This window comes from Ammodytes marinus (assembly GCF_949987685.1).
Source record: "Ammodytes marinus genome assembly, chromosome: 13".
In the NCBI taxonomy this organism is placed as follows: domain Eukaryota; kingdom Metazoa; phylum Chordata; class Actinopteri; order Uranoscopiformes; family Ammodytidae; genus Ammodytes; species Ammodytes marinus.
This window is the reverse complement of record NC_137217.1, coordinates 8,695,524-8,812,964: the sequence shown is the minus strand read 5'-3', so window position 1 is coordinate 8,812,964 and position 117,441 is coordinate 8,695,524. Positions and strand designations below refer to the sequence as shown.

The 117,441-nt window shown below is 42.7% G+C and overlaps 2 protein-coding genes across 2 annotated transcripts; both read left to right on the top strand.

Moving 5' to 3' along the window:
* Window positions 1-13,461: 13,461 nt before the first annotated feature.
* On the top strand, window positions 13,462-41,813 carry eif3ea (eukaryotic translation initiation factor 3, subunit E, a). Its single transcript, XM_080039221.1, has 13 exons — window positions 13,462-13,559; window positions 14,820-14,937; window positions 15,145-15,262; window positions 17,225-17,267; window positions 18,809-18,913; window positions 26,121-26,246; window positions 26,625-26,749; window positions 28,966-29,092; window positions 29,730-29,831; window positions 33,678-33,787; window positions 39,766-39,868; window positions 40,348-40,482; window positions 41,635-41,813. Exons 1-13 carry the CDS (start codon window positions 13,470-13,472, stop codon window positions 41,668-41,670), a joined length of 1,338 nt encoding a protein of 445 aa, XP_079895347.1. The 5' UTR covers window positions 13,462-13,469; the 3' UTR covers window positions 41,671-41,813.
* Window positions 41,814-47,491: 5,678 nt separating this feature from the next.
* On the top strand, window positions 47,492-107,426 carry rspo2 (R-spondin 2; the record flags this gene model as incomplete). The annotated part of the gene is made up of 5 exons (XM_080038848.1): window positions 47,492-47,632; window positions 71,946-72,134; window positions 82,032-82,175; window positions 82,930-83,118; window positions 107,308-107,426. The coding sequence occupies exons 1-5, from the start codon at window positions 47,530-47,532 to the stop codon at window positions 107,424-107,426; spliced, it is 744 nt and encodes a 247-aa protein (XP_079894974.1). The 5' UTR covers window positions 47,492-47,529.
* Between the last annotated feature and the right edge of the window lie 10,015 nt (window positions 107,427-117,441).

Below are 117,441 nucleotides of genomic sequence, written 5' to 3'. Positions count from 1 at the left end.
AATATTGATCGACTACCCCTCCCCGTGTGCCTCCTGCGATATTGCTGGTGTGCTGTGAGTTAGTACAAGTTGCTCCTTGTTTGTGCAGCGGACATGTGTTGCGCAGATGTCCTGCCATGGTCGGTGCCATAGGGGTGCTCTTCGCTGGAAGTTTTGAACTGTCTTCTTCTGTCCCACAGGCCTGGTCAATAACCTTCATCCCATTGCCATCGAGTGTGACAGCGCTGAAGTCAGCACTTGGCTCTGTATCAGGAGAGTGCGCGGGGCCCGCTGATTTATAACCTGACACACACTGGGGAGTGGGGTGATGCATATCTAAAAAGTTTACAGAGGAATCATTGAAATTCATATGAGATGCTGGAATTCGGTATTCGGAGTGAGTGGGGATGCTTGCTTGGCTTTGCAACATCCAGTGCTGAGTCATTTGTTTTCAGGTCTCATTGATTTATAATTTGACGGATATAAGAACAGGGCCAGTGGTGGGTGTCTCTGGCAGTGTCATCTCCTCTCCCCCTTCTTGGATTCATCCGTTGACCGAGAAAAAAAAAGGCTTCCAGGGAACTGGAGAGCTGAGGTTTTTCGTGGAATATCTGGCCCATCCCTCCTCCAGCGCCCTTCAAGTTTATCCCATTAAGAGGATTCTTTGCAAGACAAATACGTAGAATGATGAATGCCGAAACATGGCGGTGTTCATATTGGATCTCGGTATCATGTGTGGCCAAAGCCGACCCGTCACTTCCTGCAACTACAGTATTTCATTCCACCAATACACACACAGGCATTGATTCGCTGAGACAGCCTTGGTGAATGACTGTTTACTCCACTTGTACGGGCATTGTTTAAAGTTTTGATAAGCCTTTAGCCCAAACCTCTTCATCCACGATAGCCTGAGTTGCTGGGAACAAATCATTAGTTACATGCACCCTTTCGGTTGGGCTAACTTGGCAGGAAGACATTACAAAGTTGCAGAAACATCGCCAACATAGTTATGTTAGAGAGCAGACCACCGTGAACTGTATCCACAAGGAGGCTGAATCTGACAAACAGTTAAGTAGGGCTCACGTTTGCAGTATCTACAGTAAATGCATTGCATAGTCTTGGCCTCGAAGGAATAGCTTGCAGTTTTTGGAAAGTTCAAGCATGCTTTCTTTGCCGAGAGCTAAACGAGGAGATCGAAATCACTCTCCAACACTTAATATGAACAGTCAGCAGCTGGGTGGGTTAGCTTAGCATTAAGACTGGAAACAGGGAGGACACAGTTAATCTGGCTCAGAAACAGAAGTAAGAGAATCCACATATCCGTCAGCACCTCTTAGGACCACTAACACATTATATCTTGTTTGCAGGAGTTGAATAGGGATTTGTGAATAGATTTGTGATAGGGTGGTTTCCACATACCACGCTGTCAACACTTTTCATATTTTTTTCAGGAGAAAGGAGTTCCAATGAAAACTGTAGTTGTGTTCTGTGTAAGTGGACTGTCCAGAGCTCTGTTGTTGAAGAGTTCCGGAATGTCGTGTTGAATATTTCTAAAAATTAATTTTTCAAAAAAATGTATTGAAGCCCATTGTGTTGCTGAACTTTCAGGGACAGAAATCTGTCTAAATGGACAGATACACGGGCAGAAGTGAATATTTGATTCATTTACATTTTCAAATGATTTTCCAATTTAGTGGTGGATGTTGTGGTGGTGGGGTACACCTCAGTGAAGTACTGTGTACTCCCCATACAGACTGGTGACAAATGAAGGGTTAAACCAACATTAAAGCGGCAACGAGTAACATTTAAATATCTTTTAAACAGCCTCATGTTTCCTCTCATAATCATAAATTACCTTTAACAGCAAACGAGACCATCAGTGCAAAGAAAGATGTTTTTATATAGTTTTTATTACTGCATTTGATCTGGTCGTACACCCAGTCCGATTTTCGGTTCACGCGTGCATGCTCTATGGTCACATTTCCGCATTGGTCGCAGATTTCAGTGTGGCGCAGGAACGCGATTTGAGAAGCCTATCCCTCCAGGTGAGGGAAGGGGCGCGGGAGCCTTGTTTGAGACAGTTGTTTGTCGTCATAATGACTGATAACGGGGCTGAACCATCAAAGAAAAAAAAGAGAATTCAATGAAGAAAAGCTAAAAGGGAGAGTGATAGGCGGGCGGGAGGGCGTTGCCAAGCAACGTATACACGGAGCGAACCTAGACTGCAGTGTTTACTCCTAAATGAATGAGCGGTAGCCTACTAAAACAAAGTTTACTTTGCCTCACCAGCATCATCAGATGACCATTATTCATCTGATATAGTCATTATTTACAACAACATAAACACTACCTCATCGTGATCCATACTAACTAACTGCCATCTCTCGTTCATTCGCTTTGTGTGAGGACACGGACTCGTTCATCTCCGTGAGAGGTGACAATGCATCAACTCATTGCAATCAGGTGTGTTTAGCACTTACTGGCATTAGTTGATGCTGTGTCACTAACCACTCTCACCGAGCCGAAAAGAGTCCGGTGCCCTCCACACTTTCAACACACAGACACGCACCATATTGCTTCCTGATTATTTGAATCTTGCACGCGCGGCACGCGCTAGAAAACAGCTTCACGACAGCTGGCGTCATAAAAATACTACCGCTTTTGTTCAAAGGTGTCGCCAACGTGCCGACTTACTCGTTGTAACTTTAAGTGTATCAATAAGATATCATCCCATGTGGTCAGAACAGTTTCAAAGCGAATATGCATTGTTTATTCACATTGATTGTCTCTTGAACTATTCTGGAGGGATGAACATCTTTCGTCAAAAATATATTGCTTCATTTGTTTTTTGATGAATGTGGTGGACAGTGGTGCTGTCCAAAATCTCCCATTAGTTATCCGTTAGGTTGAGATCTTGTGACTGCTAAGGACACAGTATATGACCCACATTATTTGCATGCAAATCAAAACATTCAGTGACCTCTTGTGCCCTTTGGATGGGGACATTGTCCTGAAAGAGACCACTCCCAATGGGATAGAAAGGTTTCAGCATAGGATAAAAGGGATCACTCAGAAGAACTTTGTATTGCTTTGAAGTGGTCCTTCTCTTACGGGACAAGTCAATCCAAAATGGCCAGCAAAATGCCATGAACACAGCAAAACAGAACCACCAGATCCCCTCACTGTATGGGTCAAGAGTTCAGGCCTGTACTGTTCTTTTACTCGGTCTACGTCGCTCATTTATGTAGACCATGACTTTGGTTACTGCACCACCAAACTCTCAAATGTGCGTTCATCTTTGTTATGCAGGGTTTATGCACTGCAGCCTTACTGTATGTCTGTGTTATTGTCAATAGCCGGTTCTTGCTGACTCATTCTATTTCACGTCCTGCTTTGACATTCTCTTTCACCAGAGGAAGAGTAGCGCTCTCTGTTTTTCCTTGCATATTGTGCTAATGTCAGTAGAGCAGTCTTTGTGGCTGTAGCTCCAGCGATCTATGCCCCAACAACCCTCTTTTAAAGTCACTACGATATATTCCTCTCACCATCTGCCGCAGAGCAGGATGTTGATTGCTTAAGGTTACCATGCAGTGCACCTGCTCGAAAACATCTGCACTAATTATGTTTCTACACTTTTTATTCAAGTTTTTTCTCTTTAATTTGTGACCTGTCTGTAGGCCTATACCCAAATACACATGTTGAAATTAAAGCCACTACGAGTAACTTTGTCCGTTGGCGGCCCCTTTGGACAAAAGCGGTAGTATTTTTACGACGCCAGCTGTCGTGAAGCTGTTTTCTAGCTCGTGCCGGGCGTGTGAGATTCAAATGATCAGGAAGCAATATAGTGCATGTCCGTGTGTTGAAAGTGTGAGGGCACAGGACTCTTTTCGGCTCCGTGAGAGTGGTTAGTGACACAGCATCAACTAATGCCAGTCAGTGCCAAACACACCTGATTGCAATGAGTTGATGGCAGTGTCACCTAACTACTCTCTCTCACGGAGCTGAAAGATTCCGTGTCCTCACAGAAAGCGAAGGAACGAGAGATGGCAGTTAGTATGGATCACGAAAATCGGACTGGGTGTGCGACCATACCAAACGCAGTAATAAAAACAATGTAAAAACGTCTTTCTTTGCACTGGTGGTCTCGTTTGCTGTTAATTAGGTAATTTATCAGAGGGAACATGAGGCTGTTTAAAATATATTTAAATGTTACTCGTAGCTGCTTTAAGTTTAACGAAACATTGCCTTCTTCACAAATCTTTGCACGCTAACAACTACAGTAACGTAAAGGCTTAGCACAACACACGTGGGTGTTGGGCATTATTAGGCCTCATATTTTGTGTTATTTTTGGTAATTAAACTGATAACATCAGTGCATGTGTGCAGTAAAGTCACAAGTGCAAATTGATAATAATCCACTTGACACGCCAGCAAAAAATATTGTGATTCCTCAATGGAAACACTAATTGGACTTTTACTGAAAGTATAAATGCACAGACAGTTTGTTTAATCCATACAGAAGCTTAAGTCAAGTAGTAAATGTCAAGTTGCATTTTTGCAAGGGGGTTATGGGCCAGACAATTTCTTGGCCAGGAGCAAACTGGCAGACTAACATGGAGGACAAGGTTTGAGGAAGTCACTGCCCATGGCCAATAAACATTCTAGTACATAAAACCTCAACCGTCATTTTTACACTTTAGTTTTTTATACAGTAGTGTAAAAACGGCGCAAGCTGTTTTTCCTTGTTTCCAGTCAACAAGATTAACTGCACTTTGGTTTTTGTACAAATTGAACAAACAAGATATATCCTGTTAATTTGTGAGCTTTAGAGGTGCTGATAGGGAGCTGAGGAAGCTAGCTGATTCCCCGTGCAGCGTCATAATAACCACACAGATGTGAAAATGGTATCGATATTCTCATCTAACTGTGTGAAGCCCGGAAGTGAGACGGGTAGCACAAACAGCTAACAACAGTACTGCATCGCTAGCCATTTTTTTAATGTGTTTGTTTGTTTCGTTCAGCGAGTACTCACATGCATCAACCTTTGTTGACTGCTCGACACCATGCTCGACACTCTCTGCTAAAAATGGTGCTCTTTATGGTCCATAAATAGAAATACGTATTTCTAGATGTGTTTATGGTCTTGAGAGCTGTCCCATCATTTCCGGCTTCCGTATTTTTTTGGGCCACAATACAGATTAGCGCCGCCTGCTGTTATGGAGACATTACGTCCCGCGCAAGCGCAGAGCGTACGGAAAGTCAGTAGTCGGCTCGGTGTGTTCTTGGCACTTCTTTGGCCGCGACGGGCAGACTGGAGCTGCCTGAATCAGCAGACTCCATTTTCGGGCGAGGGTCGGTAGTCGGACCGGTGTGTCCTGGCCTTACCCTGCTAGATAGGTGGTTTGAGACAGGTCGGGGAGACTGGAGCTGACTGAATCGCCCGACGGTCAGTAGTCGGCCTGGTGTGTCTTCGCCTTTAAGGCCAGGACACATGATGGGACAGCTCTGTAGAGTCTATAGTCTCTAGACCATAAACATAGATATAAATACGTATTATATCTAAGGACCATAAAGAGCACCATTTTTAGCAGAGAGTGTCGAGCATGGTGTCGAGCAGTCAAGAAGGGTTGATGCATGTGAGTACTCGCTGAACGAAACAAACAAACACATTAAAACAATGGCTAGCGATGCGATACTGTTGTCAGCTGTTTGTGCTACAAGCCTCACTTCCGGGCTTCACTGATTCGCTAGCCCTCCACCAATCAAATTGCTCCGACTGAAAGACTGCCCGACGCCAAAAGAAGCCCGACGACATCTACGACGGCCGATGTCACCGAACACTCCAAACAGATTTGTGTCTCCGCCCCCTCCAGACTCTCCGATGGCCGATTATCGGGCCGGTGTGTCCTGGCCTTAGAGAACTCTATTAGCCAGAGGTCAAAGCAGGGGGCTATCTCTTTATTCCAAACCTTAAGAATCTTTTGTTTTGCGATCACCATACCATGCTGGATCGACAAAGCTTTCGTATGACTTAAAGTCTCTAATTGTTGTGACGAGCCAAGAATGGCTGTTTCTGGGTTGAGATGGAGGATGTGGCCGTAGACTGAATAACAACGAAACAGCTTGACCAGAAATTGTGGAGTCTGGGACAGAACCAAAACATATGAGCCAGGGTTCCCTCAGAGTGTTTGCACGTAATGCAAAGGGGTGACAAGGAGGGATGGAATTAATGTCATTTGACCCGTGAATAGTGGACAACAATTTAGAATTTTTACTTTTTTATGTTGTTTGGTTAACTATTATCAGTTCTCTAGACTATGTCTCCCTAATTTTAATACAAGCTCACATTCCGTCCCATATACTGTACTCCCGAAGTTCATTGATCAAAGTATTAATATAGCTGACTCGATATATTACTAGTATCCAACCCCTTACGCTTTATTGTTCTTCTCAATCGGTGATCAAGAGTTTTGTTTTTTGAACTATGTAGTTAACCAAACAACATAAAAAAGTACTCAACAAAAACACAAAATATTCTGTATAGTCTTTATTCTAGACTTATGCATGGTTTTGAAAGTTGAGCATGCAATCAGCAAAATATTGTAAGAAAAAAAACTTTGCACATGTTTTTCCGAAAAGCTACCACACACCTTTTTTTTTATAAAGCAAAATGCTAGTTGAAACAAGAGAAACCAAAGCAATCCGACCTTCACATCCGTGTTTAAAATACAGGATTTCCTATAATTTCGGATTTAGCTTGTGGTGTTTAACCTATCTGAGAATGCTTTTTTTGCTTTGCCAGGGCCAGTAAAGATTTCCACCTCTTCTTCTTAATTCAATATTACACGTTTTACTGCCGCACATAAAATGCAAGAAAACATCATCCTACTGAAAGCTGACGGTATAATGCATGTGTTTATGTTATATGGAGAAACAATTACAGGGTTATATGATCATATTGCAGTAAAGTAAGGTTGGAAGGACACAGAGGTTTTCCTGCTTAGTGAGGGACTGTATGAAAATGATTGGGGTGGTGAGAGGGGTCGATTCTTAGATTTCACTTTGTAAAAAAATCATTTACAACACTCCAGGGCTATTAATTTCTTTGAACCCTCCACTAAACCAGTCACAACTTTTATTTTATATCAATATATTATATATTTAAGTGTTACATTGGCACAACTTCTTTAAGTATGTCCCCAAATTGAACCTTCAATATTATTATATTACATGACTATATTCTTGTATATAACATGCAATATTTACTTTGGCCAGCAGGTGGCACTCTCACTGTTGCTGAATATTATTATGGGGGATTATTCATCAGGCCTTGAGTCTCAGTTATACCAACTTCCTGTTTTTTGGCGAAGATTGCGCTGCCGTTTGGACGCCGTTGGTCGTACGGCGTGACCAACTTGGGGTTTGCGCATAAAAGATTAACATAGCATGAGTTTAATTTTTTTAAACATCACCTGTAAAAATTATGAGAATTTCAAAATAAAGGACTTCCTGTTGATTTTGGGGCGGGCGTCGAGAGGCTTTTTGGGTGTCCTGGGATGATACATTTAATTTTTTTTGCAACTACGTAAGTTATGATCAATTCAAGGTTTCATGAGGTCTGTTTTTCATGTGCCCTTTCTCAACTTTGATCCCTTGTGGAATCCTAAATCTCTGACAAAAACTCTATATATTCGCAATTGGCTGATCACTAAGCCCCGCCCTCCTTAGTTACAGTTGGTTACTCAGACAAGCTTTTAGAGCCAGCCTGGCACTCCCAGGCCCCCAGGAGCAGTGCCTTCTTCCATGATCCAGCAGTGCTCAGTGGCCAAGCTTGGTGCTGCAGTTGTTTTGGCCGGCTGTGGACGGGTGCTCGTTTTCTGCGTCCGGACGGATATATACCCATTCACTCCAATACAAGTGGGAAACAGGAATCTGTCTCCGCAAAAAATTTCTGGATATCAATCATAGGCTCATACTTATCTTTAGACCATGTACTGATCAAATGAAAGTTTTCTCTTTTCAAAATTCCACCTCTAGCATTTAATAGCCGTTTTATTTTCAGTTGTATTTGCCCGAGGAAGGGTGGGGCCTACGACTTCTAGCTTACAATACTAGAGAAAACGTACACTGCGCGTCATGCGCTGGGGTGGGGCTGGCTCCCATGATGCGGAACAAATTCTATCCTTGATGTTGCTCCAATGAACAGCTGCACGCATGAAAGAATATTATTACACATTCAGAAAAAAAAGAACATGAGCGTGAATAAAAGCATATAGTATGGATACTAGCTGCTCACATTAGAGAAAACTGAAAACAGAAACACAGAACCTATTTCATTGTGACCTTATAAAGCCTATAGCGGCAGCCAAACTGGCTGGAGCTTTTAATTACTGAAATTAAATCTATAAATGTTCCAATACGGTAAATAATTCCCAGGTGACACTTGCCAAACTGACCAAATGATCGTATGGGTGACTCTTTTTACTGCAAATGTTTTTTTCTGAAGCAAAGCAGACAACACAAAGGAGTGTTCAGCAGAGTAAAAGCTTTTCTCATTTTTCATTTTAAGCGAGCTGCCACTGAGCCAGAGCTGCCTGTGTGTCAGAAGCACCCAGTAAAACAGCAACTGGCCACGCTGAGTGCTGTCTGTTTATGACTCATTCCTACCTGCCGTCAGGCGGCAGGGAGAGGTGGGAGGGGAAGAGAGGGAGCCCAGTGGTAACAAGGGAAGAATTGTGTGAGGACACAAGACATGGACGTGCGGTCGTCAAGAAAACAAGGTACTAGTGAAATTTATTAGAGATGGGCCATTTAGTAGCTGATATTGGCTGTTGTCGGCCGGGTATGGTCAACACATGGGGAAACTTTATGCAGCAGCTGCTGAAGTGAGAGAGGAGAAAGAGGGGATGGTTCAGAAGATGCAGTGAAGACATAGTAACCGTATGGAAAAAGTCAAAGGATTGGAAATGGTCGTGTTTTTTTGTACACATTTTTTCAGGCTTGTGAGTGGGGTTAATCATGGCTATATTTTCTCTTGGCTATTGCCCTTAAACGGTTTAGTCCTGTGAAGAATCATACACAGTCACACACACACACACACACACACACACACACACACACACACACACACACACACACACACACACACACACACACACACACACACACACACACATCCCTTTAAGAGAAATATTGGTGGTGTCTGGAGGAAAGCCTATGTTTTCAAATTCAACAAAACGTTCACTTGGAACCCTCTTTATAAATGAAATGTTTCACTGTGTCAACACCGCAAGGAAGTTATTGGAATTTCTAAAAGGTTAACAAGTCACACTCATGCATCCTTCAACCAATGAAGCAGGCCCCTTATCCCCAGAACACACTACACACATTTCCAATGTGTGAGCAAGAATGAAAAGGTAAAAATTCAAGATCCTTTCAGAGTGCTTCAATAGCTCAGTCATGTAGTCCAGCAGATAGTGACATACATTGTGCACTTTTCGATAAAAGCATGAAACTTTGCATGTAGCTAGAATATGACAACACTTGTAATTTTAGCTATAGTGCCAAGCTGGATTCCAGCTATATATGGGGGCCATTTTCCAAAATGGAAAACATAGTTCAATGCTCTGTGCAGGGAGCCAGTCATGTCTTTCCACACCAAACTCGTCCGACCATGCCTTTATCAAGCTAGCTTTGTGCACTGTCATGAAATTGCTAGGGCACAGTCATGCCGGAACAGAAAAGGGTCAAACACAAATTTTTCCCAAAAAGTTGAAAGCATTGAATTGTCCAAAATGTGAAGCATTAAGATTTCCCTTCACTGGAACTAAGGGGCCTACACCATCGAAAAACAACCCATAGCATTATCCCTCCATCACCAAACTGAACAGTTGGCACAATGCATTCAGGCAGGTAACGTTCTCCTGGCATTCACCAAACCCAGACTGTCAGACATAACCTAATATGGGAGGGTCGCCAGTTTAAGTCCAACCTCACCAGTTTTAGACTGTGGACCAGCCTGATCTTGTGAGCTTCACATTTCCTTCTCTCCCGCAGATCAGTCTGGACTTTCTCCAATCACCTTGGGGAGGAGCCCAGATTGATGATTACATGAACCAATCAGGGGCCACCTTCAACTAATGGATGGAAAGTGGGGAGGTCCCAGCTCGGTCTGATGGGCTATTGATGACAACGTGGACCAACCAGGGGATGCCCTCGCCTCCACTAAAGGAAAAACCTTAGGTCTGAACTTGGGCTGTAATTGTTCCGGTATTTCTTTGACAAAAAATAAAAATCAGTTTCCCCCCCAACAAATTCAGGATTTTCTTCTGGCAGACTTTAATCTTCAAAATTCTGAATGTTTTCCCAGAATATAACCCCCTCTTCCCTCGCTCCGTAATTGTATTATTATTATTTTGTTTTACTGTAATGGCCTTAATCCGTTACTAGTAGGAAAGCCAATGCATTTACAGAGTTTTGAAATGTTCATTTTTGGAGAGTTTTCGGAATGTCTTCTGGGGTGATTGAATGTTGAGAAAAATGATGTCTCCATTTTTTCTCTCAAAGTTTATATTAAATACCTTATTTGTACCTTGAAAATTTGTTGCAATGCCAGGGTCACTAGATTTGTTAAATACAGTTATCAGAAAATTCCTCTTTTCAGGTTGATTATGTTTATTATTATTTGAAAGATGTCTTATACCTTTTTATGTTTTTTTTTCTTACAAACTTGAAAATGGACCTTATAGTTACGTAACAAATGAACCCAATTTCAAGTTATATTATTTATTTCCTTGAAAAAACTAATATGCCAAGTAATATCTGATTTAAGACCTTTTAATATGATTTAATGAAGGCAGTATTCTGTTGTTGCAGATCACCATCACAAGTCCTCCAGGTTGGGAAGCTCCTCAAGTATGGTCATGAGCTCGCTCTTGTCTGTGCATGGTCATGGCCAATCTCTTCCAATGCTGTAATCTCTTTTTATTGTCCAAAACACACAAAATAATCCCTAAATACACTGCAATGATTGATGTGCTTCAATTGACACTTCTCATTTAGATAGATATGAATTCTTCATGGACATCAGCGTTTTTGCATACATGGTAGTTCTCAACACAAGCTATTTGTTGATTATATATATTCAGATTGTATTAGAATGTCGAAGTAATAGCCAGACGTCAAGGCATTCAACGGTGCCTCAAAACACAATTGGCGCATATTCAGTCATTTAGGCCAACTTCAAAATGCCAGCTTCAAATGCCTCAAATGCATTTGAGATTTCATACTACACTCAACAAAAATATAAATGCAACACTTTTGTTTTTGCTCCCATTTTTCATGAGATGGACTTAAAGATCTAAAATTAATTCCAGATACACAATATTACCATTTCTCTCAAACATTGTTCACAAATCTGTCTAAATGTGTGATAGTGAGCACTTCTGCTTTGCTGAGATAATCCATCCCACCTCACAGGTGTGCCACATCCACAATAAAAGGCCACTCTGAAATGTGCATTTTTTTGCTTTATTGGGGGTCTGGGGACTCAGAACCAGTATCTGGTGTGACCACCATTTGCCTCATGCAGTGCAACACATCTTCTTCGCATAGAGTTAATCAGATTGTCAATTGTGGCCTGTGGAATGTTGGTCCACTCCTCTTCAATGGCTGTGCGAAGTTGCTGGATATTAGTGGGAAGTGGTGCACGCTGTCGTATACGCCGGTCAAGCACATCCAAAACATGCTCAATGGGTGACATGTCCGGTGAGTATGCTGGCCATGCAAGAACTGGGACATTTTCAGCTTCCAAGAATTGTGTACAGATCCTTGCAACATGGGGCCGTGCATTATCTTGCTGAAACGTGAGGTGATGTTCATGGATGTATGGCACAACAATGGGCCTCAGGATCTCATCACGGTATCTCTGTGCATTCAGAATGCCATCAATAAAATGCACCTGTGTTCTTCGTCCATAACAGATGCCTGCCCATACCATAACCCCACCACCACCATGGGCCACTCGATCCACAACATTGACATCAGCAAAGCGCTCACCCACACGACGCCACACACGCTGTCTGCCATCTGCCCTGAACAATGTAAACCGAGATTCATCCATGAAGAGAACACCTCTCCAACGTGCCAGACGCCATCGAATGTGAGCATTTGCCCACTCAAGTCTGTTACGGCGACGAGCTGGAGTCAGGTCAAGACCCCGATGAGGACGACGAGCATGCAGTTGAGCTTCCCTGAGACGGTTTCTGACAGTTTGTGCAGAAATTGTTTGGTTATGCAAACCAATTGTTTCAGCAGCTGTCTCAGTGGCTGGTCTCAGACGATCTTGGAGGTGAACCTGCTGGATGTGGAGGTCCTGGGCTGGTGTGGTTACACGTGGTCTGCGGTTGTGAGGCCGGTTGGATGTACTGCCATATTCTCTGAAACGCCTTTGGAGACGGCTTATGGTGGAGAAATGAACATTCAATGCACGAGCAACAGATCTGGTTGACATTCCTGCTGTCAGCATGCCAATTGCACGCTCCCTCAATGCTTGTGGCATCTGTGGCATTTTGCTGTGAGACAAAACTGCACATTTCAGGGTGGCCTTTTATTGTGGACAGTCTAAGGCACACCTGTGCACTAATCATGATGTCAGATCAGCATCTTGATGTGGCACACCTGTGAGGTGGGATGGATTATCTCAGCAAAGCAGAAGTGCTCACTATCACACATTTAGACAGATTTGTGAACAATGTTTGAGAGAAATGGTAATATTGTGTATCTGGAATGAATTTTAGATCTTTAAGTCCATCTCATGAAAAATGGAAGCAAAAACAAAAGTGTTGCGTTTATATTTGTGTTGAGTGTAATACTTCTACATCTACATCTATCTATCTATCTATCTATCTATCTATCTATCTATCTATCTATCTATCTATCTATCTATCTATCTATCTATCTATCTATCTATCTATCTATCTATCTGTCTGTCTGTCTGTCTGTCTGTCTGTCTGTCTGTCTGTCTGTCTGTCTGTCTGTCTGTCTGTCTGTCTGTCTGTCTGTCTGTCCGTCCGTCCGTCCGTCCGTCCGTCCGTCCGTCCGTCCGTCCGTCCGTCCGTCCGTCCGTCCGATCTATCTATCTATCTATCTATCTATCTATCTATCTATCTATCTATCTATCTATCTATCTATCTATCTATCTATCTATCTATCTATCTATCTATCTATCTATCTATCTATCTATCTATCTATCTATCTATCTATCTATCTATCTATCTATCTAACTATTTAATAATTTTACATCAGTAACACTATAGAATTGGAATACATTTCATATAACAATATAGGCATACTGTAGTGTAAAATCAGTGTAAAATAAGCAAGTCCTTTCTACACACTTCCTGTTGAAGGGTGCCTAGAATGTCGCTGATTGGTCAGTGCCTCTGTACAAAGCTAAAGCGTGCCCCAAACTTCCCTTTTCCGGAGCCAAGATGGCGGAATACGACCTCACCACCAAAATTGCCCACTTCTTAGATCGGCATCTCGTCTTTCCTCTGCTGGAGTTCCTTTCTGTCAAAGAGGTACGGACTACGAACACAAATAAACACATCGGTACATGTCGTCGTTTTCAGGAATCTATTTACGGCTTTTAAACAGTAGTAAAAGACACCGAGGAGTTAGTCACATTTTCTGCTACCCCTCTGTTAAGCTACATAGTTTAATCTGAGTGGAGCCGGAAATATAGCATATGGATTTCAAAATAAAAGCAGAAAAAAACCATCCTTGTTGACTAAACCGGGAATATGTATCTTCAAGTAGATCAATATACTTTACTGAACAATGTTTTAAAGCAAATAGATTGATGTATCTTGTAAGTTACAATCAAATACTGCATAATTTCTTAATTTTACACCTTAAATATTCTAATATTTGTTCACATGTGACAATAGAATATCGGAAGTCTTGCTGTTGATGTTGTAGCTTTACACTGGTCACGGCAGCCACGCGGTATTTCAGATTCAGGCTATTGTGGGAGTGCTCGTTTTCTCAACTCGGCGTAGTAGGTTGTACACAGTTGTTGGGCGGTGCAAAAATGCACATAACAATGTGTAGGTCGGCGATATTGCCGCCCAGTGGGGATGTACCGTGCAATGAAACTGTCAACTGTGCTCTCACAGAGATGCTATCCCCTAGCCTATAACCTGTAAAAATACGTCTATTTGTACTAATAACACAAAAGGTTGGAATTCATATTTTGACAGTTGTTGGGAAAAGCTGGACATGTTTTACAGGGGACGTTCACAACACGTAAAACCACTTTTAGGGGCAGCAGAGTAGACACCCGTCAGGTAGTAACGTTAGCTACCTCAAGCTAACAAGCTAACACCCAACGCCGGGTACTTAAACAGCGGTATGCTATCATGTATCATCACACATATTGTATGTATAGGTGTGTGTGTCTGTCCGTGTGTGTGGATAGATGGCTATAAGGGGCCAGTCATCATGAAGTTAATAAATTGATGACTTACGCCCATGTTATCAACACCGTTATTATATTATTGTCAGTAGTAATAATGTGTGCCATGTTGTAACGACTAAATACATTCAAAACATACATATGATGAGCCAGTCATTACGATATTAAACTGTATGCCATTTTGTTAAAACAAATATTATATTATTGTTTGTATACTACTTTGTGCCATGTTGTAAATGTAAATAAAATTGTATATCAGTCTTTGTTACTTTGTCAGAACCCCGCAGTTAGAGGATTAATACTATTGTATATTATAATAATAACACCCCCACCCCCCACCTCTATTCTCGGCTCTGCTTCTTAGATCTACAATGAGCAGGAGCTTCTCAATGGAAAACTGGACCTCCTCAGTGACACAAACATGGTGGACTTCGCCATGGATGTGCACAGAAGCCTTTTTTCAGACAAGGAAATTCCCCAAAGTAAGTGCTTATGCTTGGTGTAGGCACACACCTCATCCCCGTCTTCCCAGCATTCACACAAGGAACATATTGCTTTAAAGAAGAAAAAAATACTATGCAACACCACTCACTCTATTCAGAATTACTATACCACTAAACTTGTGACTCAGTACATGGTGTTCACTGGGATTCTTAAGCGCATGGCTTTCTTTGTCCTCCCTGTTTCAGCCCTAAGGGAGAAGAGAACAGAAGTTGTGGCCCAGCTAAAGCAGCTGCAGTCGGAGACAGAACCCATTGTGAAAATGTTTGAGGACCCAGAGACAACAAGGCAGATGCAGTCCACCAGGTAAGGCCTTTCATCTTTCCTCTTGTTTGAATTGCTATCCTAAAATAGATGGTTTACCTTAGTTGAGGTGTGGAAATGTATTGTATCTTACTTCCCATAGTTAGGAAAACCTGTTGTATGAAAATTTGACAAAGGGGATTTTGTGGAGTCAAGTGAGTGCACTTTGAAAGAGAAATGTATTTACCATTGTCAGGGCTTTCACTGAGTGAAGTCGGCAAAGGCAGAAATAAAAATAGACAATCGCAATATTTTGTGGTTAACTTTCTTAAGACCATTCTGTCGTCTACGGTCATTAAATTGTGTGGTCACATTCGGTTGTTTTCCTTTTTCTGGTGAGTGTTTACAGTAAATCAAAAGGGCTTTTTTATCTTCATCGTTTCAGTTGGTAGTTTTTATTTATACTGTTATATTTGGGCTGTAGATATCCATTTAAAACAGAGTTGTATGGACTTTAATGGGAGATCTAAAGCCTGATAATGGCAACATCGACTTAGCACAGCCTTCAATATTGAATAAGGAAGAAATCTTCCTTTTTGGATGAAGAATAATTTTCTGTCTTAATTAAGTTTAACATGATAATTCCATCATACCGTTTGACTTGTAAAACAATGGGAAAGTCATCTGGGGTCAATGAAGAAGTCGCTCTCAAGCCAAAGGACATGTAATAGTTTAATTTCACAATTATGGCCTAAATGTTTGATGCAGTTGCTTGTTTACAACATTATTTCTGGATGAGAGGATCACCCAGTCCTGGGAATGAGAAATAGTTTGATATTTTAACAGCAATTCCTCATATTTTGTTAATACACATGGATGAAGTATTTTACAGCTTAATAGACCCATGGTTGCTCATAGTTATGTATTTAAAAGTTCGCTAATAGGCCTTTTTGCCTTACCAGACTGTATTTAGACAACTGCTGAAACCAGAAACCAAGTCCATGTATCAAAGTAAATCATGTTATAACCATATTTCCAAACAGTCTGTCATTATTAGTCACACCCTGTGCATTATGACAAAAATGATCTATGATTTATGTTCTCATTTGTTTGATTTGTTTTAAGCATTGAATACCTCCGTTTGAGTCTGTGTGCTGCAGATGGCTCCTCAACTTGTTCAGTGCAGAAGGTGGCAGTAATGTTGAGCATACTTTTTCATTAACAGATACTACTTGTTGTACATCTTAGCAGCTGACTCAAAATCTCATAACGAGTGCAAAGCAAAATAGAAGATATTTTGTTTCACAGTTAAGACATTGCACAGATATTATACAAGTCATATTTACGTGCAGAGGGATACATCTGCAGTCTAATTTGACAAATGGTTTAAAAAAGGTATAGTGCATTTTTGTACTGACATGGATTGTATGGCTCAAATACTTTATTAGGGTCTTTGTCCCTGTAATACACAGCAGGCTGGCCACATGATAGGGATTCCCTATAGGGAACTTATACCATCAGCAGAGATGACCAATACTACTGAAGCACTTGAGATTTTTGCCACAGCCTGAACGAGCTTCACTTCAAATACATCACACGTGTTCCAGCAAATGTGCAGTCATTCTTTCGCGTTATAGGAGTGAACATAACTTGGAAACACACATTTTCGTTGTGGTTTCCACATAGATTTTTAAGTAACAGGCAAAGTTGTAAAATGCTTGGGACACAATACAACAGTTTACAAGAACTGTTACATTAAATCATTTTGACAATGTAAACAAAATAATGTGTTGGACATCCTTAAGATAGAATTGTATGAGCCAAACCAAACGAAAAAAAGGGATCATCACTGTTGTAATAAAAATAAAATGGTCTTCATTTATACACAGCTCTCGATTTAGACCAGAAGTGGAAATATGTACCTGGATGGCACTCCAAACACAGGGAGTTCAGCCAAATGACAGCTCAAATGTTCTGAGGCCTCTAACTGCAGGAACTGTCTTGCTCTTTTTCCCTTTTCTGCAGAGATGGACGAATGCTCTTTGACTATTTGGCTGAAAAACATAACGTAAGTTGGCCCCGCTTTGCTGACCTATCACTTCTTCACTGCATTTCCCATGGCTCTTGTGTGAACCCAATAGTTGTTTTAGGGGGCGAAGTGGGAAGGGCAGGCCCGAGGAGGGAAATGCAGAATTACTTCTCAAAACCCTTAACTCATTTTCGGGGTTTGTATGGCTTGCACAAATTCTGCGGACATTTACATTCTGTGGTGAATAGTTAAGAATAAACGGAGTGGCTCGGGACTCGTGGATAGAGCCGCAAGAATGCCGGAGGTTCTATATTTACCGTGATGTTTGGCTTCTCACCCTCCCCTCCATTGGTCCCCTCCCACTCCGGTATCCCGCTGACCTGCATGCTGTCCTCAGTGCACCTCCACACAGCTCAGGCTCCGGGCCCCACAGCCCGCTGTGGGAAAGCACCCGCAGCCTGTCGCAGTTCTACTCAATCTAGAAAGTGAATGGCCCTGACGTCAGTGCACTCTGCTGAAAGATGGACTGTTAAATTTAGGGAAACAAGTAGGCATGAAATGATAGCCTTATTTATACATATGTATTTCTAATTCAGTTAGCACGACCACTTCTTGACAGATTTTTCCCAAAATAAAAATCCTGCCATTTATGGCAAAAATACATATGATATAGCAATTGCAAAAAAGGTTACTGCTACACAAATGATATATGCAATGAGTTATGATCTTAAGTGTGTTTGGTATAGTCCCAGATATTTTGAAAGTTTATTTATTTTTTATTTATTTTTATTACAAAATCTAAATGTTGAATATAGAAATTCTGGAAAACGCTTGTCTAAATCACTTTTTATCAAAATCAGTGAATATCTCCTTACTAGGGCTGTGAATCTTTTGGAATCCCACGATTCGATTCCGATTCCTGGGGTCACGATTCGATTAAAAAGATTCCCGACTTAAATCGATTTCTGGATCTACTCCAGTCCACTGTGTGCTAAGAGGCGTTGTGCCAAATGATGGCATGAAAGCAAATTAAAGTAGTCTTATTTATCAATAAAGTCTATTTTAATGTGAAGCTTGTAATGCATGGGATTTTAAGGCAAGTCAACATTACCGGTGGCAGCAATTTTTTTTTACATAAATCTTTTTTTTTTTACTACCCCTACTCCTTAATATCCTAGACCTGTCTGTACTGGGTGTGCGCTGAAAGAAAATCTGGTGTTAATACAGCCTAGGTCCTGTAAACTGGTTTGTAAACAAAGGGGGCCCACTGTACCTAGCAACATGCCCATTTACAGAGCCTAGGCTGTGTATTGACACATAGGTACTGGCAGATAGCGAGTAGTAAGGAGATATTCACTGTTTTTGACAAGCTTTCTCCAGAATTGCTGACTCCACCTTCAACTCTAAAAGACAATAAATATGACAAAACATGGGGATTTCCTTAGGCACCACAGCTACAATAAATTACAGACCACGCACAACATATGATATGAAAATATTCCCAAGTACTGTTTAACTTGCTGTGTCAACACTTCATTTTTCTCTGTTGGTGATATTGATACTCTTAATTTCTCTTGTAGTTTCGTCAGGAGTACTTGGACACTCTCTACAGATATGCCAAATTCCAGTACGAGTGTGGAAACTACTCTGGTGCTGCAGAGTACCTCTACTTCTTCCGTGTCTTGGTAAGTTTTCAGCTTCTGTCATTGACGTTCAACACCAGTTAATCATAACTGGCTGCAGCTAACCTCACTTAACAGAGTGTCTTCAGTATTTTACTATCATTTTTATAAACTGGCTTAATGCATGTCTCGCACACATTCAAATTAAACATCACATTATGTTTGCCACGTTGCTTTAATTCCTCTAAATGCTAATGCTTGCATAGCAGAGGAAAATAACACTTCACAGTAATTGAAAGTGAAACGCTTACGTCATTACCTATTCAATTCCCAGCACGTCTTCTGTATTAGGGGGAGACTGCTGCTGTTAGTCTTGTGTAGGATCTTTTACTGGGCCAAGTGATATGTGGCGGACTGCATAATCTGTCTGTAGTCTTCTCACGGGGCGGGCCTCAGCAGACAGCTTATTGATTCCAATGCTGTGGCCACAGAGTCCCTTGTCACAACTTCTGAGCTTATGACGTGCTTAAGTTATGTAAGGCATCTCTTAGTTGGCATATAGAGGGTTACACACATTTAGCGAGGTGTTATAGGGAAAAAAATATTTTTTTAGGGCTGTCTTTATTGCTGCCCTTTCTCTCCTGAATTTAATATGATAAGCAAAAATAAACAAAAACAGGTGTACAATACAAAGAGTTAGGTTAAATATTTTCTGGGTACATTTTAGAATCAAATAATGCCAACAAATGTTTTGCAGAGAAGGATAATTGCAGTTCACAGAGGGCTGTTGGCACTACTCTTGTTAGTGCAAATGCACACTCCCTATTTCCTCTATAAACAAAGAATCTTGGGTTCTGGCATTTGTGGCCATTCTCTCTTTTCCTTCAGAAATGAGTGAAAGATAAACCAGGCAGTGAATGGTCTAGGTGCAGCTAAACTACAATGACTACTGCCCCTCATTCTACTTAAACCTTTAATTTCCTCTTTTTTTTTTTAGAAATAACCATATGCAAATTACTGGTATTTTCTTAAAATATGAGATAAACGATTACGGGTAGCTGCATCCTTGGCAGTAATTTGTATTCTTAGGTAGCAATGTTGGACATGTCAAGAAATAGCTACTGATTAGGTTTAAGGTATTTTCACACATATTTTAGGCAGGTGTTGATCTTGTGTTGAATAGATCTTGAGGCTAATTTTGCCTTGTTGCTGAAACACTGTGCCCCTGCAAGTGATATGAAATAATGGATATTCAGTTGGCGACTCAGTTCAGAATTACCAGCTCCCCCGGTTTCAAATCCGAGCCTAGGCACGATTGCATCTTATACGTTATCACGTTGTAGGGCGGTGCGATGCATGCATGATTGACATCATCTCAATGTGGTTTTGGGATTGGCTTTTAGTGCGTTGTATCATATTGTTCTTGAATATTTTTATCCGGCTGAATATGCAGCAAACATTCCACCTCCTCATTAGACCAACGCGAACCCTTCGGTGGCATTTTAAATATCCGTCGACCGGAGGAAGTCACATATTAATTGACGCAGGTCTTTGCTTGTGGTCATACGTGAACATCGGTACTGAAGCACACCTCTTCAACCGTACCGGGAAGGAAGTGTAGGGTGCTTGAGTACGGTACGTAGCACTCGTTCTAGTCAAATTAACTGGATTTAAGCCGTCAATCGTGCTCGGGCACAGTACAAATGCCTAGTGTGAGTACCCTTAATAAGGGATATAATAAAATCTATTCCCACATGTAGCCACCCCCTCTCCACTGAGGCTATTCCATTAAAAAAAAAATAAAAATCCAATTTAAATTGGGGACTTTTTAACTCACTTTGTGTCATCTTGCATCAAGAATTAGTAAGTTCAACCCAACTGAATGTCCTATAATGACCAGTGGAAGCGGCCTGCACAGTCTGAGGTTTCCAAGTGTCACTCACTTGTTCTCATGCTTTTGTTTGTCCTTGGTTCAGCATTTAGCTTTGCGGTAAAGCGAGGACTCGTGCCAGAACCAACCCTGAAAGAATGGGCAAGAATAAAGTCAACATTTTGTATATTCATTAAAGTGAAAAACATTAAGACCATCTTTTGTTCCTAGTCTAATTGGCATTTGATACTGCACTGCGTTGCCTCTTGTCTTTCGAATGTCAGAGACTCTGGACAGTCATGCATATTCACTATGCTGGAGTATTCCCCTCCTGAACATTTTGGCAGCCAGTCTGAGCAATGATCTACCCTCTTCGCTACAAACAACCCTCCTAACCCAAAGCAGTTGGGTATTTAATTTGATGGGCTCTTCACTGATCTGCTCAAATCTGTAGAAGGAAGAGCTGTATCCGAGACAAGATGACGGGTAATTCTCACGAGCTTTCCACTTCCACTCCCAACCAAAGAAAACGCATTTAAAGTAGTCTTCAAAAGCTAGCAACGGATATGTCCCACTGTTCCAACAACAGTTGTTTATGGCTTTGCAACTCAGTCTAAATAAACCAAAATTGCTTTAATTGAGGTATGTTGTTCGAAGTCCAGCACAGATTTTTTTTTTTTTTCTTTTTACCCCTGAAATTGTTAAACCCCTTATTTTAAGTTCCAGCCAGATCATGCTCTGTAACTGGATATCTGTTGCTTGCTCTCAACAATGCAAGAGTTTTTGTAGACTGGGGAAAGGTAGAAATGGATTTCATTAGTGGAAGTCTGTATAGCGCTCTCCCCCTCCCCTCTTTTTTTCTATGTTTTGTGGACCTCCCATTCTCACAGGCCCCTCTTCTGTCTCTCCCTCCCCCGTATGGGAGAGGTGAGGCTCCATAAAGTCATTTAACGTGGGAAACCCAGTCAATTAAATGAAGGAAGCCAGCCTTGCAAAATCCATGCCTCGGGTCTTGTTACAGTGTAGCCTAGCCCCGAAAAGAGCAACTTATTCATATCATCACTTAATGCAGGGATTGAATGTTAAGAATAAAGATTGAGTATCCCGACGGATCCCCAGCACAGTCAATTTATTGTTGCTGGTCAGTCAACGAAAATGTGCCCGTTTCACAAACCAATGGAAACTTAAGGTAACTGCTGGAAAAACCCAGGTATTGAAACTTTTCTAGCGTGGCCACTAGTGAAAGCCAGACTGTGTGTGTGTATGTGTGTGTGTGGAGAACGCTGCCATAATGACCTGGAGGTCAGCCAAACGTAGCAGGCAGGGACTTCCAAGAGAGGGGAAAAAAAATAACAAACAAAACAAAACACTTCAACAGATGAAATGCTGACCTTATACTGGCGGTGGAGATTTTCTTTTTCTCCCACTGTTACAAAACTGAACTTTCTTGTGACTTTGGCACAAAAATTATTGAGAATGGACCTTAGTTGTGCTCTGTGATTTATGGAAAAGAAAACTCTTCTCCTCCGACCATATGGATGGACACACCATCTTGTGTTCTCCTGTAGAGGGGAATACTACAATATATTATACAAATGTTTATCTCTAACCTTTCGTTGTCTCATATTACAGCAGTGTGTTTAAATGTTATCAGAGTGCAACTGGTCTTTGCCTAGTGAGAAGACCCTTTTTATATCCGAATAATCTTACCAATTTGTGGGGTTCCAGCGGAAACCTGTTCTTTTTTTAGTGTTTCCTCTACTCGTGCATCTGTCATGCCTCACAGTCGACTTCAGCGGGCTGTCCGACGGTGTACGGGGGTGTGTGGTTAGGATCTAGCTTTCTCTGGCCGCTCAGCAGACACCCACCCTGACTTCCTGCTTGACTCATGTCACTGCGTCTGGTGTTTTGGTCTTATCGTGAACGACTGTGGCGCAGAGTTTCCCATGAGCCCTAGGGTGTAGTCCAATGTCCACTACAGAGTGATTGCCTTGCCGAGGTTCAGAGGCATTCTCAACCTGTGTTTCATTACCTGATTCTTTTTTTGTTTGTTTTAGTCTGTTCTGGAAATCAGAAACGGTAGCCTGCAACATGCTTGACAGTGATTTATCCTTAAAACGATGTTTTGTTAGCATCGGTTCATATTTCAGCCTAATTACCTTTCGATAACGGACAGAATTGTCCAGACTTACTGAGGGTAACTGATTGAGGTCATTGCCATTATCATGACTGAAGGGGAATACAGTTGTTAAAAAAAAATTGCAGAGCAAATCACATGGGAAAATTTGTTTTAATGTGTACATTATTATCACTTTTATTTGGCAGGTTACTTAATGTAATGTTTAACGATCAGCCATGGATATTGTTTGGCCACTGTTATTTCTTGGGTGCCTTTTTAGTGTTGTGGACTTAACCTACTTTTTTTTTAAATTATCATTTGATATAGGGGAGAGTGGCCTAAGTTGTGCAACTTTTCACTCAAAGTAACTTTAAAGTAAGGCCTTGACAGTAAAGTCTCCAACTCAAATATGTACATATATTTCAGGGTGTTGTGCATCCCTGGCAATAAAAACTTTGGATCTGGAATAAACTGTTGAAGAAATATAGCTTTCGGAAAAAAAGTTGTCTTGTTGCACAACTTGCCCCCGGTGTGGAGTAAGTTGTGCGGTTGGAAATAATACCATGGGGTAAATTGTGCCAGTGCTATATCTCATAAACTGTAATGCAAGACAAATCCACAAGACAATTACTTATTTAAGGTAAATAAAGTAAATAGTTGACAAAGATTGAAGGACAATTTTCTTAAACAAGGCCTAGCAGATCTAATGGTTTTACCTGCAAAGCTCACAATGACAAAGTCACCATCATCATCTTTCTGGCCATCTGAACTCTCATCAGTGGTGTCGTTAAGTGGAATTGAGATGTCACTCTCTTCTGAGCTAATGTAGACAATCACTTTCTTTTGGTGACCAGCGTATACAGCCATGCCACTGGCACAACTCTCAGAAATGTACTTTGCACTAGTTGCTCCGTGCTTGTGGAACCAACTGCCACCTGACAAATGTGATTCCCCTACATTTCTGCCTTTAAATCAAGGCTCAAAACCCATATGTACACCCTGGTGTTTCCTCCCCATTAACTATCTTACCTCTGCACTACTATCTGTGTTTATGTGGATGTATGGGCTTTACGTCTTTTATTTTGGTTATTGTTATTTTACCTTCATTGTTTACCTACTGAATGCACTTTGGACAGTGCAAACTGTCATAAATGTGCTTTTATAAATACATTTTACTTACTTATAACTCACCTAGACCCTTTGGCACAAATCACCCCAATCCCAGAAATTTGGATAATAAGCATGATGCAGCAATTTAGGGCTGACATCGTGCTAACTGTATAGACCCAAAATGTAGCATACCAAAGCACTAAAACATGTGTCAAATGTTTTCAAACTTGTCTAGATTTGTTCAGACACAATAATCAAAAAACCTTGATCATGGAAATTTTACTCTGAAAGGCAAAACACAGTTTTTTGAGCTTAAATGTGCTTATATCTTATTCCTTGTGTCTCCCTTCTTTACAGGATGAGTCAAATGGATGGCTCTTCTTAAATATGTGGTCACATTTCCAATTTCTTCCACGGTTTTCTAGAAACAAGGGGTGGCACAACTTCCAAAATGCAAAACTTAGGCCACTCTCCCCTATAGAATATTATTAGATACAATGCCCACAAAAAGAGTGAAAACATTTGATTTTACGGTCCACAGGACACCTAAAGTGATGTGAAACATGCCTCAAATGAAAAACCTCTTAAGATTCCTATGAAACTGGAAAAGGTTACAGAGTAATCTCCATGTCTTTAGATATTCCTCCATCCATCCATCCATCCATCCAGTCAAACATGTTTTCTACAGATGGAGGTGACTGAACTGATACAAATATCACTAGTAGTGGCTGTGTAGCCGATGGGACTACAAGGACACAATGAACAATGCATACATTATAAAAAAGAAGCTTTGAGTCACAGCCAAAGGCCTACATGAGTCATTACAACAGGTTAACTTCTCTTTTCATGCGTCCACTGACGCAAAACGTTGACCAGACATGATGTCCGTGGCAGGACACAACGGAGAAAACCATTGCTCTCCAAAAATAACATTGCTTCACGCCTGAAGTTTGCCAAAGAGCATTTAGATTCTCCACTACACGACTGAGTGAATGTGAAGAAAACACAAAGAAAGGCACGGCATATTGTCATGAAAACATCATCCCAATGCTAAAGTATAGTGGAGGGAGCATTATGATTGAGCTTCTTTGCTGCCTCAGGGCTTGGACAACTTAATTGAGGGTAGGGTGAATTTGCAAGTTTACCAAGACATCTCAAAAGGAAATGTCATGGTGTCAGTCCGCCTGCTGAAGCTGTTGGGTTATGTAATGGGACAATGACCCAAAACGCCAAAGACAATCTACCTCAGAATGGCCCCACAAAGAGAAAAAACACATTATTTTTGGAGTTGCCCAGCAAAAGCCCAGATCCCTCAACCCACTAGAAATGCTGCTGACAGACATCTAGCAAGCCAGTCACTGCAGTTATCTAAAGAACTGGTAGAACAGACATTGTTTTGTAAGGAGGACTCAGCCAAAGGCCAAACGTGCAGGTCTGATTCGCAGGTACTGATGTGTTTGATGGAGGTCATTGCTAGCACAGAAGTTTAACTAGATATTAAACCAGCATTTACACTTCAATAGTATTATACAATTTTCCCTGAAGGAATACATTGTAGAGTCAGTTTAGATTGCTACATGCCTCCCATTAAGGAGATGCTAACCTAGGTTTGTGCCACACCCATCAGTTTGACTGTTTTAGATTGGTGCTTAGCAAATGTTTCACTAAATTGCAGTCAATGACGCAATTGGGGCTTTTTCACGTGTGTAATGTTGGAAGATCCAACAATTGCGTTGAGATTTTTTTCTGTTTGGTATGAATAGTCTTTTTATAACGTTGTTTTGGTAAAATCTTACAAGTACATTAATAGTAGTCAATGCTTAATAAGCATTAAGCATAAACTAACCATTTTGCTTGGTTAATGCTTAACAAAGCATATTTAATGCTTAACCAAGCATTAAATAACCGTTAATAACTAAGCATTAATAGTTAGTAACTACCCATTAACCGCATTAACTAACAGCTAATTAATGTACCCGTATATGTCACCAATTTTGTTTTGACCACTTGGAATTGACCACTGCTGTGGCCTGGTGTGGCAAGCATAGACTGACATTGTGATTATTTTCCCTATGTCCTACTAGTGAAGTAATTTGGACACACAGTTTTTTCGTATGTTGAGTGGGTTGTTTTTTTTCAGGGTTTAACCGTGCACTTTGTCTGTTCCCAAGGTCCCAGCTACAGACAGGAATGCCCTGAACTCTCTGTGGGGCAAGCTGGCTTCAGAGATCCTGATGCAGAACTGGGACGCGGCCATGGAGGACCTCACCCGACTGAGAGAGACTGTCGATAACAACGTAAATGCGCCACTTCTCAGAATTTGATACTGCATTTGGATTCCCTTACATAGACTCTCGTATTGACATTTCACTGTCAGTACAGCTCTGATGTGGCATTTTAGTCCTTACCCACAAGCGCTTATCTGACTACTTAAGAACTTTAGATTTGAGTATGAAGTGGTCGGAGTGGTATTTGATTGATGGCAGTTCAGAAGACAAAATCGCTCAAATTTCTTTTCTCGTGCTTTACCAGAGAATAGAAGAGCTTTCATACAACTGTGATAAAATTGTATTTTTATAATTTTGTTAGTCTCTTCTGGGCTTTTGTTTTTTTGTAACACTTTTCTTTCTTTTTTTCCCCCCTCCTGCCTGTGTTTCGGTCTTTGTCCTGTCCAGACTGTCACGTCCCCTCTCCAGGCTCTCCAGCAGAGGACATGGCTCATTCACTGGTCTCTCTTTGTCTTCTTCAACCACCCCAAGGGAAGAGACAACATCATTGAGCTCTTTCTCTATCAGCCACAGTAAGTAACAGTTATCATGTAATGTTTCCTGTTTTAACCCTTACTTTTTTACCCAGGAAATTTCAAATCATCTGCGAGAGTACCAGGACGTAGCCGTAAAGATAAGATCCATTTCCACCAAACAAGGGCAACAGGAAAGCAAGGTTTTGAAGCTTGGTTGAAAAATAGGACACCCCTGAATTTGTGTATAACTTCAGAGGCTGCTTGACCTTGTGTTTGTATCAAAAACTTTTACGGTCGCTTATACTTGACATTTTGTCTTTGTCACACCGTGATGCTGTATTGAAGTATATTGTATTGTTGCTCCAAGGTAATCCTTTTTTTTTAAAGATGATTTAAAGGAAGTGTCTGTCATTTCATAACATACACTTGATTTATAGAAAACCATTTGCTTTAATAACAAGTTTTTATGGAGGTGGGCTTCTTCATGCACCCCGCTGGCATTTCTAAAGTGGTTTCAGAAGTGTGTGTTTTCGTGTGGTCTAGAGACCCAGGCCATGTGTATCGCAGATAGGAAACGGTATACTCTGTTAAAATTTGCACACCGCCTATTTTGATGTGTTTTCTCCCTCCCCCTGTTCTGATTGCAGGCCTGTGTAATTGTACTGATGATTGGGGCTCCACAGACAGTATGGCATGCCACCACAACACAGCACACTCAAATGTCGGGTTCCCTGACTTTTACTCAGTTTTTAATTTTATTGTGGATGATTAAGGGGGCCTGCCCAATAATTACTCATGAAAAGCTCACCCAACCATCTGTGTGGACAAACTGAGGTAGTTTTGTGTGCTTTGCAGTTTCACAGTCTTGAAACCTCATGTTTTCCCCACTGAGGCTTGGCTCTCGTTTCCCATCTTTTAACCAGCACTTCCTTTGGCTGAAGCTGTTGACCAGTGGATGTCCTTCAGCTCCATATATGACCTCCCTTACCCCTGCAGTCAGCAGATGTTAGCCCAAATCCTCCTTTGTGTACTGTTGACAGACTGCACTGACTTGCAATGCTCTGGAATAAAAGCATTCAGGTGCAAACTGGCCATGTACTACTGCAATAATATAGAATTCAGTTGTCTATATCCCATGCTCACTTGTTTTACACGATTTTCTTGTCCAGGCGATCCGTGAAACGGGACCCTGTTACTTTGTCCCTCTTCTGTGTTCTACCACAACCCCCTCCTTGAACATGGGAAATGTGAACTTGTACTTGATTTCTTGGCTGCATGCCTCAGTAGCATCTTCAGCAAACCAGTGCAGCGATGCTTGTGGCCTCAAAACTTTGAAAAAAAAAGATGAAGTCCCCTAAGTGGGGTAGGGTGAATACCCCTAGATATGGTGCAGTGGCTCATGCAAGATTGCTTGCTATTGGAGCCCCCCTCCTCCCTTGGAGAGTAGGTGTAAGTTAATCAGGAACACAGCATGGAGCATTGCGGTCTTCCACGGGAGTCAAGCAACTACAAAGAGAGGGAAGGAGGAGGGAACTCTTGTACAACCACTGCTGTTTTTAGACTCTACATCATTACTGCCGCTGGTCCCCTGTCCCTTTTTTTAATTGTTACAGCTAATTAAACTATTGTCGGCCCTCCTTCACTGAACAACATATGTTCCTCTTGCCTTAGCTACAGGAGACCTGAGGGGGCCCACTCCACTTCCTCTTTTCAGATTTACTTAGGTCAATTAGGGGTTGAGTAGAGGGTGACGTTCAGAGATGGATATTAAGAAACGAAAAGGGATTTTTTCCAGTTGATCCAGTTAATGTCGATTTGACTTTTGATGTGTTTAAAAAAAAAAAGAAATTTAACTCTGATCGCTCTTTCCAGAGTTAGTGTGGGATTAGAAACAGCCTGTAACAGTGTCCTGTCTCTCGTGTTCAGTCTTTAGCCAGTTGACCTGTGGTTGAAACATCAGTCCCTGATGGATTGGGTTTCAGCTACTGGGCAGGTCCGTGCTCACTGATCTATATCTTCTTGCCAGGGTTTCCTTTTCCTCCTCCCTCTCATAGGACACTAATGAAAGAGGCGGCTTAAAGCTGGGACCCATGTCCAAAAGTGAGGGCCCTGTGAGGACATTTATCTGTTTGAGCAGCAAAGGCTTTTTCTCTGTCCTAAATGTCAGCAGTCCAATGGGCAGCCAAAATGTTGTATTGTGTGTCCTTGTAAAGATCATGTATTTGCTTACATCGGTCTGATAAGTGATTACCCTTTATCCTTCTTCATTCCAGATACCTCAATGCTATCCAGACTATGTGCCCGCACATCTTGCGTTACCTAACCACAGCGGTCATTACAAACAAGGATGTGCGTAAGCGTCGGCAGGTTCTGAAGGATTTGGTGAAGGTCATACAGCAGGTACCAGCCTTTTTATTTGGTGTTTACAAAGTGCACACTGTTATCAGGTCATGGCTTATAGGCCATACATGCCTTTTCAGGATGACTAACAGACCATGTAACCCAAGAGCATTGCTAACACTCCCTTTTAACACACAGGCAATGTATATGGTATGTTTGGGTCCAAGCTGGAAAAGCCTAAATCCCATTACTTCTGATGAATTTCAGTGAATCGACCGACTGTAGTGTACCAATGACTTGTCCGCCAATGACAGTAGCTACTTCAGAGATCTAAGCAGCACTTTCTTAGTGGGTTGTTGGTAATCACTAAAACATGTGTTCTGTGCTCTCACTCAGCTCTGTGGCCTCAGGTCAGGTTGGGATTCTGTGTATAAGCCTGATTTGGAGCTGTTCGGGGTTCACAATGTGTTTTTACTCAGTCTTTGTAAATTGTGAGGTTTATTTAGCTATTGTGCCCAGAAATCACGTGCATTTCATAACATTTATGTATTCGCACGTCTGCTTTATTATATTCATCTTAACATAGCTTTCCATTGACTTCTTTAAAAAAATGTTTGCTGCAGCAGTTTTGATTTATACACTTTAAGATGTATTTGGTCATAATCATTCATCAATTATATTTCAATTTCCATTTTAGGAATCTTACACCTACAAAGACCCAATTACGGAGTTTGTGGAGTGCCTGTACGTGAACTTTGACTTTGACAGTGCGCAGAAGAAACTCAGGGAGTGTGAGTCGGTGAGTAACCACTTCAGTAACGTCACCAACATTAATCTGAACCTTTTCTTTCTTTGACGAACTATGGGAAGCAGTTCACTTTGGTTTGTTGTGCTTCTCCATGACAAGAGGACCCCTGATTTGCGGGTCAGACTCGTGAACTTTCACACAGCGTATTGTAGTAAACAGATAGTAATCATGTGATCTCTGTCTGACCTTCTATTTGCTGGACTGCGTGGGTCCAGTGCAGACCGAACAGTGACAGCCTGTGCCTTGTATCATATTGTCAGATATAGAGGTCGTTTTGGACACTGTATGACTCAGGCGTCTGTCAGATTATATTATGGCCTGTAATTGACCCATCAGCCTAGTAGTTAACAGTAAAAGCTTTATAAGCCAAAGCATCCTCCACAGAGGCGTACAGACACTTGGTTCAGGAGGAATATCTGTCATAGTGAGCATGTGTTTCACATTTCTTTTGTAATGGCTAAATTTAATTGAAGTCCTTATTACAGTAGAATGAGTAGAATATAGTCAATGTCCTTTTTGAATGTTGACAAATCTGAATACACATTAAACGTTCATGTGATTTTAATAGGCTAAAGACCTTCTCCCCTTGACTTCCAGTGTTTGAGCTAAGCTAACCTGGATGAGTAACCTTTGCTCATTTCTATATAAAAAGTGCACGCACAGTTTCAGGAATGGTTTCTGTCTCCTTGTGTTGAGCCCAAGAATGAGACAAATAGCTAAACATGTTGAACAATTCCTTTAATAAACAAATGACACTTAGAGGTCAAAAATCCATATTAACAATAATTGTAAAGGGATTACACTGTTTGGTGTGGCTGAATGAGTTGTTTACTAGATGTTTCATAATGTATAGGGCCCTCTCCATATCCATATATATATTTTCTTTACCAAATGAATATCATGATGTTGCAGTGTAATAACCGCACCACAAGCCACAGCCTTAGAAATGACCATAGAGTTGAATAAACACCTTCTTTTTTTTAAATAGTTTTGGCAGAAGCTGAAAATTCTAACTTCATAAGGCATAATTTATTGCAAGACTGGTGACTGACTGCATTAGTTCTTACTTAGGCACACCTACTAAACTGGTTTGTAAAGCATGTGTATAGGAGCAAAAATATTAAACACCTTACAGTATAATGCAGTACATTATTACATCAAAGACTGCACCTTCAATTAATATCCCTCTGAGACTGTATTCAAATATAAGTATACATTGTAGGTTTTCTCTCAATAGTGTGTCTGAAACCATAAGACTATTCTTGTACGAAAAAAATATATTGTAAAGCAAGTGTGCCATTGTCATTCTTCAGTTGGATACAGCAGGTAGAGACCATAAACGAAATGCCTGTACAACATATTTGTTGTTGTGGATTGATGGCAGAAACCCAGCAGACCCTGTTATGACAGGCAGGTCAGACTCTAGGGACACATTCAGTGCACAGTAATCAGATTTAGAGAGAGAGCAGGTGTCCTACTTGGTGTTGTGCTATATGTATTTTGCGTAACTTGATCTCTTAGTTATTTCTTTGCATACACACTGTAATTACGTTTTCCCAGTTGACTTGATGATTTGGACCTGCACAGGCATAAAAGGCGAAACATGGAGTTATTTGGCCCCTTTTTCATCTTTTGTCTCTTGACGATAAACCCTCAAAATGAAAAACATCTGGCCTGATCACATGGCGGGAGTAAATGTTTGTAAATCATGTCAGTGGTTTACTGGTGTTTCCGTTTTGTTTTAATCTATTTTTAAGCTAATGCAGAGAATGTTCAGCTTCCCAAATCACTATTTAACAAATGATAAAGTTCTAACCAAACTCAATTAGTCAGATTTGTTTTACCTATTAGAATGTACTCATAAGAATCTGTGCATGCTCAAAGAGAAAATTAGATTTTTTCCTGTACAAATGCCTCCAGGGACCATTTCTGAATGATGACATGTACTATCAACAATATTAGAGCCGTATACTATTTCAGCTAAGACATGACACACACCCTCAATCACCAACCTTGTTAAACCTCTGCACGCACTTTTTAGGAAGTCTCTGAGTTGACCTCTGCTCACGGGGTTCTGTTTACAGAGAGACTACTGGGGTTAAAACAGATGCTCAAGCCAAACTACCACTCAGGTCAGAGCCCAAGTTATTCCAGGTGCTTTTAACACTGGCCTACACGGCAGTCTTATCAGAGCATGTCCAGTAGGCACAAAAGCCCTCTATGGATCTCATTTGGTTCACAGGCAGGCCTAGCGAAGTGGGTGGTTCCAGAAATGTTTAACGGCACATTTAATGCATTACCTGTGATGGTCTGCAAACATTTTCCCAAAATGGTCTTTTTTGAAGTCAGTAATGCAGATTTTTGCCTGCACAGAGTCACACGTAAGTGTTTAAAAAGCCCATTATTTCAGAGGTAAAGGGGTGCGTTGCAGACCATGCAGTGATTGAGGTAAACGGATACCCCATTGGGATGGGCTCTTGTTTTGATGAGCATTTGTAATGCATCAATTTTGAGTGGCACCCGTCTATATTCTGATTGCTGTAATAGCAAGATATGGGTATTGTTTTCAGCTTCCCTGTCTCCAGTTTACTGTACAATAGTTTAAACTAAATGCTTTCAAATGGGGGGGGGGTTTAACTTGGTTTAAATTGTCCTTTTCAAGCGCTACAGTTTTTTTAGTTTCTTTTCCACTCCACCCGAATTTTGAATCACTGTCAGATGTGAGATGCTTGAACGTCAAAGAATGAAAAGTATAGGCCTACCTATAGGCAGTCAGTCATTCCGCATAAAAGGGCTCGTCAAGCTCATTTCAGAATTTGTTTAGGTTTTGTGGTCTGAATCCCAGATGACAGTGATTAGGGCACTTTACTGTTCAAAGTTTATCAGCGTTAGATAAGCGTTGTCATAGCTGAAATGTGCACTGCTTGATAGCGCCATGTAGTTGGGATTTATTCGAGCAGAACTGTGGGCACATAGCAGCTTTCTAAGCTTAAGCCAACAAAGAGTTGGTAATTCTTAAAACTTTTGAAGATGGAGTTCTGTGACGTGACATAACGCTCAATGGAGAGTTGGAATGCAGCAAGCACCGAGAAATGGGAGCTTTTCACACAGTGGTACCTCTGGGGCCATAGCTGGGTCATGAACATTTACAGTAGAGGAATCGACCATATGCAGTAGTGTCAAAGAGTCCAAGCAAGGCTGTATTTCTTATTGTAACAAGCCACAGGTGATAGTGTGTATGGACGGCTGAAAAGACTTGATCTCATCTGTGAGTTTATTTGGACTGGCAATGCAACAGTTATTGGATGACTGTAGCCGTGAAATTTGACAATCCTGCGCAGTGGAGTTGACACTGAACCATCAGACCAGATGACTAGTGATAAGTCACAGACAATGTGGTCATCTCTGTGGTTGGCTCTGTTCATACTGTATTGTCATGTGGAGCTTGTAGAATCTGAAGGTCTGTGGTTGATTTGAAGCACCTTGCAGGGCCTGGGATAATTTACACCACTTTCCTTTTAAAACGTTTGCCAAAGCAAACCTTTTGGTAACGTAAACCTATAGTACGGTTTCTTCCGTCCATATTTACTGTATGTATCAAAAATGGAATTGGTTTTCAGTGAATTTACTTTTTGTATAAAGGCATAAGACATGAATTCCTAGAAGCATACATATTTCAACTAATGTGTCTATGAATAGTACTGACTCCTCAGTCCTGTGCGTATTTCACTGTTTAGCCTTGCTTGAATCTTGTTGAGGTAGATCCATAAATGGAAAAATAAATCACCTTTTGTATAATATTAACACTGTTTGTATTTCAAAATATTTCTTTCTTAGGTTCTTGTGAATGACTTCTTCCTGGTTGCTTGCTTGGAGGACTTCATTGAGAATGCCCGCCTCTTCATCTTTGAGACCTTCTGCAGAATCCACCAATGCATCAGTATCGGGTAGGTCACTCAATGCAATCCAATCTAAGGAAAACTAAAATGTTTAAGGTTAACTTGCCATCAATAAAGCTACGCTGTATGAAGACACACAAGCTTATTTAAAATCTCAACCATTTCACAGCATAGTTGAGCCATCTCTCTTTAAGACTTAACAGGAAGTCCTATATGCCTATCACTAGACTTTAGTAAGCAGTCTGTAAACAGGAAGCAAGAACATGGGCTTAGTGATTAGTGACGGAATTTTCCTCACAGATAAGTGTTTATTGCCCCCTTCCACACACAGCCATGCTGAGCCCACACATCTTGAGGATTAAGCATTGTGAGCTTTAACTGCTTCCAGGTTTCTACAGGTGGCTCTACTCACTCAACTTTTAAGAGCACCTGTCCAAGGCCAATTCATGGACAGTTTTCTCCCAGGAAGAGGTCAGGGTTTAGAAGACTTGAGACGTTCCCAGCTGCTGGAACAGGCCAGCTCCTTTGGGTGACTGAAGGTCAGAAGGGTTCTGAAGTCTCCATGGACTCAAGACTTGAAAACCCAGTTCAGTTGCAATTAAATAAAATTGACCTTGAATGCCTCCCAAAAACCAAGAAATGTACTCAATTCTAGTTATCGTGAGCATTAGAAGAGGAAATAAAAAATGATTATAGTAATTGTCTGCAATTATAAGATATTATAGTATTTGGCTGAGTCTTTTGCATAAATTGTTGAGGGTGACGAAGATAAAGAGATCATTCACCCATCTCGGCAAACATTCCTCATATTTTTAACGGTGGATTTGTACTTGTTGCTGAGTCTGATATCGGATATGAGGTAATGCAAACATTATTCTTTCCTTTCTCCTATTTCTCACTACTTTACAGTACAAATGTCCAACTAATTTCAGAAAGTTAAATTCATAGCATACTGTGCCTCAAGCATTCCTTGAATGTTGAGAATTTGCAGGAAGGTCTGCATTTCAAATATAAGTCCAGGAACGCATGATGCTCAGTGGAAAGAGGGAATGAATTACCTCTGTTGACATGAAAATGATTGCATTGACTGTTATATAGAGCCGTGGAGGTCTGTAGTCAAGGTTGAACCATGGAACATGATCAGGCCCTGTCCAAATCTCCAGTTGCAGATTGTCTGGAATTGATTAGGAGTCCTGGTTCTTTTTGGCAGACTTACTGCAATTGGATCCATTTACTTGTTAAAGACCACAAAGGTTAGTGGTAACACTGAAAAAGGAAGTCAAACGGTGATTTTTCTACTTTTCACCTTTTTTCTGAGCCTTTGGCCCTGTGTGTTGAGGTTTCTAAAGCGGGAACACACATCGGGGGCAGTTTCAGGGATTTCCGTGTTTATTTTTGGTTTGACTATGACAATGGACAGAACTTGTCTATTTTTGAAAGACACCCAAATTTCAAGTCATTAGTCCTCTACCCAGAAGCCCATTGCATCCATGCGTGGACAGAATTTGATGGCTGTTTTTAATGAGGACATTTTTACAGCTGTTGGCCTGATAGTTTCACAGATATTTTTCCTCGCCTTTTGCCCACAGCTTGGGACAAAAAACTAGACCAAATGTTGGCGTGATTGAGTTATTTTATGCAATAAAGACTTATGTAAAATGCACTGTAGGCAGTGAAAAGTTGATTCAGCTTGCACTCTGTCATAATTGCATGCACACATCCTTTTGTCTAGACTTTTCAGTGTCTCAAGTGTGTGTGTGTGTGTTCCCAAGTTAGCTTTGTTATCCCTGTTTGATTTACAGGGTTATTTCCTGAACCTTCCATGAATGTAATGGTGGCAAGGCCCTGCTTTGACCTCAAATGGACACTTGTCTTTCTGACATTTTGAGTAAACGCTTTAGACGTATGATCATTTGGGGGAGTTTTTCTCTTCAGGATTGTATTTGTACACAACAGCTCACTGGTAGTTGGAAGGAGTGTCTTGTGTATTTGGATGCAACACTGACAATCTTTCGGCCTCACAATTGAGTCATTAAAAAGACCACACGATCATTTCGGTTTCCCCGAAAAATCAATTTTACCCCGAGCCGAAAGTGAGGTTGCTCCAAAATGGCTTGGAGTCTCCCAACCGCTATCATATGTTAGTGTTTAACAATGCAGTCATTTTGGACCAGCCATGTCAAAAAGGGGGCTACTTTTGAGAAGGATCCCCCATCCTCTGCTCTCCGCTAAGAGAGTTAGACCCCACTGCCTGACCCCTCTCTTCAAGTGTGAGGTTGCTATTGAGACCCAAAGGATTTCCCTAGCCTGAAGTCGAATGTTCAGGAGCCAGAGTGAATGAGGGGTCGAAATGAAAGTGATCCCTTCTCCCTTAAGGAACAGGATCATGGTTTTGTAAAATAAAACCAGTCATGGAGGCTGTCTGCTTGGCTTCGGGGCCAAAGGATGTCAATACGGGAGGTTGTACAAGTCCGACCTATTCCCTGCTCCATCGCCCTCCTTTTCTTTTTCTTCCTCCCCCTTTTCCTTATATTCAGTCTGAGGTTAAAGAAGGGGTAGCTGATGCTGTACACCTCACAGACAGACAATGAGATAACGTAACCCTCCTGTGATATACAAATATCCTTCCTGGGAGGAAAACATTGCCAGACTTTCTTTTATAAATTAGATTAGAGGACTTTGGCTGGTCCGGGCCAAAGCCCTGGGCCTTTTTGGGGCACTCTGTGTTCCTGTGTTATGCTGCTCCGATCACGTTTAGAGGGGTTAGGGGTTAGTGTAACTCCCCGGTAAGGAAACGGGATCATGTTTGTTTTGATCGTCATATCTGACCTGGACTTGACTGACATGTGCCCCCACTTTACTGGATTCCCAAACCAAACACCCAGCACCCCTCTGCAGCAATCACTTAATCACACGGGTAACATCGGAACCAATAACAAATGTTATTCAAATCTGCCTGCGATTACTTGATTGTTAGGTAAATAAGGAAAGGTTGTATCTGAAAGTGAATGAGTGTGTTGGAATGGTGCCCATGGATAGATGTATAGATTGATGGTTAATTTTGATTCCATTATATTGCATTACATTACGTTCTGATCCAAAAAAGACAGTGGAATCAAAGTCTTAATTGATTTAGGCTTGAGCTATCAATAGCTATCATAGCTACCACTTTGCGTCGATGTGCCATTTGCACCACATTGGCAACATTTAGAGCTGCAGGCCGAAATCATTGATGCTAATGGTGCCAGTCTGTGATCGCTGACATGTGTTATCCATCACAACCTTAACTTGCGTCATTAGACAGCCGTCACTTTGCAAACTTGTCAGGTTCCCAATTATGATCCATAGGAGCAATTTCATTGTCGAGCGCAATTTTCTCCAGGTTTTGATAACTTGAAGTGTAATCAGCAGGCCAGCAGTGCCATTTTGTTGGTCTGAGTGACAGGTTGATCAGTCTTTATTCCCCTTTCCCTACTCTGGGCCGCAGAGATGCACATGAATCACCTCACAACTGCTGCTTTTCTATCCACCTCCTCGATCACTACACTGTGGTGGAAGTGTTGAGAGATATGCACTGTCACTTGGAGACCAAACCCTACGTTGCTCATTATGCTGAGGTAATGCATTTATTCGTTGCCTATGCTTCTAATGCCCAATCCAGACACTGACATCATTCAGCTTCCATTCTTTATGTGGTTTTGCCACCAATTGACCAACATGTGTGGGTTAGAAAGTGGTAGTATTCGTTTTCTCTTTTGAACTTTGAGGTAAGACAGACATTATCACAAATCCCAAATAGGATTACTTTCCACCAAAAGAATGTCTTAAACGAGTCAGACTGAGAGTGACAGAAGTCTGTAATGGTGGTGGTGGGATCTGTGTTTGCAGAGCTATGCTATGATTGGTGTGGTTGTCGCAGGTTCGAGCTTACACGCTGAATGGGTCTCTGAAAATGTGATGAATGGTCCAGGAAGTGATAATTAGTAGAGTAAATTATTTTGATATAGGTCTCATAAGCCCTATTATTTTGTACAAATGCAGGCTATACACACTAACAAATTGTACCTAGAGTATTACAGTATTGTATTATGTGTGTTGGTGAAGTTTTTTCAATGTTTGGAGGGGATTGGTGTTTTGCTTTTGAAATGAGGTAGGGTGATGAAGTAATTGTGTGCAGTGCACAGAGGGGCTGAGGATATTTATTGGGGCCCTTATATGAAATGTGGTAGGCGTGGAGGGTGGTGGGGGTCAGACAGAAGGAAGGGGGCAGGAAATGTGGGGGGAAGGGGGTCTAGATTGGGGTATCAAGGGGGGTCTAGTTATTTTGAAAGCCACAAGGGAAGCCAGCTGCACTGGGGAAAGCTTTGGATCAAAGAATGCCAGCCACCCTCATACCCACTCATAACCCCTCCTCCCTCTACTGTGTGACACATCAATGTCTAGCTGTTTCAAAGAACATGCCGCTCTCCAACCTGGCTTTCATTGTGAGGGACAGTTGGCCACCATTAGGACCAGTATGTCATGACGAGCTTAAGAAGCCAGGTGGGACGAGTGTGTGACATGGACAGAGGTACAGAAAAAACAAGGATAACTCACCCCAGAGGTTCACAACATGGGGTAGCCACAGGACTTCTAATTGAGTTATTCATACAAGTCTGTAAATCATGCTCCCATTAGAAGAGGTTTGGGGCGTGCTTATTGTTGTACACTTTTGCCTGAACACTGTTGGCCATTTATTAAAGTGTTTTTACTAAACCTGTGTTCAGGTTCCAATTTGGGTTCCTACTAGAAACTAGGGGTGTGAACGGTTACAAAAAATTGTAAACGGTTACACGACCCCTTTTTTTTCGTGTACACGGTTAACCGTGACGTCATTGTCCTCGTGCCCCCGCCGTCTTGTAGGCGCGCGCGCACACACACACACACATACGCGTTCGTTCGCCTGTAAACACACAATTGACATGAACTACGCTCGTTTACACACCTCTTATAATAGGTCCATGGTACACACACACACACACACACACACGTTCGCCGTCATAATCGCGCTTCATTCATTTCCTGATTAATATAGCCTATCGCTTTCTACATGTCCACGTTAAATGCATGTTGAACAGGTGTTATAAAGTTCGGGCTACTTACGAGCGTAGTTCACGTCATCCGGGTAACTTTAATCTTTAGGTTATCTTTCATCACTCTTCCGCGGCTGTGAGTCGAGCCCCAGCACGGCGACTCCCCGTGTGTGTGTGTGCGCCGATACACACACTCACTCACACACACTCGCCGAGGGACAGACAGATTCTCGGCAGACTAGCTTTTATCCTCCCCAATTAGTTTATTAGTGATGTAAAATCAATAAACGCGTGTCTCCAGAACATATTTAAAAACTTTGAAATTTGAAAAAAAAAAAAAAACGGTTTTCGTTTATTGATTTTTCCTAAACGGTTATGATTTACTAAACGGTTACACGTGTACACGTGTACACGTGCACACCCCTACTAGAAGCTGTTTTCATATAGTAGTGTCACAGGCACTGCCTGCCTGCTCAATATGGCGCTTGGGCGGTTAGATACAGGGTTATCTGGGGATACTTTTTCTCATACTTTGGGAGTTCTGTAGTCAACATTAATGTTGAAAAAACAATGGAAAAAGTCTAATCACAGCATTCCAGACAGAGGCTGAAAAGAGCAGATTCAGAAATGACACTGAATAATAGTCGCCCGCCATTGCTGGGGAACGACGCATATCTGTACAACATTGTTAAGTTAATAAATCTCCTAGATTTGATAAATATTGGTCAATTAAAGTGACAAAAACAAAATACAACCGACAGACATCCATTGCCGTCCATAGCGCTTTGCCACAGTCAATTGTAAGGTGGTGTTTGATGACCTGAGTCCGTAGTCGGGGTGAGCAGCATCCTTGAGCATCCTCTTCATTGTCAGGACTACTGTATCTGCCCTTTCTCCCCTCTCTGTTGCTTCACACCCAGGTTTGAACCCCATGTCTCTTTGTTTCCTCCACAGTATGCTGGCAGACAAACTGAACATGTCGCCCGAGGACGCTGAGAGATGGATCGTCAACCTTATCCGCAACGCCCGGCTGGATGCAAAGATAGACTCCAAACTGGTGAGACTTTCTTTCCTTCTTCTTACTCAATCACTTTGCTCAGTACTTATCTAATTAATCAAGGCTTTTTAAATGGCCCCTTTGCTAGTTTTGGCTGGTGGTGACAGTATTGCAGCCCTTTACAATGCTCCTGTTGTGAGACAGATAAAGTGGTATTATTAATGTCCTTATTTTGTAATTGAAGGGCACACTGTCAGGGGGACATTGTAACCACCATATCCCACCCTTCTTAGATCGCCTTCGTGAGACTTCATGTTGAACCTGCATGTTTCGGCGCACACATCACAACAGTTCTCTGTAATCAGCAAATCACAGCCCAGTCCGACAGAATTACATAGAATTATCGAGATATGCCTACAATAGATGTGAATGGAACCTAAGCAGTCACCGGTTGCCGTTTGTAGTATGGCGTGTCTGCAAAACTGAATTTGATTGGCTTATTGGTTGATCCTATACATCTTTTTTCTCCATATTTCTAGGGCCATGTGGTCATGGGGAACAACGCCATATCGCCTTATCAGCAGGTGATTGAGAAGACCAAGAGCCTCTCGTTCCGCAGCCAAATGTTGGCCATGAACATTGAGAAGAAGCAGGCACTCAGCAACAAGGCTGAGGTGAGTAATGCACATACTGTACATAGATACCTGCACCACAAACATCCACTCCTAGTTCTTCACCACCTGCCCTCTCTCAACCGATCACATCGCTAGAAGGTCACCATGAAGTCAGTGCAGTTCAAAGCGTCTCAAATGATCAGCTCTGGGCAACTAGGCTAAAGAATGTTGATGAACAGCCATCAACAAACGCTCTCTTTACACGAAATAAGCCAGTAAGAGCAAGTTTAACAGAGGTGACGCTTTCATCCCTCCATTGCTCTTCAAAGGCCTAATGACAAGGTAGATTCCAAACAACCATAAAACGATGCCTGAGCGCTGTGACTCAGCTCTGCAACGTAAATAAGGTGGGACCCTCACACACTGGCTTCTTGGTGGAACATTACTCAAAAGCCTGGAGTTCCCTGCACTTAGGACCTGCTGCAGATGTCTGGCCCAAGGTCCAGTCATCCCATTTAAGTGTGTTTTTGATGTTGACCTTGTGCGTTTTTTAGTGGTATGTAGACTTTAAGCACTACAACTACACAGACTTGTCATAATCACGCACATACTCTGTGAGCTATTGCTTCACAAAACTCCCCACCCCTTGAAGACGCGCACGTGTGTCAGAGCAGATGATTGATGGGTCGGTTCTCTCGCCGGACACCTGACTGCACCAAGGCCAAGGAGTTACAACAGACATGTTAAAAGTTCACTTTTTAACTGTGCAGCTCTTGAGTGGCTATCTTTTGATGTGCTCAATTACCCTCCCCTATTGTTTGAAACTCTGCAGCAGGAGTGCAGCCGTAACCCTGTCCAGTAAAAAAAAAAGCAACTGCCCCCCTCATTAAGGAGTTTTTGTAATTAGACAAAAGAGGCTGCAAACAACTCACAGTGCACCATTACATCCTGCTGTCCTCAAGGCAACAAATCACTTACATATAGAGAGCATTTACTGCCTACCATCTGGGCCCAACTGCTAAGGGTCCCTGTCAACCCTCACAGCCACCCAGCACTTACCCAACAGAACACACACATTACACACTCCCGAGGAACACGTCAGCACTTAACTGCTTGCACATGTATGTTACTTTTTTGCCCCACAATCAGCAACCATTCGGTGATCAAAAATGTTTTCTAATTTCACGTTTTCCCTCCACGCTTCTCTTCCAGACACCGAACTGGGCCGGTACGGAGACTGGATTTTAGTGACACAATGAAGAGGAATCCATCCGACTCATTGTTACATCCTTTTTTACTCCACACTTTGTTTCTCAAAGAGCAACAGTACTGCTTTTGCGACTTGGGTTTCAAGTCATCACCAATTCAATAAAAAGTGACCAACAAAACCATTTTCACCCATGATTGCCTTATTTCTGGACATTACAAACAGCGCTTGAGGTTTGAGTGGTCAGACTTTTTTGTATCGGTAATACTTGATGAAGTTTTAATGTGCGCACTGAGTCACCGAGTGGGACAGTTGAGACTGCTGCGTGTGATGCGGCTCGGGTAATGATGAATGGCTGTTTAGTCTGTTGGTTTTATGGCGTTTTAGTGGTGCGCTTCACCGTGGCAGGCGGTCTCGCGGAGTGGGATGTTAGCTGAAGGGGGCAAACAAAGGTGATGTACGGTTACCAATGGTCACACTCCCTGCCAGTCATCCTGCCCATCCGAGGACACAAGGGAGCCATAAATTACCATTAGCCAGACGGACGCAATCTTTTTAATGTCCCTCCCCCCTGCTTTTCTCTGCTTCAACCTTCTCATAACTCAGTCCTCTGCCTCCCAGTCCCTCCGTCTTTATCACGGTTGCTCTCAAACACGCTTTCATTGCTGCACACGCCTTTTTTAATTTTCTTATTCCATAAAATGTAACTACCAAGCCAAGGATTTTATGTATAGAATGCACCTGATTTAAGGGGCTGAATCAAAAGTCCGTAAAGTGCAAACGGTGTCTCCACCTGCGTGTACACTGAAACAACATCAAGTGAATGCATCCGACTCCACCTAGAGTCATAACGGAAGTTGGTCATCGTTTTGTTCAGAGAAGATAAAACTAATGATAAAATAAAACAATTGGAGTGAATGATATTTTCTCTCAATACATTTTTGAGACTGGGCGTGAAGAAAACGTGTTGTGGTAGAAAACGTACAAAACATTGTCTGTAAACCTCTTTTATATGAAGCTGATCTGCTCTGCACAGCTTTACGTCAGTCAGTTCCAGAGCCGGCCCAAGCCTTCAGGGGGCCCTAAGCGAAATATGATTGGGGGCCCCCCTCCAATGTTAGCGCTGCTGAAACTATAGATCTTTGTTAAATATCATTCACACACCCAGTGTTTTCCGCTAGTGCCTCCACTGTGCGGCTGTGCGAAAATATTATACAGCCGAGATTCAGACCCTCCTAGGGGGGTCCGGGGGTATGCCCCCCCGGGAGATTTTTTTAACCTTTTTACAGTGAAATGCATGAATCTGGTGCACTTTGAGGAAAATTAAGAGACTAAATCTGAGGAATTTTGTGTGAACAAATTATTTGGAGACACTGGGTCAGATGAATTAGAAGCTATTGAAGAAGGACACATAGATTTTCCATAAAAATATTAATATAAAATAAAATATTATGGAGGGTCCTCTGGGTTGGGCTTGGAGCTCTTTTTCTTTTACGGGACATATTTCTCTGTAACATAGTGAATGCATTTAAATGCAGTGTGAGGAACTAAGCAGAAGAACTCTGTTGTCCAGCTATTGTATCTTTTTTTCCACAGACAAGGCTGAAATAGGCTATAGACTATACACAGTGCATGGGCAACTGAGGGCAGCCCCATTTCCAATTGTTTTTAAATAAACTCAATACACACTGTGCATGGTTGTGAACGTGACATGATCAGATAATTTCGGATTTCCTCCCAGATGAACTGATTACATTTTTAGGCTATTAATTATCTAGACCAAAATTTTTTTTTTTTTTTTGTATAACTCACATTTGCATAATATGATGTTAATATCAAACACACAAACTAAAAAAAAAAAAAAAAATCTTTTTTTTTTTTTTTTTTTTTTGGAGGGGGCCCCCCAGGCATTCGGGGGCCCTAAGCGGCCGCTTAGTTCGCTTATGCCTCGGGCCGGCTCTGGTCAGTTCTGTTTCACATGCAGGTGGATTTATGCAGCCAGTCCACGGACAGTGAGCATGAAGCTCCCGTCACTCGGCACGTCTCTGTTTTTGTTTAGTTTTCACCTGCAATAAGTCAGTCCGGGTTCCCGACCGCAGCCCTTCGATGTGGTCACTGCAGTGAAGCTGAATGGTGGGAGCTCACTACATATACTTTAAGCATAAAAACACATGATTTATGAAGTCTTTAAAAACGACACTTTTCGAGAATATCAATGACGTATTGCACTTTTTTATTTTTAAGCTTTCTGAACTTCCAAATCCATTGTAGCCGCTGTGTAATCAAGCTGAATCCTAGCAAAAAAACTAACTTTCTACAGCCACCTTCCAAGCCTGCAGGGGTTCAGAGTTGCATACTCAAAAGATTAACTTTAATATGTTATGACTACATATAAGATTTAGGGTAGAAGTTTAATTCTCAATCTTGGATTAAGGCATTTGACTAAACCTCACCTGAAGGGTCCGTTCATTTACTGTTCAGAAGCTTTTGATCATCATACCACACAATCATTGACAGATGTCGATTACCAGATGTTTAGCTATCCATTGTTTTTCTGCTCTTGCTTTAGACGGAACCTTGAGGTGAGACAGTGTCTGTCAACTGTATGTATGCCGTCTATAAAGTTGTGTTTTTACCTGTGGACTGTAATGTCTCGGCGGCTTTTGTTTGGGAATGTCACCGTTAGATTACCCTCCCTCTGTCCAGCTGCAAACATGGAAAAAAAGTGTCTAAGTATAACATGAACTTTTCTGAGCCCGTGCCTCACTCGTCAACCCTCGCCTTGACATTTGCAAGATCCCTGACTTTAGATGACCACTGCGGCCTGGACCCTGTTTTGCTTTCACCTAGCAAAGCGTGACGACAGCCCACGACCGAACAGCGTCCAGTCTGGATCTTCCCTGACGAACCCGAGTGTATAGCAGCTCCCCTCATTGCTGTTATGGCACTGAGGGCTCGGAGCCAGACCCATCCAAATGCTGACGTCACCTCCACTTATGTGCACTGCAACGGGTAGGAGGGAGGGAGGGAGGGGGGAATAAAGTGATTGGTTTACCGGCCTCCTTCTCCATGACACATCACGAAAATAAAAGTGCCAGAGGCCTAAATTATCACATTCACCTTAAACGTGCACTCTCTCCCGATGTTGTTTTAGAGAGGAATCCAAACCCAAAAGGCACTGCCTGCGGCTAACGGCCCGTCCTCACCACAATGTCTGTCACTGCTCCCTGGATAAATAAACAAACAAAAGTCAGGACAGAGGTCACTATAGGTTTGGGCAAGGAAACGACCATGATTCTTTTTTTTTCTTTTTTCTTTTCCAACATATTGTTAGAGGTTTTCCCCCACATATATTTTTTTTCAATCAGCTCCAGTGATGAAATGGAAACTTGCATGTGTGTGAGTCTGAGTGATTGTGTGTTTTACTGCCCTGAGGGTAGAAATCTCTTACTTCACTGGTCTGTCTGGTGTTCAAAGTGTAAAACCAGTGTGTAAATGAAATTGGGTAATGTTAACATGGGAGGTCTGTGAACTCTGAGGGCAACCAGACTGAGGTAAAACAGGTGTGTCTGTGTGTATTTCTATACATTTATTTATCAAGATGGCAACTGTCTTTTCATCATTGCACATGATCATATTTTAGTCTATGTTGTGCTGCTTATTCGTGTTACATCATTACTGACATCGGCAGTGTGGCTCTCACATCATGAATAGGCTCTAATTTCTCGAAATAAATAACAGATTAAGTGCCACACCTAGTGGCTGAAGGGGGGTAAAGCATTCACAACTTTTATTCCAATCAGGATGTGGAGCAGCTAGAGGGGTGATAAAACGGCACCAGAAGTGCTTTCTTTGATTGTCAAGTTTATTTTAATTTTTAAGTATCATTTACTTATCACCACTCTGATTATTTTCCCGCAATGCTTTGTCACTATAACTTTCATAACGTTCGTGCTGTGATTTGTAATTGACGAGCAGCCAGCGTCTGAATTTGAATGAGGATTGAATGGTTGCCAGCCCCCCACCACTCTATATCTTCCCAACAAGGTAAACTGGCTGTCGTCTGCAGGAGCCTTTCTACTGTTGACCATCTCCCATATATCCACAGACTTTAGGCCGCATGGGTCAGTGTGAAGCGAGACCCGAGTCTGGAGAGCACCTGAATGTATGGATAAGTTTACTCATGTTTCCACATTTACAACCCTACCATTACTTTTCATAGGAGAAGGGAGTGGAAGGGAGCGTGTTCCTGATGGGTAAGCAATAAAAGAGGCGTGACGCGATTGCGGGCCCAGCTCATTATGCACATTAGGCAGATAATTGCTTTTTTTTCGGGGGCGAACCTCTAATTATATCCTACAATATGGCTATCGTCAGAGGAAGACATCTCAGCAGATATAGAGGCTACAAAGTTAAATTGACAATTGTCGCAACTATTCAACTCATGTTGATCTTAAATTGAGAGTGGTATCTAACCTCAAATGTGACCTATAGGCTACCAACACACAGGCCTAAGGTAAAATATATTGAATTGCGTAAAAATAACCTAAGGATTTAAGAATTTCGTAGGAATATTAAATGACAATAGTGGGCGTTAAAATGACCTACAGTTAAGTCGCTACTGCCCGCCGCAGACAAACTGCAACCCCAGTTTGTCTGCGAACACGAACTTATTTCCCGCAGGATGTTTCCAGTTCTTTGCGCTCACTAGGACCCAGAGGCAACCCTCCTCGGACCGGCTATAGTGTGGGTGATTGCGCGCGGGGCGGGAGTGGGGGCTACTGAGGTGGGGGCATGTCTACACTAAATGTCATCTTGTGCATCTTAAATAAGTCGAACAGTAAAAACTAGAAAACTCTCCACAGCACACGTGACAGCGGCGCGGCTCTATATGAGGGGGGGAAAGGGCAGGCAAAAGCAAGCATCAGGACCAGTCGGGAGTCAGTCAACGCTCAACCTCAGCAGCGCGCAAAACGCACACTCACTCGCTCACTCACACACTCAGTCAGTCACTCGCCGGCTCTCGTTTTCCGCTTTAAAGCAAAGCAACACATGTGAGTTTGTTTCTGCTGCTGCTGTGGCTACCGGACGCAGGACGTGGAGAGCTTTTGAGTGAGGAAACGCAGGTAAACGGAATCTAAATCTTTTTTTTTCTTACAGAGGGGAGGAAAGGAAATCCCCCCTCCCCTCCTTCATTTGCGACCACCTTTTTCCTCCTCCTCGGACCTAGAGCGGTTCTCTTCTGGAGACACAAGTTTCTCACACAAAGAGAGGGATGCTGCACGTTCCCGAGCCGCACTTGCACTCAGAGGGAACCTAAAGAAGAGTTGACCGGAGCGGAATTTACACTTCATCTGAAGCAAGGTAGCCTATACCTACACTACCAACACGTTATTTGACGGAGCGTCTTGGCGACTATTACGCACGGGTTGCGCTTATTTTTTGGGAAGGGGCGTTTTGAACAGTGCTCATTGCCTTCCTTCCATCTGTGATTGTTCCATCACATTAACACACAGAAGAGCTATTCTTTTTTCCCCTTTCTTCTTTTTTTGGGGGTATTAGGCTAATCCTCCCTTTATCAGCCCCGCGCATCATTGTTTAGGAAGGTGTTGATTTCATTACACTGTTATCACAGTAACCCTCCTTTTGTCATTTATCCCCGCAGCGCACCCCACACACGGACACTTTTAACTGGCCGGAGGATCGCCGCGTTTTCAATAAAATGATCCCAATCGGCGACGTGATGATACCATGTCGCGTCTCGTCTGATGTTTGACACATTTGAGGATCGACTTAGATAAAAACTGGAGGAGGAGGAACATTGCAAAGTCAGAGAATACCGCCCGAGCCCATAGCTGGCACCTTTTTAACTGGAGTCCGGACACCAGATCGCCGTCCAGATGCAGTTTCGACTCTTCTCATTTGCCCTGATCGTATTGAACTGTATGGAGTACAGCAACTGTCAGGCGCCGACGTCGCAACGCTGGAGGAGAAGCAAGAGAGGTAAGACGGGGGTTGCAGCCTACACTTCAGCATCCCAGGGAGTGACTCAGAGGGTGAAAGAGTTTGTGTGGGTCAAGGGGAGCAACTCCAACAGTCCTACACAAGGTTGCTCACACATTCTGTTAACGCATTGTGAATGCATTCTCTGTAGTTTCCCATAGATAACACGCACAGGGCAGGCGGCGGAAAGTCAGCAAACGAATCATCCAATACTGATCATAACTATACCTCTATAACCGCACAGGTGAAAGTTCATCCGCCAGAATATTGTAATTCAGGAACATTCTAGAACATTCAAGCTGAAAGAAAATAGAAATGTTAATCATAATTGTCTCTTGCAGCATCTAGTGCAACATATTAACATATTGAAAGAAGATTTTGAAGATTATGCAGCGATTTCAGAGCCGGTAGCTAATGCGTAAAATGTGCGCAAAATATGGGCACGCGTGTACATTGGCTGTCCAAACTGAACATTAAAACATGTTGCGTCCGTGGCTTGCATGGATAATCTTATTCACGCTGTCAGATGGGCAGTTAATGCTACTCTTCCCGATGTTGTGACCCCCCTAACAAAAGGACTCCTTTCTATTATTTACACGTGAAACTGCTATAAAAAAAACTGCTGGTGCATATCGGTCTATAGAGAACTGGCGGCTCAAGAGGAAAGGGAGGGTGTCGTATTCTTTTGTGGGAGTTATTTAATTAATAGATATACGGAATCCCCTTCCCCTGGCTGACTTTATGAATTGCACATCTCCACTCCAGCCCCCCTAAACCTAAGCTGCTTTTAATTGATCTCATAACCACTTTGAACACGTTGGTAGGAAACCCGCATGACAATCGCTCAGCAGAGGCGTATAGGAGTCGAGGAGGGGATCAGCCCCTTTGTAAATACTAGTCTATACTCTGAATGAATGAGGAGACAGTGGGATTAGGAAGCTATATCCCCCGTCGAGCCTTCCCTAGACTTGTGACATAACACCGATATCCATAGTGTGTGTGACCGTTAGAGGAGACAGTTGGGCTTAGTAGGCTCGCGCGCGTCAATGACTTTTGGGCAGCAGCACTAAACGGTCCCGTAGGCTACAGTGTGTTAGTACAGTAGAAAAAAAGTAATATAAAGTCAGAGGAGAGTAGGTAGGGGGGGGGCGTCTTGTAAATTGTAAGGCAATCACAGATTTAATATATGCGCTGCGTGCCAGGGGGAAACCTCCACACTCTGCTAAAGCCCCTCCACTGCCCATCTGCAAATAATCAAACAATCACTGCGGGGTACTGGCACACACACGTTTTTCAGCTCCTCCGGAGTGTTTCTTTCTCTGCAGGACTATGTGTGATCTTAGATAGTAGAGTGCACACGGGAGATGGAATGTCGTTTTCCTGGTAGGATCAATCCCCTTTTGTATCTGCTTAAATCTGGAGAGAGTTTTGGATGGTCCAGCGAGCAGCAAAGCCAGTGTTAACATTTGTCTTTGGGCGCCTCTTCAATCTGCTGTGTGTGTGTGTGTGTGTGTGTGTGTGTGTGTGTGTGTGTGTGTGTGTGTGTGTGTGTGTGTGTGTGTGTGAGAGAGAGAGAAAGAGAAAGAGAGAGGGGGGGGGGGGGTGGTGGTGGTGGCTAACCACTGGGGATGAGATCAAGAGGTTAACTTACACATTTGACCTCAAGAGCAGCTTTAGGCTGAGCACTATATAAGCTACACATTGTTACAGCCAGCTCTTGTATGTTACACTTGTCAAAGTAATCCCATGCAAATATGCACAGTTTTGTTTTTGCCTGTACAGTGATGCTGAACGTGTATTTGCGTGCGTCTGTGTGCATGTGTGTGTGTGTGTGTGTGTGTGGGGGGGGGGGGGGTTGAGGGGGGGACAGCACTTTGGGCCAAGAGTGCCATTCTAAGCAAAGCGGTGGCAGCCGGCCAAGTTTTTGGGGTATTTGCTTCCTCCTTTTTTTTTTTATTTATTTATCACGGTTATATTGAAAAAAGCATGTGTAAGAGATCATTGTCCAATAGGCCCAGCAATGCTTGGATATTTTTCTAGCCCTCAAGGTCTCTGTGACAGCTTTATACACAGCCTGTCTGGCATGCACGGGGTGAGCCATCCAAACCGTTCAGTAGTGTTGAGACCCAGACATGTTCAAAAACTCAATTTGGACACACTTTGCGCACTCCCCATGGCATGACTGTTTTATGCGTAACAAAACACATAATTCAACAAATGTCTGTTTCCTTTTTTACACGCATGAAAGAAGACGAAGAAGTCGAAAAAAAAAAGCTATTGCCATTTAATATACCGCGCGCATGCAGCCACATGACCGGAGTTAGGTGTAAGGGATTGAGATGCCATTATAATTAGGGGATGTCAAGGAGGGAAAAACTGCCACTGCGTATGACTCCTCCAGCCCACTGAAATGTATGAGTGGAGTCAAAGATTGGGATCTCTGTGGTTTTCCTGGGCTGATCTTGTCTCGCTCACACACTGCATGGCATCACCCAACCTCCTATTTGGCTGCATGCGCTAACTGCAAATACACATTTCATTTTTGCATGTTAAACAGATGACAAAACATATTAAATTGACACCTCCTTACCCCCCTGTGCTGCCCACTAGAAGTCAGGAAATGATGCCAATGAGCCCTTGTGTGATATCATAGCCAGACACACTGGTATTACTTTTCATTTTTATTCTCTGGCTAATGATGCCACCTGCTGACTACATAAAAAAATCAGGCTGGAGCTAAACCATTGCTGCCTTAAGGAACACAGACACTCAGTGGGGCTCTAATACCTTTTATCAGGTAACAGATAGGTAATAGCAGTCAAGAGTGGTGAGAAGTTGCCATGCGATACTGTTAACCCCTTCCACGTCGTGAAATTTGAATTCCCAGCAGCACATGTCAGATCATATTCTACTGTGTAATCCGTTACTCTAACAGCGTTCCCAGATGTCTTTTTGATTTTTTTTTCGAAGGACAAAAGTGATTACATGGAACCGGGGCAACTTAGCAGGGTGGAGGGGGTGAGGTCAGAGATTCGTGACTTTTTGTTTGCCGCTTATGACAGTCGGCGAATAGGGTGTGTGTGGTGAGTTTTCTGATGCCAAAGTATACACAGAGAATAGTCATGATTTGTGGCTGAATATGCACTTTTCTTTTAACAAAGAATCCCATAAAAAGTGTGTGTGTGGAAACTTGATCATGCTCTCAGGTGTTTGGCTCTCGTGAGTTGACTTTGTGGTTCTGGCTGGTTTGATAGCAAAGTAGAAAAGAAAAAGATTTTTTCCAAATAGTTTTAAAGTCAAATGCAGTTTTTGACTTTTTGACTGTATGTTTAGACTTCTGTATTAAAAAACTATAGAATATTTGGATGCAGATAAGCCATTTAAAACCGAGCGGCCTCTCTTTCGGAGCCCGTAGGAAACCATGCAGGCCTCAGTGTGCTGAAAGCTTGCACAAAGTCCCAGTTTTGTGGTGTGTAAGTGTTAATGTTGGAACCCGCTACTTTCGGCGCAATATAATATGTTGATTAAGTGTCTAGTGAGGAGAGGGGAACGCTCCAACAGGCGTCTTTTAAACCAGCCTTTGCCACTCTGGCCTATTGGAAAAAGTGAAAAAGCTTCCCTGCAGACGGCACGTCTCTCGACAAAGCTTTCTCCCATGATGCCACACTCTAATCCAGGTGATAGGAGCGCTTGCGTCCTGACTTCATTTATTCCATAGAGTCGTTTAGTCTACTTTATTCATGTGACGCACCAAATTGATCACTCGCAGGAAATGCTGAGAAGTGATGGGAGATTTGACGTGGTGCGCTAGCAGCAAGGCCTCCCTCCCTCCTTCTATAGTGGCCCTTGGAGGCTGTGCTGGTTGAAGAGAGGTGGGGGCTTTTTAGGGGATGAGGACGGCGCATTTAAGCAGATCAGCTGGAAAGTCCTGAATGTGAATGTGAAAAGCATCACCTGAGAGGGATTACAGCCGAGCCCAGTCTTGACCTGAGCCGGAGCTCCAGCGTCAAGGAACACAGCTCTCTGTCTTTTCTCTCCCAGACCCCATCTATGAGTGTAAACCTGTATGTGTGTGTGTGTGTGTGTGTGTGCGTGTGCGCGTGTGTGCGTGCACGCGTTTGTGTGGACCCTGCAGGTGCATGTTCCTGATGCTCTTATCAAGACATCAAGTCCACAACGACGTATACAAACCCCCCTTCCTTCAAACCCATCTCCTTAACCAATCACGTCCACTCTTTGTCTCCGGGATTATCGTAGCCATTAAGGACAATGATTCACTTATTCGCCGTATTGATAAATCACATTAGTCTGACCCGCCGTTCGAAAGACTAGCTCCTTGTTTGACCTACTAACCCATGCATGTCCATCCCGGCCTGTAGTGCAGCTCCGGCTCCCAGTCACAGCGGTATCAGATGTAGCCCGGTGAAAGGCTCCTCAGTGCGCCCGTGCCATGCTACACTGCCGAAAAAACATGCAGTGGCATGAACTCTCAATACTGGAGAGAGAGAGAGAGAGAGAGAGAGAGAGAGAGAGGCACTGAGATATATTCTTTGGGGCACCATGTGACTTAAGTGGGGATGATCTGTTTCACTTTTTCTTTCTTTTCCCCTTAGGAAACTAATATATTCTGCCAGGTTTCCTTTATCTGATATTTATTTTTTTAAATTAAAGGTGGAGTCAGTGATTCTAGAGAATGCTTGTTGACAAAATCAGTGAATATCTTCTCACGATCTGTTTTTTGGTGTTAATACACAGCCTAGGCTCTGTAAACGGGTATGTAAACAAGTGGGACCATCACAGCAACAGGCCCCGTTTACAGAGCCTAGGCTGTGTATTAACAGATAAAGGTAGCGGATCAGGTGACATTCACTGATTTTGACAAAAAAGTTTTTGGCCACATGCATTTTCCCAGAATCACTGACTCCACCTTTAATCCTAACCAAAGACATTGAAATGATCTTTTATCACACGTGTCTATGTAGTAGGTTCATGAACTGAACGAGACAAGGCTTTGGGATAAGGCATTCATATTCATCTATCAACTTTTTGGGTGTTGCTCCGTGTTCAAGTAGGATCCATTTCCCGAGGATGAGAGAGCTTGTTTTGTAACACTCCTGCACACTTCACATCACCGCGAAAAAACACATCAATGTGTGCAGATTTTGTCCGTTCCTTCTTTCTTTTTTTTCTCAATTTTTTTTTTATCCGGGGGAATACATATGGGGATCTTCTCTTCCACTCTCCATCATTGTCAGCACAGGATCCCATATGCTGGCAGAGCTAAATGCCAAACAGATGGATTCATTTCAGGGCTACATTTTACCACACTGTAAAAGTTCATTTTTTTCGGAAATGTGAAATAAAACCAAGTTAATATATAAAATACTATAATTCGCTCCATGTTTCCTGGTGATCGGAAACTCCAGGGCAGCAGACAAAAACGACAGTGTCCCTCCAGAGCGCGAGGGCGATTTTCTAACCCTCACCTTTGCCCACTCCCTCAATTGCGCACTCCCCCGCAGCAATTACACCTTAATATGTTTCCTTATAAACTACTAAACATGACCAGCCAATTTGGTACGATTCTCTCAAGTTTATTGGGCCGTAAAAAGTCTAATGTGGGAATCATTTCTAAGTGCCACACATAAAACAACAACACAAAAGGAGCATTTTTTCGAGAAAAAAAATGACTCATACAAGGGCTTCACAGGTAGGAGAGCTGCCCATAGGAGCCCCTCAGGCTTCCACTGAAATGCACTTCCAGACTACTTACCTCTCACATTACTAACACACACCTCTAAAATAATTCAGTGAAGAGCTGTTTGGAGGCAATGGTGCGGGGTACAATAGGCATCCATTGTTGTTTTTCCCCCCCATGAATCTGATCACGGGAGCAGTTCAAATTTGAACAATTTGTCCTTTGCTGTTGTTGACTTAAACTTGGACATTTTAGGAAATACCCTTATTGGCCTTTTGCCAAGTATTACATGAGAGGATCTATACCATTCTCAGAAACAGCCAGCCAGCTACTAGCACCTCTAAATCTGACAAAATTACTATCATATTTAGTTTGTTTAATGCTCACAACAAACTTGTTGTAAATATGGCAATTTTTGGCTTCATAATTTCATGGCTTTGAGCAGTTGTCACGCAACAAGTGGACACCGCACTGATCCCTGCCAACAAATAGGGAAACACGTAAACCCTATGTAAAACTGCAAATTATTTGCGGCTAAAACACCGTGTTCATTCTTGAACCTTAGAGGTGTTTGTTGGTTGGTACACTGATTTTGTTTGTCTTTGGGTTAAGCCTGGCTGTGTCATTGTCTACTGGCAGTAATTGTATATGTACATTTCACTTTTACATGCGTATCTCACCTACATCAAACAGTAAATAAGTTTATTTATTTTAAATCATTTAACTGAGATGATTGACAACCCACCTGCCTGATTTTGTAGAAGGGCCGCAGAGATTTAGGGATCCTAAAGCACTTGGAAGGATGCTAAATGTCTAATGTTTCAAGAAAGGCCACACACTGTATCTGCTCTTGTTTGCCATGTCAATGCGCTCCTGTGTGTGCGTGCCGACTAGTACCTACTTTGCATCGATCTGCAAGGCCTGGAAATCTGAAACTCAAGGAGGGCCCCTTGAGAAAATACACCAACGACGTGTGCAGAAACAAACACACACACACACACACACACACACACACACACACACACACACACACACACACACACACACACACACACACACACATTGACTGCTGGGTGCTAAAAGGGCCTGTTTGATTGGCTGCTGCCGCTCTTACAACAGTGAGGCATGGGGCTGTGATCGCTATTCCCCGTGCCCACCCCCTAACACTCGACAGATGGACAAGACTCCTTTTTCTACCCCCTTCTCCCTGCTTTTATGGGACCTCTAATTATGCTTACACGCCACATCAAAATAAAGCTCAGCATGCAGTGCCTTTGGTATGGAGAGGAAGTGAGCTGGTCAGATGCAATAAAGAGTCTCTGTGTGTGTGGAGCTCGCCTGTAATTTGGGCGTTCTGATTACTGTGGACACGGAGAGGTAAAGGTGCAGCTGGCCCTCGACTGTCACCGACTGGCTCTTTGCAGAACTGATAGGCCTCAGTACTTGGAGCAAACAAGGACCTGAGCTTTGCCTCACATCTTTTTGCCAATACGATGATGAAATAGCGTGAAAGATAAACCCGATACACTTTGAAAGTAATGCATACGGTGACAGGATACTTTGAACCCCACCCTTGATTAATCCATCAGCCTCTGTTATGGTTTTGTTTTTTGCTGAGGTTGGGATTAGTGTTGGTAATTGGGCACCCTTCGAATCAATGAGGACTTGCCTGTGGAATTAGACTTGGACTAGTCAGGACAAGATATTTGAATGATACAGTCAGTGAGGCTTACACTGCGATGTTGTTGTTTTCCTGGCTGGTGCTCCTATCTCCTAGCACTCAGGGCCTTAGATAGTGAAGTAAAGCAAGGCCTCATGTCTATCCTGCGGAGCGCAGAAGCACCCGGTGTGTTTTCAATCAGGAACGAGCCTGGGAGTCATTAGTGGATACTGGATGTTGAGCTCATTGTCTCTCTGACTCCCTCTGTGGAGAGAGTATAGTGGGGGAGATAGGGCAACTAAGCGTGCGTGTCAGATGTAAAAGAGGTCTCGGAGGTTCATCCCCATAAAGATTTATGTGATCCCCAATAGAAGCACCAAAGAGAGGAGGAAAAAGGGATGACAGGAAAGAGAGGATGAAGAGAGCAACAGCGGAGGAGTGATTGAATCAGAAGTCCATCTGTCTGTTTTCAGAGCGAAGCAATAAGACTGAAGATCAATCATGTATGTAATGGAAGCTACAGTAGGGCTACGTAATACAGTGTTTAGCCTCAAGGCAGCAGAGTGTATCGCTTGTTCTGCCGCAGTTGTTCAACCTCACACACACACCCCAATAATTGTCACTCATGTTAATAGCCTGTGTGATTACCTGTCACAACGCCTAGCTAACTGGCTAGCAGCCTAGTTGTGAAGCAGTAGTAAGCCCTGTCTCAGCTCTTTTGTTTTTGAACACGTATTATGTTCTGTACTTTTGTCCTTATTGTCTTTCCTCGTTGTTACTGTAGTGTTTCCCCCGAATAGCATCACTGCCTAGCAACGCTAGCATTCATTATCAGTCGAAATTCCGGCCACGTGACAAGTCTGCAAAATTAATTTTCCTTTTGGCTGTGGAAATATGGGGCGGCAGTGGCGAAGTGGGTACACCAGAGGCGAACTCCCGGAGTTCGCCTCTGGTGTGCAGGGTCGGAGGTTCGATCCCCCGTCTCCCCGCCACATGTCGAAGTGTCCCTGGGCAAGACACTGAACCCCGAATTGCTCCCGATAGTTAGCTTAGTTAGCTTAGCACCCTAGTGCTAAGCCTACCCTGCGTGGTAGCTGCTGCTATCGGTGTATGAATGTGTGTTTGACTGGGTGAATGTGTACAAAAAACAATGTAAAGCGCTTTGAGTCTGTGATAAACGGAGATATAGCGCTATACAAGTCCATTTACCAATATGTGGCACTTCAGTTGATAACGTTAAATGCGTAATTGTTTGGGGCGGCGGGATGATTCTAATAAGCAAACTGCTGTAGACAAAATTCTCTATGAGATTTGTTAACGAGACACCCCTTTCACACTACACATATTTGATCCGTTGCTAATCAAAGAAGTATGTATTAAGGTTTGTTGTATCAGCGTTAAGGTTTGGCAATTTTACCAAAGAAAGTTGGATTTTTTTCTTACACAGATGTTTCCTGAGCAAAGCCAGACTGAAAGGCGTCCTTGCTGACGCCTCTCACAATCAGCCTTTTGTGGGCGGATGCAACATCTTGTCAATCCAATTACAGCTTACAGTTCGCTTCCTTGGTTGTTGCAGTTGGGTTGCATAAGCGAAATACAGATGTGTGACAAATGAAAGGGAAAACCTGAATTAATGCGTAAAGACAACAACCAATGTCAATGCTTTCATACAGGGCGGTAGGGTCACTGAATGGTTTTGATGTGGATGGAAAAAATAATGTGATTCAAATGCTTCGCCCTTCATTGTCAGCAAATCTCAATCAATTTACAGAATCGCTGCATGTTCCCACGAAGATTTGTCATGGTGGAGTTTTAGGGAAAAAAAATGTTTTGGCCGCAATTTAGATGCAATTATAGTACATACAGGACATGACAAATCTCAGGTGTAATTGGTTTTAATATGATATCAATATGTTTCACGTCCACTGGGCCCAATATCCACCAGTACATTCACCCTGTTCATGTCTGAACCAGTTGTTGTGGGGTTTTGGTCTCAGTTGTTGTCTTTTCTTGTCTTAATTCATGTATGTTTTTGTGCTTTTGTCTGTCTGTCTGCGCGCCACACATGCTCGCAATAAAGATACACACAAACACACACGGATGAGGTCTAATTGAGGAGGGTAAGACGTGTTTTAATTTGAACACAGCACATGTATATGTTGTGCTCAGTCAAAGTGGACAACAATTGTGGTGACTGCCTTTCATTCTTCTTCTTCAATTCCGTTTTTTCACTAATATTTTCTGAAAGGTCCAGACAATGATACAACAGGCTGCGGTGGAGACAAATGCTAGACGGAAAAGAATAAAGATCTATCAGAAAAAGAGAAGTCTATTAACATTTCTGGGATTCTTTCACTCTTTTTACCCCCCTCTAGTTACGCACTTGTGTTACATCTTGGCCGTCTTCTCCTTAACTGGATATTATTTTATTTGGACTGGGGCCAGGTCTCAGGAGCCGCGGCCTTCGCTGTGTAAACAGCTGTCACCAGCAGGAGTCATAACTAATAGGTATCTGTGGACAGGGGTCACATGTAGTTTACATGTTTACCAGCTAATGGCTTTAGAGATGGTACTGCCTCGGTGCCGTAATGGGCAGAAGTGAAGTGTAATGGACAACTTGGGGCTGGTTATCATCATCAAAACAGTCGGGCACACTTGCCTTTTTGCATATAAGCCATTAGAACAGTATATATTCTTTGAGTAAAGCTTACATAACTGCATCGGTGAAGGGGTTATATTTGGGGAATAAGAGATTACATCTAAGACATGTTTCCCCCCCGACTGTTTAGAGAAGAGGAGACAACTCATGTGGTTGAGTTATTGCATAGCTCTGTGGCACATCCCAGCGCTTTGGGAACATTGTTGTAACAGCAGCCAATACATGACAGCCCAATTTGCCGCTTGTTTGTTGCAGTAAACACTGTGGCGTGTAGGCACAAGACAGGTAACAGCTCCATGATTCTGCCGCTTCCATGTAATGATACACTTGCCATCCTCGTGCCACCCAGAGATTTCTGGATCAGAGTCTGTGTCTCTTCATCCAAAAGTTCCCTTGTATCGCACAATCTAACACCTCTAGATTTGAGTTCACCTGCATACCAAAGATCAGTCTTTTTTAGTGTGGCGACAGATTACGTTTCCACACGTAGAAGCCTGTGTGGTGTTGTTATTGAGAAGAATTTATTTTCACTAGTTAATCATTTCGTTTTGGTCCAGTTGACTACACTATTCCTTCCACATTTATGAAAGCATTTATTCCACATCTCTCTCAAAGGTCACTGCGGAAAAACCTATGTGCACCCCTAAGGTTTTAGCCTGGCCTTTTGGAGCCAGCACAAGCTAGTTTCCTGTTAAGAAGCCCGGGCAGTGCCAGCCATTCAGGTGCAGTTTTGTGGTGGTGTGAAGCCAGATGTGAACCAGGCACCTGCTAGTAGAGGGCGGCTGATGGATAGAGTATAGCTACCTATGTACTTATCTTAAAGATCTCCTATTATACTACTTTTCACATCTTAATTTCTCATTAGTGACTCCTATAGAGCAACCTGACACGAATCACAGCACAAAAAACCATGTAGATTTTCGGGAAGCTCTTCCTCTCATCTGGGTGCATTCAGCATTCCCTGTCAACACTAGACTTCGTCCTTCTCCGCCCCCTCGCCCCCCTCCTACAAACCCCACTCCGTTGTGATTGGTTACCTTCCTTCCGGAACACTTTCAGCGGTGCGCGGGCAGATTTGAGCAGGCAGGTGGGGGCATGGCCGGAGCGTGCCTAAGCACGTTGCAGCATTACCATACATGGAAAAATCCTTATTCGTTACGTAACAAATCCCGTAAATTTTAACAAGTGAATCGCGACCGGCTGCCCTAGTGTTTAGCGCTCTGCACAGCCACAGACGGTCAGCAGGGAATATGTCTAAATGCATGTAAGTCATTACTTGACACTTTAGAATGGTTAAACATGACTATAAATCATTATGACAACGTGTATAGGTCATAAAAGTTGAAAAAGCATCATAGGTCCTCTTTAACAAACGGTATATCACCGGCCTGCCAAACAAGTCTTTGTGTATTCACCGGTATTAGGATAACTCTCAACTTATTGATCAAGGCGTGGTTACATTTAAAGACACCTTGAACAACTTATAAGCTTAATAGTCGAAATACTGTATGTCACTATTACCCTAGTATTTAAAGCTATAGTGTGTAACTTTTTCATATAAAGGAATGCCGGTTACATTCAAGCCATTGCCAAATCTGATTAAGCCAATCAGCTCCACTTGCCAATCACCGAAAGCTTACCTCGTGTAGATGCACCGACAGTATTGTTGTGATTACTCAGAATGTCTGAATAGTTATAAGTTACGCACTGTAGCTTTACCCCCTTGCTATGGCCATTCCTCTAGAAGGCAACAGACTTCAGTTAGGTGAGAAAACAAGCATCATTTGTCTCCTTTTCCCTGCGAGAGAGCTAATGTAGATATTGGATCCAGCCCAGTTGTTTTTTTGGAGGGGGGTGGGGAGAAAATGAGCTTCTGATGTTTAGGGTGTTTTTGTTTTCTTGTGGCACACCATGTGTGAAAGTGAGACCAGGTCTTTTTGCCATTTGTCCCCTGCGGTGCACTCCACTTTTGACCCTGGCGATCACACTCACATCTCCATGTGGACCCGGGCAGGCAAGGAGGGGTGTGAGCTTGTGTCTTGTTAAAGGGGTTAATGAAGTACAACTCTGTGGCAAAGGTTCACAATGTGCCTAGTATAGGGATCAGTATAGGGACATGGCTGGAGTCAGTAAGGCAGCATGGACAATGTGGTGGTAGTAGAATCCTTGTTTTTCTTTCCATTTTTTATTGTTTTGTCTCCATCTTTAATGCTAAGTGCTTCGTACTTGCCCATGGATCGCATGGCAGTCCAAGCAGCATGACGGCTCTCCGCCTATTCACGTTGTGTTGGTGAAACTTGAGTTTGTTAAGGTAGCACTCTTTTACTCAGGCTAACTACCTGCGTCTTATATTTCCTAGAATACATTTAAAACTCAGAACTGTCTGGAAGAATCAACAGTCCTTCAAAAAACTAATTTAAAAGCTTTTACTTATTATCTACAATCAACCTGGCGATCAGCAGGGAGTAGTTGAATGTAACTATGCACATTTACTCAAGTACAATGTTGTTGTGTAAGTAGTATAAATACTTAAGTTGCTTTGCAGATTACGCTTTAACTGTATACAATGTTTCCCTTTTATACTGTGATATATTTTGTGATGTGACCCTTGCACTTTAATCTTAGATCTCGAATCCAGCACATATATTGCAATTGAGTATTATCTTACTGTGCTGTTACTACTTTCACTTAACTATAGGATTTAAATCCATCCTCCACCATTGTCAGCAGTGCTGTGAAGTTATTTAAGGACTTGCAGGGAAGTTACTGAGGTCAAATGTGTGGCATGCTTAATGGAATTGACCCATATTTTTAAAGAATTTGCTTTTTCGCTGTCTAGCTGAGAGTTAGCTGTGAAGATGTACGCTACTCTCAAAGTTAAAGCAAGCAACATGTTAGCTTATCTTAGCACAAATACTGAAAATGTTATTTTATTTATTTGACAGGGACAGTGCATATGAATACACATTTCTGTAAATATGCCAGATTTAGCCAGAAGGCTTGTTTCCATCTGGAAGGAATGTGGCTTTTGAAGTGCTGTTGGACTCATTCTGTTACCTTTGGATCGAGCCAGACAGACAAGCTTGTTTTCTTTGATACCTATACTAAACATGGATACTTTTGAGTACACACTTTAATGCTCTCTATCACTTTTACTGATTTAATGATCCATCCATACTTTTACCAAAGCTACGGATTTGGTTTCTTTTCAGTGCTGTCAATCAGTGAGAGGAAGTAATAAAAACTTTTTTTTTTTTTTTTTACTTCAACATTTTATAGCTTTCTTGGTTCACAATCTGTTTTTGTGTAACACCTCGACAAAAGATGTGTATCTCCCATCTGGATTTGTAGCTACAGTATGCAGTGCTTTTCTGGCAAGAACGGAAACATCCCCATCCAACTCTTGTGTTTTTCAGATGTGTGGGGCTCGGGGTCAGGTTGACTTTAGTCAGGGTGTTGACAAATGGGGCAGGGGGAGTGAACACAGGTTTGGGTTGCGAGAGACAGAGCAATGCTACATGGGGTGAAAGTATGCCAAGCATGACCACAGAGTTTACTGATGCTCACTTGTGATGTCCTGGTTCTACTACCGCCGCCGGGTCCCACTCAGTGGCATGTGCGTGTGTGTGCGTCGGTGCATGTGTGTGTCAGTGTGTGTGTGTGGGAAGTGTGGCTGTGGGAGTGTGTGTGTGTGTGTGTGTGAGTGAATTACTAGACTTCCAGCACGTTGAGCTACAGGTGTGAAAATTAGGTGTGAGGTTTATGTGTGATAAATTACCAACATGTGGGCTAATCGGAGCCACTCCACCTTTTCCTCCACCCACCCTCTCTAACTCCCTTTTTTCGCCTTTTCTTCTTTGTGTCGGCGAGGGGAAAACACTTCTCCTTCACAGCTTGTGTGCATTTGAGGGTGTGTAAATATTGAAATATTCAAAGTTCGAAACGTTTCCCGTTTTTCTTTTGGAGGGCTCATTACAGTACATCACATACATCATTTGTATTTTATGTGGTTCCTGTCGAAGAGAGAAATAGGGTGTTTCAGGCACCCGGGCAGATTTGTACGAGATATAATGAGGACTAATCGCAATCTTTACAATCATCTGTGCTCTCTGATCTCTGGGGTGTGCCACATGACTCACAGATAAAGTAGAATTTTGAGCTAAATGTTTTCGATGAATTTCCCTATGACATCTTTCTTCTTTTATCAATTTATTGGCTGTCCATGCCATAATGTTGACTGAGGTCGTTTCATTTTGATGCCTCATCAGTTCAAATTCTGTTAGGTGCTAGATCATTGAAACATTAGGTCCCTCAGCAACACAATAACAGATGTTAAAATCATGTTAAGTATCTTGTTTTAGATCAGTTATTAATTCTATTCTGTTTCAGGCACAATCTCCATCAGTTGTGAGCAGTTCCATTCATGTTTGACATGTTGGATTCCTAGAATTCTCTGATCATTTGGCTTACTGTTTCTTTGCAAACACCTCTTAGAAAGCTGAACTAATCATTTCCAAATGTGCCGTGCATCTCCCGTATACTCTCAGGACTAAAAAAAAACTATAAAACAATTTATTGTAGTCTATATAGTTTTTCAGCTAAAGGCTGATGCGTTCTTCTGGCACCAGTTTACAAAGAGGCCATTTCTCACATCCAATCTCCAGGAATCCCACAAATGCTTTATATTGATTGAAATCTACAGAGTCTTAAGTGCTTTGATGATACACAGTTGCCATGGTTGTTGGAACCCACCGATTTGCAGCTGTATTTTTAATGGTAACAAAATACAGATCTTAAATCACGTCGCGTTCATGGAACAACACTGTAGGTATGGCCCCGAGTTGCTGAGAAAACGGTGGGGATGAGTATAAAAAAAATTAAACTTGGGCGTTTGACAAGAACATCAAACTTTTTTCTTCTTCTTCTTCTTCAAAACGAGTGAATAAAGATGGGCGAGAGAAGAAGAGCTGGCAAGAAAACATAAACCACATGCTCGTCTTAGCAGTGGCTGCCCAGAGAGCGATAAAGTCCATCACAGTGAGTCATCGATGAACTCCTGTAGTGCTCCCATTCCTGAGTGTCATAAAGTCCTCGTACACCTGCGCTGACCAACCGTGGGATATAAAGCCGCTATCAGCGCCAGGAGAATCAAAGGCAGATGCTGAGTGATGACCCATGCCACTCACAGCAGGAAGTGCCAGGTGGATTCAACACAGGATAAAAAAAATGAAATGATGATGGGAAAAAAAGACATTTAGCATGTGTAGCGGTCGAGGGAAAACTCATTGTGTGACGTTTCACCAATGATGGTGTGCTAAAGTGTTTTGCGACTAACACCGTTTTTTGGTGTAACTGCTGTATAACATGCCATTGAAGGTGGTGTCAGCGATTCTAGAGAATGATTGTTGTCAAAATCACTTTTAGTCAAAATCAGTGAATGTCTCCTCATGATCCACTTCCTGTATGTACTGTGTGTGACTGTGCAATGAAAAAAGTATGTGTTAATAATAGACAGCCTAGGCTCTGTACACTGGCATGTTGGTATAGCTACACGTGGGTCCCCTTTGTTTACATACCATTTTACAGAGACCAGGCTGTGTATGAATACAGCTTTATTTTTTCAGTGCACACACAGGTAGCTTGTGAGGAGATATTCAATCACTTTTACACAAAGTGAGTTTGACAACAACAAGCATTCTCCAAAAATCACTGACTCAACCTTCAATATATATCCAAAAATAAAGCCGGGTTATAAATGCGGCATCACCAACAGTTATTTTTAAAAGTGTTAGAACAGTGTATTAGAATGGAATTTTCCTTCTGGAACAAAAGTTTAAACCTGATTATAGGTTTTTCTTTGCTTTAGCGCATTGTCTAAGCTCTGTTGACATTGACTATGAACAGATATTCCGTTGTTTTTCGAGGCACGGCTGAGCTGTAAAACATTTAATGCGACCACAAGCCACAGTGAAGAGGCGACGCTGTTACTTTGACCACCACATCAAGGTCATTCTCTCACGTTGTTCCTCCTATGTGACCATAGAGCTTTCCATGGCGGTCACACGCCTACAAAGGTCAGGGGCTTTAGTGTTCATCAATGCGGCAGAAAGACTGCATCATACATATCGTGCCATTAAGTCAGCTTGGTCACCTTTTATTGCTAATTTTCCAAACGGGAATCATGAGGTCCTCTTTCACATCAGGGGATCCAGATGTGGGATTTCATTTGACCCAGGACTTGGGATTTAAGTCACAATCCATCATAAAGATGTTAATAAGGATGTGAACTAACCCGGGGTCTTCATTTAGAGTTGGAAAGAGTACAGGGGTGAGAGCATTGGACAGATGGGTGAAAGGCGCAGAGAGTTTCCAGATTGACTCGGAAAGACTGTCAATGTCTCTATCTGATGAGCTACAGGTTATTATATTTTTATTGTTGCAGAAGTTACGTAGTAGCAATTTAGGACAATAGTTGTTGGAAATATGTATCACTGTTCATTGAGAAAAAAAAAAACTCTCACATTTGTTCGTGTGTGTAGCTGGGCCCATGCTAAGCTTATTTTAGCATACACACTGGAAACTAAGTAAACCAGCTAGCCTGGGTCTCTCTAAATCTATATCAAAGTTCAGCAACCAGCACCTCTGATTCTCACAAGTCATATCTTGTTCGGTTAATTTGTACAGAAACGGACGTATAAATGTGTCGATTCCTTTCTTTATGGTGGTGTTATGTGTTGGACTATTTCTTGGCTAGAAGCAGTTTCCAGGGACTCCAGGAGGTTACTGCTACCATAGCCTACATATTTACCACATTGCGGCTAGAATGGTCTCAAGCTTCTCATTGAACTCGGAGCAAAAAAGCGCGTAAGCAGTTTCCAAAATGTCAAACTCTTCAGTCAATAGCATGGTGTATGACGGTGATGAGGTCATGCAATTAGTCAAACATGGGTTTCTCACCTGCGTGCATGTGACTGTGGCTCCACCTGTTTGAATCACACCAAAGTACATAACCTTGAGCTTCTGTTTTATTGTGCACTAAAACGTGTAGCTTTAAATTGGCCCCCATTTTCCAGTTGCCTGTGTGAACCACGGCTGCCTGTTTTACCCATTCACTACATTACACACCCGCCACCCTTTCAAGTGAAGGTTCAAGTCTCCGTGCTGCCCACCGCCTCGCCCCGGTGGATCTGTGTCACAGGAACACTTTGGCCTTAGTCTAATATGTCTGACAGCAAAATGTGTTTGCTCAGTCTCATGCTGCAAAATCATTATAAGCAGCGGGACTGTCTCTAAATGATAAACATGTGCTTACAGTATGATCTGTTAAAGTAAACTGGGGGGAAAAAAACCTAGATCCTAAAACCTGACCATTTCCAGCTGGAAAAGAGTCGGAGGCAAATCCAACATATTTTCTGCTAAATTGGAACAGAAATGTCCCTTCAGCGCACAGGCCGCCCGAGGTACCCCCCTCTTACCCCCTTCTGCCTTTTCTCCACAATTCTTGAGCTAAGTGCAACTTCCAGTTCCATGACGAATAAAGTCACAGGCCCGAAAAGCAGGGCGGTTTGATGTCATTTTCCATGTAGCAGCTATAACGAGATTGAACAATGTTGAGGCGATGCATATAGGCTGGTGAACTCTGGGTATGAGGGTTGACGCCGTATGCTCTCCTGCCTTTTTGAGTTGTACAGACTGAATAGTTTGGGTGATTTGAACAATGATCCAGAAAGCCGCTAATTTACTTATTACTGTTCGGTCGGCTGGTGGCTGCAACACTGCTCTGTCCCATATCTGCCCTTTCTCTCTTTCTCTCTTTCCCTTTAAAGTGGAGCAGAAGTAAGCTTATACCATCATTTAGGGTGAACAAGGGAGGTGGACAATAAACAATAATTGTCCCACTGCCACGAGAAAAGCATATAATTCTGTCGGTGAACGTGATGCTTTCCACATGAGAGCACAGATCTTCTTGACCTGCAGTTGCTATGTAACTCCAAAACTTGAGGTTTTACCATTACTGCCTAACCACCATATGACATTTATAGTAAGTATAGATGTAGTGAATAAAGTTTTTTGTCATGTTACACGATGATACCAACCTTTCTCGTATAGGCTGTACTGTAGATGGCTTTCCCAAACAATGGACAGTGTTGCCGCCGGTTAGTTATATTCACAGTATATTATTATTAGATTTACATAACAGGGGCCCTTGGAGAAATGGAGGAGAAATGTAAGAATAGAAACTATTGTGTTTTAATATAAGCTTGTCCTCCATTTGCTGGCTATGGAATCCACTGTTTTTTTTTTGTATCGCCTCAAGTCTGCTGCATACAGTATATGGATCATCTCAGTCAACAAGGCACATATTTGACCATCATTTACTTAGTGTGGTGTTAAAATGTTATGAGATGAGATAAACTATGGTCAAATCAGAACTTATTTGTATACGCTGTGCCCAATATACGTATACAGTACATAAGACAATATATTCTGTACTCACTCTTTGGCAAAGCAATTGATATAAAAAAGATTTTGATTTAAATCAACTTGGTATTTAGTGTATTGAACTTTAAATAACAATTCCAGCCCTTCAAGTATTTAAATTTAATCCACTACACAATACACTGAAGTTTTCATTTCACATTAACCGGTTTCCTCAAAATATTTGAGTTCACTCTACTAAGCTTACAGTGTTAGTCTGTGATTGAAGTGAGAAAGTGTGGCATATTGATGTATCTTTCCTAAATGCAGTCCACAAATAAATCCTACATCTAATAGTAACATGTGCCTGAATTTGAATATTTTGATGTGACATAATCCCAATTTGGCCGTAAAATGTAAAGATTAGGACAAATTTATTAAACATCACTGATTTGTTGATGTGTATGTTGGTCCACCTCTGATATAATGGTTTTGTGTTTATTATACCATATTTCTAATACAACAGTGCATTTTCTTTATGTTGTGCTTTAGAAATATAGTAAAATTGTCAGATTTAAATGCTTCCAAAGCATTCGTATTCAGCAGCGCCGAAACTTTATTTTTTTCAAATCGGCTTGCAAGAGCCCACATCAGTGAAAACCTACGTAAGAATGTCTTCTTGTTCTCAATGTTAAGTTCAGGGCTCTAAAAGAAACACAAAAATTATGTGCAATTTGCCTTGTTAGGGTTTCGGGTTGCAACGAGTTGGAATGGGTCAATGTGAATGATTTCATGGGTAACTTTAGGTGAGTGGAAGGCAGGAAGTTAGCCGGGCCGTGGGTGGAACCCCGTGTATATGAGGAAGTTTTTGGCAGCCCTGAAAGCAGTCTGTCACGCTTGCTTTGGACTCATAAAAAGGTACCTGAGACACAGTTTGGGTTTCTGCTCGATCTCACTACAGCCTTAATTGCTCTTGAGCTGCTTCAGAGCAAACCTCCCAGCATGCCTGTGGCACTAAGTGCTCCAGAGTTTAGCGTGAATGAATGACCATCATCTTATCAATAAATATGTCAATGGCCATCACACCATGTAATGTTGATGTTATGGTCTAAATTATGTGTTTTTTACATTATCACATAGATCAATTTGATGATGATGACCAAAAAGTGATTGGTCTTTTTGTTAAGAAAAGTTTGATGTTTCGGGAAGTTCATTCGCTTTTTGTGAGAACATTGATACCACTATATTTGTAGCTAAAGATAGCAATTTAGCTTAGCACAAAGACTAAGAACATGGGCACCAGGTTAGTTGATTCCCCCTGTGTCTAGAGTTTCTGCTAACAGTCTGCTGGTTGTAGCTTAATATTAAAACACAGAAGTATAAATCCTCTCATCTTACACTAAGTAAGATAAGTCCTGCACTTCCCAAAAAAAATGAAAATATTATGATATTATTTCTCCTTGTAAACAAAATTAACAAACGGATTCAATTCAGAACACATTTTCCTCAGATTGTTACACATCGTCATCCTCAGTCTAGCTGTCACAATATATTGTTGATGGGTGAGAAAGAAGATATGTGAAGGGTCCTTCATGTGGTTCATGAAGAAGAGCAGCAGCTTTATACAAGCCCCTCTGTCTTCTAGACATGACACACTGAGGCGTATTAAGTCTTTGTATTAAAAAGTACTTGCAGAGGCTTCTCAGTGACATTCATACGGACCATAACTTTTTTTTTATAAATATAATACTGGTGGCTCAGAGGGATGTACGGATGTACAGTTAGCTGTCAGAAGTGGGAACTGCGGATTTGTCTTGTTTCACGTAATACGAATTCCGTGGTTGAAACCATAAACGGCATCGGTCGATCGTGTGCAGGGAGTGGCCCTTCGAATGGCGTGTACATGTATGGTAAACCCGGTATCACTAATCTCACAATGACCACTTTCTGTGCGGCTTCTCTACATGTCTGGGTCACCTCGGTTTCAAAGTGCTCGACAGTAGAAACACAAGATGATTTGCGGGCAAAGCAGGAGCCGTGGAGGGCAGTCGAGCATTGCGTCAAAACATGACACATGGCACGTTTTTTTTTTAAAGGATGTTCTGGGTTTGCGTGTGTCTGCCGTCTGAGAACAGGAGAAAGACACAATATGCTAAACTAAAAACCACATCCATAACTCAGAACACATCCCAGAGCCCGCTTAACATACAGCAACATGTCCCTGCCAACTTAGGTTAGATTGCAATGATAGAGACTTCATAACTAACACTTAACCCATTTCCCTTTGATTTTCTCCTATTTAGTGCCACTTAAAAAACATGACTGCAACATGCTTTGGCAAACTCTTCTCAATTTCTGTGCCAGTAAAGCACACTAAGGTACACAATCTTTACTCACAGGCGTCTCGCAAACAAACACCCTTTCTTTTCTCCACTGTTTTAGTTCTGCTGTAAAGGAGCTGCTCTTATATTTATTCCCCGTCTCAAAAATCTGATTCATATGAATGAGTGTTTTCTTTGCAAATGGCTGAAACCTGCTGGCAGTCTTGACATATTGATGTAAAGTGCACCAGACATTATACTGGTAGCGGAGGACGTGAGTTGGACAGCGCTGCTCCAGACACTGTGAATTGTGGCCTCCTTTCTGACATACCTGTGGCCTGAACCTCCAAACCTTTCCACAGACACACACACACACACGCACACACACAAGCTAATCTCCCAAGATCAGCACCAAAAGAGGTTCTCTCCACCGTATACAGCCTTTCCTCCAGACCCCCCCATTTTTTCCCCTCTCCAATCGTGCTCTAATTCCAGGATGTGGGATGTGCTGCATTCAAACGGCGTGTGATTATCTTATCCCCAATCAGCGGGCATTGGGAGATTAGCAACCGGCAAAACAAATGTTTGACAACAAAAGAGTGAGCAGGACTTTTTCTTTGAGGCATGAGTCAAGAAGAGGCTTTTCGCAGACTCTAATTTCTCCGCTGATTGACTGGCCAGTGATCTAAGATGACCACAGGGCCCTGATTTTATTTTTCTATTATTGTTAGCACACTGTTAATAGTTATAGAGTCGAGACCGCTCAAAACGGGTGGGAGGAATACGCTTTCCAGTCTCGCTGTTCTTGCCGCTTTTGCCAAGTTGGCTTTCTCTTTTCTGTCAGTGTTGTGTTTGAGTTTGGCGAGGGGGCAGAGGGAGTAAATGTGACCAAGTTAATGTGAATGTCAGTTTGCCGTAAACACATCCAGACTGTATATTCTACAGAACTATATGGTTAAGAATGAGGTTTGGGCCTATGTCGCAGTTTAGTTTTACTGCTATGGAAGGATTGACAGAATGAAATAGGAGATGTATTTAAAAAAAAAAAATAGGTTTGTGGTTTTACCTGAGGGGACAGAGAAATCCTTTTAATACAGCTTGAATTACTTCATTTTTCTTAAAGTGGCATTTTGTGTGTTTTGAGCATGCTTTAATGTATACATTATCCATTTTCATGCATGGAAATATAAAGATTTCAACATATATCAATATATTAGATCTCTTCACATTATTTGATCAATTGCTGGCACGCAACCATTAAAACTACATCAGGAAGTCCAAAAGCAGCTGTACATTTGATATGCTGTCCTGTAGCAAGTTGTACAATTGATTGTCAGCATGTGTCCGACAAGTAGAGCCAACTGACTTTGGAAGATGTTGTATCGAATGAAGAGACACCACCCCTCCATGGGCCTGACTCAAATAAGAAAATAGTATCTGAGAGACCTGATTGACAGTTGTACATAAGACACCACTTTCCATCTGAGAATGGGAAGATCCAAAACTTAAGTCATAATTTGGGCTAGTTTTCATCTCCTTCGAACAATCACCAGTTCTGTGTGATGAATAGGCTGGGAGCGCACACCCGGCTCTGCTCTGATGGATGGGGTGTCGCTGTAAGCCTCATCCCTAAACACCATCAGAGACACGTTCTGATCAGCACTTAATCTTGCTTCCATCCACCTCAGCTTTGGGGAGAATAAGTGCAGTTTGGCAGAGGCGGCGTACCTCTCTCCGAAGACACACTCTCTCCCCGGCACTCCAACAAAAGAAATGATAAAAGATGAGTCTGACATTCGCTGAGTGATCACATGATTACAAACCGATGCTTGCACTGGGCCCACTTAGCGCTCACTTTTCGTCTGGGTGAATCTGTTTCGGAGAAATCTAATATGCGGATCCGTGGCCAGTAGGCTATAACGCAGGCATGCTTCTGCTATGTGTCTCAGGGTTCTGTCCAGTTTGCTGCGCAGCGTTTTATTAAGCGTTGTGGTAGGTCGCTGAGTTTTGAGCGGTGCTGCTGCTACCCCGGTCCCCGCTTGTGATATTTAAGACTTGGCTTATATCAATAGAAGTGTCTCTCGTTTTGGAGAGATTGGAATCGCCCAAGGACATTTTCCTGTAAACGGGACGCTAAGGAGTTTACACTCAGAGTCACTTATTGTGGAATGGACTGTCTTTTTACTGGCTCCTTTGTGTTCCACAAGGCAACTCGAGCCGAGGCCAGAGCCACTGCGGTTTTTGGGGGCTTTCATCGGCTGTCTCAACACAATCGCTCAGGAGGCCAGCTCTGACCAGAATTAATGCAATATTCACATTCATAACCAATCAGCACTCGAACGACGAGAGGGGAGCCAGAGTTTGCATGAATGACAAATTTCTGAATTGAACATATTTACTGTGAATTACGGAATATCCTGCTGATGTATCTATTATGGTTGTTTTGGTTTTATTCTTGTACTCTGGTTGTCTTCTGGTCAGCCCTCCCACGGTTAAGTCTGTTGCACAAAGTTCACCCTGTCCTCGTCGCTGGGTGAAGACGGGGTCATCCCCAGATGACTGATGATACAGCGATCTAAAGGAATTCTGCCTTCCAGTTACTTGTAGAGAATAAACAGCCCTACCAAACCTCCATGTTAGATGCATTTTCCAAAGCAGCTCCAGCAAAAACTAACAATTGCGCTGACCTCATATATAAACGTTTCCGTCTTAGGTCCCCTACACACGATGACCTCATTATAGCAAAACCCTTACCCTAATATGAGCTATTGGAGGCCAGACAAACACATACAGTACAAAATGAGACTTGAAGACTGCTGACTGTGAATTATGTATTTCAATTTCAATTTCAAACACAACAGTAGGCCCTGGGAATAATCCTTCTTCATAGTGTAAAAAATGGGTATGAATCATATGATCAATAATAGATGAGGGTATTAAAACATCCCCATCCTTCTTGGCGATTTCATGTTACATCACGGGCAAAGCTCATCTCGTTGGTTGCTTATTATAAGATCATTGACAAAATGACAGTGTGGAAACTGATTGAAGATTATGCAAATTGCAGAGGTGTAAAATGCAAGCATTGTGCAGTGGCCAGCAGGGTTTGTGTCTTGGCTACCCTCTAGAGAGGAAAAACAGTGGCTAAATTGTTTAAAGCTGTTATGGACAACCACATTCGAAACGGGTGAAAACACTGCCGTCAAAGACAGGGGGTGAGACATGATAATCATTCGAATGGAAACAACTGCACACACTTGGTACAATCTTTCCTCAAATTTGGACACTTTGGACAATCTTTCCTCAAATCGACAAAAAAGCGCACAAACAGGGGGACTTTGTTCTTGTTGGATTGTCCACTTTAGAAAGTTATTAAAAAAAATGGTTGAAGCCAGCTCCAAATTGACAGAAAAGTGTGTGTGGGGAGAAGGGTTTCAGATACTGTACGACTATCCAAGAAGCATTTTTGGTTGAAGCACACACTGCCACCTTTTTACGTACTGAATTCCATGTTATTAATCACCTTTGCTGTTTACTCTTCTGTGTTTGTCCTGCAGCTAGCTATGGAGCGTACCCCATCTGTAAAGGCTGCTCGGTGTGCTCCAGGGACAACGGCTGTGTAAACTGCCAGCCCAAACTCTTTCTGTTTCTGCGGAGGGAGAGGATGAGGCAATACGGGGAGTGCCTTCACGACTGTCCGGCCGGATACTACGGCATGCGCAGCCCCGAAATCAACATGTGCTCCAGTAAGTTCTTCAGTTTCTTTCGCTCTCCACCCCTATACCCCTCAATCTCCCACACCACTGACTTTCCCCCACATCCTTTTCCCAACACTTCTACCACCCCAATCGTCCCCAGACGCACATACAAGCTCCCTCCAACTTCTCCCTTTTTCCCAGAACTCATGATTTATTGTCAATTATCCCGAGGAGACACACATACCTCGCAATTTGAACGGCTCGTCTGTTCACACAGGTGGATGTGAGAAGTGAAGCCTCGTCTTCCCCCCACGATTTAACACCAAACTCCAGCTAGGATGATCGCTGTTTTTCATTATATACCTTCAACACTCCCTTTACACTTTCATATCTAAACATCCTATAGTCTCAAGGATGTTTGAACGGATGAAATCCAGGTGCAAATGCAACCAAGATGCTCTAAAGATTCGGGGCAAACCTACTCCAGAGACTCATATCGCACTTCAAGAGCAGCATGTCAAATTAAGTCCCTTTTGGCCATGTCGTTCAAAAATCCTATCATCTGAACTACAAAGATGATTATATATTAGCGTGATGGCAGGAAACCTCTTTTGTTGACTATCCACAAGGACTTGCGGATTGACTATATCACTAGACAGTGTAATTCCTTGGCAGCTGAAGAAGTTTTGGATTTTGAAGAGAAAGCCAGTCCCAACTGAAGTGTCCAGGTCCTCCAACAAGAACTGCATGTTCATTGAAGTTTGATAATGGAAAAACAAATCATTCACCCTTAACACTAGCAGTGTATTTATGAGGATGGCAAACAGGATCCTATTCTGAACTTTGCTCACTTGTCATGATTGTTTCTGTGATAAAACCATGTAGGGCATTGTGGTAATAGTCTTAATAATCTTTGTTACACATAACTCTCACGGCATGCAGTAACTGTTTATTTTTTGTTTTTCACTATACTGGTTTGTGGAAAACATTGTTTTGCTTTAATATCTTGAAAAGCGACCGCACCTTCGGTCTCACGCTGAATTTTGTTTTACTGTTAAGAGAAAAAAAAATGCAAACAATAACAGTGAAAATGTTCTCATGATTCTCGTGAAAGAATAACTCTAAAATCCAATTAATGAAATGTCTCCCTTTCCTACTCATGTAGCACCCTAGTCTCATAACTTTATTTTACCATGGAATATGCTCTAAGAGAGTTAGAGAGAGAGGGGGAGCGAGAGGGAGCCTTTATAGGTTTACACAGAGCCTGAGGTGTTGGCTGAGTGTTTCATATGAAAACAGAGAGGAACTTGAACTCATTTGGTTCCTGGAGCCAAACTTCTGACAGACACACTAAAACGAAGGCCCAGAGTAGGGTGTCCGGACCTTTAGGCCAAAAAATGTAGCCACCGCAAGATGAAGACGGTGAAGAAGAAATAAGAGGAAAAAATACAATCTCCTTACCCAATCACTTCCGACCTAGATGCAAGTACATCCGCTGGCTCTATTTGATTATGAAAATGAAAAGCATATTAAAGCTCTACCAGCCAACTTTGGATGTTGGCACCATAGAACATTTTTACTTTAGTACCCAGTAATCTGGCAGTTTGACTTCAGAGGATGTTCATGTTTACCTGAACAAATTAGTGTTGGACATAATGCATTAATGCTTTGAAATGATAAAAGTATTGGAAGATAGCAATACACTTTCGCTCAGCTACTTCAATATGTTGGAGCCAGGCTTGTTCGATGCCTTCCCAGAAGTAAGATGAAAGGATTATATCGTAATTCTGTTGACAGACCGTTCCGGTATGTATTAGCTTGGCACAAGGATGTGAGGATGTAGTTAGCCTCTAACAAGAAAAACGTGCTTCATGCTAACCCCTCTCATTTACATGTTGTGTGTGTGATAGCTGGCTTGCTAAGGTTACTCACCAGTAGGCCTCATTTCAGGAATCATTGGTACAGGGTTGAATGGTGTGCAAGCCCCTCGGGTTCACCATGAGGACGGGACCTCTGCTGTGCTGCAAGCAGCCACTGATGCTAATGTTAAGCTAGCCATTGATGGTCAGTAAATACCTCAGAAATGTTTGGCTAGCTGCACGTCAAAACCATACTCTCTCGTTAAATGCAGAAAAATTGAGGTGTGGGTGTGGAGGCTGTAGAGATTTATTTTAAAAGCACTGCATTTTCCGAGTAACAAACAACACTGTTCTTTATACAACTGTGGCCATATATGAGACAATATGACAACCAGAACCTCCACTTTTGGATTCTGTGTTACTTGGCAAAAGAGGTAAAGATTTCAAAACAGTGTCAATAACAACCATCAGAATCCCACCAACGTCAGTTTATATTTGATGGGATTTTCTTCCCTGTTGCAGCATCTTTGTGGCATTAAGGCTAATTCAATCGCAGAGGTTTCTCCCAAAAAATCATGTCCATTGCAGTTTTAACCAGTAACAGTCACTTTACCCTATTTTCACAAGTCAGAGAAAATTGGAAGAGAAAGACATCTTGTTCTTTTTTTTTTTACTTAAACCCTGCTATCCTAACCGCCGTATCCCCATGCTGGGTGAAGTTTGACTTTAACCGATTCTGATGTGTGGCAAGTTAATCTGAATCCCTCTCCGTACAAACTGCTCATAGAACAACATATTGCATTGTCACGTAACATCAGATCTCAGAGTGAGAGCTACTTTGATGTGATCGTTGCTTCAGTGGTAGCCCTATTATCCAGTTTCCCATTTGACCCTCATACTCAGCTGCGCTCCGCATGTCATTTTCACTGAACCACTCACGTACGACCTCCACGAATGAACATTTGAGTTTGAGCTAATTGTCGGGTCAGTTAATATTATTTGTGAGGTGACACAGGCCACTGGTAGCCTACACAAGATCTCAACGCCATAGTGGACGAATAGCAGTTCGGGGGTTATACGCCAGTGCAGTCAGTGCTGCCGTGTGCTCCTGGTTTCCAAAGAGGCCTGGAACGTGGCATTACGTCTGTGTTATCATGAGCTGTTTTAAACACAGGCTCTGAAATCACTTAGGCAGCAGCTGCTTATTATTACACCAGAGTTTGTCTGTGTGATCTTATCTCATTCAAGAATTTTCTTGTGGACTGCCTGGGTAAAGAAAAACAAGAACTACACAAGCAAGAGGCTTATGCACTCAGCCACTCGCTGGCCGAAACCTCATTTTCAGTTTTTCTGAAGGGGGCGCGTGAGGCACGTGACTGAGAGCTAAGGGTGGAGGCAAAGGGCTGAAAGATTTTACAATAATACAGTGCAATACAGGGCAGTCTGGTGCATAAAAGTTGCACAAATAATTTGACAGCTATTGAGTTCATGGCCAGTGCGATACTGCCAACTTTGACTAAAATCGGTTTATGAATGACATTTTTTACATTTTAATTTAGTGAAAATTACAGAGAAAAAAGTATTTTGAAAAACTTCTTATGTATTCCTTTTAAAGCACCATGGGTGTGTTGTAGCCAATCACAGCATTCAGTGGGCAACGACTTTGGGAAGGTCATCAGTTGTTCATCACGAGGCTTAGCCATTTGCTGTGTGATATATTTAACATTAATTTTTTTTTGCCTGATGTTGAGCACTATGTCGCAATTCTGACCAGGAATTCAGTTATCAGGTGCATGCATTTTGCCATATTCACTCAACCAGGTCATGCACTTGTTTGAAAAAAAAAATATTTTTTTTATTTTGCGCGTGTGCATTCGGAGCGCACATGTCTAACAGGGAAACTGACGAGAAAGAACCTTCCTTTATAGGTCCATGGCAGGAACATGACTAGCCAGCAGACATTACACTGGAGATATTTAGGACTCGGTAACAGGGAGTTGAACAGGAAAAAGTGCTGAGCAAAATTTAGAAAGTTAAAGTTGCTACGTCGCCGTGGCAACCAATCTGTATCAACAGCTGAGACAGCACAGCAAGATATCTTGAAAACAGCAGGCTATTGTAGCCCTACAAGCTTTATTTTTTGGTATTTTCAATGCTACTTTGTATTTTTATGTTTTAAATTGAGAACTAGGCTACATGAAATATAATGGTCGGAATATGAAATTTGGCTAAGTTTGCACACATTTTGATTGATAGGCTAATCATGATGTGTAGCCTAGGTTAATTCATTTATTTTAAATGAATATTTGATAAATTAAAGAAAATGTTTCATGATCAAGATTATTCCAGAAATGAATACTAGAGAGGACATACCTGTCTATATTAGGTCTTAGTGTTAATTGTATTTTATTTTCATATCCATGTGTTTTTCTTCAATAGTTTATATGGCTTGTGTCTCCAAATTATTCCAGAACATTGTTTTAGGCAGGACATATGACAGCTGTTTACTGAGCAAAAAAAAAATCTGATTTGGCTTCTCAAAGTGCACCAGATTGATGCATTTAAATTTAAAATGGTAAAGGTTTTCTTCCGCAGGGGCATGCCCCAAGACCCCACTAGAAGGTGCATTCTCCCCGAGCAGTCTCAAAAAATCCTGAGGGAAACACAAAATGTACAAACGTACTGAATGTGAAGGCATAACCCTATGCCCTAATTTGTAGCGGGCTGTCAAAAGAGGCTCATCCATAATACGGTTAGTTTTGGTCAATTTCTACTAGAAATTTGGTACGCACGCCGCGCACGCATACTCTTTATCAGCTTTTACCACCGGGCCTAAAAAAAATTCTAGGGGAAACACTGAGCATCATACATGGAATTAATCCTTTGGATGATCTACTGTAGCCTCTCAATAGGGAAACAGGTTGTTATTACAGTCTCACCCTTACTATACATAACCTACAAATGTATCGGGATTAGGCCAACTTTAGAAACTGTCCCACTTGATGAATTGTCTATAATATAGGGCTCACTGTTCTGGGGGGGTCTCCCTACAGTGCAGAGAAGATAACACCATTATCAGATTATCACCAAAAAGAATGGGAACTATAACTTTCCACAACATAACCTAACTGTACGCCCATTCACAGCTACACTTCATTTGGATTCCAAAGAGGCCCGAGACATGGGAGCCACAGTGTTAACTACCATTACTGAGATGTAGCTGCTTCGTTAGCAATTCCTTCTTGTTGCATAATACCTTTCTGTGTGTCCATATATTATGTTCGGGGGTCTCTGCTGTGCGAGAACTCCTTTCAGCAGCTAATGGACGGGTTGATATGAGCCATAAACCATACGCAGGAACTCCAGTGTTATCCACAGGGGTTCTTATCAGCGGCGCAGAAGAGGCCCCGCGCCAGTGTTTGTGGGTGTCAACCCAGTGCTCCGCAGGGAAGATTTGTAGCAACGGTCACACAGTGTGCTGCTTTATGCACAGCCAAATCTGTGTGAATGCGGTGCAGTCATGCTCTCGCCTCAGTCACATTTCGTAATACCTCGGGCTGAACATGCATTCCCAGGCAAGAGGATATTCTGTAATTTTGTATCACAAGCAGTGAGCTCTCTGGCTGGAAGAATTATGAGCAGAGGCGACTATCAGAGCTGTCTTTCAAAGCGAGAAAGTGTTGAGAGGGTCAGTATGGGAGCAAGGCCACATTCAAAACTTCCTTCGTCTGTGTGTATTATGGACCCCCCACTGCTGCAGACACATACACACTCTCTAGCCACCAACCCAGCTGCCGTACCCGACTGCAGCAGGCTTTGAAACACACAAAAACTCAGCTGTGTTCGCTGCCAACCAACAACCAGCCTGATCGAGGCCTGAGATTGCCAATATCCTGGAAACGTGGTTTAAGTATCACAGTTCATTCAGTGCCAGCTTAATGTGCCACTAGAGACTCCTCTGTTGGAGTTAATTATTTTGGATTGCCAATCCTGATTTGGTTTTGTTACTGCATTTCTCAGACTTAAGAAACCCTTTACCAAATCCCATTGTTGTTTTTCTCGCTGCTTTGTCACATCAAGTTAGGGCTGAAAGTAGAAGGGGATTGGATGTATCTTTTCCAAGATTGTTTAAGTTTTACATCATGGGAATTTGTTAGGTTAGACGTGGACGAGAGCCTGGCAATATGGACATCAGCCAAATGAGTACCAGGGCTGTGTAAATAAACTAACATTGGTTTTGCAACCTTAAGTTTAGTCTCTCTGCTCTGCCTCACATTGTGTCTCATTCAAGTTGTCTTTTGCTCGCTCTAATTCGGAGCTTGTGGGTATTTCCATTGCACAACATTGTCTAACCAACAGAAAGACCAGTTGCTTTTGGCCTCTTGAGCTTAACCAAGAGACATTTAATCATCACAGCTTCGCTAGCTGCACTTTCAGATATGCCAATCAATACAATGGATCCACCAAATATTAACCCAGCTCCCAGAACAATACAGACCAGACGCATAGTTGGTTCAGCTTTTTTTCCTCAAAACACTGAGTAATTGTGCATACCATAGTGTGAGTGGAAGGGCTGTCTGCCGTTGACCACACTGTCTTAAGCGTGTCCTGTCTGTGTGTATGCTGGAGCTGGTTGAACAGATACAGGACTCGGGAGCAGATCCTGGTCTATCACAGAGTGTATTCCTTGGAGTGAAGAAGCTACGAGGACCACTGACATATCTGTCATGCCCAGTTCTCTTTACGGGAGACGCTGATTGACAAGAACACCACCTTTGCTTCACCTTGCCCTATGCCGGCATGTGGAGGGAGCAACCATGTGGAAAAAACAGCACGGAGAGAGCTGGGGGAAGACATGGCAGCTCCGGCCCTTGCCATGAACTCCTGCCATCTGCATCTCCACACGACACGGCTGGGTGGCAGCGAGCAAGCCAGAGCTTCCATGTCAGCCAAACCCAGGGCCTTCGAGAGTAGGTCAGAGCTGTTTGACTCTGAAAAAAGATGGAAAAATAGGGCTTGTTTTCCCCCCTCAAGCTGCCAGGTCTTTTTATGACATGGACACTCCTGCTGCGCAACATCGGGTTTGGTTAGCTTTCTGGAGTAGGCCACTGTCTTTAGAGAACCCACCTCCAGCTCAGATAACGCATAGGACACTGTCTGGAACACAAGAGATTCATCAATCTTCGCAAAATGATTTAGCCCCCTTTCTTTTACACAGTGAAGATTCATGTTGAAAATTGAGTGCTTACACATGGTTCTGTCAGCCTTCAGGAGAACAGCAGTTGACTGGAGCTGACATGAGACTTCGACTGTCCGTGATAAAAATCGGCGCGTTCCTCGTCCAGACCACAACTGAGGGACTGGCTCCTGCCAAGCATGCGCCATTAGATCACAAGTGACGCTCGGTGACTCATCCATCAATTCGGAATGCACTTGACATGCAAACCACATAAAAATTCAAGTGCAAAGTCAAACCAACAACAAATAAATTGTAACAGAGACATATTTCACAGCAGGTCTGGTGAGGACATCTTCTAAACTTGTGCACCCTCTGCCACTTTACTGGCAGCCTTTGAAATTCTTCTCCGAGCTGAAACATGAGGCTTTTCCTCCTGTGTCCATGATATAACTCATGGCCAGAACCAGGCTGGGAGATAATGATGATAATACGTTTAAGTCCCAGGAACACCGGGCCTTCAATGGGATCTGATGACCTCATTATTTCTCATTAGTCTCCCCGAGGCACCTACTAGATGAAGACTTTAAAGGTGGTCCAGAGGTTAATCCCGCAAGGGAGAATGAACCCGCTCCCCTGTATCTGTTTTCTGGAGCTGGTGGACAGGCTGAATAGCTGCCGATTCAGCCAGTGAGCAGTGTGGGAGCCTCTCCAGTGTCACAGATAGATAGCCCATGCTGTCCCAGCTGCCTTTTAGCCAGATAACTGGACAGAGGGATAAATGTCCGTCGTTGTGATCCCTTCCGGCCCACCTCGTTCTCTGTTGACCTCTGACCCTCAAGCTTTGCCTCCCTGCATTCTAACTCACGTGGAGCCGCATTTATGTCTCATACACCTCATCCGTCTCATAGACGGACATTATTACTTATCTCTTATTTAGAAAACAAGGTTTCTGATTGTTTGCAGCATTGCCTTACTACATCTGAAAATGAAACCGGGATGTTTTGATCCAAAAATCTTGTCAAGTGCTATTTCTGCTGCTACGTAAGTTACAGTATTTTCGCACATCTGTGTTGCTCCTATTTACTGTCAATAACTGAGGATTGCACAACAACCCCAGTGTTGGAGAGTACTGCCAGATGTTATTGTTCCCCCCTCTTACTCTTTTTTTTTTTTTGGTTTTGTTTGGGAGCTAAAAGTCTCTCAGGTGATGACAGGTCTGGGAAGTGTGAAGGGTAAAAGACAGCTTTGTGCTTTCCAATTAGCTCAGTGATTTATTAGCCTGCTCCCTGTATTGGGCTTGTCTTGTATCAAACCCAAGCCTGACTGATTTGGTTTCACCCAGAAAGGAGTGCGAAAACTCACACATTCCACATCAAATAATCTGTACAGCGCTCAGAGATCCAAGACATATGTTGAGATTGAAGATAAAATTGAGCAGAAACAATATGTAGATCATATATCAGATGATTGAATCAATACAACCAATACAAGGTGAGAACACAGTAAATTACCAAAGAGATCCAGAGTAGAGTTTCCCTGCAGAATCGTGATATCTGATTGGTATGTGTGTGTTTGTGCATGTGTGTGTGTGTGTGTGTGCGCGTCCCCGGTTTGTTTAGACTGGTCGGGAAAAGCGTGAGACCAGAGTGAGTGGGCAGAGGCCATACTTTAGGGTTCAAAGTGAAGCGGGGAGGGACCCCCTCGTTTTGGAGGAATGTCGAGGAGGAGGCCTGATGGTTAGGCTGGAGATGGTGTAATTAAGGGGTGTGATTGTGAGAACCTTCCCTTCCCCGGGCCCTGCAAGGGTCACAGATAAAAGAGCAGCCCTCAGCCTCTGTGGAAAATCACAGTAACGCAGGTTTGTGCATCCAGAAATGCACACGGGCTAATGCACGGATGTGTCCCTGCGAGACACAATTTAAAGGGGCAGATGACACCGTACCTGGGATTGGGAAGCCCCCAGGAAGTAGCCTGAGATGATGACTGCAGGTTATAGATTGTGGTTCCCCGACAGTGGAAGCCTATTGGGCCTCATAGAGCTTCTGAGGAGCATCATAAATTAGACAGCTCTGGGAGGCTCCTTCTAATCATGTGGGCCTGCGTGTCGCCCCGTTGGTGTGGTTGTTGTAATTTAGCCCTGCCTGACATGCTATTTGCAGAGTAGGAGCTAGATGACACATTGCCGTGCCTGTTCTTTGTGAGCGCGGCACTGTGTCAGGCGCAGTGGCAGGGTGTGGCGTGGGAGGTTGAGTGTGCTGTTGTTTTCCGCTGATTGAAATGCATCAGCATTCGTTTGGCAAGGTGACGCTAAATCTTGTCGTCCCCTGCGCCTCCCTCTTCATATATTAGCCAAAAACGTGAAGGATCCAAACAGCTGGCCAAGATTGTGATCATCAGCCATCATTCACACTTTAATGAAAACCTGATTTGCCAAAATGGAAAGAGATGGGAGGGGTGTGGGGTGATAAAATAGCATACTAAGGGCACTACTCAGAACCCTAATGGGATATATTCTTCCTGTTGTAAACTCAGCATTAGTTGAGATCACGCAAGCATGTGTTTGCATCAGGCCGTTAGATATTGGTGCAGTTTGTTGAAAGAGGTCAGTGTAACATAATTCCTCACTGTCTCTGCTGTTGTGTTTTCACACTGTTGATGTGCTCACTCTAAACAAGAACAGGAAGATGAAAGAAAAATCCCTGTCAGGCCAAACAAGTTTTCTGACATAGACTTGAGCCCCCTGAGAATAATGATTCACAGGGCATTGACAGCCTTTCTTTTGGCACGGGACGGTTGAATCCTTTCAAGAACCCCCTTCCCCAAACCCCTCAGTCCCTCAATCAACTCCAGATGAGAGGGGTTGCAATGAACCTGACGATTCTCCTCTTTCTCTCCTTCTTCCTCCAGGGTGCAGGATAGAGAACTGCGAGTCCTGCTTTAGCAAAGACTTCTGCACCAAGTGCAAGTCAGGTTTTTACCTACACAAAGGGCGCTGCTTTGACAAGTGCCCCGAGGGCTTTGCCCCACTGGAGGAGACCATGGAGTGTGGAGGTACGTGACACAACACAGATGTAAAATAAAATGTAAAGTTCACCTATTAATCATAATGTACTTTTTCATTTTTATTCAACATTAATATTGGTCCCATGTGTGTCTGGAGACTCCCAAAGTATACTATCAGTTCAAGCTTTATAACTTATAACCTCATAAGGGGAGAGACCACGCCCCCCCCCATGACCAACTTAACTTAGCACTGCATCCACCCTTGATACAGTAAAAACTCCCCCAGATACCCCTGAATCTAACAGGCAGTGAGTTTCAAACTGGCTGGTAGACTCAGGGCAAATCAGAACAGACTGGGCTTTTTGAAGGCAGGGCTTAAAGAGACAGGCTTTAAAACAGAGCGTTTCAGAAAGAGGCTGAAAAGAGGAGATTCAGCAATGACACTGTGATAAATAAAAAAGCTTTTTTGGACACTACACCATGAATACAGTTTCTAGTAGAGACCCAAATTACAATTTTGAACCTGAAAGTGAGCATAATATGTGACATTTAAAAATCTACTTTCTAGTGAGTATCCTTTCTTAACCTGTACACAGTATTCTATAAGCTCTCAGTTGGCCTGCTTATTTTTGACTGAAAAACAAGCAGTTCATCGGGGACCACACACAAAGAGGTTATAGCATCCCAGTAAAGCTCCTTCACCCTGTATTAAAGCTTGACCTGCAGCTCTTTGAGTTGCCTCTAAAATGGCACTCTTCTGTGGTTTCATTGCACACTCACTGTTTCTTGTGTGGCTCTGCAGAGGGCTGCGAGGTTGGCCAGTGGAGCGAATGGGGAGCCTGCACCAGGAGAAACAAAACCTGTGGCTATAAGTGGGGTCTGGAGACCCGGACACGGCACATTGTAAAGAAACCACCCAAGGACACGATACCCTGTCCCACCATCGCCGAGTCAAGGATGTGCAAAATGGCAGTGCGGCACTGCAGGAGAGGTAAGGATGTTACATGCGACTATATGTTGATGTGTGTGTAAGAGATATTCTGTCAGTCTGTCCAAGCTCCATCCACGTTCACTTTACACCGCTGTGGTGAATATTAAAGAAAACAGCCCACTTATCCCAGAGGAGAACTCTCTCCCCCTCTCAGAGTTCCACCTGTTTCATGTAACCCTTGTACCGTGCACTCAGCCTTGTTTTTTCACCGTCTGCGTTTTTGAGGTGCACAGTGGCGTTTCCGCGCTTGAAATATCAGTATTTTTCCATGGCGGCCTTGTTCAAGCCAGCTTTTCTTTTTTCTTTTTTTTTTTTGGTATATTTTTCCCTCCATCTCTCCCATCTCCCTTCCTCTCCCAGTGGAATGCTTCAAAGTACGAAGTGCAGGTTTCCTCAATGGCCGTCTCTGTTTCCTCTCGTCAGCCTGAGAGATATTTGCGGTGCACACAGCATGTATGTAAGGCCATTAAACGAGAAGTCAAATCTGGAATTTCTCCGTGTGTGAATACTGCTAAGGGAAATGTTTTTTTTGTGTGTGATTTTTTTCTAAAAGTAAACTCTCTCTCTCTCAGACGATCCAAACACACCATTTGGGGTGATGGCCTCCGTTAGCAGTGCTTTTAAAATAAATGTCTCTTCTCCTAATGCACTTTTACGTCTCTCATAAACTTTGGATTAGGATAGGCCAAGCGTAAATATTTAATTCACCAAATAAGGAAGCAATTACGGTGGCAGATATCATTCAGGCTGTCAAAGAAGAAAAACATTGTTTAACAGAAAGAGGAAAATATTCCAACCTCGAGGGCTTTTGCTCCATTTTTGGCCTGCAGTGTTGAATCAGAGGATCATTTAGTGAAGTGGTGAAAGAGTAAATAAACTTTGAATAAACCCTGATAGTTTCTCATATTACAGCACCAGCAAGGCAAGTCGCAGCCCTCTGGGTTGGAAACTGTGATTCCATGGCACATTTAGTTCCTAAAGCCTGTCCTGTTTGTCAGGGAAATTCTCCCCAACCCCCGCACCACTTCTTCCTGACTTTGCCGTGCCTGCTTGACCTTTTCTGAGACACTTTATGACCTTTTTTTAATTAACATTTGGCATTGTTGAGCATGGTTACTGCTGTTAATTATCGCAAGCATGAAGTCACCGATGGGAAGTTTTTTGTGAACACTAAATTGAGTGCGTAGTCGAACCGTGCTTCATTCTTCAGCAGATTCCCCTACGTTCATCTTACTTACGCGCCCCACACACATCCTACCTCTACTGCGCGTCTACCTCGCGTCTGCGTCTGACTTTTGGTCACAGACTGTGAAATCAACGTAGAGCGAGCACACATCCAACCTCAGACGCACTGCTGAGGCGCGTCGGAGGCACGTCTGCAGCGCCGCTCCCCTTCACCTCAGGAGGCTCGCCTATTTTTTTCTGAGAGCAGCGCGTCTCTCTCGCGTCTCTGTGCTTTAACTGATAGAGAAATACTCTGCTGACAGTCATACCAGCAGCATTCACTCTAGTTACACGTTTACCCGGTGTGTTTATTTCAAAATAAAACATCCCTCAGTCGTATACGCAAATAATCCCTTTATTTCACGATGTAATTGTGCAATCAAAATCCGAGGGATTCAAAACCTAATTTTCAATTAGTTCTGGCATTTCATTTTTGGATAAATGACACATATAGAGATCCAATATAGTGAAGAAATAAAAAAGATCATGATGAGCGCAACAGTTTTCCGTTGCTCTATCTGTGTCTACGGCCTTCTTCTTCCCCGACCACACCCCCCTCTCTCTCTCCCGTATAAATCAGTAAAGTGATTTTTGAAATACTCTGCTGAGAGTCATATTGACTTCATACTGGCAGCTTTCGCTGTAGTTTCACCATTTCCTGGTGTGTCCCCTTCAAAATAAAACTTCCAACAAGCAGCAGCAGCTGCTGAGACGTTGCATGTGTGTCCGAGAAAAGTCCGAGAGAGGCAGCAGTAAGGTAAGGCGACGCGCTCCAGAGGTAGACGCAGGATGTGTGTGGGGCGCGTTAGACCTACAGTGTTCCCTGCTGATGCGGCCATTAAAGTAAAGTTCCTTATCCAATGACTGAGTTACGTCTCTGTTGAAGATCAGCGGCCTCAGTTGTGCGTAAAAGTGTCACTGTCTTGGGTCTCTGCGGGCTCGTGAAGCGCTGCGGTGGCCTGTTCAATAAAGGTACATTTCAGACTTAGGCATGTGTTGTTAATTCCCCACCACTGGACAGCCGGTTAAAAAAAATCCCCACTCTGCAAGGGCCAGTGAAATGCAACACTCTTCAGTTCAAATAAATACAGTGTAGAAATGTAAACGGCTGAAGTTGAACAGGAGGATACCCAGTGCCGTTACATGGGAGCTCCAGCGTCTGACATTGTAAAATAATCACTTCCTCTGAGTGATAATAAAGCTTGGTCCAATGGGAAGAGAGGCCGCACTCTATAAGGCAGTGGATCAGGAAAGTCAAGGTTCAAGAAAGGGCTGCAATATGGCGGAGTTTATCATGATATACCTTGCCAGGTGACCTTTCAAATTATTACAATTTGCCCAGAATTTGCAAGCAATAGGTCCCTAGTATTACCTCAGAATATAAGGCTTTGTAATGCAGTATGGTAAATATAATCTTTAAAAAAAAGGGATATAGGCATCCGTAACCAATGCATTTTTTTTCTGAAAAAGAATATGAATACAAGAAGTGCTTGTAATGTAATATAATTTACTTGAAACTTAAGACAGTCTGAAATTGAACATGTTTATCAGCTCTTCTCGATGGACACCAGACACCAATGTTTAGGATAAGCATGGGATTATATAACCGCAGACGGTAGAGATGATGTGGATTAAATGGAGGCTGAGGAAGCAGCATGTAGGTATACACTATTTATGGAACTGCTTATCTGATCGCCCTGGCTTGCATTTCTACATATCTACGTCTTTAAATTACACTGGATGTCATTAAAGCAGAACTCTGTCTCCCGGCTTAGCTGAGGTGCACAGGGACAACGCGATCTTCTTCTACTTCTTTTCCCCTCTGTGTCGGCAAAGATCTAATCCCTCTGTAAGACATACACAAGCAGAGAAAGTAAAGCCCAGATAATGTCAAGAGGAGAGGCGTTTTCACTGTGAACAGCATGGGTTGTGTAAACCGTGTCTGATGTGTACCGTGCAAGTTGCCGATCAGTGTAAACACCATATATCAATCGCACTGCTGGAAATCATTTGCTGTTCTCAGACCGCCGTTTGCCAGAACAGCATTGTCCTGATAACACACTCTGTCCTGAAAATGACGGGGAACATTGGTTTGAAATGCACGCAAAGGCAAACTATGAAGGGATTGTGTCACTAAGTGCTATTGCCATCCAACTGTCAAACTAATTTCAAGCAAGTTTGGCCAAAATAAAATGGGAATTTGGTCAATTTCCACCAGATGGATTGCATGGAATATGTAGGGAAAATTCTCAAGGGTCCATCGCAAGGCTCCAACTTAAATTACATTTCACAAAATCTTCAAAGCATCTCAAGCCATATTGAATAGTTTGCCATGCTTGTTTGCTTTTGGCAATGAGATAAAAGAAAATGCACCATTATTTTATTGTAAAAAAGTCCCATTCATATTAGTCACATTACCTCTGAAGGCAAGGCACGTGTATTTATATAGTACAATTCAGACACAAGGCCGTTCAAAGTGCTTTACAGGGACATGAAATACATCAAGATTAAAATACATCAAGTATAGAATAGACATTAGAGACGCAAATGAAAATTATGAAACAGGACTTTAACCTACAATATTTTGGTGGGGCTCTAACCCACTGTATTTACCAAACAAGAATAGAAATAAAACATTTAAATAAAATAAAAATTACAGGTTAAAAGGGAAACAGAAAAGTCTTCAGATTTGATTTAAAAGAGCTGAGAGTTGCAGCAGACTTCAAGTTTTCTGGGAGTTTGTTCCAGATATGCGGTGCATACAAACTAAAAGCTGCTTTTCCTTGTTTAGTCCTTACTCTGGTGACTGTAAGTAGACCTGTCCCAGACGACCTGAGAGCTCTGGACGGTTCATAACGTATCAGCAGATCAGAAATATATTTTGGCCCTAAATATTTTGCTTTATAAACCAACAACAATATTTTGAAATACATTCTTTGAGTGACAGGAAGCCAGTGTAAAGACCTCAGAACTGGGGGGGGGATGTGATCCTCTGAAAACATCTAGTAAACCTTTTGTGCAATGTTGACTAAAAATAACCTTGTCAAATTTTACCATTTTCATCCAGTTTTTTAGATTTCACACAAATAATACTTCAACGCAAAATCTGTTAGGCAGTCTCTAGAGGAGTAAGGAAGTCCTGTCTTGTGGCTGCCTGGCTGGCTTGTGTGATGTGCCATTCTTTGCATAGTACCCTTGAGACGGTAAAATGCTCTTCTATCCTTCGGTTTCCCTGGAGTGGTGCTCTGAGCAGCCTATAAACAATAAAGAGACTTTATTAATAGCTGCTCCGGCGCTATCAGCATTGACAGACTGCCCCCCCCCCCCCTCCCCCTCTCTCCATGTCTTGTGAGCTGACGGGAGGAGAGGAAAGGTGAGGAAAGCGATATCGCTGCAGCGTCCAGCTCGTCCATATTGATGCCATTAAGGAATTCCCTACAGAGATTTCCCAGCAAGCCCTGTCATCAGATTCACTGGTTTACATACAGATGTGTGTGTGTGACACTTCGATTCCTCGTTCTCTCTGCTTCATGTTCGTTTCTGCTGCCGAGCGTTGCCTATCAATCCGTCTGTGTACAGCGTGTTCCTTTCTTACTCTCTCGCCCACCCACTCAACCATAATCTTTGTCCAACAGCTGCTTCTGCCATGTCACTGACACTAGATGTTGTGTAAACAACTTAAATTGTTAAATCTCTCGAAACTCCCACTCTCACTGTAATCCCTGAATTGAGATTTAAGAGGGAGTAAAGTCCAACACAAACACACCACTGCAGCTCAGGCTAATTTCCGACAGTTTTTGCAAATCGGCTTTCAGATTCTCAGACGGTGCAAGTCTTTGCGGTCGCAGGGCAGAGTGACATTTGGGCAGCGCCGCTGGCTCGACTTGTTGGTGAACATGGACTCATTTAACGGGCATTCATAGTGCACAAGGTAAAATTAACCCGTATAGGAGAACAGAAGTTTTACAATATAAAGTTATGGGACTGTAAAAGTTAACAGCGTAACGAGTTTTGGAACTGATAACAGAAACATGTTTAAGACCTGATTTTTCCCAGAACAATGCAGTTCCATTTTCACTCTTTATGCTTCTACGAGCCAAAGATGACTAGCAACCACCCTGCTGACCCAGTGGAAAGAAAACAAAGGGAAACAGTAAAATAGGCAGAGAAAGAGAGAATAAGAGAAGAAGGAATATGTAATGATTATCTTTGGCCATTGGATTATGTACCTGTATTTGGAGAGCTATGGTCCTTTGTGGAATTATTGATCCCTTGTGTGTGTAACCAGATAAACCCTTTCTGCTGCGGGGCTCAACCGAGGCCAAGCCCTCCATCCCATCAGTCATCCGAGTGCTTGGATCCAACCACCACTAATGCTGTCTGTCAAAACGTCTGTGTGCAGTTTATGTTTATACTGTTACTGTGATAACTAACTCTTGCAGCCATGATTCCCAGTTTATTCCCTTTGCCATCAATTTAAAACTCCCATATAAAGTAGTTGTGTTACACGTCTTAAGGCCCTGCAAGGTCTTTGTCTGTATTTGAAGGAGTCATAGATTTTGGAGAAGGCTTGTTGTCAAAATAACTTTTTGTTAAAATCTGTGATTATCTCCTCATGATCCGGTACCGGTCCGTACTGTGTGTGTGCTGAAAATAAAATCAAGGGTTTATACACAGCCCAGGCTCTGTAAACTGGTTTGTAAACAAATGGTATGTAAACAAAGGGGCACACAGTAGATAACAATATGACAGTTTACAGAGCCTAGGCTGTGTATTAAAACTGGATTTATTTTCCAGAGCACACAGAGTACGGACATGTAGCTTATTGTGAGGAGATATTCACTGGTTTTGGCAAAAAATTATTTCGGCAACAAGCGTTCTCCAGAATCACTGACTCCACCTTTAAGGCCATTGGACATAACAGAGAGGAGGACAGTTGTTTAATATGCCCCACAAACACCTTAAGTCTGGTGCACGGGGGACTAAAGTGAACCCAGACCCGCCCAGGATCAACCAGACCCCCATGAGGATTTGGATTTGGATTTACGCCAGGTTCTGTCTGAAGCCAGTCTGGTTCTGCGGTGAATCCATAGTGGTGTGGACCTCCTGGTCCTCACCGTCTGCGAACCATCTGCTCCAAAGTTTCTGTTCCTGTAAAACCATGCACAGAAAAAAACAGTGATTGCCTCCAATCTGATGTGGAGGAAGCTTTGTAGCGAAAGCACCGCTCGAGACTACCAAAACAATTCCGGTGTCTTTTGCGTACGAGCAAGCAGTTAATGCGCAGGAGCATGTGATACAGAAGTCTGGTGTTTACACTCACTGAGCCAAGAGGTTTAAACCCTGGCGTGTGAGATGCCATTCACTTTCTGTACATTTCAGTTATGCACTCAGCGGCGTGATCGCATCTGAGTCTGGCCTGTGTTTGGCTTGGAAACCCCAACATCCATCCCTTCCAACCCTGCCTACCATCAGGCCGGCTTCTTTTCTTTTCTTCTGAAAACAGACGCACACGCTTTCAACTCGAGGCTAATTGATGGAGCGTGTTCTTATTTGTCTCAGTGGAGGAACTCACGGTGCAGTTTGTCAAGCCAAACAACAATTGAGCCACCTCTCTGAAGTCCACCCAAAGCACTTAGGAACAGAGGTTTGCACTTCTGTTCCTTCAAGTACTTATCTCGTCATTTCAATTAATGTTCCCCTCTCATCATTCCAATTAATGTTCCCCGGGTGTGCTCGACGGGAAGTGCGCACTTGTGGAAAAAAGAGAGCTGGTGCGCAGATGACAAGTCTCGCTCTGATTTCTAAAACAGTGGAATGATGGGCGGTGATTAGCGGCGACCTTTGTCCTTGGTAATATAACGGGCAATCCGGATCAGTTCTTCCCCGCCAGCGGGAGCCGAGCGAGGAGCACTTTCCCAGGACAGAAGGAGAGCGCTAATTGGCAGCCGCCCTGTCATAGTGATTATGTGTGCCCCGCACCGCAGCCTGTTGTGACTGGGGTAGACACGGCTTAATCTTCATTTAATAAGGACGCTCCGTAGGGGCTGACACAGTAGCTGGTGATAATTCCACAGAAGAACCCTGCCTTCTTCAGACAGCATGGATGGGCCTTGCACCCGACACGGAGCCCATGGGTTGATGTATGACTGGGACAACCCTCCCTCCACCACCACCACCCACCACACAAGCTTGCGTCATATATTCATTTAATTAAATTCATTCAAACTAAATAGACGTATGGGGATCTTATGCTGTACACACTGCAACTATGTAAAGCTGAGATGACATGAGTGAGAGCATTTTGAAATCTTTACTCTGTGCTTTCTTGAATTAGGGGATGGGTGAAGAGGAAAGACAGATTAACCTGTCAGTGACTTGGCCTGGTGTCCAGCATCCCAATGCCAATGGCAGTTATGGCCACCACTGCGGTCGCAGTCGCAAATTAACAAAAGTTATGTTCTATCCCTTATTTTCAAATATCTGCCATAGATTATTATTTTTTTTTTCCTCATCTACACGCCTTGTGTTTCACATCTCCTCCTAACCAGATTAAAATTGATTATCTAGGTTCACGTCTGGACAATCAATCCACACTTGCTTCATGCCGATGTTCCCAAGTGAAACTTCCGGGGTTTATTTTTCCTGCTTCTTGTGCAGTTTAGTGGTGTTAAATCTTCCATCGGAGAAGTAAGTCATTACCGGTAGCCTCCGAGACTCCTCTGCCCTGGGTACATTCCGTATTGAAGGACACTGTTGGAAGCCGTGGAATAAAAGGGGGAGTGGGGGGTGTCTCTGATTAACTTCCCACTAAGTGCCTCTCTGACCAAAATAAATATGGCTGCTGTCATTTTGTCAGCGACTGTCTTCGGAGAGCAATATTTGAAACACCCCGTGATCCTGTTGGCTTTTATATGGAGAATCCATCGTCATACCACAGGCATGAGCCATAAACATGTGGAGGCCTTTCAAAGAACGCTGGTGGAAGAGGAGGGGTCAGCATGCGGCGCTCACTGGGGCTCCACACTCCACATTATTGTCATCTGGTCTTTTCCAAGCAGGAAGAAAGAGGAGGGGTGCGAGTGAGTTTTCTTTTTCACACTCGTTGGCCCAGTTGAGTTGTGGTTTTGCTGAACTGCCTTTTGTAGACTCATGTACGCACATTAGATACAGTGGTCCTCGTATTTGTATGACACGCCTCATTGTAATGTGTGCATTTGGTGCCAGTGCCATTCCAATAAATCTAAGTGTGCAGATGTAGATGTATCTTTCTAGAATATATATTAGATGTTTATTGGATTTGACAGCCAAACATCACCAATAGGTCATGGTTGTACGTAGACATGGCTACAACCAACCTGCATAGTTTTCTTCAAAATCATGATGACTTAAATGGATGATTTAGAAGTTTGGAAACCTGGACACCCTTCCACATATAAGGAACCCATGTGTTGGGCTTCCGTTGTCATCGTCTGGCGGAGGAAATGAGGCATATGGGTCCACATCAACAGCCCCATCAAAAACAGGCATACACAAACAAACAAAGTGGCAGCAAACTGGTGGGGGAAAGAAGGAGGGGGAGAGACTGTACAGAGGTGGAATCTTTTTTATGTTCCCATGGCCTGCAAATTGGAGCTATTTCCCCCTGCTGAGTGAGCACTATATGGGCTGATATTGCCTGTGACACGGTCGGGGCCGTAAAGCACACCTTCGGCGAACGTTCCCCTTGATGGGCAGTTTGTGCGGTTGCTCCCTGTGATTTTTTACAGTATTGGAAACACGGTCTGCGTCTTTACAGGGATGGATGGCAACAGCTTGCGATGAGATCTTTGAAGTCGGGTTTTACTCGTATATGGGGCCAATTTTTTTGTCTTTCATAAAATGTCTGATGACTATCGGCCAGACACGACCCCTTACTCCCCTTGTGATATGACGGCTGTTTCCCCCCTGGCCACAGTGGGTGATTTAATCCTTATGTCATATTGTCAGAAGCTTACAAGAGAAACTGATACAATGAAGTGTGAAAGGGTTTTTATAGAAGAGCATCTGGGGTGGCAATCTGTAAAACATGTAATGAAAACCTGCTCCCCCTGCTTTAAAACATTTCATTAGAATGGTTTTGGAGTGTGTTATGAAGGGATCCAAATGTTGTTGTAAAGTCTCTTCCAACAGGCCTTACATTCAAGAAAAACCCTGCATTTTATACTTTAATGGTAGTTTTTGGAAGGTAAAATTCAACGATATCAGATACAGGTCAATTTAATCTCTTTTCTACTTCAATCCAGTCAAAGATGTGCAGATATTGGTGTGACCCTATGTTGAAGTAGTGGCCCCGTGTCTGGGTTTCTCACCTCATATTTCGATAACCAGAGCTGGTCACAGTGGAATCTGTTTGACCGCACTGCATCCCTACACCTCCTCTCTCTGTCTGCCAGATCCCCAGTCCGACAGTGCGGCCACTTCTCCCATAGGCCGCATGCCACAAACACTTTCATCTCGGCATCTACATGACACCAGGCGGATGAGGATACACACACACACACAGAGCTGACAGAAACACACATTTTCACAGCCCGGGTGTGAGGCACGCGTAATGGACACCGAGAAAACAGTAAAACAGACCTCACAGGCAGAACAAGTCACCACATTATCTGATCTTTTTTTCTCGTCCCCCGTTTCCATTCTCTTTTCCTGTCTCGCACTCGAATGACACTCTCTCACTCACGTATCACATGTCACAGTGCTGCGGCTGTCTGATGGGACAATGTGCATGCCACAGAGGAGGATGTGTTTCGCGTGGCGCACACGTTGTTTTAAGGCAGTGCTGTGTATGTGCACCAGAGTCTTCCCTCTCCAGTGGTCTGGCTGAAAGAGGAAAAGAAGGAAGGCAAAACGGGGGGAGATCCGAAAACATCTGGTACACAGTTACACTGGCTCAGCCACCAGAAGCCCCTCTGCTATCCACTACACTCCTTCTCTTTCCACCCTCTCTTTCTCCATCCCTTAAGGGCGTCTTTATAGATACATCACAGCTTTTAATTACAGATGGTGATTCAGAGAGATTCTGACCCACTCATGTACATGAGCGTGGACACAGTATACAGACATGCAGACACAACATAGCAGCAAGTATAGGCCTGCCGGCCTTTCTAAGTCTGCATGTCTGGGTGTTTTGCTGTGTGTGTGTGAACTAACAGTGACAAATACAGGGGAGATGCAGACTAAAAGCACAACCATTATAGTGCTAAGTAGAGGCCATGTCCAACCTACCAAGGTTATAGAGCACTACACTCCCATCAACAAAAACAAAACACTAAGGTGATGTCACAGGTTAGCAATTTCAGACAAACAGACTTAAACTAGGCAAAACGTACCATGTATAAGTACGATCAACTGCTAAAGTTAAGTTGTCTAGTTCATTTGACCAGTGCTCCGTACCACACTTAAGCCCGGTACACCTCCTTGGCCCTGGCACGGTTGGAAGAGTTTTCTTCGACATGGTACTGTTGCTCATGTACAAGCACAAGAATAGAAGGTGTCCTGCAGTAATCTATATGTGACTGTGCACTTTGTTGGATAATTCAAATAATGTCGTTGGACTGATGTGGAACTAAAATGTTTACTGCAAATTTGCCCCTTTGACAATATCCCAAAACAATCGGATACAACGCACTCAAAGCCAACCACAAAACCACACATTTTCATATGTCATAAATAAACAGTATATTTTTACTGTTGGTAATTTGGATTGCTCACAATTGGCAAGTATTTTTCCAATATCTAGTGGTATGTGCATTGAATGTCTCATTCTCTGTACTACTTTTAAAAAATATATATATTCTGTCATTTGAGAAATATGCATTATATTGCCCTGTCAGACTATGTAACATAATGACTCTCCGAGGAAATTGTCGAGACATGATTGATTGGCCGGTGTCATGAAACTCAAGCCATTCCAGGTACCATATCAAATCCCTTCAAACAAAAATGCTACTTCCCACTGGGTGGCGAGGTCCTGGACCGTGATCCTGACAGGCCTTGAGACATTTCTTTCAGATTAGTGGGAGCTTAAGTCTCTCTTTGATTTGATTCCTTTCTCCTTTCCACTGCTGCATCTTTGACAGATGCCGCTGCCGTCTGGAGTACACAAAACCTCTCCTCGGTCAGGGTGAGACCCTGAAATGACCGTTGAAATTGCACTGTAATCATACACAGCTAAAAACAACAAGAAAATGTCTGCCATATGCCCCGAAAGCCCTCTGTTTGTGTTTTACTGAATTGAAGGGGGATTATTGACATGAGTGGGGAGAGCGTGTGTGTGCGTGTGTGTGTGTGTGTGTGTGTGTGTGTGTGTGTGTGTGTGTGTGTGTGTGTGTGTGTGTGTGTAGATGGACGAGCCGAGCGGCTGTGTGACTCTTATTGCTCGTGTCTGTGATCAGATCTGTCAGAGCCACTCAGCTGTCCGTCTGCCCTGGTGTTTGACAAGTGTTTGATGCAACACAGGCCTTAGAGAGGATCAAGCCCTTCCTGAATTGGCTTTACCTCTCCACCCGTGCAACAGGAGCTCTGCGAACACATCAAACATGCCTCCCCCCTCCTTTCTTCCGCTGTGAACTAATGAACTATTTTTATCAAAAAATATGTGCAGTCTGTTTCAGAGCTTCAGAGGGAGACTGAACAACAGCGGCCTTCGAGAGTTAGTTGAACAATCAAAGAAAACAGAAAAGCGCCAGCCAGACTTCATTCCCTCATCACCGGCTATTGCACGGGGATTGCTGCATGATCCTGATGGCCCCTGTCTCTGTTTTGGTGTCTAAGCCCGTCTGACTTAGCATGGCTCCCCGCTCGTTAGGGTCTGGTCCTGCTCTGGGACAGTTGTGCTCCGTGTTCAAACATGTGAGGGATTTCCTCCTGGGGTTTCCCGGTGGAGAAAGAAGGGGATGAAAGGACTTTGGCAGAAATGAGATATAAAGACGGAATCATGCTGGACAATTTCCTCCGATATCCCTCCCCATTCCCTTAGAGACCCACAGAGACCAGGAGGATGCAGTGCAGGCCAGGAACACATATAAAATAATGCACTAAAAAAACCGCTCACGCACAAACACACATTGTTGTACGCATGCATGGCGGAGATGGCGCCTATGTGGCTCACACATGTTCATCTTGTTCTCGCTAAATATATCCATAACATAGCCATAACACCCTGTCCCTCTTAGTTACTTTCGCTAGGCATGTCAAGCTTTCTGTTCTTGCATTTGCACATATGCAGCGATGACAGCAGCAGATGTAGCTTACATTTTTTGTATTGTTTTTTATTTTGGAAACAATTGGTTGAGTGATATCAGCCAGAAGTAGACACGACTGAGTCACTCATTACTAGCCAACAACAGTCATTTTTGCTGGCCGGAATTCCATATGTCCCTGCCCGATTCGAGCAACTGTAGCTAATTGAGCTAATGTTAGCTTAATTACGTAGCAAAAATCATATAATATGTGTTAATTGTTGCCAGTTGCTGATCCATGTGTAGAAGACATAGAAATAAATAAACAGTATTGCTCCTGTGTTGTGGTGCAGATAGCCTACTTAGTCCTAAACTTCTACAAATGATCAGGATAAATGGAAGTGTAGACTTGTATTGCATTTTTAACATAACAATTTGGCAGAACAGCATGTTCTCAATTTAACGTTACAACAGAAAAGGCTTTTCGGATTGGGACCATCCGATGTTTGGCAAATATGAGCATATCTCCGGGTAATGAGTTTGGCTGGGGTTAATCACCCACTAAAGGACAGGACAGAGCTGTTAGCATTGCCCTAAACTGTGAGAGCATCCAGGAACAGGCTTTCAAACGAAGGACAAATATACTTCAAAGTGGATGTGCTAGTCAGGACAGCTTTTTCTATATAATCTGAAACCCGACACACTAATGTAGTTAGTGGATGATACGCTTCTTTACTTTGGAAATCATGCTTGGTTATAAAGGAAGTAATATAGTTAGCCGGTCATGCTATTGTTTGCAGCTTCCATATTGGAGCACACAAACTCCATTCCTTAATTGTCTGTGTGTGTTTCTGGTTTTGGAAATGCTTAAAAGATGACGCCATCCTCCAACCTATTCAAATGCTCTTACTACAGCCCCATGCACAGAGAAATCCTACACTTGATGTTCCTGCTGTGACTATAATTCCTAAGCAATGATGGTATTGCTGTTCATGGAATGGAGTTTAGTAAAGTATCAATTATAGACATTCTTCTAATTCTGTGTGTGTACTCACATTGCAAAGTACACCCTACCATTGACGGTATGCAAGTACTTCCTGAGTATGTGCCCGTATTGACAAAATGATCGGAGAAACCCCTATCATCCTTCCCTCCTCCACCTTTTATCCCAATAAAGTAGCGCAGGATATTGTGTGCCCTGTCATGGATGTGTTGACAACCATTTTATTCCTCTCCATAAAGAGGGGTGGAGTGCTGTAAGGCAGATGGATTCATCATAAAGACCTAGTAGCTCATAGGAGGCAGCTGAGCCAGGTAAATCCCCAAGACAGGGCCCTCCGTTGGGGGTTGACCCCCCCCCCCCCTTTACCCGAGGCCTAGACTTACATTATACTTAACAGATCCTGGAAATGCAGATCCACTTCGTCAAATAAATAATAAGTCTTCCAAATATTTGTTTTATAGCGAAGCGAAGAGGTCACCTGTGCTTTTCCTGCCTTGATCCATTTTTCGGTATGAGGGTGCTTTTAAAAGTGCACAGTTAATCCATGGTGGGGTACTGGTTTACACAGAGAGAAGAAGATTGAGGTCCTGGAGTGAGTGTGTATTCATATTAGTCAATGGAGACCGAGCTGATTTGCTGTAAAAGGATAAAGGTATAATGTGTAGAAATAGACTTCACTTAACTGCAAAGTCCAGCTTTTATTATCTTTTTTAACAGCAGAGCAAAGAGTGATACTGCATCAGGGTAAATAAATAAAAATGTAGATGAAAGTTATATCAGACTAACTTGAGAGTATGTGTGTTATCCAATATTGAATCGAACAAATAAATCCGTGCTGGAACTTCAGTCTGTTAACTGATTCATTTCATCAGCTCAGTGCAATACACTTATCGGAAACTGAGATGAATGGCTATCATAACTCTGTGAGACACTTCCTGCTTTATTTCACAGCACATGGGAATTATAAGACGGATCAAAGCCTTTATGGAGATCTCTTCTTGATATAGAAGGCGTGGAAATCAAAGCAGAGTGCTATGGCCCTTTTTGTATCGTTGAGTAAAGACAAACAGAGTTCACATCTGTGATAACTTCCCAACCATGATGATAAATTTGCTACTGTATATCCGCGCAGGTTTCCTGATCTGTGGACCCGCGGTTGCATTTCAAAACCAACCCCCCATATGCTGCAGCTATCTTCGGCTCACTCTGCCTCGCCCCGTGCACACAACACATACAAAAAACAAAACAGACCCACACCATCCATCGGCAAAGCCTACAGGAAGATCGCCGCGGGGCCTCCCTTTGAAAGTGCTGAGCTTTATATTTTTGTCATCAGAAAATGAAACACAACATTAAGCCATTCATTAAAGTCAACTAAGGCTAATTATCCCTCATTTACCCAAGTGGCCGTGGGGCAGGAGAGCCCCATATACTTAAGCCCAGATGTGTGGATGAGTCAGTCGGGGAGATAGCAGACCGCAGAGGGGGCTGCTCACTTCTTCTCTAAGAGTCCTGCGGTTTCAAGGCGCATCAAACTCAGCGGGCCGGTCGTGTTGCCTGTTAACTGCTTGGCTGCTGACGTTACCCCCATGACACCATCGGTCGTGTAAATCCACTGCTATACATCAAGGTTCCATTTAGTGTAAGAAAAAAATTGTTCGATAATGATCAAGTCATACGCCTTAATTCAAAACTGAAAAATGAAGAAAGAGTAGTATCTTACCTCACTAGCTGGCGCATTTTCTAAGTATTGCAGTGGCTGAGTCACATAAACAGCAGGCTTCCATTGAAAATTGTCTCTCAGTGCTGCAGGGGTGACAGTGTGCATACAGATTTCTGCTATTAAAGCTGAACTACAAGTCTCTCCTTGTTGGCTGCTTTAGTGGGAGAGCTGTAACAGTTAGTAGGAGGTCATAGCCCTGACACCATGAAACGTCATGTGATTTATCTCCTCAGACCTAATTCCTTCTTCTCTGTGTCTGGTGCTCCCACCAAATAGATATTTAGAAATAATGGATGAATTGAATCTAACCCTTGTCGCAGAATATAGTTTGAGGATGAGGGATCTGTTCATTGGAGTTTAGAAACATACAATATGTATATTGAGGTGAAGTTAATGTATACGAAGTTGTCACTAGAACATAATTTGCTTTGAAAGAAAAGAGGATATACTGTAACGATGATGGGCTACTATTCACCGTTGAACCCCCAATTTTCAATTCAGATCCAAAAACAAAACTATTTGAGAGAGGGCGCTCGTGGCGCAGTGGGTAAGAGTGCTGTAGTAGTTTCATATTGGGTATAGTGAAACTGGGGACAGTATAAGAGGTATCCAGCAAAAGGCAATGCAATTGCAAAGTAAAACATTTAAGTATAGAAAGCTAGACATTGATCCCATTTCTTAACATGGTCAATCATCCCCTTTTGTTGGTATGATCAGAAAAATGGCTTTCTATTCAAAGTCGGAGGCTGTACTTTTGTTACCGATATTCTGTAAGTTCTGCATATTCTGTAAGTTTTAGGGAGGTTCCAGAGGTTGTAAAAATGTCTGCTTCTCTACATTTCAATGATGCCGCGTGGGAAAACCAGTGAAGAATCATGGACACTTATGAGATTTTCTCGAAACAGCCACTGTTGTGATTTTTGGCTTTGGACGTAGGCTAGTTTCCCCAAGCGAGGCACAACAAAGAAAAAATGTACCTCCTGGCAATGCTTACGTTGCCCTATTTATGTGTTGTGTCTCCCTAGCAGCTACTGGTAACTTTTGCCGTGACTTATCATAATACCATCAAAACCGTAAATTGCGAACAGCCCAGTTGGAAAGAAACGATCACATCAGCCTGCCACATGTAATTAATTGGATATATTAGGAATGTCTGACAATATGTCCCAATTGGTAAAAAGAATTTGACATTGGCTGCTGCCAGGATGGTTGCAAAAACACCATGTCTGTCACTTACAAAGAAAAAATGAACACTAATGCAATCATTTCAGCGGGTTTTATAGGAGCTATCAACTGATTGTTTGTGTCTGGTTTCCCTTCTTGTTAGGAATACATAACATTACACAAGTAGAATATTTAGGCTAATAATCCGGGGGGACTACAAGGTTAGCACTATAGGGTTTAGCACCTTGGAATAGGGGAACACACCCAGGTTGGAACATTTACAATACCATGTTGACATGCCAGCATCAAAGTGCATCTTGGAAACCTGAGAAAAATCATGCCCAAGTTTCCATCTTGGAAATATAACCTAAGGGATTATCCATTTATTTTTTCCTAACACAGAAGTCATTCCGAACTTTTCCGACATTTCTGAAACACTACGTAACTGTTTGAGTAAAGGTGTAGTGGAGGAAATAGCTATTGGTTTTCAAGCTTTTTTAGAAGTTTGCTTTTTTTAATATCCATCATTGACATTTTTTTTTTTTTACTTGATCACCTACCTTGGAGCTCGAGCCAGAGGTATTAACCAAAGCAGACCAAGGGAACACTTTGACTATTGTGAAATGCAGCAGAGCGTGACTTTGAAGGCTGATGGAGAAGACCTATAATGTGCGGGGTCATCATCCGTTGTGTAGCCTTCCTGGGCAGGTTTGGGGCGGCTTCTTGCTGGTGTGACCGACCTTCTCCAGAGGGGAAAAAAAACACGCTGTCTGCACTGACTATCTGGCGTATTAATCACCGTGTCAGTCATGCATGTTTGGCCGGGGACTTCTCCGCTTATAGTCGTTAATCTCCGAGTCGGGTTTTCGCTTTGACTTATTGTCAGTGAGACCAAGCATCAAAGGGGGCCACGCCGTGAGCTAACCTGCTTTCATAATCTCTGTGCAGATCCTCAACCAGGTCATAGATGAGAAAATAATGACCAACCTAATCCCAACATTAGCTTTTTAAATCGGAATGCGTATGTTTTAAATCATTCTCGCCTCGCGGCGCGGTGATAGTAAGCAGAGCATTTTGGGGGGAAAAGGAAACGAAAGAATGAAAGAGTGAATGAAAGAGTGTGATACAGAGTAACCTTGTTAGGGCTAAGTGACGCTGTGCAGAGAGGCCTCTTGTCAGTTGGTTGGCAAGATGGGCTTCTTGTAAATGATTGTCCTCCCTGTCAAAAGGGCTGATTTCTTTTTTCCTACATCTGCCGTCTGTGTCCCTGAAGCCGCTATACTGTATTCCTCAATAGTTTTTTCACTTCGACCAGGACTGAATCTGTTACAAACTTGTGCATTTTTACACTTAAAGCTATAGTGTATAGCTTTTTCATATACACAAATGTCAGTATACATTCAAGCCATCGCCAAGCTAGTTGACACAAAACTGATTAAGCCTATCAGCTCCACACAACTCTCTCTGTATTTCTCAATATTCCACGTCTATAAACTGGTGCAGGAGCTTAGAGAAATCCCAAGAAGCGCCCAAAAAATGTCTCATGTTCATTCTACGGTTAAGAAAACCCTGGATGAACAGTATAAGGTATAAAATCCATGCGCGATCACCGAATGCTTACCTCATGAAGATGCGCAGACAATGTTGTTGTAATTCCTCAGAATTCCTCATGGGGGCAACATAAATTACGCACTTAAGCTTTAATCATTGATTTTCTCGTCATTTAACATTCTCCTCTCTGCCGAAAAAGGTCAAATCTTCCATCACAGCTTTTCCCTGCAGGCAGACAACAGCACACATTATGAGCCAGTAAAAGTGTGCTTGCCCTACCCCTTGGCTAGGCCTTAATGAACCAGGGGTCACTTGAGGTCATAGCACTGTGTCCCACCTATAAATCAACCTGAAAACTAAGTTCAGTAGCAGCAAGCAGCATAGGGCAGAGTCAGCGTCCGTAACCTTTTCCCAGACGGAGGAGTAGATGTCGGTGTGTGTGAGTAAAGAGCGCGCTGGGCTGGCTACGGATCCTTTCCCCTTCACAGCATTATAAATGTATGTGTGAGGAGGCCCTTAATGGCTGCTAATCCAATTTCTGCCACTGAAATCAAATCTCACTGGCGCCAGTAGTTCTCTCCTTCCCTCACAAATAATGGCCTCCGCTTTGGCTTGTTTATGAAAAAAAAAGACGAGCCGCCAAAAATTGCGGCTTTACCTTCCTTAAGTCTGCTCGGATCTTCTTCGAATTTGTTTGGATTTTATTATTACATTTTTTGTTCACTCCCCCTCCCCCCCTGGGTCCTACTGAAGTTATTAATTGAGCATCTGTCCTCGGAGTGGAGGGGGTGGCAGGTAACAGGAGAGCTGGGGGCAGAGTTTTCAGCAGTATAGGATCCCATTTACCGTACGTCTTAATGCCTTCTCGAGGTCAGCCATCGATTTTTTTTTCCCCCTCAAACCGCAAGCGATGGAGATAAGATTAGGCCCCTTCGATTCCCTGCACTGCCGCCGGTGCCGACAGTAGTAGGTGCATTGCTCTTTTTTAACCAGGTCGTGGCCTCTGTGATTACAGGGTAACGTATGGATACCCCCGCAGTAGCCTTTAGGGCTAGAAAAACAATAGATATTTTTCTATACGGTGGAGAAATCTCCCAGTGTGCTCTGTGACGTAAGTGAATAAGCTCCTGATTTCATGAGGAATATGACACCGTTGCACACCAATGCTAGACTTTTTCTCTCATGTAAACTTGTGCATATTCTTGAGTTTGTTCCCCCCTTTTCCAAAACAAAGATATTAGCTTTGACACAGATGAAGGGGAGCTTTGGCTTTGGCTTCCTTCCCCCTGGATATGGATTTGACTGATTATCTTTCAGTGCATCAGTTGGACAAGTAGTCATATTGCCATTCCACAAGGAGATATTATGCGGGAGTGCAAAGCCTAATAATATCATACATCTAACAGCGCTTAAATCTTAGTTGGATCTTCACCATGCATACCATCGTCTTCGTTATTGCTGAGGGCCTCACATAGCAATCGCAAGGATCGGGCGAGGGTAGAAGAGAAGAGAAGAGAGAGAGAGAGGGGGAATGTTGGGAAGAAAACGAAAAAAGCGGTGGATCCCAGCTGGCTTTGAGAGGTTATTGAGGAACGTCCACCACAGTGCGTGCAGAGGAGTTTAATATTTCTTTGCTCACTGGTTTGGCAGCCGAAGAGATTGGAAATGACACTAAGTATTTCTCAAGCTCACATAGGTGCTATAGAAGCTTGCAATCACTGACTGCACAGGCATAAAGGGCATATACAGTATGTCATTCACGCGGATTGCCGGATGCATACAAGAATCCGGCAAAGGTCAACTTTTTGACAGCGGTAAACAACCGCCCCACCGCAGGGTCTGCTTCTGATTCGTAAATACAAAACATTTTGATTTGCTCTCGGGATTTTTTGTTTGTTTGTTTGATTAACTCTTCATTTCAAACTCAAACACAGACGTCAAGCCGAGCGAGGGGAAGATTGTATCTATGAAGGGAAACTAAACATTTGGTGGAATTATGGTTTGCCGTAGTGATGGCAAACGCAGCCGGAGCGGAGAGAAAAGTATAGAAAAAGGGGGTTATCATTTTTTTGATAAAAGCCATGCCCCTTTGATTGGGCCCGTACTGTGCCAGTTACGACGCTAAGCAAAGACAGACAATGATTTGAAACTCGCCTGTGCCTTCCAAGACCAAAATTATCTTTACATGCTGTAAGATTTATGAATTTGTTCTTGGGTTTTCTGAACGCAATTGAGATGACTTAATCATTTCTTTCCAGGCAAATTAAACTGTTTCCTCTGTGAACCCTTTGGTAATCTGCTTAAGTGATTACATCGGTCGTAAATATGAGATGATGAAAGCTCAGTGTTCAGAGTGCGTGGTGCCCTGAGGAAAGGCTAAATGGGAGTCCTTTTTCGGGAAGATATGACAGAACACATAGGACTGTATCAGAGAGGCTGGAGGGAGGGGGCTTGTGTGGGGATTGGTTGCCCTCTAGCTGTCAGCACTGAGACTGGGTTCTTAAATATGGTCTGAGATGGTGGTGTAGGTGCAGTTTCTGAAGTGTCATCACTTAGTTTGGTGAGTTTGGGCTTAAACACATTGATAATGCGATAATAATACGAATCTTTCAGGATGAGTAAATGTCTGTCATGGGCCTAGCATCCTTCCAGAATACAAAAAGGATGATGATTTATGAGGGTACAATTTAAAAAGGATGCCTGGGAAGCATCAGGGCATTAGCTGAGTGTACAGTATTTGGTTCCCACTGTAACAACTTTCGTAACTTTTTTTTCTTTTTTTTCCTTTAGAAAGAATGTTTTCTATAACCCATTTGTAAGTACGATAATTTGAGTTGTGCGCCGTCTTGACAGCTGTCATCAACTTGCTACAAAAAAAGGGCACAGCATAGGAACAAGGCGAAAAAAAGCTTTGGAAACCACTGCCCTACAAGACAGAGAGAGAGCAGTAACTACAGGAGCAGAGAAGTTGAGAAAATGGGCTAAAGGTTTTCAGGCTGGTTGGCAAACTGCATTAGGTTGCAAAGCCTTCATTGTATGCCTGTTTGAACACATTGTTTGTATACAAAATGCATTGCTATGCAACTTACATAATACATTGTGCCTTAGTTAGTTATGTAGAAAAAGAAGGAATCGGTTTATCAACATGGACATTTATCATTTACGAGAACGACCAGGGACAAATCAATGAGTAAATGTAATTCAAGTTTTATATAGCCAGCTGTGGCTATCTCACTCACAAGGGTCCACTTTAAACTGATAGCGAGCTGTCTTTCTTTGGCAGAGTGTGACAGCAGCTTCAAGCATTTTAGTTGGGCAATTTCTGCAAATTTTACTCCAGATAGTTTTGGTGCTTGGACTTGATCAAGTTTAATCACCAACAAGAGTTGTCTTATCAATGTAAGACGGACTCATCAGTTTACCCATGCAATCTGTATGCCGCTGGATCTCAGCAGCTCAGCATGCAACTGCTGAATTTGCTTCTTTCCTGCAGGTTTGTGTGAATAAAACAAAAGAGTGTGTTGGCTGTGCTGCTACAGACAGTGTAAAACTCTTTGGATCACAGATCTCCTGCCGATCCCGAACTGGCCAGGAAAAGTACTTTTTAACTTAACTCTCACATGTGTATTTGTGTTTCAAGCAATTGCTGTAAATGCAGGCCTTTTCACTTCAAAATGCAGCCTCGCGTCCAAGAAATGACCCACGAAGACTTTGCCTGTAACAGAGGGAGTTGTAATGTTGCACCGTGCACTTTATTGCCTTCAAATGTAATTCGTTTTGAGTTGATTGCACTGAAAGCCATGTTTATCAGGCACCTAGCAACATTGTTTTGAATGAAAATGACCTCTTTAAAGAGCAATTAGGAAAACAAACCTTTAGGCCAAATGCCTTCCAGCAACACATGTACTTTATTGTACCGTATCATAGGAGCATTATCGCACCGTGAGTGCTGCAAAAAAATCTAAAGTGGCATCAGCAAAGCAAGTGTACAAAGTCCTATGGTAATGTCGTTCAATTGAAGGGAATGAGATTTTGATGGAGGAGATGTGAAAGTTGTTTTCAAAGGGGGCGATTTTAACTAGGGGCTGTGTGCGAAAAAACTTTATTGCCATGGCTCGGATTGCCAGTGTGACTCGAAATAACAAGATTAGATTAATTACAGGAAATAGCTGTGAGATGGTTTGATGTTTTGCATGCATCTGTATTATTCATTGGGAGACCCTATTAGCGGAGCAATATCTTGCTTTCTCATGCGTGTCGGCTTAAACGAGTGAATATTTGCAACTCTACCTCACAGCGTAGCCCTGAGAATGGGAACTACTTAGGTCTTTAGTAGGGGTGCTTAAAAGGCCACCGCAATGCCAGCGCATACGAGAGGGCAATTAGACATAATGCCACACATTTTACACACCGTTACCTATTTTTTCGTGAGAGAAAAAGGCTCAAGCAAGTGCACTTATAATAAGACCCCTGAATCAGGCAACAGAGCGACAAGACTTGTTTTTCTCTAGCGTTCTCCCGTGCTTTCCCCCTCGGCGAACCATAGCGTGGCTTGTTTCTTTGTGTTCTAGATCAGGATCCAGATAGCGTCTCATCATCCAAGCCTTACTCCACTTTTCCTCCCATTAGATTTTCTTTTTCCCTTAAATTCCCTCACACTCACTCCCCCCCCCCCCCCCCCCCCCTCCTTCGCACACACACACATCTCGCACACACACCTCGTTATCTTATTTGTGGCCTTGGCAGCCGGATTGTTGCCTTGCGGTTCAGTAGCCAGAGTTTTTTTTTTCTCTGTCACAGAGAGCCGTGGGTGCAGAACCTCCACCACACAAAGCTTCCATGAGAGCAGGAAGTCAGTTCCCAGCATGCATTGCCCATCCCAGTGAAAAACCTGGGATGGATTAACCTTGGGCAGGAGGACCTTTCCAACTTGGAAAAGAGAGTTATGCAACGACCCCGTACTTATCTCCTGTCTCTATTGCAATGACAGTGAAAAGTGTAATTGGGCTGAGCAGACGTTTGTTTAAAAAACTGAGGTTGTACTAAAGATTGGAGTGAACCAAGATCCGATATGTGATGCTCCCTCATAGGGTATAAGGTTCACTTCTTTATGTAATGCTGCCTTTTTTCATTGGCAAACATTTTATAACTTGTAGCACATCACTGTAAGGGCTTTTTTGGACTCCTTTTGAGCCATCAATACTAAGAGTACGCTTTGATTCTTCTAAGAAGCTTGTAGTTAAGATCTAACATTTTCCAAGTGTTTTTTTTTACTTTCTTATTCCATCACCTTTTTCAAATTTCCCCCAACTCTTGGACACTATAATCAAATCCAAGATCAAGTACCGAATGCGGAGTACTCCAGCCCAAAATAAGCAGGTCAACTTCACGTAATCCATTCCACAGCAGTCTGCTGCCTTTATAACTGTGCTTTTACATGCCTCTGTTTTACAGTAAAATCAATAGCAGTGGAGCTTACAGGTCGTTCATCTGTTGCTTGAAATGCAATCCTTTGGGCACATCAATATGTTGAATCGTCTAATGTGTAGTTAGTTTGCAAGACATATTTTGACCAAATGGACAGGTACACATATAACATAATGTTGAAAAACTGTCCCATATTCGAGTCTGACAGATTAATATTCGAGAGGGAGCGCAGTCGTTATTACCGCAGCACTGCCCACGGTGCACTTAAAGCAAATATGCCTAGTGCAGCACCACACACATGCCAACAATCTCTTTATAGTAAGGCCAGGTCAATGAGGTTATGAGATGGAGCTGTTTTTCTGTGTGGAACTGCATGGATCTTTTCACAAACAAAATCCCTGATAAATGCTGACATTCTGGATTTTTTTTCTCTTCTTCTGCTTCTTAGGGAGGCCCCAGAGCCTCCAGTCAGTCTCCCCTTACAGGACCTACAATAGAACACATTTTCTTCAAAACGTTTCAATTCAAAACCGAATTATGACACATGGCCCCTCTATGAGACGCGCTCATTTACCATTTAACTTTCTATTGAGTTTCAAACTCATTTACTGTGAATGACAACGTTTGGCCTCCGGGGCCCCTGAGGGTCTGGGACAGCCAGGGCAGTGGGCCATTGTGCTTGGCTGGTAATCCGGCTTCAGTTGCCGTGTAACAGACCACATTGCATTAAGTATAGGGACGTTGACGTGAGGTCGCCTGAAACACAAGATGGTCATTACTCGGGGGAATCTTATAACAAGTGCGGGTTGCGCTGATTAAAGGGATAACCATTTCTCTCTCTCTCTTTTCTCTCTCTCTTTCGTTATTGCCAGGTGGCTCAGGGAAGCACCGAACCAAAGAACCAAAGAAGAAGAACAAGCAGAGGCTGCGGTTTCGGGCGCAGAACCAGCACAGCGACCACTTGGCCTCCGCGCGCACCACCAGCCAGTGAGGACTGACAAACTACGGACTTCCCCATTGAACAAAACAAAGAACCAACGCAAAGCTGCTAGCCGCTGCTGCCCCCCCCCCCCCCCACCCTCTCACATATTCTGACCGACGACTATCCCGAACCCCCCCCCGACCCTCTCACCTCCCTATACCAGCCTCCAAGCCCTCCCCCCAACCTACCCCCACCCACCAGGACACAACCATGACTCACACAAGTCCCTCACTGAGGAAAAAATATTATGTCTAACGTTAACAACGATATCTGTATATCAACACACTAAAAACCCCATGCTAAATGCCTCTGCCTCCCCGCTGCTTTTCGCCCAGGTGACTCTTGTTTCCCCCTCGCCCCCAACCCCTTGCCTTGCCTTGTGGACCTTTTTACAGTTGACATTTACCGAACTCATTTCCCGTCATTAACAATGTCATTAACCGCGCAGGGTGATGGAAGACGGAGGGGCAACCAGAGACTGAGAAGGCGGGACCGGAATAGAGGAATTGTGGATAGGGAGTTGGCAAGCTGAAGTGCTCTTGGTAGGGGAGGGGGAGGGGGTTTGAACCTGGGAGGATGGAGAAAGAAAGAAAAAAGGACGGAGGAGGAAGAGACAAAACGGATTCGGCTGAGGCAAAACGATGCTGATGGACAAGAAATATGGCATCTTGAACTGAAAGAGACTGCTTTTTTTTGTTCCTATATTTATGTCAAAAAAACGACCCTCACCTTTCCCCACTGAATGGAGAGACGTGGAGAGTGTTCCCATGTGTGGCCTTTATGTTATGTACATTTTTGAGAGTAATATTAAAAGGAAATTACCATGCATAGTTGCAAAAGTATTTTATTCTCAGCACAAACTGTTTACGTTCGGACCGCTTTATGCTCTAACTGTATAGTGTGGATAAAAAAAGAAGAGAAGAAGAAATGTAGTTGTTTGACTAGCATGGCAACAGACTCATGTGTACATAGTTTATCTAATTATGAAAAGCTTATTACTGTATTTTCAGTATTGACTCGTTCACCGTTCTAAATGTTTTAGAGGTAAAAAGGTTGTAATACCAAGCTACAGATTAAAATGATTAAAAACAAATAATAAACATAGCCGCCACATAGCTATTTCATTTATATGGTATATATTTGATTTATTTATTAATTCTATTTTGTACTTTTTTTTTTTTTGTTCAGTGAGAATTTTTGCCTCATACTGTTACTCTTATATGCTGAAATATTCTTTGAGTTCCTTTTAACAGTGCATATCTTTAACACGTGGAAATTGTTTCTGTCTGATGTCACGCAAAGTGTTGTATTTACATTCATTTGACCTCATCTACTGATTTCAATGTTTAAAGAAGAAGCAAAAAATAGACAAATAAAACTGCTTTCGACATATTCTAGGTTTAATAATTAGGATCCAGCAAATGTATGGTCATAGGACTGCATATGTGTACATTGTGTTTTATTAAAATACATTTCATGTGACTGTATGATGAAGGCTTTCATTATTGTCTATGGCTATAATATATGTGGCTAAACTCCGAAAACTGGTGTTTCCTTGTTTCACTTCACTGTACAATTATGTGATTTTGAACACATTTGTGAAATCCATCTCGTGGCACTGCATAACACAAGTGCTACCTCCAGCCAAAGGATTGGATATGGTCGATTGGGCCTTAACAGCATGACGGCACTGTTAAGGGTTTTGTAATTCACTATGACGTATCCCCATGCATGGTACAACACCAGTGCATGACTTTGGTGGCTCAGTCATCTCCAACATCACACTGTAAAGCCCCAACAACATGTATTTGGCTGTGGCACTTGTCTTTCATCACGCACACACATCCCACTTATTCACTTTTATGGTCTTCAAAACATCAAATAAACACATACTGTATAAAAGTCTCTTCTAGCCTATTCCTGATAGGCCTATATGGGCATAAAGAATATGTTTTAATGCAGGTCACGGCTAATTAAGCTCCAGATCCACACTGTATACTCATTGTCCCAAAAGAGAAAAAAAAAACAGAATCTGCTAGACAGCTTATAGATGCACGGTAGCAGATGAATCACGCTGTGTCACATATATATCACCCTTGGAGACACAGACCGCAGTCTTCCTGCTCTGGTTAACCCCCCTCAAATCACACATGATATTTCCATAGGGAGGCTGTCAGTGTTGAAATACCCCACTCTTTATATGCTCCCGGTCCACCTTGAGGCCTAATACACAGCAGTTTTAAGTGCCTGAACATCTTTTGCAGGTGTTCAAAGTGGCACGCCATATTTTTACACTGGAGGCTATTCATTTTCACAGCTTAACACTTCCACTGAGTGACATGTCCGCTGTGGAGCCCCAAAACTGACAAAGAGTGGTTAAAGGCCAGACAAGTAAAAAAAAATATCACTGAATACATCATAAAATAAATAATAAAAAAGGTGTCCACGTTAAACTACAGCAGCCAGGGTATGTAGGCCTAATGTTAATCCTCCATATTCAGGCACATGCTGCTGCAGCATCACTAGGCTATGAACTTAACAGTAACAATTGGCTAAAGAACTATAGCCAGAAAACAATTATTCCATTATGAGAAAAGCTGCATTAAATCACCAAATTGAAAAAAACAAACAAACAAAAAAAACTCAGCAGGGTCAAATACTTTCTATTGTGGTTGAAGCATTGTGTCTTTGAACTTCCAAGCAGTGATAGCTATCTAACTTTGTTTGCATTAGCTTGATGGCTAAAATGCTTCAGCTACTGTAACAAGAGTCTAATCATATAATATACATGCATGCAGTACATATGAATCAAATACATACTGGAAGGAAACCAGGAAGTGCCTGTGTCGGTCATGTCTTTGATTCTAAAATGGCATAACATGTAAAAATATAGAGCGCAACACCAAGTCGTAAATAAACAAGTTCCAAAAAGCAAGTGATGTTGTAAAGTTTATCTTTGACCTGCTCCCATTGACTACAAGTGGCTGAGCTAAGCTAACCTGGATGAGGGACCTTTGCACATTTCAATATCAAAAATGCACACACAGTTACAGGAACGGTTTATGTCACATTTTCTTGAGCTGGAGAGTGAGGCAAAAAGCTAAAAATGCAAAATGTTGAACTGCTCCTTTAATCAGCTTATGAAGAGAAAAGGGGTGCTCTGTCTGCGTTCAGTTATACTTTTGACCATTCTTTGTCAGGTTTAAGGCTCCATATTGGGGTTTCATCATCGTCATAAAACTGTATATTCTTTTTTAAAGGGAGGTCAATAAAGGGCTCCATGTAGCCAGCTGGGTGAATGAAGCAAAGCAAAAATGACTGTTACAGGGAATGAAATAAGGCGTAGATGTAGCGAGTTGTTTTTAAAGACATCTGCTGCTGGTTACAAGTTAATGAACGATTCACAGATGTCATCCCCTGGGCCAGACTATCACTGCTCCAGACTGGGGGATTAAACCTAGAGGCTTATGCAGAGGAACTGCACTGAAGTGGATTCATTAAGGAACAAGACCACCACTACAGCACACTACAGCGTCTACAATGGAAAAAAAGGGAATTCCATAACACGTTTTGAAGGAATGGGCCTCTTTATTTTCCCTCACCTTTCCCCCCCCCCCCCCCCTTTTGACATCAATCCACTCGTATTTTTTCTTCTCTCCCCTACTATAGCTGTGAGAAACAGGACACTGATGGCATTCTCAGTGTTGTTAAGAGGGTTAGCAGTCATCCACACATCAGAAGGACTGGTCCTCCCTGTGTAAACCACTTCTGTAAACTGTGTGTATGTGTGCATGCATGCCTCTGTGTGTGTATGTGTGTGTGTGTGTGTGTGTTTGTGTTTTAATGTTTGTGCTGAATGTGGTTTGGTGGCTGAGACTGAAGCTCCCTTTTAATCTGACAGAGAGCATTTTCATTAGTTCTGTTGGGTCCTATTATTAAAGCCTGGTTCAAAGGCACAACAAGTGAAACCACTAACAGGAAATGACCCAGTGGGCTCAACACTGGATAGATCATTGATAGCAATCTGGGCTTTCAAAGCAGGTTGTTATGGCATGTTTTAGAGTCTATTGTACACACTGTATACCACACAAGACAGTAAGAGGGTAAGGGGGGGTGGAGGGGGGGGGCACAGGGACCTCTGCTCCACATTCACATACTGTTTAGCCTAATGCGAGTGTTCAGCAGTTGTGGCACATGTGACACATTCGTTCCAATGCAGATGGTAGAAATGGAAGTTATGACATTGGTGGGCCAAATAAGATTGCCCGGGGTAATAAATGTTGCAATAATGTGCCGTTTTTAATAACTGTATAATGAGCCATCGCTTGCCCTTCGAGTTGAGGGGAAATCTGGAATCATTAACGTTCATATGGGTTAGCCATAGTGTTTGGCACGGGCCGAAACAGCAACCAGTGGGAACACAGTGGTGTCAAAGGACAACCAGATCCTAATATTTTGAACACGTTTGCCATATGTTAACCATCATGGTGTGTACAAGCCCACTAAATGGTGGCATTAATGGGTGACTTTTATTACTAAACTTACCCCTAATTGCAATAATGTGATCCAAAGTCGCTCTAAATGCAGATTTTGGCTTTGCCAGAAGTTGCTAGGTAACAAGTTAATCCCAAAACTAAATATGTTTCTTCAATAAAAGCTAATTGTCCGTGACAGTCATTTGGTTTACTGTGGAGACGTTTGAAACAGGAAATTGTACAAACGTTTCCGAGCTGTAATGTGGAAGTATACATGATGACCACAGTCCCCTTAAAGCCCTTAGCACTGGCCTCACCTGCTGGACAGGAAGTGGAAAAGATTCATGTTCTCAATGCTCACCTACCTTGCACATTAATATCACTGTGCTTTATTATTTCTTTCATTCTTGGATGACAAATGGGGAAATATTTACGAGTCACTTGCCGTGGTAGTGTTCCTCTGGTCAGGCTTCATAACAGCAGGTGCAGAGGGGGGCATGGAACTTTTTATCACCATCCATTACATGGAACAGACAGGCGTTTCTACACAGTGTGGTGTTTCCTAAGGGTGCTGTAAGCATTTCTTGGCTTATTTAACCCCATGTTCCTCTGAAATGTCTGGCTTTTTCCTTTACATTGGAATCTAAACACAACACAAAGCCATTGTCCCCATGCACTTGAGGGGAATATAGGCAGAGCGACCCTGTCCTTCCTCTCAGGATGTGACATGCACAGGCTTTAAGACCTGAGCTGAATCAAACTGCGCACCTTAAATGCATTACAGGCTGGGCAAATATGATCTACTCACTGCTTCTCTGAGAGCCATGGGCACAGCCATTATATTGGGCTCTAGAGCCAGCTGGTGAGGACAAATCCACAAGGATTCCTATTTTTCCCCCTCCTGACTCTCTGGCAGGCCCCCTCCATTCATTCATTTTTTATATGTGCCTAGTAGCCGTGTTACTACCGGTTTCAAGGGAGAATTAATCGGAAACAGGTCTTATTAAAGTCTATTAAGACCAGTTGAATTGGATATAATGTGCTCAAGAGGGCCCAGAAGGGTTGTGTGTGAGCCATTGCTGACACTTGTGGCTTCAAGGAAACAGGGGGCTGTGTTAATTCTGCAGTGGCACTGCACCGGTTCCAGGGGGGCTGTTCACTTGAGCCAAGGGGTTCCATTGTGGATAAGCAGATTTTAAGTGGGTATGAGTACAGCAGGGGGTAAGGGAAGGTCTCATTGTCCTGGAATGTTTATCTTGCCCCCACCACCACCACCACCACCACCTCCATTCGGGGCCGGATTATGCTGCGCCATGGTTCAGAAGCAACCTTTGGCTCCACTTGGAGGGTCTGTGGAGGAAATATTCATTCATACACATGTACAAACAGGCATTATCCTCCTAATAAGAAGTCGGGTTGATTGCTCCCTTAAGGTAGGGCGAGTAGGTGGAAGTGGAGCCTCTTGGGCAGGGTCGGGCTCGCTCGGCTGGGCTCTCTGGGAAAAAGGCTGTAGCCAGTGATGCTCCCAGTGAGTGCGACGCAGTCATCATCCTCAGCACAGCACATTTTATTGGGCAGTGTGTGGGTTGTAGAAACGTGTTTAATCAACTCAGCTGTAGGGAGGGTCTTGACCTCATGTCAGTGGTTCCCAGCCCTGATTGTTTGTGTTTGTGTGTGTGTGTGTGTGTGTGTGTGTGTGTGTGTGTGTGTGTGTGTGTGTGTGTGTGTGTGTGTGTGTGAGAGAGAGAGAGTGAATGGCTCCCAGGCTTTGCCATGGAGTGTGACCTGCGGTGGAGGTTCACACTCTGCTCTCCGCTGTTGCTGGTTTAAGTGATTAACTGTAGAAAGTGATGACTAATCTGTCGGTTAGCAGTCTGAAACAATTGCAGTCCAATGACATACAGTGCTGTGAAAAAGTATTTGCCCCCTTCCTGATTTCTTTTATTTTTTTATATTTGTCACACTTAAATGTTTCAGATCCTCAAACAAATTTTTATTTTAATCAAAGATAACCCGAGTAAATATCACATGCAGTTTTTAAATGATGATTTCATTTATTAAGTGTAAAAATCTATTCAACCGTACCTTGCCCTGTGTGAAAAAGAAATTGCCCCCCTTTAATAAATCAATCAATTGACCACATATTTTGGAATGTTGAGTTCAATTTAGTGACTACACCCAGGCCTGATTACTGCCAGACCTGTAGAATCTAGAAATCACTTAAATAGAACCTGTCTGACACAGTGAAGTTGACTAAAAGATCTCAAAAAGCAGCACATGATGCCACTATCAAAAGAAATTCAAGAACAGATGAGAAACAAAGTCATTGTTATCTATAAGTCTAGAAAGGATTACAAAGCCATTCTAAGGCTTTGGGACTCCAGCGAACCACAGTGAGAGCCATAATTTACGAATGGAGAAAACTTGGAACAGTGGTGAACCTTCCCAGGAGTGACCGGCCTTCCAAAATACCTCCAAGAGCTCATCGACGACTCATCCAGGAGCTAAGAAAAGAACCCAGACGAACATCTAAAGAACTGCAGGCCTCACTTGCCTCAGTTAAGATCAGTGTTCATGATTCCACCATAAGAAAGACACTTGGCAAAAATGGGATCCATGAGAGAGTGCCAAGGAGAAAGCTTCTGCTGACCAAAAAGAACACAAAGGCTTTTCTCACATTTGTCAAACAACATCTTGATGGTCCCAAAACCTTTGGATAAATATTCTATGGACTGACGAGTCAAAAGTGGAACTTTTTGGAAGGCCTGGTTCCTGTTAAATCTGGTGTGAAACTAACACAGCGTTCCACCATAAGAACATCATACCAACAGTCAAACATGGTGGTGGTGGTGGTGGTGCGATGGTCTGGGGCTGCTTTGCTGCTTCAGGACCTGGATAGCTTGCCATAATTGATGGAACTATGAATTCTGCTCTCTACCAGAACATCATGAAGGAGAATGTCCGGCCATCAGTTCATCACCTCAAGCTCAAGAGAACTTGGGTGATGCAGCAGGACAATGATCCCAAACACACCAGCAAGTCCACTTCTGAATGGCTCAGAAAAAACTAAATAAAATGTATGGAGTGGCTTAGTCAAAGTCTGGAGTTAAAACCGATTGAGATGCTGTGGCGTGACCTCAAACAGGCAGTTCATGCTTGAAAACCCTCCAAAATGGCCGAATTAAAACAATTCTGCAAAGAAGATAGGGACAACATTTCACCAGAGCGATGTAGAAGACTCATTGCCAGTGATCACAAACATTTGGTTGCAGTTGTTGCGGCCAAGGGTGGCACAACCAGTTATTAAGTTTAGGGGGCAAATACTTTTTCACATGGGTGTAATAGGTTCTGGTTAACTATTTACATTCAATAAAAAGAATGAAAATTCAAAAGCTGTATTCTGATTTCAATAGAGTTGCCTTTGTCTTAAATTATAAATGTTTTGATGATCTGAAACAAATAAGTGTGACAAACAAGCAAAAACAGAAGAATTTAGGAAGGGGGCAAATACTTTTTCACAGCACTGTATCACAGGGGAAATTGTATTTTAATGTGGCCCTCTGGATCCAATCAAAGCAGGACATTAATAGAAAGCGATTCCAAAGTTCTGCTTCGTAGTGTTCGATATTCATTTTAAAAAGTATAATTCATCATTCCGGTGAAATTTGCCTGATTAATGTTGAGCATTTTGCCAACCAAGGGGTAAAGTAACCAACATGATTTGATTGGAAATACCATTTAATCAAATCATTTGGTTCATTAAATCTCCTCATTTTATTTTCACATTAGGCGGAAAGTTTGATTTTGTCAGTCACATTTAGCCATGCTATAGTGTTGGGCTCTGTGCTACTGTGTTGATTGTTTGGACCGTCAACCCCTTTGGTCTAAACTGAAATATCTCTCAACTAAATGATGGATTGCCTTGAAAATGTGCACAGCCTTTCATGATCCCTAGAGACCTACTTACTTTGATGATCCCCTGACTTTTCAGATCTTATCCATCCAGTAAAACATCTCAACAACCACTTGATGGATAGGCACACACATTTTGGACATTGTTCCTAGATATGTGTCTGACTTGGGGTCCCCTAAAGGTTTCCTCTTGAACCACAGTGCAATTGAATTGAGTGGTTTTGAGTAAAATAAAACTATTGGATGACATGGAACCGGTTGAAAGACGTTCATGTCCCCCTCAGATAAACTGTACTGACTTTGGTCATTTCTTGACCTTTTAATTCAGGTCAAAGTATTGAGCAAACTGCGCCCTTGGTCCCAAACTACTACTATACTAATACAGTACATGCCAGCATGCATTCCTGGAAGATGGTGAACATTGTAGCTGTAGAGCTTTAGTTGTTTTATTATTATTAATGTAACAGTAAATAAGGTGGATACATGTGTTCATCATCTCCTCAGGGGTATGGCTGACCTGTCAGGGAAAGCCAAAAAGTGCTTCTCAGCGAAAAATCTGACGCCATGATCTTCATCTGCCTCTGTCTGAATAGTCTCCAGTGTCTACTAATAAAGTGACCAACAACAACAACATCCTGTGAATTCCTCAGCTTACTACCCAAAACGCTTCAGTTTGTACACTTGGAAACCCTCTTTTCTTGAAGATTTATAGTGCTGGTATACTGTAGCTTACCGATGAACAGGCCCCTAATTGCTGCCTGCCGGCCAGCCTGCATTGTGTTGTGTGTGTGTGTGGGTTTGTAAGATAAAATAAACCACATGGTGTGTGTGTGTGTGAGGAAGCTGAACAGAACCCTCTGCTCTCATTTACTATCTCCTTGTGTGGTTTGGCAGCAGCTCTGTTGCTATGGGGGCGTACAGCGGGCATCCGTCTGGGCGCGAGGCAGGCCTGGCACACCGCTCAGCCCCCCGCAAGGCTGCATGAGGGTGGGATCAGAGCAGGAGTCCGCCAGGCTCCAGACTGGTGGTCTGTGTGTGAGCTAGTGTGAGCATATGTGTGTATGTTTGGGTGTGTAAATGCACTTCTGTGTGCGTGTCCGGGTGATTAAATCATAATCACACAGGTTTAAATAGCAACCACAGTTTTGCCATTGTTTGCTTGCCACTTGCAGTATGATGACCTCTCTGTATGTTGCTTCCCCATTCATCACAGAAGTCCATCTGAGTGTGTGTTCCTCTAATCATTTCTGCACTGAATTAACACCAGACCATTTACTGAACCTTTGCACTTTGTGGTCATTATAATTGTGAGGTGCAATCCAACCGTGCTGTAAGTAACAATAGCATGCATACCACCATGGCTAGATGCCATACTCCTCCCCTCACTGTAGTGGGATAACAAGCCAAGCACGGCAGAGCTGAGCCGGGCCTGGTTAGCACTGGGACAGCAGACCACCCCTTGGAAAATGAAATTTCCTCTGGAAGTGTTGTTTGTTAAAAGCCAATGGAGGATACCATTTCCTTCACACCCATGTTTTTGGGCCAGTATTGTGACATACTGTAGGCCTATATAATGTATTGGAGTTGCATCATAGTAACCCATTTGTGTAAGGCAGTTTTGATCTCTCTTGCTGATT

Excerpts from the sequence above, each read along its gene's own strand:
- eif3ea (XM_080039221.1), top strand. The coding sequence starts at position 13,470 with ATGGCGGAATACGACCTCACCACCAAAATTGCCCACTTCTTAGATCGG. Across the intron at positions 13,560-14,819 it reads AGTTCCTTTCTGTCAAAGAG|ATCTACAATGAGCAGGAGCT; the intron begins GTACGGACTACG and ends TCTGCTTCTTAG. Across the intron at positions 33,788-39,765 it reads CACCAATGCATCAGTATCGG|TATGCTGGCAGACAAACTGA; the intron begins GTAGGTCACTCA and ends TTTCCTCCACAG.